The 144179-nt window shown below is 38.8% G+C and overlaps 5 protein-coding genes across 6 annotated transcripts; 3 read left to right on the plus strand and 2 right to left on the minus strand.

Moving 5' to 3' along the window:
- The first annotated feature begins 15361 nt into the window (after window positions 1-15361).
- pou4f3 (POU class 4 homeobox 3) lies at window positions 15362-17926 on the plus strand. The gene is made up of 2 exons (XM_077248586.1): window positions 15362-15636; window positions 15908-17926. The coding sequence occupies exons 1-2, from the start codon at window positions 15541-15543 to the stop codon at window positions 16805-16807; spliced, it is 996 nt and encodes a 331-aa protein (XP_077104701.1). The 5' UTR covers window positions 15362-15540; the 3' UTR covers window positions 16808-17926.
- A 9329-nt stretch (window positions 17927-27255) lies between these two features.
- Window positions 27256-29784, minus strand: il13 (interleukin 13). The gene is made up of 4 exons (XM_077197290.1): window positions 28307-29784; window positions 28159-28209; window positions 27796-27915; window positions 27256-27706 (listed from the first exon to the last, which is right to left on the minus strand). Exons 1-4 carry the CDS (start codon window positions 28457-28459, stop codon window positions 27605-27607), a joined length of 426 nt encoding a protein of 141 aa, XP_077053405.1. The 5' UTR covers window positions 28460-29784; the 3' UTR covers window positions 27256-27604.
- Window positions 29785-30110: 326 nt separating this feature from the next.
- On the minus strand, window positions 30111-71547 carry rad50 (RAD50 homolog, double strand break repair protein). Of its 2 annotated transcripts, none has more exons than XM_077197288.1 (26): window positions 71418-71547; window positions 70982-71136; window positions 70020-70103; window positions 69686-69837; window positions 67528-67713; window positions 65036-65240; window positions 63440-63568; window positions 61632-61797; window positions 60220-60413; window positions 59674-59880; window positions 58473-58655; window positions 56810-56967; window positions 56035-56210; window positions 53821-54058; window positions 51861-52050; window positions 50073-50199; window positions 45674-45867; window positions 41758-41868; window positions 41500-41592; window positions 41288-41401; window positions 38288-38415; window positions 37810-38034; window positions 32365-32450; window positions 31024-31166; window positions 30775-30908; window positions 30111-30657 (listed from the first exon to the last, which is right to left on the minus strand). In XM_077197288.1, the coding sequence occupies exons 2-26, from the start codon at window positions 71108-71110 to the stop codon at window positions 30471-30473; spliced, it is 3939 nt and encodes a 1312-aa protein (XP_077053403.1). In that variant the 5' UTR covers window positions 71111-71136; window positions 71418-71547; the 3' UTR covers window positions 30111-30470. The 2 variants fall into 2 exon arrangements, with proteins under 2 accessions (XP_077053403.1, XP_077053404.1); XM_077197289.1 differs by having other exon boundaries at window positions 71294-71428.
- Window positions 71548-71778: 231 nt separating this feature from the next.
- LOC143703745 (uncharacterized) lies at window positions 71779-76878 on the plus strand. Its single transcript, XM_077197292.1, has 5 exons — window positions 71779-72173; window positions 73354-73445; window positions 76075-76122; window positions 76221-76364; window positions 76544-76878. Exons 1-5 carry the CDS (start codon window positions 72158-72160, stop codon window positions 76682-76684), a joined length of 441 nt encoding a protein of 146 aa, XP_077053407.1. The 5' UTR covers window positions 71779-72157; the 3' UTR covers window positions 76685-76878.
- A 33289-nt stretch (window positions 76879-110167) lies between these two features.
- Window positions 110168-116367, plus strand: drd1b (dopamine receptor D1b). Its single transcript, XM_077197293.1, has 2 exons — window positions 110168-110459; window positions 110574-116367. Exon 2 carries the CDS (start codon window positions 110778-110780, stop codon window positions 112119-112121), a length of 1344 nt encoding a protein of 447 aa, XP_077053408.1. The 5' UTR covers window positions 110168-110459; window positions 110574-110777; the 3' UTR covers window positions 112122-116367.
- Window positions 116368-144179: the final 27812 nt, after the last annotated feature.

Consider the following 144179-nt stretch of genomic DNA (forward strand, 5'->3'; position numbering starts at 1 on the left):
AGTATACGGTCGTCATAGCGACGCCTTTCGTTCCGTTGCCCCATCAAGCTCTCGCTGGATCCTCTCTTCGGCAATCAAACAAAGGAATGTCTGCACCTCCTCGTTTGACCACGGCGTATTCTTCCGAGTTGCCATAATAATAGTAGTAAGTTTAGTAACTATCTCTGGCTAAACTATTTTAAAAAGGCGGGGTTATTCTGGATACTCAATCTGGCGTGTGCAATGATGACGCAGTGAATAGTGACGATTCTCTCTGACCAATCAGCAGTCGGCATTGTTTTCACGTCACATTTTAGTATCGCCTTAGCTCGCCTCAGCTCGCTTAGAACCTCGCCGGAGGTGGTACGAAAAAAAGTACCCGAAAGCAGATACAGGTACAACTTTTACACAGTGGAAAACCAAACAAAGGCGAGTCGAGTCGAGTCGAGTCGAGCCGAGCCGAGCTGGTACTGTGTAGTGGAAAAGCGCCAAAAGAGCTGCACGAGGGTAGTTCTGAGCCAGAGTTGATGCAGGAAACTGCGCACAGCGACTGAGCTCGCCCTCAGGGCAACAAAAGCACAAGCCCTCAGCCAGACGATGTCCACCTTGCTGGTCCAGGAGCACCATCTTTGGTTGGACCTGGCTGAGATGAAGGGTGTTAACAAATTTTGCATTCTTTGGCCAGCCTCTTCGACGACACTGTTGAGGACTTTGGAGATATCATTAGGAAGCATGGAATTCGTTTTTACTTCTAATAAAAAAAAGTCCAGTTGGTCCAAAACGTAGCAGCTAGAGTTCTTACCAGAACCAAAAAGTCAAGTCAAGTCAAGTCATCCTCATTTATATAGCGCTTTTAACAATGTAGATTGTTTCAAAGCAGCTTTACAGAGATAAACATATAATTTAAGGTAACAGAGATTGGTTTGGTTTTGTAGTGGTTCTTGAAAAATATTTTTTCCAGCTAAAGTTAGTTTTGATTGATTCACTTCCACAAATTAGGGGCCGCTAAGACGACACCTGGTTCTGGTAAGAACTCTAGCGGCTGCGTTTTGAACTAGCTGTAGTTTGTTTATTAAGCGTGCAGGGCAACCACCCAGTAGAGCATTACAATAATCTAGACTTGATGTCATGAACGTATGAACTAGTTGTTCCGCATTTGTCAATGAGAGCATATGACGTAATTTAGATATATTTTTAAGATGGAAAAATGCGGTTTTACAGACACTAGACACGTGACTTTCAAATGAAAGATTGGTATCAAAGAGCACACCCAGGTTCCTAACTGACGACGAAGACTTAACAGAGCAGCCATCAAGTGTTAGACGGTATTCTAGGTTATTACGTGTGGAAGTATTTTGTCCAATAATTAGAATCTCTGTTTTTTCAGAATTTAGTAGTAGGAAATTACTAGTCATCCAATTTTTGAGATCAACTATGCATTCCGATAATTTTGTGAATTGGTGAGTTTCGTTAGGTTTGGAAGAAATATAGAGCTGAGTATCATCAGCATAACAGTGAAAGCTAATTCCATGTTTCCTAATGATATCTCCTAAAGGTAGCATGTACAGAGTGAACAGCAGCGGTCCTAGTACTGAGCCTTGTGGTACGCCATACTGAACTTGTGATCGATAAGACATCTCTTCATTTACTGCTACAAACTGATAGCGGTCAGATAAATATGATTTAAACCATGCTAATGCAATTCCACTAATGCCAACATAGTTTTCTAGTCTATTTAAGAGAATGTTGTGGTCAATGGTGTCAAATGCAGCACTAAGATCAAGTAACACTAATAGAGAGATACAACCACGATCGGATGATAAGAGCAAATCATTTGTGACTCTAATGAGAGCTGTCTCAGTGCTATGGTGCGGTCTAAATCCTGACTGGAAATCCTCGCAGATACCATTTCTTTCAAGAAAGGAACACAGTTGTGAGGAAACTGCCTTTTCTAATATCTTTGACAGAAAAGGTAGATTTGAGATCGGCCTGTAATTGACATATTCTGTAGGATCAAGTTGCGTTTTTTTAACAAGCAGTTTAATCATAGCCAGCTTAAAGGTTTTTGGTACGTATCCTAGAGACAAAGACGAATTAATGATGTTAAGAAGAGGATCTATGACTTCTGGAAGCATCTCTTTCAGTAGTTTAGTCGGTATAGGGTCTAACATACATGTTGTCGATTTAGATGAATTAACGAGTTTGCAAAATTCTTCCTCTCCTATGGCAACAAATGAATCAAATTTTACCTCAGGGAGACTATAATGCACTCCCTGATGTGATGCTGTAGTAGACGGTTGCATAGTTATAATTTTGTCCCTCATATTATCAATCTTATAAGTAAAGAAGTTCATAAAGTCATTACTGCTGTGTTTCTTGGAAACTTCTGGGCTCGAAGCTTTCCTTTTCGTTAGTGCAGCCACTTTTTCAAATAAATACCTTGGATTATGTTTATTTTCTTTTAATAGGGTTGAAAAATAAGCAGATCTAGCAGCTTTTAAAGCCTCTCTGTAAGCAATCGAGCTCTCCTTCCATGAAATCCGAAATACCTCTAGTTTTGTTTTCTTCCAGTTGCGCTCCATTTTTCTGGCTGCTCTCTTAAGGGCCCGGTTGTGCTCGTTGAAAAAGTATGACCGTATTAGCCCTGTTCTGTCAACACTGCATTGGCTCCCTATTAAACATCGTATAAATTTTCTAATATTCCTGACTACTTACAAAGCACTAAATGGTTTACCTCCCCAGTACTTGAGCGAGCTCTTAACGCATTATAGTCCTATATAGTCCAATCAGATGGTGGACCTGCAATTGGACCCATCCACAACGCAACCCTGAAGTGCCAGCCTCATCAGCCCTGTGAAGGCCTCATCGACACGACAGCCATCGGCACTGATCCTCAACAAACCCGTCTCCATACAGGTGTAATGACTCCGACTTCCAACCAGATGGAACTGGATAAATATTCTGAATTTTCTGCTCCAGTCTGACTTCTGACCTGTAATGCTGCCTGAATCATAATCATACACTATTCGTTCGTTGGCCAGAAGAGAACCGGCCCCCGACTGAGTCTGGTCTCTCCCAAGGTCTTTTTCTCCATTCTGTCACCTGATGGAGTTTCGGTTCCTTGCCACTGTTGCCTTGGCTTTTGGCTTGCTTATTTGGGGACATTTAATATTCAAATATATTATTAATCAGCCTTACTTTAGGTGGACGACGACGCAATTTTCTTCTAGAAACAAACTTTGTTGTATTATTTTCATGTTATCACTGTGTAGCTTCTTTGATACAATTTGTAATGTAAAAAGCGCTATATAAATAAAGGTGACTTGACTTGACTTGACTTTGCCCAGCAGTGATCGGCAGTTCAGAAGCAGACTGAGGCCTTAAAACACATTCTAGCCCGGCATGACACCACCGCCACCAGGCCGCCACGGGCTGGCCCTCAGTCTGCTTGGCGCCAAGGGCATCCCCCTGGCTCTGGCATGGATGGAGTAATCATCCTGGAGTCCCCGTCGAGCCCACAGCAGGAAGGTGACACAGCCATTCCAGGCTCCCGCTAAACCCTCGAAGCATCCATCTAAGTGGCCCTGAGACTGATGGCCCAGAGGTAGAGTGAGCTGCTCTGAACCAGGAGATTGTGAACGCACCACTCCTGTGCAAGCTCTCCCCAGTGCAGATTATCTCTTTTCTCTGTATGAATTTGGACTCGGTCATATGATGGCGCGTCTCACCAACGAACTGCCTGAATACATTCAGGCGGACGACAGCAGTTCCTCTGAAACAATTTCAGAGGCTACTGGTGCATATGGCATCCCCAGCAACAGTAACGCCGCCTCATCCCCTCCTGGGACCTCTCTGTAGTCCTTTCTGGTCTACAGAGAGCTTTATTTGAGACGCTGGAGTCAGTTGAGCTTAAGATCCTGCCTCTAAAGACAATACTCGTGACTGCACTTGCTTCCTTCAAGAGGGTGGGGGAACTGCAGTTGTTTTTGGTCAGTGAATCGTGCCTAGAGTTTGGGCTAGCCCTGTCTCACGTGATCCTCAGGCTCCGGCCCGGATATGTGCACAAAGTTCCTACCACTCCCTTTAGGGACCAGGCGGTGAACTTGCAAGTGCTGCCCATGTAGGAGGCAGACCCAGCCCTTGCCTTGCTATGTCCCGTTCGCACACTGCGAGTTTACGTGGACCACACACAGAGCTTCAGAAGCTCTGAGCAGCTCTTTGTCTGCTTTGGAGGTCAGCAGAAGGAAAAGGCTGTCTCCAAGCAGAGGTTGGCCCACTGGATAGTGGATAGTGGAGGCCATTACCTTGGCGTACCAGTCTCAAGGCTAGCCGTGCCCCCACGAAGTGAGGGCTCACTCCTCTTGGGGTGTTGCTTCCTCCTGGGCGTTGGCATACGGTGCCTCTCTGGCAGACATCTGCAGAGCTGCGGGCTGGGTGACACCTAACACCTTTGAGAGATTCTGCAATCTCCATGTTGAGCTGGTTTCTTCCTGTGTGTTGGGTAAGAACAGGTGATGTGCAGGAAAACTGGCTCTGTGTCTCGCTTGTAGCGCCATTCCCTTCTAGGTGGGGGGATACGAGAGCCTACTTTGCTTCTCCAAGTGAATTCCCCTCTTGGCGAACCCTGAGTTGATTTCCTTCAGTATCCTTTCTGCAGTCAGACACGACACAGGCGTCTGACGCCAGGCCCAGTGCTTGTGTGCATGCCTGGCCGGTCAGCCCTTGAACTGGGCTAGATACCCATATGCTGTGATCTCCCCTTGGTAATCCCATGTGTTTACTTCCATGGTACGGTTTCCCTGTCGGTAAACCCGTGTCTTTCCCTGGGCAGTTTCTGCTCTGCCCTGTCTCTGCATAGGTAGTAGCTCCATCCCTGGCTAGGCAGGACCTACAGCAGAGATCTTCCATATGTAGAATTGCTCCACAGGTCACTCCATTTTTGTTTCCACCACACGTTACCTCCCTTCAGAAGGGTCTGACCTCCGTAATGTCCCTCTCTATTGGACTAGGCACGCTTCCCCAGCATTAACAACACTGGCCATAGCTGGAAAATATTGGAATTGAGAACCGTAGAATTCTTCCCCGTGAAATATCACAATAAGAGAAACTGAAGCTATGACAGTCTTCAGAGTAAGCCCTGTCCCTTCTATCCCGTTGGTACGAAGAACTACTCTCTTTGGGCTTACCTGGGGTGCTGGGTAGGTTACGACTGTGTGAGGGTTCATCGGCCATGCCGCCTTCCATAGGGAGCCTAATACGTCAATATCAACGAGGCGTCGAATGTGACTGACTAAAGGGGAACATTTCTCAAGGTGGAAAATCTATTTATTTTTTAAATGTTTTTTACATCATTACATTGATGAATAAGAAAAAAAGGAGAGGGTGATAAATTTACAAAAAAAAATCATTAAGTTTATGATATGTACTATGAAAGAGGACACTAGGACTCACTTAATGAGAAAAAGAAAACAAGACTAAAACCAAAACAATATTTTCAGGACTTTGACAGCTCCTGGAAACTTCCAGCTGAACCAAACTAAAGTATGCACAAAGACTTTTACAAAGATTCTCAACTATGGAATGAAAGATATTAGAGAATTATTTGATATACTATTGTACTTTACAACATACTGTATATCCATAAAAAAATGTTTCCCCATTATAACGACTGAGACAATCAGACACATAACTATTTGTTACATTTAACAAATAAGCTTTAAAGCCCACTCTTAGGAATGACCCCCTCTGCTTCAGCTCTCTTTCCCATGGTAAACTGTATGCATGTATGTATGTGTATGTTAGAGTTGTTTAAGTGTTTAGTCAAGTTAATAAAGTCTTGTTCATGTCACAAGTTGTCCATGTCTCAAGCTCATATACTGGAGTCCCTAATAATAGATTTTGACTACAGACTCTGAATAGTACTGTACAGTAACCAAAGACATTTCCCATGCCCCGGAAATGTACATTTTCTAGAATTAATAAACAATTAAAACTGAGTGTTCACGGCACAAACAGGTTAATTTATTGTAATATTATTTTTACTACATAAAGTTAATTTTATTAATTGATCCAAATATGCATAGTCAATTATAACAAGTTATGATTGATTATTAATATTTATTTAGAGCTAATTTGCTACACCATTGTATAAAATGTATTCATTGTCTCTAATTTGCATATTAATGTGTTCTTTGGGCAACATGTAATGAAAAAATAAGTAGCTATAAAAAATAGCTCATATTTCATAGAAATATTGATATATAATTTCTTCCCTATTCACTTTTTATGTCTCCTATAATGCCTGATTAACATGCAGTCCTGGTGTCCTTCACAGTGAATGAAACGGATGCATGTCTCATAACAGAAAGTCATATTCTGATTTGAACTAAAGTTGTCTTGAGATGTTAATTTACGACAACAATGTGAAAATAAGTCCGATTTAAGATAACAAAATATGATCATATTCCCATAAGAGTACTAAATTTAGTTGACCAATCAGAATCAAGGTCTGGAACTAACCATTTTATTATGTTAGCTAATGCATTAATTTACATTAAATAATGAAACCTTATTGTAGTTAACAAAATAATATTATTAAGCAATTAAATATAAACATTTCCTTGTAATCATCTAAATAATTACTTTTAAATGTGACAAGTATTTTTTACAATGTGCATTTAAAGGTGCCTTGTGTAATATCCGCAAAAAAATCAATTCATACTCCACATTCCATACCAGTCTACCTCCAGAAAGTGAATTGATTTATTCTAGAGTAACAAACGAGAAACAGCATAGTCTCTATGCTTCGTCCCTACCTTCACAACGACCCTGGAGCCATAGCTGAAGCCGAGCCAACTAACTCCAGAGGAACGTTGGTTGATGTCAAGTGATTTTTAAATGACATCTTCAAGCTACTCCCCTTCACCAGTGAATGTTCATATTCGTTTTGTTCATATTACATTTTTATTGTTAGTTTGAATTACATTAATTTGACAGACAGCATTTGCTGCTGTTGACCAAGCTAGCGCCATTCAGAGCTGCCAACTCTCACAAATTCACCGTCACCGATTCTGTCAATGTTATTACGCAATTCAAACAAAAAATACCGTTTTGGCGCTTTTAAATGTTAACGTTACACGACAGATCCCTAGCGCACGTGAACAGATCATCTCTACTAGCTAATAGTAAAAACACACGAACACTGTTGAAAGATACAGTATGCTACAACTTAACAAAATGTATTTCTCATACATAATACCGACCAATCATTTTTTAACCAGCGTGCAGAGGTCAATAACATAGCTGGAGAACAAATATGTCAGATTTAGTTACCTAAGGAAAGCAATTTAGTAAACATAATATAGCTCACGTAGTTCTCATTACACCTTGCAATGTAGCCATCGCTAACTTTAGAACTTATATCGAACAGCCTTCGATACATTTCTATGTTATAACTTCCCAAAAAAACTAAACAAACTTATAAAACAAACTTCTAACTTCTAACAGCATCTTACCAATCCAAAAGAAATGTTGCAAGTTCGGAGTCGAACCTCATTTCTTTCATTTCCATTAGTTGTTTCCAACGATGGAAAGCAGTGCCAATGTTAACTCTGGTTCTGCTCCTTTTTCGATCTGATTTTATTTGAGATCCCGAGCGCGGTTTTTTCCCTGCAGCGGGTGGTTGAGGTGGTGGTAAGGGTCTCTTGCCAAGGGCTTCAGCCATTCTTCCGCTCTCTTCCCTGAACTGAACTGTAGTAGTGGGGTGTACTTTCCACACGATTGACATCAGGTTCAAGTACGCCCACAAGCCGTGCGACTTATTCGTGTATTGCAGTTTGGCTGGTGGTTATGTTGCCCGCATACCGCCTCCCATGGCCGAAACTGGTATTATGACATCTGTCGGGCCGGGGCTAGTAATTTAGCATGCTAATTCAGGTTGATATCTCTGTGTGGCAAGGGGGGCGTGGTTTAGCGGAGTCTGTAGCGGAGAGCGAGGGCGGAGCCGAGCGGTGAGTAAGTGGGTCAAGTGCAAAATGATGAACACCTGTTTCTGATTGCAGTGATTGGCGTGAGGAGACCGGATAAAAGCCGGATGTCAGAGAGAGATCGAGTGAGAGAGAGGGACTGGGATCTCGTGCACACATGGACTGAGTGTGGATACAGTGTTATTTTGTTTGTGGAACGTGCTATAGGTGATCTATGGTGAAGGCGCTCATGCGCAACTGTGATTCCTGTTCCGAGTGATTAATAAAAGTGTACGAGACCCAGTCACACCGACCCTTGTCTTCTTCCATCCTCAACATATTGAACCTTGTTACACTGGTGCCGAAACCCGGGATGGAAGAAGGAGCCGCCGCCAGACCAACTCCGTCGCCACTTGAGGATATCATCCACGCGCTCGCGGGACTCCACCAAGAGCAACATCGGGCCCTGATGGATGTAAGGGAGGAGCAGGATCGTCGCTTCGAGATGCTACTCAGGGCCCAACAAGAGGACCGCGAGCTGTTCCGGAGCTGGATAGACTGGGAGGAACGGGCCAGCTCCTCAACACCAGCATCTGCCTCGGCCGTATCCATTCCCCTTCAGAAAATGGGTCCGAATGACGATCCGGAGGCATTCCTCGACTTGTTCGAGAAGGCGGCCGAGGCTGGGGGCTGGCCCATCTCGGACTGGCCAATGCGGCTGATCCCCTTGCTGTCTGGAGAAGCACAGATCGCCGCACAACAACTGCCAGTCCAGAACCTCCTGGTCTATCGGGACCTGAGGCGCGCTATTCTCCAGCGGGTCGGTCGGACCCCTGAGGAGAGTAGACAACGGTTCCGGTCTCTGGAACTCGGGGAGTCTGGCCGACCCTTCGTGTTTGCGCAACAGCTCCGGGACGCGTGCCGCAAGTGGCTGATGGCCGCAGATCGCGACGTCGAGAGAATAATTCGATCAGGTGGTGCTGGAGCAGTTCGTGGCGAGGCTGCCAAAGAGGACTTCGCAGTGGGTCCAGTGCCACCGCCCGACGTCGCTGAACCAGGCCATCCAATTGGCGGAGGACCAGCTGGTGGCGTGCCCAGGGGTCGGTGAAAGCCTGCCATCGTCCTCTCTCTCTTCTTCTTTTTCTTCCACTTTTTCTTCTCCCACTGTCCCTACTCCCAGGTTCAGAGGGTCGGCTCCGCCCAGACCAGCACCACGATGGAGGCCTGGGGTCGCAATGGAGCCACGTTCGGGTCTGAGGCCAGCACCTCGGAGGTTCAACGCCGCGGCCAGCAGCGTTTCGGCTCCGACACACACGCTCTCCCCACGCCAACCCCCTGACCCACTTCCCGCCATTGGAGCGGCCTGAAGGTCTGGGCCGGCCTGTTGGCGTTACGGGGACCCTGGGCATTTTGTCGATCAGTGTCCAGTGATGGAGGTAGGGACACTGGTCAGGGTTCCCGACACGCCGCAGGCTGCTCCCGGTCACGGCGGATTATACCAAATACCTGTGAGTATAAAGGGGGGTACGTATCAGGCTTTGGTGGATTCAGGCTGTAACCAAACCTCAATTCATCAAAGCCTGATGCAATCCGAGGTATTGGATAAGAGCCGCGCGGTTAAGGTGAGGTGTGTGCACGGGGAGGTGATAGAATACCCCTTAATGCCAGTCATTATCCAATTCAGGGGACAAAAGCATAGTGTGGAGGTGGCAGTTAGTCAGCACCTCCGGCATCCGCTGATTTTGGGGACCAATTGGCCAGGGTTCAAAACTTTATTGGGACATTTGTGTGCGGATGCTTCTGGGACAAAAAGGAAGCGTGGGAAGAAAGCGGTTGCTCAGGTGGGGGAGGCTGTTCCGGGACCATCGGAGTCTGTTCCGGAGGAACGGAGCGCGATTGAAAGAAGAGAACTTTCAGAGCGTGATGATTTTCCTCTGGAGCAGTCCTGGGACGAAACGCTTAAAAACGCATTTGATCAGGTCCGCACAATCGACGGGCAGCCTCTTCACCCAGACCGGCCTCTTTCATATCCTTATTTCGCGATTATAAAAGATAAGTTGTATCGGGTGACCCAGGACACCCAGTCAAAGCAAGATACAACGCAATTGTTAGTTCCGAAAAGCCGCCGGGAAATGCTTTTTCAGGCGGCTCATTGTAATCCAATGGCTGGGGATTTAGGGCAGGCGGCTACACTCAATCGTCTAATGACCCGATTTTTTTGGCCGGGCATTCACGAGAATGTGCGCAAGTGGTGCGCCTCTTGTCGTGAATGTCAGCTGGTGAATCCACCGGTCAACCCAAAAGCACCTTTGTGTCCTCTTCCTTTGATAGAGGTCCCCTTCGAGAGAATTGGAATGGACCTCATCGGGCCATTAGAGCGATCTGCACGGGGGCATCGCTTTGCTTTAGTCATAGTGGATTATGCAACGCGGTACCCAGAAGCAGTGCCACTTCGTACTACTCGTGGGACTCGCCTTCAGAGTCCTCAGCGACGGAGTCAATCCTGCCAGAGAAAGCCCCTCCTTCGCCCGACACAGTTCCCATTGTGCTTGCCCAACCAGTCTCAGTTCTGGCTATGGTCTCTGCTTCCCGACCTAGAAGAAAGAGGAGGTGGAGGGGAGCCTCCCATCCTTCATCAAGCGCTGTCCCAGAGCCCGCTGCTGCAAGCGCTGTCCCAGAGCCCGCTGCTGCAAGCGCTGTCCCAGAGCCCGCTGCTGCAAGCACTGTTCCAGAGCCCGCTGCTGCAAGCGCTGTCCCAGAGCCCGCTGCTGCAAGCGCTGTCCCAGAGCCCGCTGCTGCAAGCGCTGTCCCAGAGCCCGCTGCTGCAAGCGCTGTCCCAGAGCCCGCTGCTGCAAGCGCTGTCCCAGAGCCCGCTGCTGCAAGCGCTGTTCCAGAGCCCGCTGCTGCAAGCGCTGTCCCAGAGCCCGCTGCTGCAAGCGCTGTCCCAGAGCCCGCTGCTGCAAGCGCTGTCCCATTACCTACTAAGAGAGTTGCGGCCAATCTAGCAGCTAAGGAGGTTCTGCAAGCAGTTTCTGCTCGTCAGGAGATGCCGGTCGTCATTGCGGCTAAGACCCTTTCTGATTATTTGTCTTGTCTTGCAAAGATCCGAGAAGTTCCGTCCAGTCCTGTTGTGTCCCCCAGTCTTATGCCCACTGTTGAAGAGAACGCCGTACCCCAGTCAGCTGCCGAGAGCGCCGTACCAGATTCGGAGATGTGGAGCATGGGATCCCAGCCATCTTCTTTGAGCTCAGTCCCAGTTTCACCTCCACGGTCACCTATTTCCCCTGTCATGAGTCCTGTTATGCCTTCTACTGTTTCCCCTGTCCGGATCCCTGTTCTACCTCTCGGTGTACCCCTTGTCTCCACCTCACCTCGGACTGTTCCTCGTGTGTGCTCGTCCAGTTCTCCCCGGACTCCCCACCCAAGATCTTCACCTAGTCAACCAAAGACCCCTAGTCCACCTATTCACCCTGGACCACCCCCCACGAACTGTGTTTTCGCCGCCTCCCCTTCCTTGTTTATTATTTCTGATCTTTCACCCTAACCCTGTCATTGTGTATTCTTGTATGCCCTTGTTATTTGTCATGTTTTGTTGGGTCATGTCCATGTCTCAGTCATTCTTGTCCCGTGTTTGATGTCTCCTTGAGGAGCGTCTGGAAGCCGCTCCTTAAGGTGGGGGTTCTGTCATGATTCTGCCATGTCCTTGATTTTTCCTAGTCTTGTGGCAGGATCATGACAGACCCATGTTTTGTGTACAAAACAAACAAAAGGCAATGTGCTTGTGTTGTCTCGTTATGTAACTCCGCCCCCTTGTTACCCTCGACTTGTCATTGTCTAGTCAGTTTCACCTGTCCTCGTCATTAGTGTTCCCTATTTAATCCCCTTGTGCTTGCTGTCTTGTGCCGGTTCATTGTTTGACGTTGTGACATACTTGGACTGCGTTTATATAGCGCTTTCACAGACCCAATGGCCACCAAAGCGCTTTACATATTTGCCTCGCATTCACCCATTCACTCACACACCGACGGCGGTGTCAGCCATGCAAGGCACCATCCGGGTCGTCTGGAGCAGCTGGGGTTAGGTGTCTTGCTCATGGACACCTCGAGACTTGGTCAGGTGGAACCGTGGATCAAACCACCAACCTTTTGGTTTGTAGACAACCTACATGAACCACTGAGCCTTGTGTCTTGTTTTGCCCCATTGTGGGTTTTGTTTTCTGTTTTTGTTGTTAATAAACCCTGTGTGTATCATTTGCTGTCTGCGATTGGGTTCATCCACATAACATATATAAATACACACACATGCATGTATATATTTAAGAAATATTTTCATGTATATACTGTATATATTTATTTATAATTTATATTATATATAAATATTTTATATCTAAAAAAAATTCTTATGTATACATGCATGTGTGTGTATTTATATATACAAAATGATAATACACAGTGCACACACATATATTATGTAAACACAAACTTTTATTTTGGAAGCGATTAATTGCAATTAATCTTTTCCCAGCCCTAATATATATATATATATATAGTTAATATTTACTGCATTGTAGCCTACTTTATTATATCCAGAAAGCTGAACCCCATTGACCCATTAGGCCTACATTTTTGTCTTGTAATATACAAAATTATTAATAATACACCATATTTTACAAACGTAGCCTATATTTGTCTTGACAAATAATAAATCACTTAATTGTGGACATTACCTGCACTAAACCAACAGAAAGGCAAATTTCAAGATCCCCGAAAAGCAACAGGGTTAAACCTGTATCTATATAGTTTTTGATATTTAGAGTATCAAAGAAGCTTTTGACCACAAATAAAAAAGTACCACATGACAGATTAAACAATAGGCTACATTGAATTTATTTTGACGCTCAATTCAAGATTACACAAAGACTAAGGAAGAAGTAACTGTTCATGTAAATCAAGATGAACCGATAGGCTATGAATGGGGCATTTTTAGGTTATGCTTTTAAAATATTCATGACTTGAAACTTTATCTTGCAAGGATAGGGACATGACTTTATCATAAATGGTATTATAAGCAAGATTAGGGAATATCATGACACAGTTGGCACAACAAGACTGTTTACAATTTTGTCAAGACTTTAAAAAAAGTATGTATTGTTGCAAATCTGCGTAATGAATGAGAAAATGCCAGAGAGGTAATGGATGCCCGCCACATAGCAGATGAATAATTGAACGTCTGGGGGAACAGGAGAGGTGGATGAGATCGGATGGTGCATCTGTGTCACTGCGCTGCCTGGCTTCTCTTCGCCACGTCACTCAGACACAGAAGAAGAACAGGTGTTTACTTCCAGTGGCCAACTGCAATGCCATTCATTTATTCACCAAACCAATTTGAGCTGGGGAATTCAGTGGTGCTCATATAAAAAATTTTTTTTTTTGTTTTTTTTTTGCTTGTCTAATTTTTTTTTTTGTATTACATTTTCTTCTAATACCGAGTTGGCAAATCATTGGTTTGACTTTGGTATCGACCGGACAACAGCTAGCTTCATTAATCTCTTTATTGAAAAGTTTACATACCCTTGATTCTTAATACTGTGCTGTTACCCAGATGATCGATGGCTTTTTTTTGTGATGGTTGTTCTTGAATCCGTTGTTTGTTCTGCGCAGTTAAACTGCCCAATGTGAAAAACTTCAGGTCCTGCAAATTCTTCTGTTTTCCAGCATTTGTTTTGCATATTTGAACCCTTTCAAATGACTGTATCTTTTCACACTGAGGACAATTGAGGGACTCAAACACAACTAGTAAAAAGGTTCAAATATTCACTGATGCTCCAGAAGGAAACAAATGCATTAAGAGCTTGGGGTGAAAACTTTTGAACAGGATGATGTCCAAATTAAATACAATATATCTTGATCTTCAAAATCAAAAAGTTTTCACCCCTCGGCTCTTAATGCATCGTGTTCCATATACAGTGCTGGTCAGAATTATTTGCCTCCTTGGTAAATATGACCAAAGATGGCTGTAAAAAATAACTTGGCATTGTTAATCCTTTTGATATTTTATTAAAAATATTTAGCAAAAATCGAACCTTTCATTGAAGTAAAAGAATTGAAAGCAGGGGGAAAATGACATTATGAAATAAATGTTTTCCTCCAAAACACATTGGGAAAAATTATTTGCCCTCTTTTATTAAATAATTTTTGCCTCCTCAGTATAAAAGTGTTTGCTGCCAAAAAAGCTAATTTTTGTTTCACCTGACCACAGAACCCGTCCCGTTTGAAGTTCCAGAATAGTGTCAGTTACTTTTCAAACGTTCTATGGACAGATAAAAAAAAAAAAGAAGCTTTTTGGCAGCAAACACTTAATATGGGTTTGTTTCATACAGGGATAAAAAAAGTTCCCCATGTATAAAATGAAATACTCTGCTGTATCTTTAATGCTAAGAGGTCCTGGACATCTTGTTCAGATACATGGCATCATGGATTCGATCAAATACCAACAGATAAAAAATCAAAACCTGACAGCCTGTGTTAGAAATCTTATAACAGGTCATGTTTGGATCTTCCAGAAGGACAATGATCCAAAAACAAACATCAAAATCAAAACAAAAATGGGTAACTGAGCACAAAACCAAGCATCTGATGGCCATCCCAGTCCCTGACCTGAATCCTATAGAAAATGAGTGGGCTGAACTGAAGAGAAGAAGCGCCAACATGGATCTGGAGGGATTCTGTATGGAGGAACGGTTTGTGATCTCTTGTCAGGTGTTCTCCAAACTCATCAGGCATTATAGGAGAAAACTCAGAGCTGTTATCTTGGAAAAGGAAGTTTGCAAAAAGTATTTAATAAAAGGGGACAGATAATTGTTCCAAATGTGTTTTGGAGAAAACCATTTATTTCATAATGTGATTTTCCCCCCACTTTCAATTATTTTACTTCAATAAAAGGTTAGATGTTTGCATGTTTTTTAAATAAAATATCAAATTGATAAACAATGCAGATTTATTTTTTACAGCCATCTTTGATCATATTTACCAAGGGGGCAAATAATTCTGACCAGCACTGTATATACATGTGTGTGTGTGTGTGTGTGTGTATATATATATATATATTTATCTTCTTTATATTTATATATTTTTTATATATACTGTATATATAAAATATATATATATATATATTTATATATACTTTATATTATATATTTATTTATCTATTCTATCTTCTTTAATTTATATATATAAATTAAAGATAAAACAATTATTATTAATAGTTAGTTGTATCATATGATTTAAAAGAAATCACTTCGCTGATGAGTTAAATTATTGAAATACTGTCTAACGTTTTGCATGTGGTAAGTAAGCCTACCTACCATCCTACAGAAGCTTACTCTTTCCCGACTCGCATCTTGTAAGTTGAATAGAGTAACAGGTGGAGGCGGGAGGACGGTGTGAGGAGTGTGTGTGTGTGTGTGTGTGCGTGTGTGTGTGTGTGTGTAGAGCCCGGGAGGCGCTGCCAATGGAAACCGCACACACGAGGAGCGTCGAGCCAGAGCGCCGCGTCGCCTCCATGTCAGGTCCACTCACCTGCAAGGTGCGCACCGAAGATGATGGCCATGAACGGCAAGCAGCACTTCTCCATGCACCCTGCGCTGCACCCGAGCTCCGAGGGCATGCGGCGGGTGTGTCTACCTGCCCCGCAGGTACGTCTCGCGCTAAACTCCTCGTATTGTCTCCATTCTGTCACTTTGAGGTGTTTTGAGTTGCTCCAGCTTCCATCCCTCCCTCCCCAGGCTCTCCTTTCTTTCCCTCTGACTCCCTCTCTCCCTCACCCACATGCCTATCCAAGCAAAGCTGCTGCTTTCATATTAATTTTTATGACCTGTGCTTTTGAGGAGGGTGCTTGGGAATGTTCTTTAATCCAGAGTTGACACAATTCCCCATTGACTTCCACATGCGCGCTCTTCCCTGCAGCTCCAGGGCAATATATTCAGCGGCTTTGATGAGAGTCTACTGGCCCGCGCTGAAGCTCTGGCAGCGGCTGACCTGGTGTCTCACAGTCACGGCAAGAGTCACCCTTTCAAGACGGACGTCACCTACCATACCATGAGCAGCGTGCCCTGCACCTCTTCTTCGTCCACAGTGCCCATATCCCACCCGTCATCCAACCTGCCCTCGCACCACCACCACCACCACCTCAGCCACCAGACCCTGGAGGGGGATCTGCTCGACCACATTTCTTCGAGTTTATCGGTCAGCGGCATGGGTGCGACGCCGGAGATGAGCACTCAAGCCCACCAGCACCACCTGCAAATGGGTCACTTACACCAAGCCATGGCCATGGGCCACCCGCACGCCCTGTCGGTCCACAACGGGATGGCGTGCGTCAACGACGTGGAGTCCGATCCCAGAGAGCTGGAGGCGTTCGCGGAGAGGTTCAAGCAGCGGAGGATAAAGCTCGGAGTGACCCAGGCTGATGTGGGCTCTGCCCTTGCCAACCTCAAGATACCGGGGGTCGGCTCGCTGAGCCAGAGCACCATCTGCAGGTTCGAGTCCCTAACGCTTTCCCACAACAACATGATCGCCCTCAAACCCGTTCTCCAAGCCTGGCTGGAGGAGGCTGAAGCGGCTTACAGGGAGAAAAACGGGAAACCGGACCTTTTTAACGGGAACGAGAGGAAACGGAAGCGAACGTCCATCGCGGCTCCGGAGAAGCGATCGCTCGAGGCGTATTTCGCCATCCAACCGCGACCGTCGTCTGAGAAAATCGCGGCAATCGCGGAGAAGTTGGATCTAAAGAAGAACGTGGTTCGGGTTTGGTTCTGCAATCAACGGCAAAAACAGAAACGGATGAAATATTCAGCAGTGCACTAATGCTGTTAGAGCAAAGGAGACATTTTAGGAACACCACAGGGATCTAAATTTCTTCTTTTAAGCATTATTAAGCCTATACAGACATTTCATATTGCCTCCAATTGATGTAACCAGTGTGCGAATTATTCCATGGGGTCTGTACCTAATAAAAGCGTGTCTCCCCCTCACATAGAAGTCAAAACGAAAGGTTTCTGTGTAAAGGGATCTGTATTTTTACGTTTCATTTTAACCTCAAAAGTTACAGTCATTTTGGTTTGTGCGAGGTCGAGAAACATCAACCCGAAAGTTACTGACAGAAATCTCTCAATCCACCGAAGGCCATTGAATAATTCGCACACGTTGACCTTTTAAACAAACTTAAAATTATTTTGATTAATCTGTGATCACAGTTTACATTACAGAGTTCATGTAACTTTGTATTTAGCTATACGAGCAAGTAAAACTAACGAAAATCATGGAGCACTTAATGTGTAATTTGTTTATGAAGCTGAGTGTGATTACACGTCGTAATGGTTTATAAAGCAAAATGCACTGTGTAACATGGGCATCGTAATGTAATTTTTTAAAATTGTATTTGAGTAAAACAAAATAAATATTAATTTACCACTACATTAAAAAGCAATACTGTTCAATCCTTAAAAGCTTTAATTTGAAATAAACTCTGAATACATTTATAGGAGACTAACTGAACGGCTAAAAAACTTTGTTTCAGTATTATCACACGTGAAATTATATTTTGAAGTGTGTACGTGTGTTTTAGGTATTTAAATACTTATTTATATTACTATACAATTTGCGCACAAGTTACGATAGTAGGCTATCACATGAAATGTCCATTGAAATCTGTGTATAGCGTTTGTATTCGTTTGAATGTCTTGTCAGATGTGACTGCATAGGCTACATGGTGGAAATCACGTTCTCACAAAATGTCACTAAATATATATTTTATATTTATATTTTTCGATCATCAGTCGAAGTGATCCTAATATGCAAAAACTGATGGTGTAAAGAATGCTGCTATTTGATTTGCATTAATGAAGCCACTGCAATCACCCTCACTTTAAACTCCACTATAGTGTGACTTTGAATGTTATTTAATAAATTGATTTTTTTTCAAAACCTCTGTGGACTTTTTTAATTATTATTTTAATTACACACACACACACACACACACACACACACACACACACACACACACACACACACACACACACACACACACACACACACACACATATATATATATATAAAAACAAAAAAACAGGACAAAGTGTCTGGTGTCTTATCACGTCATATGGGAAAAGAAATCAAAAAGATAATATTGTATTTTATATATATATATATATATATATATATATATATATATATATATATATATAAATATATGCACCATTTTCATCTTACATAAACAATATAGTATCCTACAACGAAAGCAACTCGCGGCAAAATCCTTGTAATATCATTAATTTTTAAGACCTGCGTTGTTTTATTAATAAGCTTCAGTTCAATTGTGTTTAAACATTAATGAAATAATATAGACCAATCACCAACTAATTTAAATAATATTTATAGAGAGAACAAAAAGAAAAATGCAAGCCAACCTTATAGGCTATTTTCTCCTCTTTCTATCTCTGGTTTTCCAACTTTAAGAATGAGACACCGCTGAATAATAAATGTCTGTCACGGCTTTTGGGCAGAGAGGGATTTGAAATTATTAAGTAATGGCGATGCAATATTAATTGTATATTGGTATAAAACAGGCAGAGAGCTGAAGGGAGAGTTGTTAGTCAGGAAACGCTTCTTACAGGCTCAGGGGAAGGAGAAGAGACGCTGTTCAGGTAAGACGATGATCGTTCCAGTTCACTGTCATGTTTCAAGAAGTCGCTAATTGTGAAGTTATGTTAAAGACGATGTCGTTGTAGATTTGCATGCATTACTGTATACAAAATGATAATAATAATACTAACAAAAATAGATAGATAGTCTATCATCGAAGAAAGTTAGACAGTTATTATTTAAGTGTTGGTATGTTTAAATTAAATTATAGGCTAAAAAGGTTGATAAATTTGATATAGAGGCCAACAAGTTTCCGTTAATCATTTTGTTGGACTAAATTAAGAGTTAGTTAATTTTACATTTTAGAGCCAAACAGTTCAGAAGTAGGCAACTTAAGTTTCATTCATTTTTTTTTACATTACACAAAATGTAAAATAGTTGTTTATGGTGTTTTATTTTATATAAACATTTTAGTTATTTTCCTCTTCTTTGAAAAAAAAAGCCAGTATCGGATACAGTAAAAAACAAAACTAATGCTCAAATGTCCTCAGTATAACTGTCAGTGCAGGTTATTCTTTTTCTTTTATTTGTAATAGGTAATTGCAAAATTCGTTTTAGCATGTATTAAATAGGCTACTTCTATAACATTAAGTTCTAAAGCCTATTTAAAATTCGCATTTCTTTTAAATTGTTCTCCAAAGAAGTGTTAAAAGGTTTTAAAATACGTAATAGCACTGCAATCCCCCGCCCAGCCTAAATTATAATCATTCCTAATTGCCAAGAACGATCATCAGTCCAAATTTAAGTATAGTTAAACTAATGGGATTATGAAGGAGGGTTAAATTAATTGGAGAAGGCGGATCATGAATAATTAAGATCGGTAATACTTTTTTATATCATAACCCTCAAACAACAGTGTAAACCAATCTAAGTTGAGCACAGAGCAGGGCATGTGGCCAGTGGTGGGGACTGAATTATTGATGATCTACTGAAAGGTAGAGGCCTATAGGCAAAAACACTCATGTGTCATAAGGAATTGCATGTTTCAGAGCAATGTTCAAAGAACTGTTGCTTCAGTTCAGGCTATTTGAGTTTCCATCACCTTTTTACCAATCAAAAATTCTAAAGGGATGTAATCTGAAACCCATGAAACACTCATAGCCTAGCCTACTCTTATAATCAACTGAACACAGCTCTTTTTATTTGTTTCGTAGGCTACAGTTCAATCCTGAATAGAAATCTTCAAGAATTCTAAATGGACTGGAATAACCTTTTAGTAACTCGACAATTCAAGGAAATCGCATGGGAACTAGCCAATAATAGTGAATTAATTTAATTCGATTTCTTATTTTGGGAAATTCTGTAAAAAACAAAACAAAAAAACAGTCTAATATATGGAAATTATCTGACTGACAATAGGCCTACGTAAAGTATTTTAAAAAATAATATAGCAAACCCCCTTTCCGGGTTGTTTTATAAATTCTACAAAAAAAAAACTTCTTCATTTATAGATCTAAAGAAGCGTGCGAAGGAATATTTTAATGTTCAAAGCAATACACTCTGAAATGGCTATTTAAAGAAATAGCCTACCTTTATTTTTATGATAGCCTAGCTAGCCTGCTTGAGAACTTTGGGTTGCTCACGTGCTATAGAGACGCATTTACGTGAGAACAGGCTGGGTTGCTGGACATGCGTGTCTGAGAGAGACAGAGAGAGAAAGTGAATTCATGTTTTTATTTCAGAGCAAAGAATATCTGACAGAATGAGGGTGAAGGTCTCCTGGAAGATGTGGCGAACCCCCTCTCCCTCAGCGGGACAAGCGGTTGTTTCCGGGCCGACACTCCGAGTCTCCGTACGAGAACGGCAGAGTTAAGACACCGGCGCTTAAATTATTCATACAGCGCCAGCAGCAACATATGAGATGTAGCCAATGCGGAGGCAGACCGCGAACCCAGTGTGCTTTATTAGTCCGTTCCTATCATCATCACGCGCCAAGCAACCTTAGGCATTTGCCCGCGGTGTCTCCAAGCGATAACTCACGGGGTTATCCAAGGGGATACTGTTACCGGGAAACTTGAGGCCGTCCTTCAGAGGTGAATTTTGGGCGCGTCTTCAATGTTGTGTTAATTTCTTTGTAGCTCATACTTCAATGTCAAGCTCATACTCATCAAGGCGATTCGTCACTATTTTACGTTCTTGCGAATTTATTAATTGCTTACACCCCGGGGTCTCTTCATATAGTTCCCAAAAAAAATAAAAAAAATAAATTGTACGTTTCCTTAACAACCACATCGTATGAGTTAAGTCAGCCGAAATCTACAACTTCTAAAATAGTATGTGATCGGGTTAGAATGTCACATTGTCTATGGGCTATATGGTGTTTGCACTTTTTTATTCATTTATTTTAAATAAAGAGCCCCATTGAATTTAGCTGTTAAACAAGTAGGCCTAGCCTATAGCCTAAGTTTTCTGTCAGAACAAAACAAACTAAAGTTTATGTATAAATCAAGTATGAATGTAGCCTAGCAATATGGGTTAACACATATAGGCCTAAGTAAAAAGTGTAAAATAGTTACAACCATTTCTAACATTTAAAGTCATGAAAAGTTGCCATATTATTTTCTTTCTTGTGACATTCAATGCTTCATTCACGTGCTATCGGAAATATGAGTTAGTTAAAAATTGGACATGGACGCCCTCTCAGGTCCTATTTACCACTCGGGGATCATTTTGATATCCAAGTAAGTTCCCGAGATGGGCAGGCATGAACTTTATGCGGGGAGGGGAGAACGATCGCTGCTGTGACTGGTATTCTTTGAATGTTAGTCGACTTCAGAAGTTTCCCAGGAAATTTCCCATAGCAAGTGAAGACAGCACAAATCCTTTTGAGAATGTCGTATTTACCAGTTGTGGAAGTCGACGTGCGTTCAAGTCACTTTCATCGGTGCAAGATGGTGGCGGTGTCCCAAGAATACAGCAAGGTTCTTAAACTCTACTTAAAATAAAGAACAAAGAATGTGCACCAGGTAGCCAATGTTTAGATTTTTTATGTTTTTAATTAATTTATGGAGCCACATAAACTTTATATATGGTTACTTGTTATATTATATTACAATGCTATTGTATTTTGTGCAGGGAATTAGCTTATTTTGTTGTAAATGAACAATAAGTTAGAATAAGTCTGACAAGTGTCACTGCTAAATACATAACTTATGTATTGTGGTATTCCGTGGTATATTACACATATTTCTCACTGACACGCTCCCAAGGTCAGGGCTCAAAGAAAATCCCAAAACTTTGTGGTGGCGTTCATGTGCTTTCAACTTGAAAATAATATTTTCCTGATATGACAGGAACGCACCAATATTTCCAAGTGAAACTTCTTGAATAAAAAAATGCAGGGTGGGTCTTTGATATTGGTGGATCTCATGTGAGTGACAGGTTGCCCCGCCCTCATGCCCATAAACGCATCATCAGAGAAGAGATATTGTTGCAAGAGGGAGTTATTTTGATAAAAGATTACAAGGGCACAGTAAAAAAAAATAATAATAAAAAAAATAGATATGCATGGATAAATAATTTATGATAAATACTACATAATTCCATTAAAAATATATAAGAATTGTCCATTTTGAATTCATGTTGACTTTAAATGAACGGAATGAGACTACAGCACAGTTTTAGACTGACACAAATCATCTTACAGTTTAAATCAGACACAGCAGCCATATGTTTTCAAGTGTTATTACACTGGGTATACTAATAAGATCTATAGGCCTTTTTTTGAAGATTTTATTGGTGAAAGTTTGTGGAACCGTATAAAGCTTTTGGTACTTTATTTTAAGATGTCATTACAGTGTATAGTTACAGTGTAATTATATATTTAAATGAGTAATATTAATTAACAACATGTTAGGGTAGGATTAGGATTTGGTTGAGGGTTAGTTGCATGTAATTATGCATAACTTACTGTTATTTCTACGGTAAGGACATGTAACATATTTAACGACACTGTAAAATAAAGTGTTACCAAGTTTTTGTTTAAAATATGTATTTTAATTTTAGGACAGTGAGTGATAAAGTAATAGGCATGGTGAGTGATAATGTCATAATTTTGATAAAATAGAGAAAATCAAATGAAATAGTATTTGTGTGATTACAAGTCGGTGCAATACAAGTAATGCGAGTTACATAATCCGATTACTTTTTTTCAAGTAACCAGTAAAGTACCGTATTACTTTTTAATATTTACAACAAAATATCCTGTTAAAAACTTGCAAACCTGTAATCATTAAATGTTAAATAATACATATACTTTATGTATTTAATCTCACTTTATTAATCAGTTTCTTTGCTGCTGACTTTTGATGATCACATTCAACCATATTAAACAAAAATGACTTTAGATAAACCACATTTGTGTTTAATTTTTTAGTTTTTATTGCTGAAGTGTGAAATTCACAGACGTTAATTTGCATTTCCTTCAGCCTGAGACATAGGACTTTCATTTCACTTTTGGTTTGGTGTGTTATTAAAAAACAAACAAGAAAGCCCAGCCCAGGTGAGAAAAAGTAACGCAAAAGTAACGTAATGCATTACTTTAATTATTAAAGGGGTGGTAAAACACGATTTCACTTTTCTAACTTTAGCTAGTGTGTAATGTTGCTGTTTGAGCATAAACAACATCTGCAAAGTTACAGCGCTCAAAGTTGGGCAGATACAAAGCAAAGGGAGATATTTGCTTTTAAAAAATTCAATTTCTAAGGACTACAGCAAACAGCCGGTTTTGGACTACACGACAATCCTCCCGGGTTGCTGACGTCAGTAAGCCCCATTATTTACATAAACCCCTCCTCCGAGAATACTTAATAAGCGGGGCGAGGGCATTTTATATTGCTGTTTTGGAGATGAGTTGTCGAAACGCTGTTATTTTCATCCCGGTTGCAGGTCCACTTTGTTGAGCCTTCCTAGGGACGCGGGAGTTAGGGATCAATGGTTAATTATGACCCAAATCTCGCTCTCTGTGCTGCACATTTTATGGAGGAAAGCTTCCACAATCTTCGCGAGTTCAATGCAGGATTCGCACATCGGCTTGTCCTGAAAGATGGAGCAGCTCCAACTTTAAAAACAGAAGCATTTGTTTACGGGCCACAACCTGTAAGTATGATTTCTTTTTCGTCGTATTTTCCTGTAATAGTTTGTATTGTTAATTGTACGTTGTAGCAAGGAAGTAAACAAACGACAACGCTGTTTGGCTCTGCTGGTTTGTTAAATGCTCCTTCATACTTAACGTTATCCGACAAACACATAATGTTACAAACTTTTTTTAAATCTCAACAGCGAACTTGGAATTAGTGTAAATTATTCTTTGATTAGAGCTTTTATGTATTGTTTATCTACAGGCATGCTAAACATGGTTCTCTGTTTGATTTGGCAGCCGATGTTTAGTGTTCGTTTTGGGTTTATAGTTCTGGCGACAGATATTTGGCTACAATCGTTCTAAAAATACAAAAGTAACAGTGCCATACAGTCAGAAACAATCACTATAGATCTGCATTTTTTATAAAAAAAATCCCTTTGAGGACTGTAGTATAATTTGTTAGAACGATTATATGAAATTCTTGTTTATGAAGCTTATTTTTTTTTAATACTATAATAATTAGTACAATTAAATAACAGCGTATCTAAAAGGTAATGAGAGAACAACAAAAAACAAACCTTTCTGAAACGTCGTTTAACAGCCGTTCTTGAACAGGTTCTGCTCGATCATCTTCACTAACATTCTCTGGGTCTGATTCGGGCTCAAATTGGTATGGTTTTATTGACGCCATCGTTTATAATACACCAAAGCACAAACTAGGCTACCGGTAAAGGTAAGAGTCGTGACGTTTCCGGAAAACGTGCACTAGTCGGTTAGCGAATCACAACACACTGGGCCAGCTAACCAATCTGAGCACATTGCGTAGTTTTGAGGGACTGGCTTCATAGAACCCGGAAACCATCAGACCGTTTTTACAAGGAGGGACAGAGCAGTGTAGAATAAAGGTGAAAAATATGAGAAATAATGCAATTTTTTAAAAACGAAGCATGAACACATTACAGTGCACCCCACAAACACATTCAAGCCTTTGAAAAAATGTGTTTTACCACCCCTTTAACTTTTTTTAGGGAGTAATGCATTATTGTAACACATAACTTTCACTAACTCTGAATATAATGGGATCACCCCTATATTTTAACGCTAAATGTATCAATGCAAGCCAAAGCGAGATTTTAAAACTTCAATCCTAAAATGTAATTATAATTACATGAAAATCAAAATAGAACAGCAAATTCTGAAGCAATCTACAAAATGTTTGAAAAGAGTCCTTGCGTAAGCTGAGAAGGACATGAAAAGGACAAAATATAAAATACTTTTTGGTTACAATTGTAACATTTATTGCTATGTGCAATCCTGAATCACTTAATGAATGGCTGTACTGGTGAGGATTCAGGGGAATTGCTTTAGCATATACCTGCTATGTGCAAAGTCACTTTTTTTAACCCAGAGCGAGTCCAGGCTACGTGACACCAGGACTGTAATAGAGTTGACCCTGCGGCTGATAGGCACAGGTATCTGATCATTCGCGCCCCTTTAAGCGTGCTGTATTGTGGGACGTGTGCACACTTGGCTCTTGAATTGCCTTTGAATAATACATGCACCCATGCAGTGTGGTTATATATCACTCCACATGTTCTCTTGAGCTCCCACTATGGGACGCTGGTCTACATTTCACTGCTATAAGCACATGTGAAAGCAAGGGGGCGTATGTGCTATTATTTGCAGTTTTACACAGTGTTAAGGTGTTGTGTTGGTTTCCAGGGCATTGCTATACGTTCTGAAGGAACTAAGGCTATTTTATTCCCACTAAAGTAGCTAAACTGGTATAGCACTAGCAACACCCAGGTCATGGGTTCGATTCCCAGGGAACACACATACTGATACAATGTTTACACTAAGCGAACTGTGAATTTAGCTGCATAAAGCAACACTAAAAGCATATCAGGGGCCTATACCATGAAGCCGGTTTAGGTGGCTAGCCAGATATGTTTCAGTTTAGTTTGTGTCAACCCTGGGTTTTAGGGACCATGAAAGTGGTTTGGCTTTTAGCAGTGTTCATCGCCATAGTAACTTACGCTCCACGGCTAACCTGGTCCGGGGCAGGTTATGTTTTAGGTAAGAGGTTGCAAACTGAACTTGGACCAATCAGCTGTGAGCAAAGTGTCACATGACTGATGCAATAAAGTCACTCCACCTGTTTCTACTCCAAATTAAAGGTAACTACATAGCAAATGATTTTTAAAGACAAAATCGTCTGGTTTTTAGTGATGCTTATTTAGAATAATACATTTGTATGATTTAGATATTATTTATGTAATTATTATACCCTTTATCAATCACACATGTACAATTTTAGTTCATCAATTATTATTACGCAGTTTAAATGAATAAATATATAAAGGTAATATAAATACGCTTTAGCATCAATAGATGAAGCTATAAAATGACTACATGTGAGCTTATATGTTCAATTCTCTCTATACATTTATCAGCTGTATAAAATAACTTCACAACTTTTACTTGCACTGATATACAGTAGCGAGACTTTTTCTTTTAGTTGTCCTCTTTCATAGACAGCTGTTTTCTTCTTGCTGTGTAAATTTGTTTACATTCTTACTATTTAAAATACTTTTATTTAATAAGTGAATTGCGCTGCTTCTCTCGCGAGAAATTAATCTCAGTTTCACTCTTTCTCAACATGTGATTGGCTGTTCGCTACTGATATCACACCTAAACTCAGGATCAAAGCCTGAGTTGACAGAGAAAGTTGATGATCAGCATCATGGTACCAACAAAGCCTGGTTGGATTGGTTTGGTGTTGTCAACTCTAAACTAATCCTGTAACCCTGAGTTTGTTCAACTACTATCATGGTACAATCCCCAGGTGTGATTGTTTTCAATACAATGAAACGGGGAAAAGATTAATAGCACCGTTGAACTACAAATTCTAGAATTTGATCAGTGTATCAAAGCTTCTGTGATTCATTTCACATGATATATGCCCTCTGGAACACAGACAACACCCTCAAGAAAAAATACACAAATCCCTCATTAACAGTGAACATATGAAATATTTAACAAGTATAAATTATGCATTGAATGAATAAATGAATGATTAATAGCTTCATGCATGATTATTAATCAGTGTTAACTCCACAAAAAGGCATCTTTAGTCTTGTTGAGGGCATGCACAAGAAATACAAAGATTGCAGATTATACATGTAACACAATGACTCCTTTTAATAACTTTGCTGTTTAGGAAAAGGTTCTACATAAAACCTTAAAAGGGTTATTTTAGGCACTTCATATATAGATCCTTTTGAAATTTTAATTAAATAGTCTGAAAGCTCGTAAAATACTTAAACACTACAAAAGATTGAAATAACAGTTAAACGTGAAAGAATTATGTAATGATTTAAGTGATTTCTCCTTAAGGCCAGTTCACAGTCCTCCAAACATAACGGGTTCTTTAAAACCCTTGAGTCCTATATAGTAGCTTTTTTAAGAAGCATTTTAAAAGTTCATTATTTTGTTCACAAGTTAAAAAAAATAAAGACGCATAATACATAAATTGTATTTTAATATTTATTATATTGTAAGGTTACATTATCTATTACAGTCAAGACTCAGTCCAGACAACAATCTAAACATCAAGATACAATAAAAATAAAAGAAAAAAAAGAAAAAAAACCTCAGTAATGCTTTATAAATTGATGTTTCAGTGCAAGTAAAAATATCAAATTTTTAAAGCACTGAAAGAAATACTGCACAAAATCTGTACTTTACAAAATACATTAGAACATATCTAAGAATGATAAATACATTTGTGCAAATTTTCTTCAGGTACAAAATTAGATAGACTACAGCTATAAAAATAATATGTTAATAAAGACAAAAAAATAAATACGATCTTTTATAAATTATTTTTTGCTGAATGCACTCTGGACACATTTCTTGAGGTTTTTCAAGAAGTCATGCAGGATGATTTGAACAGAGCCTTCATCAACATGTTTGCAGGTGGTCTGAAAGACAGTAAACGTCACGGTTATTCAACTCCGGTAGGATGGAGGCATTGAACGGAAAAGACATTATGTTTCAGAGTTCAACTTACCCCATTTTGCACGTTATACATATGTAAATTCCTCATTAGTGTCTTATCAGTACGGAAATCATCATATTTAGTAAGCCCCGAAATCTTCTTCAGTTCTTGCTCAGCCTTGCAGAACACATCCTGCAAAGATATTGAAATCACAGGTAAGACCAGGGCTCAAATCCTTTCAATTCAAATATTAGCATTATAAAAGCAGAAAAAAAATATTTTAAATGACTCATAAATGTTCCCACATAAGAGACTGGCAAAAGTCCACAAAAACGATTTTTACAAACCCAAAAAAGCTTATTAAGCTCTGACCATGAAAGAAATATGCTGGATCGTTGTTAATGTTACTGTTGTAAGTCAATGAAAACTTCTCACCTCAGAGCAAGGGGCATCCGTGTTCAGATCATACAGGAAGATTTTTTCCCCCTAGAAATAACAGGTAAAATGAATATTGCAATCATGCTCTGCTCGGTGTCTAAAAGTGTAGACAGTTTTGGCTTATTATACTAAAGTTAAATCTTACCTCGGGCTCCACTGGGAGATTTTTCATTGCGGCGTCCAGCTTATGAAGAAGCTCTCTCAATAAAGTCTTTCCTTCTTTCACAGAAGTCTTTTCTTGTTTCGCAGGAGCACCGGAGACGAAGACAGCGAAAGCGAGCAGTAGAATAGTCTTCATATTTTCGTATGTCTGGTTGGATTTCTCAAGACTTTGGTTGTTTGAAGGCCTGAGGTACTTGATTCCCTCTCTGCTGTACACTGTGTATATATAGTCTCAAAAGGGACTTGGCTATCTAGCTGTTTTTTTTGCATCGTAAGCGAAGCAACGTTTATTGGCCGATTATGGCGCGCTCACTTATTATCTTGATTGAGATGTGGTTGATAATGTTTGTCATATTGTCCTGATTTCCTGGAACTGACACTGACAAGAAATATCTTCACTGTTTGCTTGTGCAAATAAGTTTCATTATTGCAAAATCAATTGATCAATACTGATAGCTTTTGCTGCAAATCCGCAGGTGTTCGTACTTGCAATTAGTCATATAGATAACTGAATGTTAAAGACAATTTTAAAACATTATATAACATGAAAAAAGAATACTCAAGTTGCATTTAGAATAAGCAAGTCTTATTGTAAAGAGTTACCATAATATTGATACCAAATGTTTTAACTAGTCATTTGAATTCTTTATTTATCATGAAAATAAATGAGCAAAATAAACTTTAAAGTGGAGGGAAAGGTACTGACAGCACCAATTCAGAGAGAGCTGATAAAGAGAGAAACAGAACCAAAAAATACTATATATTAGGCACAACTAAATAGCACAATATTCACATAAACTATTATAAATGTATAAGTTCACATAAATGAAAAGTTATCATATTTTAATGTTCTGTAATTGATATTAAATGATAAAAAAAAAAACATTCAGTTAATTTGCAATTTAGTTGGTTTTAAATTAATGATGAATGGATATAATAATTTTACGACCAGAAATTGAAGAAAAATAAATCCAATTAGTAGAGGCATCATAATTGTCAGCAGCCGAATCCCCCTGTAGCCCGAGACTGGTTTCCCACTGAAGCTGAGCAGGGTTGAGTCTGTCAGTACCTGGATGGGAGACTCCTGGGAAAACCAGGTTGAGGCCAGCAGGGGGCGCTCACCCTGGGGTCTGTGTGGGTCCTAAAAGTCTTAAATTAGATTTTTTTAATTTAAGGCCATAAAAAGTCTTATTTTATAATGAAAGGTCTTAAATTTTCGATGGCAATTTGACTTAGACATATCTTAATGTTTTCCAAATAAAAACTATCTTATTAGCGTACAAAAAAAGCACATCCTTCAGATGAGACGTTAAACTGAAGTCCTGGCTCTCTGTGGTCATGGCACGTCTCGTAAAGAGTAGGGGTGTAACCCAGGTGTCCAGGACAAAATCCCTCCAGTGGCCTTTATCAATCATGGCCTCCTAATAATCCAGAGGAGAGACTCCTGATAGGATTGTGAAGCTGTACATAGTAAAGTGCAATATAAATGCCAGGATTGGTATCAGTGATACTGATCTTAATTAGTAAAAAGATTCCAATAAACAAACATCGAAAATGTCCAATATTTAACATACAGTCTACAGTTATGTTGTTTCCACATTGATTTAATGTGAAAATATATTGATGATTACAATTTTTTATGTTAGGAGCAATTACTCGTGATTAATTACAGAAACCTTAACTACTTTATTTTTGAAATCAATCGATAGCTCTAATCCAAATATTTTTGATGCAGCTATTACAGATCATGACGTGAGGTCACAAATAATTTGATCATGATTCAGAAATTAGAACAAGAACATATTTTTTTAATATTTCAGAAGTCGGCAACTAAATGTACAAACTAATATTAGTTAAGTTGAATCACATTGTGCCTTTCATGAAACAACAAATTTCCTATGTAAATTTCACGCAAAAACATTCTTATGTAAATTGTTGCATTCAATTTAACTTGACAATTAATGCATGTATGGTTATGTGGACAATTTCCTGCCAGGTGCTTAGATTTGGCCCAGATTTGGTACATGGAGACTGATATGCCTTATGTTTAGATCATGCTAATCAACTGTCCAATAAATTGAGCTTTGATTCTATGTCACCTCTGAATATAGACTAACAGTCTTTCTTCTCTCATCGGATCTGAGGCATCAGTGCAGGTAGGAGTTGAGTGTGTTGATACTGCACTTTGTGATTTCTGAGCACTGGTCCTGGTTCTTCCGGATCCTGTAGAAATGCTCCACATAGTTGGATCGCCCCAGGAGCTCGACAAAATCCTCGTCGTGGGTGATGACAAGCAGCTGGAAGTTGCGTTGGCGAGAACGACTCTTGATTATCCTGCAAAGAAACCAATGGCACGTCTTTTAGTTGGTGAAAGTGTCCAATGGCAAATAAAAGTTTTGTTTCATGTTTAAAGACTGGCTGTATTTATGTTTTGTTTAAAAAAAGACTCACTCCACCAGTGCGTGTGCCAAGGACTCTATATTCTCTCTGTCTAAATTGGTGGTGGGCTCATCCAGGGCCAGAATCCCACAGTTCAGACAGAACGTCTCAGCCAGAGCCAACCGTATTATAAGGGAGGCGAGAACCTACAGACAAACAAGCAGTGAACATTTAAATGGGAGCCTTGGGTGATTCTAAGAGAGATTGGATTTTTTTTCACTGGAGTGATAGAGAAACACAAGATCGTAGCTGCTTTTTGACCTTTTGTCCAGCACTGCAACGCCCCCGCATGTCCAAAGCCGTGTCTCCTTTGACCATTACCACTCTATAGTTGTAAGTCCTTCTTTTCAGGCTGGCAGAGGCGTTCTCATCCACATCAGAGCGAATCTCTACGTACTCGATGTCTGTGGGAGATCAGGAGACACACGTGTGGTAAAAACAAAAATTATTCAGACACCAGATATACAGTAATTTTGAATATTTCTCTACTAGTGGGTGCAGGACACTATAGTTCATTTATGTCAGTGAGGAGGACAAAATAAAGTAAACTGTGACATATTATACCCAAAAACTTTTCATACAGTGAACTACCAATACAATTTATAAAAATTTGGGACCAAAAATTATTCAGACACTTTGACATGACCATATTTTGCTTTAATTGCTAATGCAGCCGTTGTACACATACAGACTGAACAAAATAAAGCACTGCTTAATTGGTTGACCTAAATTGGTATTATCTAATTGTGTACTTAAAATTTAACCTAATTCATTTGTGAGACAGTCTAACAGAGGGATGGCCTAAACCAGTGAAATATCAACTGATTTGATAACTCTTGAGTTGTAGTCATATTTTATTACCATTTTACTGTGGTACATTTTATGTTGAAATAAAGCCCTGCACGGGCCTCAAATCTAGGCCCGAGCCCGACCCGTGTCCGACAGCTCATCGAAATTATCAGCCCGACCTGAGTCCGTTTTTTTTTTCTTCTCTTATTACACAGCGACAGCCTGCCCAATTTGCAGCCATTAAAATAGGTCAGTTTTCTTAGTTATGTTTCTTTTCATTTATTTATTGTTAATTTAGACAAATGTTAGGAGCATTTTGTTTTAAATGACGACCAAGCAGCCGAGCCGACAGCTATATATAAAAAATATAAGCTATATAAGCTATATATAAAAAATATAAAAATATAATAAGGATAACCCAAAAAAGGCCCGAGGCCCGGTGTGGTGCCGAATTCTGACCCCCGCCAAATCATTACCCCCCTAGTATGGTAGGTTTAGGATTAGTTGTGAGGGATGGGTTAGGATTAGGCAATCAGATACTGATTTCAACGAGGGGGGTAATAATTTGGCAGGGAGTCGATATTTCGGCACAACACCGGCCCTCAGGTGAACTATGATGAGAAAATTGGCCCGAAGCCCGGCCCTAGGGGCGTAAATAAGTCGGGGCCCGTCGGGCTCGGGTTGAAATGCAGGGCTTCATGTTGAAGGTGTCTGAATAAAAGTAAGTCTCAAAACAATCAAACAAAGATTTGTCACCTTATTCATGAAAACAGAGCCATAATTGCAGACAAACATTTGTGTGTAAAGGCAGACCTTGTCCCCTGTATGTGCTCCGCCATAAATCTCTGATGATTTTATTAATCTCCTCCATCTTCATGCTGTGAAACTTCATTATTGTTCTGTAATAAAAAAAAAGAGCTTAATGAATATTCATATATATTAGGGATGCACGATATATCTGTATCGAGTCAATTACCATCTAATATTAGAGATAAAAAAAAAAAGAAAAAATTGGTATCTGACGATATTGGTTATTTAATTGTGCATGCTAGGCTTGCTGCAGTATTGTGTGTTCCAGGTGTTACTCAGTGTTCGGCCGTACACCGATCACATTACTTGGCCACCAAGGCACCTCCCCCACTGTCGTTTTGCTTTTTTATTTAAATAAAAATCATTTATTTCAGTTGGACAACAGATGCTACAATTATAAACTGAAAGCGTCTTCTCTGCTCCATATACAGCACAAGCTGCAGAGTGGCAGCTTTCATGGATCACATGACGAGAGTAAGGAGAGATGATTGACAGGACGATGGCGGAGGATTTGGTGCGTAACAGATCCTGAGTGTCATGGATGAGTATGCGTGTTCGTGAAGTCGAAATGAAAAGCTACCTACTCAATCGATTAGGATTAGAAGAACTGTTCCCAAACATATAACTAGATTTATGCTAGAAACATAATGATCATTGCAATAATGATTAATGATCAAGTCATAGGCTCTTCATTTTCCTATTTAATGGAAATATTTACTGCCGAGCGAGCAGTAATGTAATGTACACACACACAACTATAAAAACTGTTCATTTTTGTGGGAAGCAAAGCCCTTCTACAATATTCTCCTTTATTTCAACGCATTAAGTGACATTTGACAGTGCAGTAGCTCACCAACACCAGCAGCTAAAAAGGCTCGCCACAAAACGAAACTTCTTCATCATTGCTTCACTGTGGTAGAGATGCATTTATTATTAGATATTAGATTTTTGAAGACACATCTCTGGATTTCACAAAATGTGAGAAAATACTGTAATTTTGACCATTAGGTTTTTTCTCACCCATTTATTAGAATTGATATTAGGTGAAATCTTGCATCTCAACATGGTGTGTCATATCAGATTGCCACACTTCCTCTACTCTTCTGCACAGTCAGCAATGATGGTATCATGGTGAGAAGAACGGGTCAGCTGGTTCGATGTGAATACTTCTCAATATTTCATTTGAAGAAAACTGTTTTACCAGCCCACACCCAATCAACGGCCTAGAAAGCAGAAAACCATGGACCGCTGTCTGTGTAAAGTCTCCATTTGATCAGCTATAGAGAATATAAGTGACGTCACATGCATAAACCCAATTCTCAGCCTTGGCAAGTTTCCAATCAATCTACTGAAGCTGACCAACATGCTTTGTCCAATGACCACTGGTACGCAACAATCTGGTTCAGGAATTTTCAGTAGTGATCTATAAGATATTTTGGATTGCTTTAATACTCAACATGTAAACCCCAGCTATATATTTCAGAAGGAAAGAATGTTTTCTGTGCGTTTGCCTCCTAATGCCCGGGTCAGTGCCACTAGGAGGCCTGCGGGGACCAGGCCCTTCATCAAATTAGTTTCCCTCACTCCTAAATACTCTTGAGATGTACAACATACCTATGCTTAAATACTAGGGGTGGCACGGTCATGAAAAAACATCCGAATCGCTCGGTTCGCTTGTCTCGGTTCGGTGCGTGTGTGCGTCGCACGGTTCGAAGCGTGCGCAATGTAACCTCGTGCCCGTGACCTCAGACAGTTTACTTTTCGCGCGAAATAAGAGATGTGTGGACAATGGACATACATATGAGGCTTGTTCGACTTGAACCAGCGCTGCACAGACCGATCCATGAATAACATCAAAGTACCGCGAGAGCAACGGCTCCGTATGCTTTTCAGTCACTCTCGCGGTACTTTGATGTCATAAACCGATCGGTCTGTGCAGCGCCGGTTCAAGTCGAACAAGACTATATACAGTAAAAGTGGAGTATTGGGTGCTGCAGGTCTCGTCACGTACAGAAATGGCAAGTGGGAGAGATGAGGAAGGCTAACCGGAGTTGGAGGATGCGGAAGTCCGGTGTGTGGGAACATTTTTGATTTCATGTTACCTATGATATTGAAATATATACAGTGACACTAAGTTTAGATAAGAGACTCCAGTCATACGTTTCCAAATACTGCACTTTAATTTCAAGTGAAAAAAATGTATCCTCACTCTCAGGGAATAGAAGCATTGTTGACACTGTTTTTGTGTTGAGGTTGAACTTATGTTTCACTTTATGGTTATGCCTTTGCTATTGTTATAGCCTCATTATAGGCAATTATGTGTGTAACATATTTTGACTTATTTAAAAGATAGTGCTTAAAGAGTTCCTTTCTTTTTCTTTTAAAAGATAAACATTTTGTAAGAGCTACACTGACATTGACAGTTTGATAAATGCAAGTTAATTTTAATCTTTGTGTGATAAAAATGCACATAAGTCCCTGTAGAGATAGCAATACACATTCTCCTTTTTTGCCAAATAAACAAAAGCATTTCATCAATGTCTTCTCTCTTGCTGTATAAAAATGTCACCTAGCTTTCCTCAGAGATGGTCTCAATAATGTGCTTAAAGTCAAGTCAAATTCAGTTTGTGCATGATTACATGATATACATTTTTTTTAATACTGTATCCTGAATTGTGAATAATTAAGCTATAGCCTATATCATATGCTGAAGTACATTTCTGGAGTGTTAAACATTAAAAGAAAAAATAACAACAAGAACCGTACAGAACCGAAAACCGTGACCCTAAAACCGTGATACGAACCGAAGGTTTTGTGAACTGTGCCACCCCTATTAAATACATTTTTGATAGTATTTGAACAAATAAAATGAATTATGGAAAATCAATAAATGGAACCTTTTCTTCTTTCGGTGTGGCAATGGGTAATTTATCCTATACGTCACATCATGTGACATCACATGATTTATTTCATCGGCAGTTGGTCAGTTAGCAAGAATCTAACTCTTCTAATGGACAGTTTTATGTTTTTACATATCACTGTATGATAAAATAATGCAAAGCCTATTTTCATAGGCTTAGTATTTTAACTAACGTTACTTCAGGTTATTAATTAGTGACTAAAATAATTTTATACAAGTGGTGGACAGTAACTTTTTTGGAAAAGTTTGGTGGAAGTTTGGTAACTTTGGTGGAAAGTATTTTTACTTCGTTACTGTACACAAGTACATTTTTTTTATCATTTTTTTTTTTAAGTACAGTATTTTTATTTTGGGAAACTTTTACTTCACTACATTTCAAAGCATAATATTGTACTTTTTATTCCACTTTTCATAAAAACATTTGCTCCAGTTGAATTGTACTTGCATTGTGTGTGTATAAGTGGTGAAACCATAAATCAGCCTCTCAAACAGCTCGGAAGTACCGAATTTACTTCTTTTTCGTGGCTTTTTATGATTAAACGGCCAAATAGATACAAAATTATGTCAAAATGCCTGTCTTGCTATTCAGGTAAATACTGTCAGTCTTGGAACCCAAATAGGTGAGAAAAAAACATGTTGTGTGACAGTATATTGGCTCCGTGCATAAGCTCCTAATAAACATAAAGGTTTAAAACCTAAAAATGTTAATCAAATAACAGAAGACAAGGAGAAAATCACTCACTGCTCTTAACTGAATAACTCTGATTGTAAGCAAAAATCTGTTGTTAATTTTTTACAATAGAAACTATCCAGTGTTATTTTACATGATTACTTATATTTTCATACTACTGTTAGATCCACCTGAACAACTTAAATCCATGTTCATTTCATTTGTCTAATTATTCTATTTTATTTATTTGTGCTATCATTTGCAATTTGTTTATTTATTTATTCCTATTTTATTACTGACTGTTTAGTTGTCTTTTTTTTGTTGTAAATGCAGTTCAACGATTCAAATAAAGCCTCCCTGTGCTGTGTGTAAGCTATCCCACAAAACTACCCCAATTATCAAAAAATGATGAGAACAAATTATCTGTGTGGTGGTATATGGCAGTTTTCCCTGTGGTATCAAAATATTTAATATTTTTTAAGGTATTGTATCGAATTCCAGTATCATCACTACATCACTATATGGTATATTTTGTTATTGATTAATCAGCAATTATCAGTAGTATCAATGCATTACAAGTTTACACGTTTTGGTAATAAATTAAAATGAATATATCTTAAAGAATAAGAAATTAAAGATTAACGGTTAAAAAGTCTGGATAACGCCTCTGCACTGTAGATACGCTGATGACGGCAGAACAATTCAGACAACCACAGGCCTGCTGATGTAACTTCTGTGAAGACACAGGACGATACAGATCTAAACCAACGATAATGATTTTTGTGACTTCCTCTGTATATTCCTCAACAGAAACCAGCAACATCCTTTTGACCACCATTTTTAATAATTATTGCTGAAATTGTACATTTGTGCAGAACAGAGACCAAGGAAAATTAACTAAGATTTGGCCGAGGCAAATGAATGTATATTGTAGAAAGATCTAGTAAACTGTAACTGAGTGGTCAGTGCTTGTGCCTCGAACCACTTAGCCAGGGTGTTCATGCAGGAGAGAATCAACATTAAAATATGATCTGAACCAGTATAGTTCCACAAGGACCTGAGTTTAGTGTTCGTACTAGTCCCACAATTGTGTGGAAAAATATCATATGCAAGCGTATTTGCCCTTGTGACATCACAGACATAGTAATATCCTAAAAACTGCTTTTGTAGCTCGGTTTAAATGCTTTTGTTTTAACAACTTATAAGAGGTCTTTTTACCATTAAAATACCCTAGGTGTCAAAAGGTCAAGGGAAATTTGATTTCTCATGTCATGAGCCCTTTAAAGTACAATAACAAGGCATTTCCTGCAAATAAAATGATGCTTTCTTTTTTATAACTTTTCTGCATTTTTACCTATGTTGTAGCTTACTCTAACTTTACTGGATATTGCAGTGATTGCTTTTTGCTCTTGTATGAGAAATTGCTTTCTATGTTTCTCTTACGTAAAACACTTTGTATAATCTCATCTGCTGAACGATTTCTTAGTAGTTTCTGAATAAATATACAAAAATGTGTATATTGTGTAATATAGTGTTTTTGGACCAAATTTTGTATACATTAAAAAATAATTTTACCTATAGTATCAACACCTAAACATGGCAATGGTTATAACATGGTAAGGGACTTTTTGTGGAGTCCCTGTGATATCAAGCCCAGCAGTTAGTGATGATTCAACTGCATCATTAGTGCTAAACGTTGAGTCAGACTTCCTTCAGTCTAGGTAATCGCACACATGGCCTGTTGCTGATTGTTGCTTCTTGCTGTCTGCCGAACCACATCAAAACCAAACCTACACACTGACAAACCGCTACCTGAAATTACCCCTTCAGAAAACCCCTGATAACAAAACCTACTTACTGGTCCAGGGCTTTATAGTAGATGTCCAGGTCCTTATTGGCCAACTCTGTTGTTCTCATCACAATCATTTTGTCTCTGTAGAGATCCTCAGCCCGGCTATACTGATCCTCATCGAGCTCTTTACGAAAACGAAGGATCTCGTCCTCGTAGCCTTTCTGTCGTCCGACAGCCACACTGCGGTTCTTTTTCAGGTCCTCTAACTTTCGCTCCACTTCTCGCCGCTCACTAGACAACAGAAGATACACTCTTTAAGATTTGAACTCTCAACCTTTGTAAACATTTAAACAAACTAGTTGACATTAAAGTAGTTAGGAGCAAAAACTAAGAGTTAGAGAGAGAGATTAATTTAGAGTTAGGGAAACCAAAGAACATACTCCGCATATAACGTTTTCTGAGCTTCAGAAAGTGTCAAACATTGTCAGGACTTCCTAACTGGCACTTTGGTAGCTGTATATAAGAGGTATAAGTGATCTCATACTTGCGCAACTGCACGACTTGCATGTTTCCCATCTCCTTAAGCAAAGTCTCACGTTTTCTAGACACCTCTTTCAGCTCCTCCACACGCTTCCGTAAGGTCAAGTTATCTTGTAGCCAGCGTTCTTGAACCTGTTAAAAATCACACAATCATATATCCTCATTAAAAATTGAAAAACATGCTTCCTTGTTAGGAAAAACAGAAATGTAAGCACTTTGCGACAACACATGCGTTCAGACAAGTGTGCTCAGCTGGTTAATCAGCGATAATTTTGCAATTTTTAAATTACCACTCAACAAAATGCATTGAAAAACATCTAAATTAATGTAAAGAGTTGAGATGTGATACATATGTAACACTATGTGACCTACATATGATAAGATCTGAGAAAATCAGATCCACATCATGTGTGGCAAGTCTTAAAGTGAGAGCAGCCTAATAAACCTTCTGCAGTCTGCCATTAAGGATAATCAAAGGACAAAAGAAAAAGAGAAAATCACTCACTGCTCTTGATTGAACAATATTTGTAGCTTTAATACGGATTAATCTATATTTAATTGATACTTTATGCAGTGAAAACCGTGAAGTGTTTGATAACTTTAATACATTTCTGTTAGACCTACTTGAAAATCTTAATCTCTGTTTACAAGGTTATATGGGTCAAAAAGCAATGAGATCAAAAACTTTTTTGTGCATTTTGACTGGGCAAGTAAAAATCTGAACCGGTCTGACTGGGCCAATGGAAAACAATCGAGCCCTTAAACTGTATATTGAAAGACACATGTAAATGACATTTATTTTAATGGGTTTATGTAAAGATTGTTTTAGGTTCAGTTAAATAAAAAGGTGTTATATTTTTTAAAGCCTTATAAATGTTAAAATTAATAGCTATACTGTAGAATTAAATTATACTGTAATGCTAAATGCCTATAATTAATGGCTAAAATTGAGGAAAAAAATATATTTCATAGAGACATCAATAGCAGTTTTGGTATCGGTGATACTGGCCTTCCTCCATTAAACAAATATTTTAAATATAGGCTACTGTTTGTTTCTACATTAATTTGGAAAATAAATGTGAAATTATTACAAATAAAAACGTGCAATTAATCAATAGTTTTTTTTAATCGATTGAACGCACTAATATATACAATACTGTGCAAAAGGCTAAAGCACTTTAGTATTTTTACCCCCCAAAAATTAATTTAAACGAGGTATTTATATCTTTTGTTGTATTGTGTCAGTAGGAAATATCTGTTTACATTTCTAACATTCCTTTTGCCATAAATTGTAATAATCCAGTGAGATTTTTATATGCACAAGGAGTCTGACAACAGTCGGTGCTCCACACGGAGATCTGATCTCACCATCATCAAGTCCATCTGTGATTACATGAATGCAACTGTTAATGATTTCTGCAGTCTCAAAATTATTCAACCCCCTGAATAGAATCCCTCACAACAACACAAATCTGCAAAACAGGCGTCGTCTCAAGCACACCTAATGCAACTAATCAAGGGCTTCATTAGTTGCACCAGGTGTGCTTGAGCTAGAACACATGAAATATCTGAACTGGCTAGGTCTGTTGAGTGTCACGCTTGATTGCATGTTAGAAATATGGCTAAGTCAAAAGAATGGTCCAAAAAGTTAGAGAAAATATCATCGCCTTCACAAACAAGGAACAGGATACAAAAAAATTGTGAAGGCACTAAATGTTCCTAGAGAAACCGTTGGAAACATAGTCTGCAAGTTCAAAGTTAAAGGAACAGTGGTCACACTACCTAGACAGGGCAGAAAAAGGAAGCTATCAATGGCTGCAACCAGATTTCTGAGAAGTTTAAGAAAAACCCTCGAGTGAAAATAGTGCTGCAAAAAACCTGTAGCAAGACTTGGTGGCAACAGGCAGGAGGTTTCAGCTTGCACAGTAAGGCCCGTACTAAACGCATGTGGTTTCCATGCCAGAACTCCAAGACGTACGCCACTGCTGACCCAAAAGCACAAGAAAAGTCTGCTCTAATTTGCTCAAAATCATATAAATAAGCCACAGTGGTTTTGGGATTCTGTTCTGTGGAGCGATGAAACAAAACTGGAAGTTTTCGCCCCTATAAATCAGCGATATGTCTGGAGGAAGAAGAAAAAAGCATATGCTGAAAAAAAAAAAACGTGTGGAAGCAAAGATGGATTCATTAAAGTATCAGGAAATCCTAGTGAGGAAGCTGAAGCTTGGGCGTCATTGGACCTTCCAACAGCACAATCATCCCAAGCTTACCTCAAATTCCACCAAGGCTTGGTTTCAGAAGAAGTCCTGGAAGATTCTATGGTGGCCCTCACAGTCACCTGACTTCCATAGAAAATATCTGATGCGATTTGAAGAAGACGGTTGCAGCACGCAAACCCAGGAATATTACTAAAAAATATTCTAATATTCAGAATTACTGAATATTACTGGGGTAATATTGCACATGAGTAATGGGCTAAGATTCCTCAGAAACGCTGCCAGAAGCTGGTGTCTGGTTAAACATCTCGTTTGCAGCAGGTCATAACAGCATAAGGAGGTTCTACTAAGTAATAAAGATGCTTGACATTAAGGGGTTGAAATAATTTTGAGACTGCAAAAGTCAATAAAAGTTTGATTTGCTCATTGCAAACAGCTGAAAGGCTGTACATTTTGCCAATAAACCTGATTTGCAATGGGGGTTGAATAATTTAAATTACAATTGTATATATAGGCCTATGCAACAACAAAGTCAAGTCAAGTCACTTTCATTTATATAGCGCTTTTGACAATATGGATTGTTTCAAAGCAGCTTCACAGTGATAATAGGAAATTAAAGTAACAGAGATTGTTTTGGCTTTACAGCAGCTCTAGAATAAAATTATTGTCCAGCTAAAGTTTGTTTTGATCGATTCACTTCCGTTGCAAAGATCATTAGTTATTAACTCAGGGGCCGCTAACACGACACCGTTCTAACAAAAGTAAAAACACATGAAGCTTTGCTTGACCTTCTGAGTGTCAATATCTTGTCGTATGTTGCCCATGTCTTTATTGGTCTTCTCTCGCTGTTTTTCAGCCTCGTGTAGTTGTTTGTCCATCTCTTGTAGCTCAGTTTCTTTTTGCTAAATAAGAAAAAAGTAAAAAAAGAACATAAATGGGAAAAAATACTTGCATTTATTATGAAACGAGAGCTAAGAGGTTGCACATTATTTTGTCGTACCTCTTTGTAGCTGTCTTTGCCCTCTTCAATGTACTTGGTGATCTCTCTTTCAAGGAGGGTCAAGTTTTTAACTTTTTCCTTGATTGAATTTATCTAAAAGAAAGTATAATGCTTTAGTCAACTCTGATGATAAGCAATGACTTTGTCTTGCATTAAAGTAAAAATCCACAACCTTTCATGTAATACATTGTGGAGAATAATTTCACAGTAAACATCAATTATAAGTCCAATAAAACCTAAAACACAAATGCACAACACCTTTTCTTGCCCTTCTTCCTGTTTCTGCATCCTGCGCTTTGCAATGTCCTGTTTCTCCAGCTGGAGCTTCTCCAGAGTTGCAGCTAGAGGATACATCTGCTCCTTTGCATCCTAATAAACACAAATCATGACACAACAGTAAAAATATGATTACATCATCGTTCAAAAGTCTGGGGTCTGTAAGATATATTTTTGAAATAATTATCTCATGCTCACCACAGCTGCATTTATTTGATCAAAAATACAGTAAAAAAAACCTGTTGTGAAATATTACAATTTCAAATTACTGTTTTCTATTTTAATACATTTTAAAATGTAAGTTAATCCTGCAATGGCAAAGCTGAATTTTCAGAAGCCATTATACTATTATACTAATATGTCTATTACTTTCATTTTTGATCATTTTGATGCATTCTTACTTAAATACATAAGTAACCTAGATGTTCCCTTTCATGGGTTCATTTAACGCTAAGACAGGAGCTGAAGCAATGGCAACAGTAAACCACACCACTACACAACAAGGCAACTGCTGGTTTATCACAAACATAAAACACTGACAAACTTGAACACCCCGCTCAAGAAAAAAACCCAACAAATGAAAAAACTGGGAACCTGTGGACAGGTCAATATAAAGATTATAAAAGTGCCCTGAGGCGAAGATAACCCACACGCCCATCAGCTTTACAAATAGCATTTCTCACCCAATGCAACATCAGCTGCTCAGACTTGACTTACCCCATTGGCTTGTATGGTCAACGTAAACCTTTAACCCTCTGGGGTCGACAAACGCACCAGTGCGTTCTGTAACTGTTGGATTTTTTCACATAGCAGCGAAATCGACTTAAAAAACTCCAAACTGGGCAAAGCCTATGCAACCTTTTACATTATCCCAAGACTCAAAGGGTGGAAAAGAAAAGGGCAACATATCATAACCTGGGAATGAAATTAAGTTGATGCAACCTTGGGTATATATTCTAACCTAGGTCATTACAAGACATTCACCAGACCAGACCATCCATACAAGGGTTCATGGCCAGGCCTGTAATTCTCTGATTCTCTTCTCAGAGCCAATAACAACACTGTCTTAAGCATCAGACTCTTCTCTAAAGCTGATTCCATTGGCTCAAATAGAGAATGCGTTAAACCTTCCAAAAGATAAATCCAATGAGGGAACATGTACAGAGCGGAAATGTCTTAGCTGCCTCACGCCTTGATAAAGCAGAAAACCAGAGAGTCAGTGAATCGGTACCAATAGTCAATCTCTGCACCACAATTCAATAAGAACACTTGAAGGCACACGCCTTTCTGAAGGTTTAGACTCAACTCAAGCCCCCGCAAATCAGAACCAAATCTAAATGATCACAGTAGTTTAGAACCTGCATGCCCTAGAGCAGTGGTTCTTAAAGTGTGGTACTCCCTCTAGTGGTACGCAAAGGAATCACTGAATTTCGATCTCACCGGTGTGAGTAGAACGGTGAGTGCATGACTTCACCAAGGTGCTTTCAGGCGTGTGCTGGCGCTGAGCCAGAGACGTACGCGCTCAGCGGAGTCATATCATTCATAACTATTTTTCATCCACATAATGTTTATTTTAGGTTTCAGACATTTTCATCCACATAATGTTTATTTTAGGTTTCAGACATTTAAATTTACATAAGTACTAAAAACAACAATATTTTTAGAGTTCGTAAAATACACACTGATGTCTATGGAAGCGGCAATAAAATTCCTATCCATTATAATCAGGTGGCGCCCATCGCGCATAGAGCTCAACTAACGTGATAATTATGTTAATATGTTATGTTAATAGTGGCTGACAATAATAAATGTTCTTATTATAAATAAAACTGCCTGGTTTTTAAGCTGTACATAACTGTAGCTGAATAGTTGGGCCTACTACTACTGTATTTTAATGTTGGTCGTTATTGTGGTACTTGGAGAACCAAATATTTTCTGAGGTGGTACTTGGTGTAAAAAGTTTGAGAACCACTGCCCCAGAGTCTCAACGAGGCCAGAGCACCTTCCATACATTTCATGAATAAAAGGAGAGCCAGGGCCAATTCAGAAAAAACAAAACAAAACAGGTAAAATCCAACCTGAGGAAATTCCTGTGCCTCTGGACAATTTGAATACAAAAATACTCATCCTTCAGATAGATTGTAACAAACCAATCACTAGTTAGAATCTGAGCAATAAGTGCATCTTCACCTACATCTCAGAGATAGTTTTAGAGATAGTGGTGAACTCAGAAGCATCTGAGTTTGTGATTGATATACCCTGATGGAGATCCTAGAAGAAAGGCAAAGGCCTGCGAGGCAGATATGCTTCACTCATGTATCTTGAGCCTGAGGCGGAGTTGGCTCCTCCAAGCTCATCCACAGTGCGAGAAACAACATCCGACAACTCACTGCAGGATAAAGAACAACGCACTTGGACTGCCAACGAACTCAGAATCTGAAGCGGCTGTGGACAGAACATCATAATGATTCTCCAAACCCAAATAGATTGCATCACGAGCCTCCAGATCTGGACACAAATCGTCATGTGCAAACTCAACCGGAAAGGCTTTTAGCATGCAATTTAGAGAGAGAGAGAAAGAGAGAGCGAAAGAGAAAGTATGACATCGAAATTCATAGCCTCCACTCTCTAAATCAACAATCAGATCTCTAAGCTTTAGTTCATGCGGCGCTTCAGCAATGGCACAACTGGTTAGCGGGGAATTTCCAATTATTCTTTCCTCAGAAAAAAACAAAAAACTTTGATTTTAAAAATTCTTGCAGTGCTGACAAGTCATTAAACACTTATCAAGCGAGTCCTTGCTCGTAATTAAAAAGGACACAGAGCCACATACTTACGAAATGCCATTGTGTTCACCCAGAGGATAATAATCTACTTGATGAAGGCTACCAAACACGATGTATCCATTCAAATTGGAAGAAACACCTTGCCTTGTCTGTGAAACCGGAGGTATATGGCTCAGATTTCTGAAGAAGAGAAATCTAAGGAGTGATGTCATGATCACATCCTTTTAAAGCACTGTTGACGCATGCCTTAGTGACCGGTGCAAGCACAATCAGCCAATGAATTGGTGCGATTCTATACAGGTTTCTACGGTGGCCGAGAAGGGTCACTCACAACACATACAAACGCCACAACAACTACATATTCAGAAAAAATCTCCAAATTCAGAAAACACATGCAAACGCCGCCACAACAACTACATATTCAGAAAACAACTTCGTCGATTTCACATCACGTACGCTGCAAATAAGAGGCTACAAGAGGTGAGTGTTTCTCTTTTATTATGACAGACTTGTCGATGTGCTCTGATACTGAAGTGGTTTTGTGTGTTTTCAACATATTAAGTTATTGTCCCCATAACGTATTAGTCAACGACTCCATGCAGATAATTTTTAAACGTTCTGCCAACGTTGTTAGCTGGAAACTAGCTGGCTAGCTCGCTTCTGGTCACTAAATAGATGCATTACTTGTAGCCATAGACAACAAAAGCGCACATTCAGATAGTGCGAAGACAACCGAATGGATGCGGGTCCATCACTGATTATGGCCCCCCCCGGAAACATTTCCGTGGTGTCTTTGCAGTTTGCAGTTCGTTTCCCTATTTGCTCGTGCTGTGAATATTTGCAGCGTACGTGATGTGAAATCGACAAAGTTGTTTTCTGAATATGTAGTTGTTGTGGCGTTTGCATGTGTTTTCTGAATTTGGAGGTGTTTTCTGAATATGTAGTTTTTGTGGCGTTTGTATGTGTTGTGACCCTTCTCGGCCACCGTAGGTTTCAGATAATCGTCACACCTGGAGGGTGTTTCGATAATGTCAGCTAATAATAATGTCGAGTGAACCTATGAAAGGGAACTTTTCTCATTATGAATCAAAGGCAAATTAAAGAATCCTCACTCGAATGTCTCGTTGGAGCGTCTGGATTTCAGTGGAGAACTCCACACACTGCTCCTCCAACTGTTGACGCTTCTGCATGTTGCTGGAGATCAGGAGCTTTTCTCCACGAATCTCGTTTACACTGCTTTTCAAGGCCTGGATCTGCTCCTGCTGGTCCTGGATCAGTTTCCTTTTCAGCTCGATCTTACTGCAGGCTAAACAGGAGGAGCGTCACATGGAGTCACAGTGGTCATATACAGTAGGAGTTAAAACTTATTTTACCAGTATTTGATATAAATGCTTTATTTGCTGTGGTGTGACATGCTACATATAAAATGAATTTCAATAGCATTTTGCAGATACTTCTTTTATATTAACAAAACATTCAGTTTCTTTTATATTACATTAATGCATGCAGATTTCAAAATAAATTTAGGACATTTGATTATTTATCATGACATCAACAGCAAATAACTACTTAAAGGTACAATATGCAGGAATTTTCGCCACCAGGGGTCGCTAACCTCTTACAATAACAAAGGCGTATACTGATGACGTATATTCCACATTAAGCGTAAGCATGGATCTTGTCGTCAAGCTGATGGATCTTTTATGGATGAGTGAATACATTTATGTTTTTAACATGACTGTGGTGTGAATCAGGGCGCGATTGCTAGACGTATACCAGCGCCACACGCAACGCAACACACGCAAAATCACAATTTTCTCACGATTTACAAATAGTTGTAAACATTTTGGATATTGTAAGTAATCAACAAAACAAAATAACATTTGCCTAGTGGTTTTTTGATATTTTACTGCAAAAATCCTGCATATTGTACCTTTAAGGCGAGATACTACGGGTGAATAGGATATTTTTTTTAACTAGCAGATATCTACATGAAACTTTCCAAGTTGATTACCTACATTAAGATGAGAAAAAATGTATTACAAGTTTTCTGTAATTTAATGTTTAAATATGCAAATCGGGCATTATCTAAGTAAATATGCACTAATTTGCATATATTTTAAAAAACGAAATCTGAGTATTGAATAAAGCCAGGTTCAAAATTATTTTTTCATTGTGTTCACATATTAGATAGGAAAAAAATTACAGAGGGATTTATAGATATCTACTTTTGTTATCCTGTAAATCAGCATATACTGCCAATAGCCTTAAAAAAAATGATTTTCGCCATGTTTTTTGGAATAAAATCTTGTATAAATCAGGCTAGGAATAGTATATTTACAAATCCCTCGGTAAATGTCTTCATAATATAACTAGGTACAAGACTGGAAAGTTTGATGTATATAGGTGCTACTGAAGTGGAGATTGCAGACTTGGAGTATGAGAGAAAAGTCATTTTGAGAGAACGGGCTTTAAAGATTTAGCATCAGCCAATGAGATTGCGCATTTAGAGGAAAATCCCCCTTTTTACTTTCATCATTGGTTGCTGATAAAAAGGAAATGACCATATTTGGATCCGGCAGTATTGTACAGGAGAGAGAGAGCTTTCTAACGGTGTGTGTGATGACAGGGTGCAGATCGCGATCACGGAGCAGAGGGATGATTTATAACGACAACTTTTGATGAATTTATGAGAAATCTACAGACACAAACAGACAAAATGTAGTAAAATAAAGACCTAAATGTGTATTTCTGACTTTTTTTCACCACAAGTCTGAAAGAAGACATGTTATTGAAGACAAATAGCCCAAAATCTCAAAATTGACCAGTGAAAAAAAAAAAAAAAACTGTGTTTTTGCCGGCCGTGTCTCGCCTTAAAACATAAAGGCCTAGATTAAGCCAGGATTAGGCCTTAGATAAATTAGGACATTTAAGTAGCTTTTATAACCATGCCTTAGAAAGAAACATTACTGGTGTGAATCTTGAGAAAAAAACAATTGCACAGATATATATAACAGGGTTTTTCCTGGCTCAAAATGAGGCGGAGGCGCTAAAATCCTCATCATGTATTTTAATAATAAGATAATTAAATTTGTATTTTTCGTAGACCATTAAAAAGCCTACTGTGTTTCCCACAGTACTTTTGTGGGTGGAGCTCGGTACCTCTGGGGGGTCAGGGGGCATGCCCCCCCTGAAGAACAATATGTACATTTTAAAGATAAATTTATTAATCTGTTGTACTCTGGTGAGTCACCCGAATCCACTGTTAAAAATAAATAATCCACCCGCAAACCGCCCAAATCTAGGATGTTCTTTGATTTAGATATCTGCATCTGATCATCACATTATAATTATTCAAATTCTCAGTGTTAAGCATGATAATATGGTAACATTAAAATTAACATTTATTTCAAATAAAAGTTCTTCTTTTTAGCAAAATTACAGAGGCTTTACTCTCTTCAAACTTAAATTGTCAATGTTTCATTGAATCACTGTTGGAAAACACTCTTATCAGAATAATTTTTTAAACTTTATAAAGGGCATTTTCCCCACAATTTTATTAAATGTATGCTATATTTTTTATTTCAAATTCTTAAATTTGATCAATACATTAAATCAGAATAATAAGACTCTAGGCTGTTACCAATCAAATTAAAAAATTTACACTGAAAAATTACAACTGTATTAAACGAGATTATGAGATTGTTTTAAATATTTTTTGAATATACAAATAAGGAATGTTGAAAAGAATGATACTTTGAAACTAAACCGCCAGTGGGTGGCGGCAGGCGACCGTCTTAATGAGCGAGTCATTGAGTCTCTTATTCAGAATGAGGCAGTTTATAAATGGGTAATTGAATATTTGACTCAACCGATTCGTTCAAAACGCCGAGTTTTGTTGAGAGCCGGAGGCGGCAAGAAATTTGATGGCGGCGGCCACCTCGTAATTCTCTATGCAGGAAAAATCCTGTATAAGGTATGTCAGTGCAAGTTGCTTTCAGTCAAAACAGCTCAAACATGAATTTTAATCTGTGACTAGACCTAAAATAAAAAATATTTTATTTTAAATGGAGTTGTGTGGCACCACTCAATTTTACACAGATTAACAAATCAGGATTTCAAATTCTAACCTATGATTAAAACGTTCATCTGTGATTAATTAAACAGCAACAATGTTAATATTCCATTTCCTTTTTTATTGACTACCAGAAAGTATCTCTTGCCGATAAAAGAAATAAACTTGTAAAATGTCAACTATCTTTATAAATTACAGTGTAGAGAGACAGATAGAATAAAGCAGGCAATGAAAACATTGCGGAAGTGGATAGGCTACAGGTTTCATAAGCCTAACACATTTTAAAGTTTGGTGCAACAGAATTATTAGATAAACCTTGATTTAATCTAGATTTAAGATGAATCCTTATTGGTGCAACGTAGTGAAGAAGGTAGTGTAGTATAGTCTAAGTAGTGTAGGTGATTTTAAAATATAGAAAAAATACCTTTTACTATTAGTATCTATCTATCTGTCTATCCGTCTGTCTGTCTGTCTGTCTGTCTATCTATCTATCTATCTATCTATCTATCTATCTATCTATCTGTCTATCTGTCTATCTACCTATCTATCTATCGATCTATCGATCTATCTATCGATCTATCGATCTATCTATCTATCTATCTATCTATCTATCTATCTATCTATCTATCTATCTATCTGTCTATCTATCTGTCTATCTGTCTATCTGTCTATCTACCTATCTATCTATCGATCTATCGATCTATCTATCTATCTATCTATCTATCTATCTATCTATCTATCTATCTATCTATCTATCTATCTATCTATCTATCTATCTGTCTATCTGTCTATCTACCTATCTATCTATCGATCTATCTATCTATCGATCTATCTATCTATCGATACAGTACCTAAGATATACAATTTCCCTTATAAATTTATATAAATATAATATAAGAATATCAAAGAACAAATGACAAATATTTATATTTATGTACATAACCATTCAAAAGTTTGGGGTGAGTAAGATTTTATTTTTTAAAGAAATTAATGCTTTTATTCAGCAAAAGACTAATTAAACTGATTAAAATTGACAGTAAACACATTTATTATATTACAAAATATTATGATTGTTTGAAATGCTGTTCTTTTGAACTTTCTATCCGTAAAGACTCCTGAAAAAAATGCAAAACTGTTTTAAGCAATATCAAATCGGCATACCAGAATGATCATGTGACACTGAAGACTGGAGTAATGATGCTGAAAATTCAACTTTGCATCACTGGAGTAAATTAAGTTACACTATTATACATGTATATATTAAAACAGAAAACATTTTAAATTGTAATAATTATCCACGTTTTTACTGTATTTTTGATCAAATAAATGAAGCCTTGGTGAGCAGAAGAGACTTCTTTCAAAAACTCTTACAGACCCCAAACTTTTGAACAGGAGTGTACATTCACATGATATTCTACATAAAGAGCTGAACGTACTGGTGTCCAGGCGGTGTTGGGTCTCTTGTTTCTCCTGGCTGACTTGCGTCATGGTTCGGCTGAGGTCAACTCCCTGAAGCTTGGCTGCATGCTGAGCGATCTTTCTCTCCACATCCTTTAGATCAAGCTACAAATGACAGGAAACATTCGGATTAACCACAGTTCAATAAAAATACTGCTAGTTAAGTTGTGACACATAGATTACTGTTTTCGGCTCCAAGTTTCTACTCTATTTCAAGTGAGAATAATATATATATATATATATATGTATATAAAGCCATTTATGACAACTATTTATAGCACACCTTTAAACTAAGCTTTAAAAAAAAAAAAAATTGTTCAAGTGTTACACTACGGTCTCTGGACACCAATATTTTATTGATTCATTAAAAAATTATTCAATGTCTGGCCAACTAATATTTGAGTGTATATTATCACAGTTTGTTTGCTTTTGGGATCTAAAGGAGCATTTGAACCTGGTAATTGTAATGTATGACATCAGAGTTAAAGGTGCACTATGCAGGATTTTCGAAAAAAATATTGTGAAAAAAATAATGCCTCTCAATCTCGATTTATGGTCCACTAGAAGTGTGCAGTGGTGTTTGTGTCTACAGATACACTGCCTATATTTTCATATTTTCTTCCTGAATTCCTGTGGTATGTGTAGCCCCAGCCAATAATGAAGCGTGGCACATGTGAGGACGGGCCTTTATTATGCGAGTCTGAAGCTCGGCTAAGCTGTCTGGTCAGTTTCTATTGCCTTGTTAACAGCTATCTGTAATCCATCAGAATACTAGGCATTATAATATGAATAGAATATATTTCATTTACATTGTAATTGTTTATTAGTTAGCAAGACTAATGATGACTAAAATCACTCGCAAATTACAAGCAGTATCTAATTATGGGGGTCGGAACAATTGTACATGGGTGGGACAAGACCCACCCACTTTTTAAGATCAATGATATCGGACCCACTCACTTTTAGCGTCTCTAATTCAGCACATATGTCTGTTCGCTTTTCAGAGCGCTGTCAGTCAAATCCATTCCACTTTAGGAATGCCCTAATAAATTAAACTTCATTTCTGCTGAATCATTATATTTCTCAACGAGGCGCAACTGACGAAAATAGCCGCCCGTTGTACCCTTCCAGTCAAATATTGCGTTGCTAACATCAACAGCTTTAAGTTGTCAATGCTGGCAAATGACCATGGTATCAGCAGTGGGATAATCCACGGATAGCTGTGCATTTAATGCACGACGTGAAGCGGAGTTTAGTTTACTTGTTCAATTAAAAGCCACCAGAATACATGAAATGGCATTTATAGTAAAAATTTTCTGGGGGAAGACCCACCCACTTTTTTTTTTTTGCTTCCGTTAATCTGACTATTAACATAACTGTTCTTTTGTATACTCAATGCTATTTATGCATGATAAATACAATATTTGAATTTTGTTTTTGCAAAACAGTTCATCTTCCCACTGGTATTCTCTTACGATGGGCCAAGTTTAAGTAACTGAAAATCCTGCATTGTGCACCTTTACAACTGGATAACAACTTTTGCTTTATTCTTCATAAAGTTACTATATGACTTCAGAAAACTTGATATTCATTAAATAATAAACTAGCAGTATTATATATTTAATATGAATCACAAAACTGCAGTGTTCTGACTTTTCTATGTGATAAATAAATACGTCTTTAAGTATATGTTGTGTTGTTCTGACGTGCTGCATGCTACTGGATTTTATTTTCTGTGTTTGGGCTGGCTGAAGATGAGCTCAGACCTGAAAGCGATCCATGAGGGAGACGTCCTGCAGACAGGCCTTGGCGGTGTCTTCCTCAGACATTAGCGTGCACAGCAGCGTCTCCTGCTCCTCAGTGTCTCCTTTCAGCTTCTCAATGTCTCGATTCACACGCTGGAGTTTATTTCTGAGCTCTGGAAGCTCTTTCTCCTGGAGCTCCATTATAGACTGCCTGTCAGTACAAAAGATATTCATCAATATCAATATAAGGGGTGGATGGATGGATGGAAGGGTAAACAAGCGGATGGATGGAAGGATGGGGGAATGAAGCGATAAACAGCTGCATGGATGGATAGACGGAAGGATGGGGAATGAAGGGGTAAACAGGAGGAAGGATGGATGGTAATGAAGGGATAAACAGTTGGATGATGGATGGAAGGATGGAGGAATGAAGGGGTAAACAGGAGGAAGGATGGATGGAGGAATGAAGGGATAAACGGGTGGATGGATGAAAGGATGGGGAATGTAGGGGTTAACAGGTGGATGGATGGATGGATGAATGGATGGGGGAATGGAGGGGTAAACAGGAGGAAGGATTGATGGATGGAAGGATGGGGAATGAAAAGGTAAACAGGAGAAAGGACTGATTGATGGGTGGAAGAATGGGGGAATGAAGGGGTAAAAAGGACGAAGGATGGGGGAATGAAGAGATAAACAGGTGGATGATTGATGGAAGGATGGGGGAATGAAGGGAAAACAGGAGGAAGGATTGATGGATGGAAGGATGGGGAATGAAAGGATAAAAAGGTGGATGATGGATGGAATGATGGGGGAATGAAGGGGTAAACAGGTGGATGATGGATGGACTGATGGGGGAATGAAGGGGTAAACAGGTGGATGATGGATGGAAGGATGGGGAATGAAAGGATAAAAAGGTGGATGATGGATGGAATGATGGGGGAATGAAGGTGGATGATGGATGGAAGGATGGGGGAATGAAGGGATAAACAGGTGGATGATGGATGGAAGGATGGGGGAATGAAGGTGGATGAAGGATGGAACGATGGGGAATTAAGGGATAAACAGGTAGATGATGGATGGAATGATCGGGGAATGAAGGGTAAACAGGAGGATGGATGGGGGAATGAAGGGATAAACAGGTGGATGATGGATGGAAGGATGGGGGAATGAAGGGATAAACAGGTGGATGATGGATGGATGGGGGAATGAAGGGGTAAACAGGTGGATGATGGATGGATGGATGGGGGGATGAAGGGGTAAACAGGAGGAAGGATGGATGGAAGGATTGGGGAATGAAGGGGTAAACAGGAGGACTGATGGATGGAAGGATGGGGGAATGAAGGGATAAACAGGTGGATGATGCATGGATGGGGGAATGAAGGGGTAAACAGGTGGATGATGGATGGATGGATGGGGGGATGAAGGGGTAAACAGGAGGAAGGATGGGGGAATGAAGGGGTAAACAGGAGGACTGATGGATGGAAGGATGGGGGAATGAAGGGATAAACAGGTGGATGATGGATGGATGGGGGAATGAAGGGGTAAACAGGTGGATGATGGATGGATGGGGGAATGAAGGGGTAAACAGGTGGATGATGGATGGATGGATGGGGGGATGAAGGGGTAAACAGGAGGAAGGATGGGGGAATGAAGGGGTAAACAGGTGGATGATGGATGGAAGGATGGGGAATGAAGGGGTAAACAGGTGGATGATGGATGGAAGGATGGGGGAATGAAGGGGTAAACAGGTGGATGGTGGGTGGATGGATGGATGGGGGGATGAAGGGGTAAACAGGAGGAAGGATGGGGAATGAAGGGGTTAACAGGTGGACTGATGGATGGTAGGATGGATAGGTGAAGTAAAAGATGGATGTATAAACATGAAGTAAAGGATGGACAGTTAAAGTGATAAGCAGATTGAGTAATGGACGGATAGATAAATAGAGTGATGATGACTGAATGGACAGAAAACTGTTATTGCCTGATGGGCTTCAGTGCCATCATTTCATCACGCCTGCGCTCTTTTCTCTTCAGGTCCTGCTCGGTGTTCTTCAGTTTGTCTGGGACGAGCCGCAGCTTGGACTGCATGTCATTAATGACGTCCTGTAGCTCAGCCTCTGAGGGGAACACACGCTGACACACGGGACAGCAGGGCTCGCCCTCCTCCGTCAGCTGACTGATGAACTGACTGTACACGGCGGTGGCGCCCGCCAGCATGGCTGCCAAGAGAAGACAAAAAGACGACGAGAATCAGTGTAGACAGCATGGGTTGCACAACTACTGATTTCTGCTAGTCGATTTCTTATCAAAACAATACTCGAGTTACTTGACTACTCATGGTTCATGCTACTGTAAATGAAAAGACATGAAATAGTTCTTATCAATAAATGTTTATTAATTTATAGCCTAATGCAACTATTACATACGTAAACTCTCAAAACTAAATATGACATTACATATTTTAATTTTAATGTAACAGAGTAAAGCCAAATAAATAGCCGTTCTTCCCTTTTATTTCAGACGCAATGTCTGCTTTTAGGGGCCGTTCACATATCGCGTCTTTTGCACGCTCAAGTTTGTTATTTCAAATGCAGGCTTTTGAAATAACTTTATGAAGCTGTACAGGGCTGGTTTTGATTCCTCATCTTCGTAAATTAAATTCTCCGTATCCTTTGCTGATACTTCCTCGTCGTCATGGAGAGCGCAGTTCATGGTTGCATAGCAACAACAGACGCCATGCAAGTGCAAGCGCTTGTGGAGAGAAGGAGACTTTCCCCGCGTTTTAGACGCGATATATAAGGGGCCGTCCCTTACAGAGTTGGAAAATTACAATATTTTTGTCATCCTTGATGAAATACTTCCAGACATCTGATGTGTGGTGTCTGTTAGTGATGTTCGCCATTCTGAATTCATTTATGGTTGATGGCATGCACGCTCGAGTAGTCGATTGTTTCCGACAGCGCCGACTAGTGGTTGAAGTAGTCGATCTCTCGACTAGTCTCTGCAAGCCCTAGTGGGGGGGAACTCTTTACAAGCAACTTGAGTTACGTAATCAGATTACATTTTTAAGTAACCAGTAAAGTAACGGATTACAAATTTCCAACAAAATATCTGAGTTACTTTTTCAAACAAGTAACGCAAGTTACTTTGCTTTCCCATTTATTGACCGACAGCTCTCTTGTCCTCATGTTGACAGAATCATGAGTAAGTGAAGAGGCGTTGTGTGTGAACATGATGCTTATTGTAGTTCTAGACTAAATGTGAGCGTGTATTTACTCATCTCACTTGCACAGAAAAAGTTCAATATTTCTCAAAATTAATAAAATCAGTGAAATGCAGAGTCAGAATACTACGCAAACCTTCAATAACTAAATATGTTAAATAAAACATACATTTTTATGCATTTAATCTCATTTTATTGATCAATGTACTTGCTTCCGACCTTTGATAATTCAGTTAAACCATAAGCAAAAATGACTAGATTTTTTTCGTTTTTATTGGTTAAAGTAAGTGTTAAACTTTTTCCTCCTTCATCCTATTCTTCCGTTCTCCAGAAACGGAAGGCATTTCCTTCATCCTGAGGCTTATTATTTCCCTTTCGGTGTGAAAGGGTCTTTAACATTTGCCCAAAAATATAATTTTTTTGTTATAAAAAAGAAACAAACAAAAAAAAAGTAGCGCAATTAGTTACATTTTAAGGGAGTAACGCAATATTGTAACACATTACTTTTCAAAGTAACTTTTCCCAACACTTCCGATAATCACATTCAAAACACGGAAGACTGAGAACACCAGGGATGTTCTGAATTCGCACACATACTGGGTTGTGTAACTGCTGTGGACTACATAAACTCATCTGTGTGGGTCCCAGCTTGATACTTCATATCAACAGTCATTGCTATACTTGGCATAAAAGTCTATATCCGGTTCACCAATAAACAGTAATTTACCGTCAAGCAGGCCCACACAGAATCTGCATCTGAAAAGCTTCAAAGACTTCAGCAGAATTCAAAGGCCATCATACACAAAACGCGTCCCTCAACCCTTCATATATGAATTGTCCATTACATTAGAATTTTCTACCAAATATATATGATTTTTTGCACATTTCTGAAGATTTACCTACAAAATGAGCACAGAATGTATATTTAGTGTGGATCTGAAATGTTTTGTGATAGCATCAGTGTGACCATACCTCTCTGTTTAGAAGACTTCTCCAGCTCATCCTCCAGTTTGCTCAGGTCCGACTGGAAGTCCTGACTGCCGCACACGTTGAAGAGTCTCTCTTCATAGTTGACCAGCTGCTCTTCCTTACTTTTGATTTCTGCAATGAAGTGAGTCTTCTTCTGTTCCCCAGATGCAAGCTCCTTACTACGAAAAATAAAAATGAAAAGTTGTCTAGTAATGCTAGTTAATTTATCTGAAGGCTGCAAAATATGTATTAACATTTATTGGGAATTTTCTCAGCATTATGTTAAAGTCAGAGTAAGTTGGAGAATTATAGCATTTGGAAAATTGTACACTGTCTGATATTATTTTACACATAAACATGTATTTTATTGATGTGTGTGAACTTACGAGCAGTTTATGTACACTACTACAAGTGCAAGTCATATCTGCCATATTTGTTAGACAGCCCTATATTAGACACGCATGTGTAAGCTAAACGCCACCATTTGAAAACAACACTGCATGTTCCACTAACCTGAAGATGACCTGTTCCTCAGGAACCCGGAATCGAAACTAAATATGTATAAGATTTAAGTATGTGGGTGGTTGTACAAAGGCCATTATTTTCTGTTACATCAGTGTCAATGCATGTGTGTATGTCGCTTATCATGTAGACTTTTAAATTATGATTAGAACGGCATAAAACATTATAGGACCTCACACTGAATATCATCATTTATGGCATTCTCTAGCATCTTGTAATAAACATTTGAGGAAGAACAAATCAAAGTGTGACAGACTTCATTTTGCTGAGCCGTTCTCTGGTGGAGTTGATCTCTCTGGTTTTGGAGTAGATCCAGTCTTCCAGCTCTCTCTTGCTTGGGAAGTGTCCCAGCAGAGACACCAGCTCTTCATTGTGTCTCGACTTGATCTTCCTCACTTGCTCCTCTTTATCCATCTGGAATCCGAAGCAGAGATGAACTATTTATTTTCTAGTTGGATAAAACTGTCACTTTGCAAGCCTCTGTCCGGCATAAATACTGATCATAAAACTGCTATATATAGAGTATATGAATCACAATATCCAGACATTACTGTGCTGTATATTCTGTATACTGCCTGGAAAGAATGCCTTTTGTCCTAAGTGACGTCCAGTTAATATCTCACAGTTTGCTCTGATTCAGCACATTTTGTAAATTATAATAATGGCAATAATTTAGTTAATCCATATACTGTATATAAAAATCTGCAAACTTCTAAAACATAGTAGCATATATTGTCTTTGCTTTTATGCCAAAAAAAAAAATGTATATATATATATATAAATATTATTTTTAGCATGTTTCAAAAGGTATGAACAAAAATATGAATGGAAACTGTAAACACTCTTGTACTCTTTAACTATTTTATAGATTGCACATGACCTACAGAAATAATTATTTTAAAGCAATCTATTAAATTAAAGAAGAGAAACGGATGAAGAAATCCATTACCAATGTTTGTAATGGATTATGTGATTGACCATTCATTTTCAATCCTTTCTTGCTTTAGGCAGCATGGAATGTTATAAATTATTTTGATGCCTCATTCAACATTTTAAAATAAACTTAGTATTAGTTTTCATTTTAAAAGGCATCAGTTCAACTTTTTTTGTTGAAACTGAAATTTAACACAATGTACCTATTGTTATAAATATTCAATTTTTGTGATGTAAAAATGACAAACTGAACTGTTTATAAAAGACTGGAGGATATTAGGTGGCCAGGAAATCGTAGAAAGACTGTGCTGACATCTAGTGTAACAGTTATATAATGCAAGCATTGTGCTGGCAAACTAATACACATCTAGAACTTATCATATGTTCTAGGATATATTATGATATCTCCAGATTATAAGCTAAATCCTGGATGTTTCTGTGTTGTTCAGATGTGCTGTTTAGTATCATATTTTACTCTTAAATTGAAAAACCTCATTACAAAGCCCCATTGGAAATCATTTTGAAGGAATGAGCAGCGAATTAACCTTCCGGGTTCTGACATCATCTCTGTATCTCTTTATTGTATGAAGGCATTTGTTTTGTTTATGTTTGCTGCATTTGTTTCAGAATTAGGCATAAAGGTGTTATCACAAAGGACGAACGAAGCATTTATAAAGCGCTTTTCTAATGTACTTCTGTACAATACTGCACATACGGTCTCTCCTCAACCACAACTGGAGAGAATCAGGACTTCAGTCTCATCCGAAGGACGTGCTTTTTTTGACAGTATAATGTCCCCATCACTATACTGGGGCGTTAGGACCCACACAGACCACAGGGTGAGCGCCCCCTGCTGACCTCAACCTGGTTTTCCCAGGAGTCTCCCATCCAGGTACTGACAGACTCAACCCTGCTCAGCTTCAGTGGGAAACCAGTCTTGGGCTACAGGTGATATGGCTGGGGGCGAGAATGATGTGTGTGTTCACCTTGGTCTTCTTGAGCATGTCCATCTCTGCATGTGCCCTGGTGTGTGTGTTGAGCAGTTCCATCTCCTGGTCCAGTCTGCGCTGGGCCTGATCCTGTTCAGTTTTCTCCCTCTGTAGTTCGATTACTTCTGCCTTCAGACTGTCCACAGTACAGGCCTGCGTGGCATTATCAAGCTCACGCTCCTATAAACACACATACATTAAGAAAAACACATACAAAAGCAATGCAGGGCGTCAATGATGGTAGTTTTGTTAGTTGCAGTGTTAGTACTGTTTTCTTTCTACAAATTATTTTCAGATTTTGGGGCAGATTTACTAAACAGGGCAAATTAGCGTGAGACTGTAATCCCATAAAAGTGCAGATGGCAGACATGTCAAGCACAAAATGGACAAGACATGCTTTTTTTGGCCGTTAAATAATGTCGCAAATACCAGTAAATTGAATACCGCAAATCTTAGTAGATTACATTGTATAATTGATTTAAATACAGTCCTATAGATTTTACATCTGAAAGGAAAACTCCTACAAATGCATATGCAATAATGTCAGCCGCAAAAATGACTGTCTTTTCATCGCTATTTTTGTGACTGCGTGTCTTCAGTAAATCCTGACAATAGTTTTTTAACGCCAAAAGAGGGATTGAGCTGGTGCAAGCCGTTAATAAATCTGACCCATAGTAATTTTAGTTTAAGATTCAGTTGAGGAAACCAACAGAATATTGACAGATGAAATATGTTTTGTATGCGCAGGTCGCACATGCGGACTGAATTTGTTTCGTACTGATCAGTTGTTCCACAAGTTGGCAAACGGCCCGGCTGTTGTTTCACAGTAGAAAACGAAACTAAAGAGCCGGAACAACAACAATAACAAAATACAGAAGACTGCAACAACAGACATGCACAGACAAGCGTTCGGCGTTTGTGTGATGGTGTTATACTGTAAGATAGCTGCAACTTTATTTTAAAAGACATTTTTATCAGTCATTACTTCTCGAGAAAAGTATCGCAAACACTGGACATAGATGAAACTTTCTAGAGCGCACGTGTCGACGGTCTGCGCTTGTGCATGCTATCAAATGGAGTATACTTTGAAAGGCTACGCGTTCGGCTGTACGCATATGCAAGCACAGCGTTAAAAAAAACGAAGTATACTTTGGGCCTAATGCTCAAGGCAAGTTTACTGGTGTAGTGCAGATCTAACCGCTTTCTGAAGCTCAGTGTCCAGCTCCTGCAGTCTGCTAGAGGAGCCCTCCAGTTTTTGGAGATCAGACTTGATGTTCTTCAGTTCCTGTTGTTTCTTGGCCTGTATGTCTGTCTTCAGCTCGACGGTTCTCTCTAGACCGGTCTTCTTATCACGGAGATCATCGATGCTTTGCTGCTTCTGTGCCTCTTTCTCCTGCATATCTCGCTGAAAACAAGAAGTTATTATTAAAAAATGGCAACACGTCGCAATACTAATACTGAACTTTTGAAAATATATGAAGTTTCAGGATATTTATAAATACCGGAATTAATTTCATTCTATAATTTTCTGTTAAGCATTAAATAATACATATTTAATGTTTGGGTAACACTTTAATTAAATTATTTATGTCTTCTTTATTGGATAAAACACTTCATAAAGCGTATAAAAATTGGCAATGGAATATATATATCTATATATAATATTATCTATCTATATGTATCTATATATAACAAAAGAGCGTGAACTGGGTGGTAAATAACGTCCTGCAGTTCAGTTATCTACCATAGTTTGGTTGAGGGCTTCAGTGTCCTGGTCCAGTCTCTCTTTGACTTGTCTGTGGAAGCTCTGGAGTTGTCTTTCGTTAAGAGGTGTCCGATCATAGCCCTCCAATTCCAGGGAAGACGCTAAACTCTTCACCTGGGTGTCCCTCCTTTTAATGTTCTGTGTGTGTCTATCTGCCTCCAACTGCAGACGGCCTTCAAATGAACAGAAACAATGACAATGAACAGCTCTGAGAAAGAATAAAAATTTTCCTGCTGAAAAAGCAATTTGAGCAGATTCACTCGATGTGAAAGTATTAGTTTTTAGTAGGGCTGCACGATATTGAAGAAAAGTGCGATATGCGATAACTCATTAAATAATGCGATATTCGATGTGATATGACAATGCTTAAAGGGTGTAAAATAAACTTAAAATATAGTTAAATTATACAACTTTCACATTCTTTTTTTGACAAGAAAACATCCCTGCCACTTCTGAAAGTGAAAATCAGTGTTTTACAGTAGCATAAGAAGTATTATTTTAACATCAGTGTAAACCACTGGGTTTAGGGTTTCAGGTTATCGTACATTAGGTTTATTTAACAACAGAAACGGAATAATCAAATGTAAAAATAAAGCAATGCTTAGTTTTCACTGTATGAATGAAATATATACTGATTCTTATCAAAGCTACAAAAGTTATTCAGCCAAGAGCAGTGAGTGATTTTCTCTTTGTCTTTTGTTCATGATCCCAGTTATTGTAAGCTGTTGCGATATGCATATCGCGATATATACATTTGCGATATTTCGATAATTTCGGAATATATTGTGCAGCCCTAGTTTTCAGTGTATTTCTGTAAGTATAGTGTACTTTAGGACAGCAATAACTAATCTATAAAATCTAAATTTCTTAAGTGAAGTAAAGTAACTTTGCAGTAGTAGTAATTTCAATTTAAAAAGAGGATAAATGATGAAGGCCACAAAGTGAGATAAAAGCAAAAATATACTGTGTTTAACGCCAAGTTGCCCAAAGCTCGAGGCGAGAGCACTTTATATAATTAAGAACTTTTAAAAAGGTCATCAAGATCATGTTTTTATGTGGCCTGCAGGTTGCCACACCAAGTGCTTGCGTTATTTAATGGGGCTAACATATATATTTTTTCCCTACTTAATCATAGAAGTAATGAACCGATCAAAATAGCTGCTTGTTGTAACCCTAGTGAATCTACCCAATTACCACCTTCCTGTGACTTACAATAGCAAGAAAGCAACAAATCAGGCTGCGATGTAAACTAAAAAAAGGTACGTCACTATTCTTCTATTGACTCTTTTAAATACTACAATCAACAAAACAACAATTTGATCATATATAGAGAACACATTTCCACCACCACTACAGAACAATAAATGAATAGCAAAGGAGCAAACGGCTACCTTGCTCAACTAGCAAGTCAGATTTGATGCGGTTCATCCTCTGGCACTCTCGGCCGGCCCGTTCAAACTCGCGCTGGCACTCCGTCAGTCTCCTTTCCTTGTCTTTGACAGTCTGTTGGTGGTTCTGATACATGTCCTGCAGCTGATCATCTGAGCCCTGAAACACCTAAAAACACAGCACAACACAGAGTCAAGGCGCCCCAAGGAATGAACAAATGGTGTGGTGCAAGGCTCTGTCTTAGGCCCTTCGTTTTTCTATTCGTACATCTCCCTTTAGGTGACACGTTTACAAAACATGGTATTACTTTTCAATGTAATGCTGACAACTCTACATTTCTCCAGTCACTCTGTTTTATTACAATTTAAGAAGAAACCTTTGGGAGAAAGAGGGGAGGAATAAATCGAGGCATGACTAATGTTGAACTCAAATCTGTCACTTGGGGGCATTTAATATAATATTCAACAATATTATTGATCTGCCTGCATTGACACCATTATATGAGAACTGAAGTGAGCTGGACGATGACCACCGTTTTCTACAGAGCTGCTATACATACATATATATATACATACATTATATATATATATATATATATATAAAAAATTACACCGAAAATGAAACATCAGTGAGCTTACTTAAAGGAGTAGTTCACCTCAAAATGAAAATTTCCTAATAATTTACTCACCCCAAAGCCATCTAAGATATCCATGTCTTTCTTTCCTCAGTGGAAGAGAAATTAAGTTTGAGGAAACATTTCTGGATTTTTCTTCGAATAATGGACTTCAATGAAAACCACTATTTTGAAGTCCAAATCAATGCAGTTTCAAAGGTCTTGCAGTTTCAAAAAGTGCTTGAAAATGCTGTGCACCATCGCAGCTGAGGTCCATCGCAGCACGTTGAAAGGTCATGTCCATGTCACCGGCGAAGTACTGCTCCACTGTTTATCGGCGACATGGACATGACCTTTCAACGTGATGACGTAGTTCCCGGCGCGTTGCAGATCAGCTCAATCCGAACAATTGTAGTTAAAAAGTATCTATATATATATTATTTTTTTGGAAAATGACCTATCGTTTCACTAGACAAGACCCTCCTCCTGAAACTGCATTGATTTGGACTTTTGGTCCAAAAAATTTTGGTCATTGAAATCCATTATTCGAAGAAAAATCCAGAAATGTTTTCCTCAAAAAACTTATTTTCTCTTCCACTGAGGAAAGAAAGACATTGATATCTTGGATGGCATTGGGGTGAGTAAATTATTAGGAAATTTTCATTTTGAGGTGAACTAATCCTTTAAGCTGAACTGTGATGCTATTTTCTTCTGGTAAACAAACTTAGTTGCATTATTTTCCTGTTATCTCTGTAAAGCTGCTTTGAAACAATCTGTATTGTAAAAAGCACTATATAAATAAAGGTGAGTTTACTTGACTACCACTGGACCAAAGCATCAACACTAATGTTACTTCAATGGGAATACTGTTGAGAACTAACACATAAAAAGTTTATTTGGATCCACAGTAGTCCAGAAGAACCCTTAGGTAAATGAAAAAAATTGAATGGCTTTTAGTAAGAAAACTAGAGGATCAAACAAAATAAAACAAATGACAAAGATAAGCAAGCAAACGCAAACCCCTCATTCCAACATCATATAAAAAACAGCAGCAGTTAATATACCAAAACCATCCATTACTGAACATCCTGTACATGTTTTCTGTGCAAAACACTTCCTCTGCTTTTGCATGATCATTATCTAGCATTTATAACTAATACTGAGAAGCAGTGAAAGCTTTAAAAAACCTCGGGTTACCTGCTCCATCTTTTCCTCTAGCTCCCGATTATCATCCTCCATCTGTTTCTTCCTGCTGTCCAGAGCTTTGATGTCATTATCCAACTTCATTATTTTGCTGAGGCTGCTGTCTATGTCATACAGTCGGTTCTGAAAATATGGGGAAAGTGTGTTTAGTGAATTTACATAACATGACTGCATACGTGTATGGGCTAGAACTCAACTGATGTGCAGTGACAAGTACACATTTGGACTATTTTACAGTGGGGCTCATCTATCTTTTGTTTTACACTCAACTGATTCATAATGTGAAGCTTCTGTTTTTGCACTGATGTCAGACTTAGCAATAATTTAGGATCAATTTTTATCTTTTAGTTTGGTATCAAAATAATAAGTATAAGTAAATAACAAGTATCAAATAAAAATAAAAAAAAATAAAGAATTTAAATGACTGGATTATTTAAAAATACAGATTATTACATGTTTATGCAAATACATACATTTTTGGGATGAATTTGCTGCCAAAGACAACAATAATGTATATCAATACTGTGATATATGCTTTAACGGACCCTAATCTGCACTACAATCATAGGGTTGGACGATATGAAATCTTATATCACGATACAAGTAATTTTATTTCATGATACCGATATATATCAACATATATATCATTTTGCTTTAAATTGGGTTATGATATCAAAAATGTTGATACCATAGAAATGTCATAATTCTTGTCACCAATGTCAATATCACAAAAACTAATACTAGCCTTAAAAAAATTAAAAAACTGAAGCCCAATGAAGACGTGAACAGTCAGCGATAAAATAAGAATAAGAAACCAATTTCCAAGCAATATGACAACAAAAAAAACTACAGTAAAACAAATAAATAAGAAATGCAACATAAACTGTATAAAAATAATCAAATGTATAAAAAAACACTATAGTCTTCAATTGGGAAGTTAAACATAAATGTCTTATTTTTAAAGGTACAAAAGTGATTTGGTCAAAAGCAGTGAGATATTTTCTCTCTTTTGTTGTTTGATTAACATGAATGACAGACAGCAGGAATATAAGGCACTTTAAGACCGAATACCTGAACCCAATATACTGTGTTACATACGTTTTCTTTCTCAGCTCTTTACTTTCACATAAGACATAAATGACTGTGTTTAAGACAGGCATTTTGACATACAAGTTTGTATATTTAACAATTCAAGGCCAACAAAGCGTCAAAAATAACTCAGTTAAGTAGGAGCAGCGGCTTCATGTATGTCTCTCAGACAGCGCTCAGAAATCGCCTCTCAAAGAGCGCGCACATATGGCGAAATTTATTATCGTTCGCTGCATATTTTGCTGCATATTGCAGGTTACAATCACTTGTTTTTAACCCACAATGCTTGAAAATGTATGCAAATGATACGTTTTCGTGACCAACGCTGCACATCAACGTCACGTGAGCGTGTAACTGCGATAGACATGATAGTCCAAAATTTGTACTTGTTAATCGTGTCTACCGGGCCGCCCCTACACCTGCCTGTATTAAATACAATTTTAAATATTGATAATCCAAAACAATCTACTGCAACAGATCTCAAAAATGGATCTCTCTCACCTCCAGTGGGTCAATCTGATTCTCGATGCGTTGGACACTCTCTTTGGAGGAAGACAGCTGACCCTCTTTAGTGGACAGCAGCTCTTTAATCTCAAGGGCTTTATCTTTGTTCTGTTTTAGGTACTTGAGCTCCATCCTGCAGGAATTAACAGTCTGGGCCTGCTTGTGCCTCAACATCTTCAGGGTGTCCAATACCTTGATGTACCTTTAAGCAAAAGGTTTTGGTTATTTTCACCCATTCATTTGCAATACCACCTTAATACGAGTAAATGAGACCACAGGACAAGCCAATATGCAACAAAAAGTCTGTTTAAATAGACACTCATTCATCGCCATCTACTGGTGTAGGCCTACAGAATTAGAGCCATGGCGTCAAAGCTTTTCTGGCATGATTGTTGAGAATTTACAGTATTTACAACACAGACATTGTGCAGATAATACACAAGAGTCATTTATAGGAAAAAAATATGCATTAAATGAAGGGGAAAATAAATAATTATATACAAAATATCAAAGTTTAAAAAGACTTTGGAATGGGATAATGTTTTCTTGTAGGCCTATACGCACAACCGGCGCAGCATCATAAAATGTCTCTGAACAGATTCATGCCCACTTTTAAGGGGAAAATAAAAAGACTTCCCATAGGCTTCAATATAAAATAGCGTCACAAAACAACATCCGTACACATCGGATAGGTGTGAATAACTTAAGAAATCACTAAGATTAAACATGTCAAGTAATTATATGTCCACCCTGTCTGCCATAGAGCGTGAAAGATGCATCAACAAACTTAATTTGGTCAATTAAAAAACATGTTCCTTCATTCTCCCAGCGTCAAATTAGGTCAAATTGACGACTAAAGCTTTTTTCTAGTTGACTAGTAGTAGTTCATTTAAGCCATTAGTCTAATCGCATATTTATATTAATTTAATTTCTTAAATATATATGGGAGAAAATACTAAACCATAATGAGCGTTATCGTAATATTGCATATTCCGCATATCAAGCGCATGCATAAAGCTTGCAATAAAGAACCGGCATAAGTAATGTTTAAGCAGCCTGGTACATTTGAATTGTTTATTAATAAACTAGTGTTTTCTGGCTGCAAAGATACAGTTGGCGATGTTGACGCCATCTTCGCATGTAGTGAACGCGCCTATAGAGAGAAATGCACACTTCATACGGATCAGCCTACATAAGCAGAGAGTACCCCATTTCTTATCGATTTGAATTTTTTTTTAAAGCATTTCAAGCTTTCTAAATGTTCTCAGGTCTGTGAGGCAAAGTATCTTATACGCTGAGTTGATCGGTTCATTTATGAGACGCGCTCCAGTTCACGCGCGGGCGCCTCCGTATCCTATATCGTCTGCTATATTTCGCTTCTTATTTATTAAATCCATCCAATTGCTTGATGAAACATTGATTGAAATTAAGATACAATTTTTACAAAACGAAATTCACTTTAAAGAAAGGCTTTCTACAAAACAAAACTTAATTAAGTGGTTGAAATCATGTCTGACCCACTCGTCTCCTGATATATTGGGCATCTTATGATCTATCTTACCCATCTCATGCGGTTTCTTTTTCATATAATCACATAGATGAAACTAAAAAAAGGAAATTATATTATATAAAACAAATATGAAATATTTTCGTTTTTAAGTTATATTTAAACGTCAGAACACTCCGCTTTTCTCGTGTGTGGCCTATAAATGCATGTGTGCGTGCATATGGGGGAGGGGTGCGATTTTCGAATAATACCCAGCTATCTTTGAATATTATTTTTGCTTGAAATGCCCATCCCTTCTAATGAGTAGCATCAAACTACTCCAATTTGTTCTTTTAGGAGTTTAAATTATTTATTTATTTAATCTTTGTCCTGCTCAGACTTGTATTGGACAAGGTTTAAGTTAGATCAGACTTCTCTATTTTAGGTGATTAAATGTCTGTTGTCCTCCACAGTTTACTATTGGACAATGTTTAATTTAACCTTGTGGGCTGCATCAGACTACTCCATTTTGTTTGTATTTATCTTTGTCTTATATTAAGTATATTAAGCATCGGGATATATCATTTAATGTTCTGATATATTTCTTCTTTTTAACATATGTTAATGATTAAAACTTAATTTGAATGCGGTCATGGGGACGATATATGTATGCAGCAAGAATCAATTTTCCTAGATCTTTTGAGATAAAATGGCTTGATGAGCTCATAAACTGACTGAAAACATCCTTCGCAATCCAAAAGCATTATTGCAACAAAAATGACTAGACAAAAATGAAAAGGCATTCAGTGTAATTCGCCAGGGACCATCTAATTCTAAGGTTCAGAGAGAGGATCTAAAATGAAAAACTAAAACATGATGCAGATTGTACCAAAAGAGTCATATGTGGACCTCAGGGAAAAAAAAGAACAATAATAAAAAGTAAAATACAGTACTTTTAATGACTGAAGCTTCCGTGACAAAGCCGTTGTCCAGATAATAATACCTTGTGGCTGAGAAAATCTCGTCAAACTTCTGCTTGAGGGCTTTCCCTTCACTGAGAGGCCAGTTGGACTCCTCTTGGTGGCAGAAGATGACGTGGCTGATAACAGCTTTGGAGACGCCCAGGGATGAGATCATCTCACGGTCTAGTTCAGCACATTTAGAGCTCAGGCTCACTTTCTCTCCGTGCCTGATATCAAGAGAGGTCAAGGTGTATTAAGATCAAACAAGAGTCCTTCAAACAGGGACCATAATGTACACTCTTTTCAAGGGCCAAGTGGGAGCAAAAAAAAAGCAGTTTAAAAAAAGCCTTTTTTTAATATTTCGACATAAGACATTTAAAACAAGTCTACAACCTCTTCACATAAATCGATACAATTAAAGAGATTCTAAAGTTATACAACGGAAAACCTGTGTTGTTTCATAAAAATATGCATAGGAATAGCAAAATGTCAAAAATATAATTAATTTATATTAAAAAATTATATTAATTAAACATGTTAAATCACATATAAATAGGCATACCATTCAAAGTTTTTTTTACATTAAACTGATCAAAAAGTGACAGTAAAAACATTGATAATGTTACAAAACATGTATATTCTAACTGTTTTTATTATTTTCTTTGAATAATCCTGAAAAAAGTATCACAGTTTCCACTAAAATATTAAGCAGCACCTACTTTTTACACTGATAATAAGAAATGTTTCTTGAGCAGCAAATCAGCATATTAAACTAATTTTTGAAGGATAATATGACACTGAAGACTGGAGTAAATTCAGCTTTGCATCACAGAAATAAATTACATTTTAAATAAATGATCAGGGCTCTAGACGTACATTTGAGCGCAGTAGAATCAGATCCACCAAGTTCTAGCACCAAAAATAATTATTAGTTTAACATGCACCTTTGACAGTAATATGAGTTGCACATTGAGCTTGAGATGTGGATAAACATTTATTTTCATTAACAAAAACTGTAGAACTCTACTCTTATTAAACCTGTTCTTCATAGTATACATTTGTATGTCAAAACCGCATGGTAAAAACACGCATAGCACCACCTCGCTAACATGCAAACATAACTTTATGGTTTATATGATATGTTACAATAGCACATTTAGTATAAATACTAAAGCAAAAAATGCATATATCTTAAAAACAAAAAATTCTGTTATTATATTCCATTACTTCTTTAATACATTTACTGTAATACTGTAACAAAGTAGAATATGTCTACATTAGGGATGCGCATTAGAGTTGGCGGTTATAGCGGATAAACCGCGGATCGGGCGGATGACGTGAGGAAAAAAAGTATTTTAATTAAATTCGGGCGGTTTTGAAAATTGGTCAAAAACGTTGATGCGGATGGATGGCGGACGGATGATGAGTTTTGTGATGCGGTTGCGGATTAAATAATAGCCCATCCGCGCATTAGAGATTCTTAAATATTTAATTAAAATATTTTTTTTCGTCACGTCATCCGCCCGATCCGCGCCTATAAACGCCAACCGCGCATCTCTACCGCGCATCTCTAGTCTACATTAATAATATAACAGAATTCAATTTAATATGTACTTTACAGTTTGGGTTACTAAACGTGCTGTTTCGTTTTGCTTTTTGCCGCATTTTTCGTTTAATATTTCTCATACGCATCAGAAACGGCAGCGCTTATGAATTGAACAAGTTTGTAGTGGCACCAGAGCGACATCTAACAAAATGATGTCGCAGCGGCAGGAAAAGAGGTCGCAGTCTAGAGCCGTTTACTGAAATAGAAAATAATATTTTACAGTATTACTATTTTTACTGTAGTTTTGCTCAAATAAATGCAGCCTTGTTGCGCATAAGAGATTAGTAAGAGTCAACTTAATATTGAACAATATTATTGATATGCCTGCATTGAAGCCATTAGATGAGAACTGAATGATGACATCACTGTTTTCTCCAGAGCTGCTGTATATACAAATTAACTAAATGAATAACTAATGATTTTTATAACGGAAATGAATCAACACTGAATTTACTTAAACTTGACAGTGACACTATTTTCTCCTAGAGCTGCTGTACAGCAGACACACACTTTGTTGCATCATTTTCAGCAATCAGTATTGTAAAAAGTGCTTTATAAATAAAGGTGACTTGACTTGAAAAAACATAACTTACTTGATTCTGGTAATAACACCCTCAAGGGTTTTGAACTCAGTTTTCTTGCCCTTCTGTGTACTTTGCATAGACCTCTGGACTGCAATAGCATCGCCATTCACATCTCTAAACTGGAGCCTGATCTGTGCCCGTACATCCGTTTCATGAGCATCCTACAACAGAACAACATTATCTATAAAAAGTGTCATACTGCCAAACTCCTGCATGGACAATACGAACCAGTGTTTGCAAAAGTTGAATAAGACAAGCACACACACACAAAAAAAACTGTAAATCAGAACATTTCTATTACAGCTTATATTGTTTACTTGAATCACTCCTGTCAAGGACCTACTTTGGGATCATGGACAAAGGTGTTTCCTTTACTTCCTGGTGGAAATTCTCCTGAAGTGATGTATTTGAGACACTCAATGATGGTCTGGAAATTCATAAAAAGAAATAGTTCATATCAACCTTTTTCAAAAATGGTACAATGAGATTATTCTACTCACCCTTCGAACCGTCGAAAGGACATTTAAGTGTAAAAGCTTTAACAAATTACGTTTGCACAGCAATATTACGGATGTGTTAAATATTGAAATGTTCATTAACTGGAACATTGAGTGATAAAAATCCAAAGCGATTTCCGTCATTGTGAATGTGACAGACGATAAATATTATTTTTTACCTGCCTTAGAAATACTTCAGTAAACACTGCTTATAGGGATTAGAAGTAAAAAGGGGAGATGATTACATTTTAAAGCATCCTTGCGAAAACAAACCTGGAAAGAGACGTGAGGATTTGGGGAGAAGAAAAAAACAGAGATTCTTAAGTGGATTCCAGTGAATTATTAATGGGATATATCAGAAATATATTTGGGAGAGCAGACCACAAATGTGCAGTATATGTTTTCCTTTTTGAATACTGTTACAGCCGAATACAAAGAAAAAAATAAATAATTCAGAAGGCCTTGAAGCCGCATGGATTACTTTTATGATGGATGGATGCATTTATTCAGGATTCAAAAACAATGCACCATTAACTCCCATTATAAAGCTTGGAAGGGCCAGGACATTTTTTTTTATTATTTTTTTTATAAAACTCCGATTGTGTTTAGCTGAAAGAAGAAAATCATATACACCTAGGACGGCTTGAGTGAGTAAATCATGGGATAATGTTTGGGTGAACTATCCCTTAAAAGCTCTCCACCTCTGTCAAATGTTAAAGTGGAGCAGTGTTTAAATCTCCTCTAAATACTCTTCTCATTACCAGCATCTAAATTATACACACATAATGACTGACAGCAATATACAAACCGTTTTGCCAGCTCCATTGGGTCCCACAAGCACCGTGAGAGGGCTGAAGAAGGAGATCACTTGTTTGTCTTTATCCTCAACTCCAAAACTCCTCACTCCCAGAATACTCATCTTTTCAATCTTTGACATTTTGGACCAGTGCTTTGACTTGTAGCCTTGCAATGATATAAAGTCAAATTAATTATCAGTCCACACAATTAAAAATTCGCATTTTAATAGCAAGAACTTGAAAGTGATGTTGTCAATTTCCTCCTATATTAAGGGAAGCCTGTGAAGTTGATTAGATAACTTAGTTAAGTTACAAATAATTACTTGGACAAGAGGCATATATGGTTTTAAAACACAGGCGTACTAAAGTGCAGCTGGGCTAGCAAAAATTCAATACATACTTTAACACGGCTCTAAAATAGCATTACATTTTATTAAAATAACTCACTCAGAATAAATAACGGAGTAAACTGTACTAGTTTGTTTTGACTGCAGGCAGTCAGTCTCAGTCAGTCGCGTGTTTCCCGCGTCGGCGCAGTGACGTACTTCCGCATTCAACTCAGCGTCACGAGGATCATCTAGAAACGACATATCCCACAATTCATTTTTATTATAATAAAAAAGATGTTAACAGCGATTCTTTTAATTTAATAACGAATACATAAAATACAAGCAACTGTATTTTGTATATACAATTAAATAATATTGAAAAAATTAATTATATTCTCTTATTTTCCCCGATGTCCCCATGACCATAAAATCAAAGTAAAAGTCCATCCATGCACTGTTTTGAGCTGAACGTGAAAACCGTGAACTTTAAAGTATTTTTCATATTATAGGCTACATTAAAACATGATTTGTTGAAGTAGTGCTATTTTGAACACAGCCAAAGTAAGATTATTAGTTGGCATACTGAGTTCTAATTGCTTCAGAGTATGTTTTACTAGCAGCACATTCTCAAAACGTATCAAATGCCCATGTCACCAGATGCAACTTTCCTGAGGAAACTGTCTGTTGGTTTAACAGTATCAACATGAACACTGCCAAAGTTTGTTAGTAACGTTAAATGTGGATGAAGAAGAGCTTCAAGCATGTGCGAAATGGTCGAATCGTGTTCGCGTAATCAATGATTTCAAAGGCTCACGGACCGGCAAACCTCCACCCACAATCGCTCAAATCTTCCCTCTCATGCTGTTTCTTGTCTGTAAGTACTCCAAAGTAGGATCATATCATTCACATTGATTTACTGACCGTCTGAAACAGGTGAAAAGTACTTATTCTGATGTGTGGAGTCACATTTGATATTACGCTGGCTCCCCAAAACGACAAAATTATTTTTTGCTAATTATCCTCAATTGCATATTATATAAATATATCATTTAAAAACACTGAATTTTCCTGCATATTTTGTTTATATTCACATTCATTCGGCAGGCACATTTCCCCATTTAAAGTTTATTGTCGTTGTCGTCACGACATCCGTCCACTTGGTGGAGGTGTTTTCCTACTGTTTGATAAGGATGACCTGTTTACCAACTATATTGTGAAAAAGGAGAGGCTCAATTTCATTTATTTTCTTTTCCTTTATTTTCTTAAGCATTGAATAATCATTTTTAAAAAGAGAGGCTCAAATGAGATTCCAGCTGAAGAGAGTGAGTCATGATGGTGAGGATATAATAAAAACAAGAATCTACAGTTTGGAAGAATTAAGATTAGTCCTATTTAAATGAAAAATTAAGTTTATAAAAAAAGCAACATTGTGAAATATCATTATAATTTAGAATAACTGTTTTCAATTTTAAAATGTAACTTATTTCTGTGTTGTCAAATCTGAATATTCAGTATCATTACTCCAGTCTTCATTGTCACATGATAAAGTCAAGTCACCTTCATCTATATAGCACTTTTAACAGTGCATATTGTTTCAAAGCAGCTTTCCTTCAGAAATCATTCTAATATGCTGATTAGTGAATTAGCCTCCATTTTGCCAAGACCAATTTTGATGTTGGCTTCAGAAAGTGTGAAGATGTTTTAAAATCTTGAAGTTTGAATGTTATTCCGTTTGAAGCCGTTTTAAGATGTTCAATTGTAAGTTTTTTGAAGTTTAAAGTAGTTTCAATTTTTGAAGGTTTTGAAGGCAATACAGTCTCCCAAAAAAAAGAGATGTTTGGATTGTTGCTGCTAGCATGTTTCTAGAATGAATTAGCATGCTAATTCACTAATTGACAACACACACACACACACACACACACACACACACACACACACACACACACACACACACACACACACACACACACACACACACACACACACACACACACACACACACATATATTCCCAGGTCCCAAAAACTGTTCCAACTGTGCTGTTTTTCTTTATAGCATTGCAGCACATGGCTCTGGGGGATGACACGATACGTGAGGCACTTTACCACCTCAGAGACCTCATGGATTATGCACATCTCTTCACATTTGTAAGTAACATGCTCAGTGAACATAAACATGGCAATCTTACTTTGGGTGCGTCACAATCAGCCTCCTAGCTTTCTAGGCTGTAAACCAGCAAATCGTGTACATTAATTCGGACACTGTGAGGACAGTATGACAATGTCCTCACTATGGAGTGTTTTCACTACACCTCGGGTGCTTCTTAATATCCCTCCTCGTCTCCTCTCTCCTCCGTCCTCCATCTATGACCCGGAAACCAATCAAGCACAGCCATCTTGAAGGACATCTCAATTCTCTAATTGCGTGAGGAGTCGAGGATCGAGGAGTGATGAGGCTTTCAGAGGAGTTATGAGCGAGGATACACAGGTGTATCCTATGCGGAAGTGTTTTATTGACTAAACGTGACGCACGTATACATTCTCCTCCCCCTTCACATCGATCACAATCTTTTTAATTTATAGTTTACCTTTGCAGTTTATATAAACCACACATCTCACATATTTCAACAGGTTATTTTGCTTTATTGTTATTCATTATGAATTTCTTAAATAAACAAACTTCAACAACATAAGGGCAGATGCTTTGAGCGCTGCTGATGACGCTATGAAGTGACGCTCGAGTGATCAAGTATTCCAATGTATAAAAAAAGCTTTCATTCGATTCCTCCGTCCTCATTTTCTTTCCTTGCGTCCTTCCCTCACAACCTACAGGGGGAGGAGCTGAGGCGCTAGGAAAGGAAGGGAGGAAAGGAAACGAGGATGCACAAATAAGAGAAGCACCCCTCATCCATCCGGAAGTCGGCCATTTTGGAGGCACTGAACGTAAACAATGCCACTGAACTGAACGGACTATTGCTGCTGAAAAATGGTCGTGTTTTGGTCTGTGCTAATCGGTCGCACCGGGAAAAAACATTTCGTGTTCTACAGACTGCCAAAAGTTAAAGAGAAGAGTGCAAAAAACGGATGAAAGAAGGCATTTGTGGTTGAGAGAGGCACAGCATCAGCCACATGTGTAAATGAAGCGTTGACTGGCTAAAATGTTGACGTAAAGTAGTTAGCTATGGCTACATTCACACTGTCAGTCCAAATCCGATTATCTTTGTATCCGATTGGAATCTGATCTAAAATGATGTCCACACTGTGTATCGCAACTGTTCAGATCCGAGTCGTGTGTTCATGCAGCTCTTTGGCAATATGGCAATGACGTTGCGTTGATGGAGGGGTTTGCATTTGCAATAGAGATGTACATAGAGATGCACTGCGTCTCGAGCTGCAGAACTGTAGGAGGCTGGTATGCACAGGTATCCGTGCTCTTATCTGCGCCGGTTTCAAAATAATAATTTTCTGCTTATCCAGCACTTTGCAATAACACAGCCTTGTTTCAGCAGCGACTTTCAGCATGTTCCCTATAACAACGTCTGACGTTTACATTTTACGTGGCGTGAGAAAGTCACATACCACACGAAATCCGATCAGAGCATTCGGACTGAAGCAGATTTCCTGATATGTGATTTGAATAGGACTTCAAACCACATATGCATGTAGCTTGAAACGGGTTTCATGTGCTTTTTTTGTACTGCCAATCTGAACGTAGCCTATGTTGGGATAAGAAATAGAAGGACGAATAGCGGTAAGGGCTAGAGAAGCTAAGCTAGCTCGTTCGGATCTTTACCACATATTAACTTAGTTCGTCAAAATTCTGCGCTCTTTCCTGCTTACTAAGCCCTTCTCTATATGATTTTGCAGCTTCCGTGTGTTTTTTCCGTAGTTTAGACATCATGAATTAGTGTAACAATGTGTTCAGTAGTACATAAACAGTGCAATCCATGCTGTTGTTTACATCCGAGTATCTCCAATATGGCCGCGCATCCGGGTAACTGACCAAATGGTGACGTAGGAGCAAACACTCTATACAGGACATCACTACTGGTGTTTATGAACAACAGCAGCACTGAGACCTTTATTATATTTTGTTTTAATGTCATTGAAGGTACATTATGAGAAATACTTTTCTTGTTATGTATACGTGAAACATTTCAGCCGTAAATATAAGATAAATGTTATGTTTGTTACCTGTCTAGCGATGTATGTTTATGCTGAAATATGATTTAATAATGGTTTGTGTTTTAAAAACATCTACCGCGTGACATTGTGCGTTGCGAGTTGGCTCACGTGATTTATGTTTTGTGCTTCCGAAAATTTTTCATGTTGTTCCACACCTGTATGAGTTTCTTTTTTCTGTTGAACAGAAAAGAAGATGTTTTGAAGAATGTTAACCAGATAATTGATGGTAGCCATTGACTTCCATAGTATTTTCTTCTTCTATGGAAGTCAATGTGGTCCATCAACTGTCTGGTTACTGACATTCTTCAAAACATCTTCTTTTGTGTTCAACAAAAGGAAGAAACTCATAGGCTACAGGTCTGGTTTTCACGGTGCATTGTGGGACTTTATAGTAAGCGAACGCTCTGGAAAGATTGAGACAGGTCTTAAAATGGCTGACTCCCTGATCAGTGCCCGGACTACAGAACTAGGAAACTGATTGAGACGCACCCTTAAAAAAGATTGTCAATTGTCACTTAAAATTTCTGCATTTAACACTATAAACAAATAATTTTTTAAAGACCTACACTCTAATTTTCTGCATCTTTTAAAGGACATGAACGCAGTATACATGCCGAATGTGCATATTGAAAGCGGAGAGGTGAGTTTCGAGTAGCTTAACAGGCCTATAGAGGAAAATATGACATTTGAAGATATCATATACTGAATATGAACAAGATTTGGCCTGTTTTCTTTCAGATGTGCAGCTGTAAAGAGTTCATTGCTCAAGAGCTTCTGAAGACATTAGTTTCAGCAGAAATCACTGATCAAGACGGCGCTGTCGAATCTCGCACTGCTCTTAAACTCTTACAGCACAACATCAGATTTCTCCTTCAGAATTCAGTAAGCGAGATGTGTCTCTCTCTCTCTCTCTGTCTCTCTCTCTCTCTCTCTCTCTCTCTCTCTCTCTCTCTCTCTCTCTCTCTCTATCTCTCTTATTCTCATATATGTGTGCCTTGAAATTTGGCCCATTGATGTATTCAGGTATGTGTATTTTTCTTCCCTTTATGTTGTTTTGCAAGATCGGAGAACACTGTCTAAAAGACAAAGTCATGGTTCGCAAGATTAATTTGAGGACTAATCAAGAGTTGACGTTCATCCGTCGATGTTTCACATTTTTCCAGGACTGGATGTCCAAATGCATAAGCAGCAGTGACTTTTGATTCATTCACTTTGGCTTCTGTTTAGATCATTGCATTAAATAGCTGTTTAATTGTCCATCTATTGCTTTTATGCAGTAAATGGCTTAGAAGGACAACCTCAAAGTTGAAATCTAATATTGATAAGTGCTTTCGACCAAATGTTACTACGTGATATCTTTAATAATGCTGCAATAAATAATAATGTGTGACCATAACTTGGGAAGCTTTCTCTTTGATGTGCTTTTGGTGCACTATATTTATTTACACTCTTAAAAAGAAAGGTTAAATGTCATTAATGTCATTAAAAAAAACATTTTATGGATAACTTTCAATGATCAGTTCTTAAAAGAATCCTTTTCCCCCTTTTTGTTTAGTGTAAAGAATGTTTTAATATGCTGAAGTTCTTTATTGAACGGTCGATGCCAATAAAAAACCTTTATTTTTAAGAGTATACACAAGTTGGCAGTAGAAGGCAGTGTCCTTCAAACATCCATGGGCTGCCACTACATTTTAACAGATGTGAAGGAACAAATAGTTGTGAGTCAGTGAAGTGAGGTTGGATGTGATTAGATTAGGAAGTAATGACTAAATTACAGGATTATATCTTAAAAGCAATAGAAATGAACATTGATTAGTTTCTATTTCCTGTCTGGCTCTGTTTGCTCTATAAAACAAGCTGGTGAAAACAAAAATTCTCTTTGGCCATCTTGCTTTTGTGAGACATTGTCGGTCATGATATATCTAACACAAAAAAAATATAAATTAATTTTGTATTGGAAATAATACAGTTTGTCATGATTATGGAATATAGTTATTCATGAGATTCCCATGAAAACAGCCCCTTAAGCTGTACTTGAAAGCATATACAGTGCTGGATAGATTACATACAAATTAAGTTACTGATTCCAAATTACATGGCAAAAATTGTAGTTAGTAATGTAATCCATTACAATAAAAATTTAAGGTAATCTAATCCGATTACTTTTCTATTACTTTTGACCTAACTTGTTCATCACATTGATTTAAATAGGATCATCTTGTACCATATTAATATACAAATACAAAGAAAGAAAATGAATTCCATTCTTTATCAACAACACGAAGTGCATTAAATATTACATTATGGGGTTCTGGGGTTCATGAAGGAACTGCAGGGGGATTGTGAGTTTAATGAAAAGCTATTAATTATTTAAATCATAAAAATGTAAAATACAAATTAATGATTTAAAAATAAATCAAAATAAATACTAAAAAAGATTAAATGCGCTATGCCTGGACAGAGCAGGGAGTTACATGAGTTGTGAAAATACAAATACATGAAATAAAAAGCTTGCAATGAATTGAACTGTACGGGAAAAACAGAATGGTCAGAATGATTAAAGGTTTGGTTGGAGGAGGGAGTTTAAATGCGAGCAGCGATGCTATGGAGGAAATGCTGAAGGAATGGGAGTTTATATGTTCCGCTGTGATAGATGTCGACACTGGATTGAAACACATCAGGAACAGCTGGCTATCAGCTGATGCGAGCTTGGCTGAGGTGGCCTGCCTGAACTAACGTGATGCTTGATGTTTGCTATACGAATCAACAATGGAGTTTAAAAAATATGACCGATGGACCGACGACGTGGTTCAGGCTTTATTAAGCTTAAATTCAGAGGATGAAATCCAGCGGTAACTGTAAAGTAGCACGTGGTCCTAAGTCACCGGACTATTTGCTTATTGGACTATTATGAATACTTGGTGGAAATGCTGACAGCAACAGGTCGGGGGAAAAAAGTTCCTGGGACAAATAGCTCCTGGTAATTTCGGTGGAAACGCGACTTATGTTACATTACGCCCCTCCGGAAGGTGCAACCTTGTGGCGTAATAGAAAATATGAGGGAGGGAGGGAGCTTTGGAGGCTGACAAGGAGATGGTGAAGGGATTGTGAGAGCAGGCAGACGAGTAGATGGGACAGCTGGCCAGATGGTGGTGACCCAGGACGATAGTCCTGATGGAGGGAGGAGCCATGATGGTTACTTGGCAGGCAACAATCCTGGGTGTAGAGACGAGGGAGCGATGGGACGCCAATGATGACCCCCCGAGATGCAAGTGGGGATCCGGAGGGCTGAGGTTGGGCTGGAGCGACCGAGGGCAGAGTAGGCCGAAGCCGTAGGAGTGGAGGAGCCGGAGAGCAGCGAACGGCCCTAAAGTCTGAAGCGAAGGCGTGGGGATGTCCGACCCAGGTGGAGCCGACGGTCCGAGGGAACCCGGCGAGGCCGAATGCCCAATGGTCCACGCTGGAGTCGAGGGAGGACGGAGTGCAGGTGTAGGAGTCAGGTCGAGGTGGGACAGAGCACTTTGAGGATGGAGCTGGAGCCACAGGCTATTCACGCCAAGGAGGAATTGGCTCCCAGCAGGTTCAAGGTGTAACCAATGGCGCTTTTCCACTGCATGGTACGGCTCAGTACGGTTCGGCGCGGCACGGTTCGGCTCGCTTCGCTTTTCCACTGCGTGGTACTATTCGGCTCGGCGCGGCACGGCTCGGTTTGCTTTAGCTCGGTTGCTTTTCCACTGCAGTTAATACCGCTTCAAAGTGGGTGGGATTATGACTGATCGTTATAGTTTATCCGCTCCTCGGCAACCAACAAGAGGAGCGTCTGCGCTTCTCGTCCACTGACCACAATTCAGCCATTTCTTTTTTGGAAGTTTTTTTTCTTCAAGCAAGTCAAGCAAGTAGTTTTAAAACAGATGCTACAGCGGTGGCTGTTACTGGCTATTTAAATCTAGCGGGTTTGATGTCTCGCAAATACAATGACGCTGGAAGTGACGATTCTGTCTGTCTGACCAATCAGTGATCTACAGTGCTTCCACGTCACATTTTAGTATCGGTACGGTACGCTTGGAACCTCAACAGAGGGTGTACCATTTAAAGCGAGCCGAAGCGAGCCGTACCGTACCGTACCATGCAGTGGAAAAGCGCCACAAGTGAGCCGTACAGAGCCGAGCCGTACCGTCCCATGCAGTGGAAAAGCTCCAAAGCGTGCCGTACCGAACCGTACCATGCAGTGGAAAAGCGCCACAAGCCACTGGAGGAGGTAGAGGTGACACAGGGGGGGGCTTCTCAATACTCAAATTGATGTTTTCTCGCTCCACTGTCCTCCAGCCTGTGACCCGGAAACCGATAAAATTCAGCCATCTTGAAGGACATCTAAATTCTCTAATTGAACTGTGAGGAACAAGGACTGAGGAAGCTTCCAGAGGAGCGATGAGCGAGGATCCACAGGTGTCTCCTATGAGGAAGTCTTTCTTGTCGAGAAACCTGAAGCATGTATAAATTCTCCTCCCCCTTCACATCTGTAACAATAGTTTTGATTTATGCTTTACATTTGCAGTTTAAATTAACTGTATATATCACACATATATCAACGGCATCTTGCTTTATCTTTATTATTTATTAATTTATTAAATAACCAAACTTTAACAACATAAGGGCAGATCCTTTGAGCACAGCTGATGACGCTTTGTAGTGACGCTCGAGTGATCAAGAATATTCCAATATACAAATAAACTTTCCTTCGATTCCTTGCAGCCTTCCCTCGCATCCTACAGTGGGTGGAGCTGAGACACGAGGAAAGGAAACGAGGATGCACAAATGTGACCCTGGACCACAAAACCAGTCGTAAGTCGCACGGGTATATTTTTAGCAATAGCCAACAATACATTGTATGGGTCAAAATCATTGATTTTTCTTTTATGCCAAAATCATTATTGTATTCCGTAAAGATCATGTTCCATTAAGATATTTTGTAAATTTCCTACCATAAATATATATAAAAAATATTTTTGTGAATGGATGCCGCAAAATCGCGCAAAAAAAGTACGAAAACACGCCTACAAACTTCGCTCGCTGCTGCCCGCTCTTTGGGAATTACCCACTCAAGTTTGGTATTTATGTCAAGCTTAGATTCCCCCCTCGTCATTAGAGCAGTAAGCCAATAGAGAGAGTTAACATACACCCTTCTCGTGTAAAAAAACAACAACAGTTTTCTTCTTAGCAACGGCCTGCTACAGCGCCTCTCATTGGCTGGCGACTTCTTCGCGTGCACAGTGTACATAATCCGCAATGGTAACGGTGCAAGCCATGGATTCTGAGATAGCGCGTTTGCTCAATTTAAATTTGATTTTTTCGCAAATGATTGGGAAAATTATACAGAATGTCCAGAGACTGGCTTGGCAAAGGAGGATGACCTGAAAGACGACGAATTCAATCAATGTGTGGAACAGTTTTGTAACCGCATTGTATCTCGGCCAAATATTGTCCAATCCTAACAAACCATAGATCAATGGAAAGCTTATTTATTCAGCTTTCATGTGATGTATAAATCTCAATTTAAAGAAAATTACCCATAAGACTGGTTTTGTGGTCCAGGGTCACAAATAAGAAATGTGAAGTGGGAGGAGAATTTATACGTGCGTCAGGTTTCTCGACAAGAAAGACTTCCGCATGGGAGACACCTGTTCATCCTTGCTTATGACTCCTCTGGAAGCTTCCTTACTCCTCGTTCCTCGCCTCCTCGTGGTGCAATTAGAGAATTGAGATGTCCTTTAAGATGGCTGAATTCGATCGGTTTCTGAGGAGTGAGGAAACGAGGAAGCATCAATTTGAGTATTGAGAAGAACCCACTGAGGGACCGATGGGGGACGATGAAGATGATAACTGGGTGTCAAGAGCAGCACAAAATCCAACTAAACTCAAAGCAGGTGATGGTGGGCACTGTCCTCCCTTCCTCGGGCACAGACCCACATGTTGTTGTAGGCAGAAGCTTCCAGTCTGCGGGGGCTCTGGCGTAGTGTCCATCGATCAGGGTGGTGACGGGCTGGGCTCTGGGTCTGGCTGTGGTTGAGGTTTGGATCTGGGGTAAACACTCTCCAGACACCTGAGAATGGCTTTCCTCCAGCTGAGTCCTTTCGTGTTTGGGAGGTCTACTGGGTGGTGATAGTTAGCCCTGATCCAATACAAAAATTTCAGCGTCGGCAGAACTGCAACGTGTAATTCTTTCAGTTATGGACACTCCGGGCCAAAGCAGCAAACTGTGCTGCAAAATCCATAGTTGGTCCGGTCTTCTGTCATGCATGGTTGCAGAGAACATGATAAAGAAGAAGATCAGATTAAGAAAGTCTATAATTAATCCACATGAGCAAACTCAAATCAGGCAAAGAAACCCAATGCTAGCATTAATGAGACCAGACCAAGTAAAGGAGAACACACATGAACCTATATACAAATGATAATGAGGTGAACACACCTGAACAGGAGGACAAATCAAATTATTTACTATGAAAACTAAAGAATGGCGGGCAAAAAATGGATAGAAACAAACTGAAGGTCCATGAAAATGAAACTAAGACAAAAATAACTCAATATATGTTACAACTATGCAATGTATAAAACATATAAAGGTATACAGTACCTGAAGCCCACACATACAAAGTTCCTTATTAGGATCTAGAAACAAAAGCGCAGGCAGGTGAAGTGTGGTACGTGGGCAGGAAGTTATTTCGGATCCGTTGGGACTCGGATGGTTTCTAGCAGACACTACACAGCTCTGTTACACAAAAGAGAGACAGCGAGAGAGGAGGCAGCTCACTAATACTGATTTAACAAGCTTCAGCCAAGACAGATACCATATTTCGCTGCTCTGACTTTGGAGACATTGGCTGTGTGTGAAATAAAAAAATAAAAAAACTGTCTATATCGAGAAAAGAAGGCATCAGGGCATGCGATTTAAAGCAATTTGATTGGGAGATTAAAAGCAGTATCTGGTAGACTGGTTGAAAGAACTTACAGTGTGATTATTCTACGGGGAAATAAGCATTATTAATTTGAAAAAAATATGATTGCTATTTGTCATTAGATGTGATTTTGGGGTGCCTGAAACTGGTTTGAAACCAGATTTCTTAGGAAGACCACCACCATTTAAAAGGCTGGTTTTAGGATGTTTTTAATGTTTTTGAAAGAAGCCTCAGATGCTCATCAAGACTGGATCGTTTGAACACGCAAGTACATGTAAAAAAAGTAATACTGTGAAATATTATTACAATTTAAAATAAGTTTTTTCTCTTTAATTATATTTCAAAATGTAGTTTATTCCTATGATGCAAAGCTAAATTTTCAGCATCATTTCTCCAGTCTTCAGTGTCACCACGATCCTTCAGAAATCATTCTAATATGCTGATCTGGTGTAGTCTCACGTGGCCAAACCTTCAGACTGACAGCAGAAGGTCTGGCCTCTATCGCAGCTTTAGTTGGCCAAGGAGCGCCCAAGAAAATCAGTTACAGGGTGTGAAAATGCACATGCAATAACAGACCGGCGTACATTTAATAAATTATTCATTCAAGAATGTTGTGCAAGTTTACTGGAACAATGGAGCCGCGAACTTCACATACTTTTGAAAATCCAGTGTTTAGCTGATCCTGGTAAGCGCTCATTGTCACAGTTGTAAACACGACAGCGTTTTTCTTCCACGAGGGGGTTTGGTGTCACAGCATTTGTTTCCAGGCGGCCATTAAAGAACGCGACACACACGTCTCCCGGACATCCTGTAGAATTTAACCAACCAGATGACGACTTCGAAAATCCTGAATTGGTTCCAGTTAAGTGTGCCATATGCATCAGACGTTCAGCCAACGGGTGTGACATCTGAGGCTGAGACTGGAATTGGTGCTCAAGAAACATTGCTTATTACTATCAATGTTGACACCAGTTTTTCTGCTGACTATTTTTGTTGAAACTGTGATACTTATCCAGAATTCTTTATGAATAGAAAGTTCAAAAGAACAGCATTTGAAATATATATTTTTTTGTGAAACATTATAAATGTCTTTGTCACATTTGATCAATTTAATGTGTCCTTCCTGAATACAAATACAAGATTTGAGTCTGGCCCATTGTTGTTTGACCGTTTTCACTATCGCCTTTCTCTATTTAGCAATCAGGCAAAACATTTTTTGGGGATCTCATATAAAACCTTGAAAGCAGATCCAGAAGATAAGTGTGTTTATTTCTCCCAAGAATTCTGAAGGAGACATCATGGCAACTTTAGGAAAGAAAATCCCATCTTACAGTTAAACAACTAATGGACTATTTTCTAGCTATACAATTTAGTTTAATGATTTGACTCAAAGAACTTGATTCGAAATACATTATTAGAATGTAAACTTGACCAACAGTTTTGTAGAGTTTGATCTTTCATCTTTCAATCAGTACTTCCAAGGCTGGAAATAGTCATGTAGTCAAATAGTCAAAAAGCCAAGGGGCTTTATGATATGAAAATGGCCACCAAGCAGACTTGCCTTTAAGGTGCTTTAACATTGCAGTAGTTTCATTCCATTACTCCATTTTGCATAAAGCAGAATATCATATATCTCACATGGGTGGCCGTGAGCGTTCTGCGTGAGGTGCTACAACCTAGCTAGGGATCAAAGACCAAAACTTCATTGAGTTCAGGAGATGAGAGATGTCGTCAGTGACCCGAGAGAGACTTCTGCCAGTCCCCCCAAGTTATTATTTTTCTTTAATCTCAGATAAATAGATGGTACTTAAAAAAAAAACTCCTTCAAGGCTTTGACTGAATGACCAAAGACTGTTCGATATAAAGCTGAGGTTTTACGATCAAAGAGACTTGTTTATTTGGCCTTTTATCACTTCCTTTTTCCACCACTAAAGTATTTGAGAACTTGTTTCAAAATAGATCAACTATTTGAAGACTCTAGTCTTCTCTAGTCTATCTGAAGATAGTAGCGTGAAAGTATTAAACTTAATCACGTAACTCATTACGAACAATTTGTGCTATACTGTACAGGCAGAAATTACACAGTTTGTTGAGGACCAATTTTGGATTATAAATGGTCAAAACAAATTTTTTTTTACATTGAAGGAGCATCCTGGGCTCTTTGACTTGGTTTGCGCATTTTCTTTAGGACAAGTTTACATTCTAATAATGTATTTCGAATCAAAAATAAAATCTCGTGACCATTATAAATAGTATAAATTGTGTTCTACCTGTTAGCAACCACCTAACGACTTCCTGGCAACCGTACCCAACCCAGGCTCATTGGAAAAGACTGAAAAAGCATTTCCTTGTGAAACGTACTCCAATAATCTTTGTTTTATATAACTATGGTGTAGAATTCACAAGCTTGAAGCTCTGAAACCTTTAAGTTTGAAGGTGTTAAAACATAAAAACGATGGTGATAGCATTTTTTTTTAATGTTAATTGTTACAGTTGTTCCTAAAGGAAATGCGCAACTAGTCGAAACTGTTGTCTGAGTTAAACAACAACATGCTATAGCTGCCATAGCATATATATTGCAGTACATTTATTGAAAATAATCCAGATTCCTTAATTTCTCTAATATGAAATATCATCTACTACATCTCAGCATGTAGACCTACATAAAATGTATGTTTACCTTTGTACTTATAATAAAAAAAATAGATTACAACATAGACCTTTTGTTTGAATTAATACTCGATTAATATAATATTAGAGATTACTTCAAAGAGGTAGGCCACATGTTCATGCTGGCCCAAAGAGAATTGAAAATGGAAAGTTCTTTATGTAAGACCAAACTGCAGCTAGAAAGGTGACTGTTTCACTTGTTATCAGAATGATTGCCAACTATTTTTTCCTCATTCAAGTTACAGATATATTGGAAAGCAAGCCCAACAAAATTCTACAGCCAGAGAAACTGCCAAAAAATCTTTCAAAAATTATTTGTAATCAGCCAGAAGGAAAGGGAGAATGAAAAAGGTCAGTAGTGAAAGTAGAAATCTCATTACAGTTTTATTGCTTATATGACCCCATATTCAATGTGCACTCTACGCTTGAATTCCTTCCAAATGCTCTTTGCCGTCACATGATATTTGTTGTCACATGATCCAGGGCTATTTTTAACCATGTTCAAATGCATAGAGAACATAGAGCAACCTCTAATTTTGCAGACACAGCCTAAGGGTATGGATAGACATATTGAATTTCCTATAGACAATCTGCTGAAAAGAAACAAAAGGCTTTTCTAAAAAAAAAAAAAAAAAGTCAATTGATTTACTCCATTATCATGATGATTTATGTAAATCATCAAAGTGTTTGCTTTCAATTTGCATCATTCCCAATTTCCCCTGAAATGTTACATCTTCTTAACAAAAAACCCAGACAATTATCATCTGAAAATGCTCTGTGAAGCGAGAGATTAAACATAATGCTCAATCTCTGTACAAGATTAATTCGGTTGGTGGCTGAGCAGTATTAGGTGGCCAAGTGGGGGAAAAAAAATCAATATATTTCCAAATAAAATATGTCTGAACCGCGTTGGACCAATTGACCAGCTGTTAAAAGTGTGAACGGGTGTAAATTGGATTGCCGGAAATGTCAGTCAAAACATCAAAGTTGGAACGGCTGATGATTAAAAGCCAAGGTCACTTGTTCGCCTCAAAGCCTTAAGTCAAATGGCGGCCTGGTTGCTGTTTGAAATGCGGGCCCTTTCGCCTATCCAATTTAGCACACATTTAAATTGTAGAAAGTAGTTTGATTAATTTGCTCTCCCACCCCGTGCGCCTTTGGCCTGCTAATGGACCTGTCTGCATCGCTTTGCTTTTCTAATGACACATCATTCTCAGAAAAAGTAGTTGCCTTTGAAAAGGCTTTGTGTGTTGCCAGAAAAGTTGTAGCTTGTCACTCCCTTTCTCTCATTACTGATAATCACTACTGACAACTACATGCCAGTGTGTAGAATATCACCAGGCAGCAGTTTAATTACGGCACCAAGGTCATAATGGAGTCCAATTATTACCATCCTGAGGACAAATTAAATGAACTTAGTGTCATTAGGGACACTCATTACTTCGGCAAATGTCTGCTTTTGCCTTCCACATGGTTCCCAGACTGATTATAGAGCAAGGCCTGTCTTACTAGACAGGGAAAGTCATTTGAAGTTGCTCTTCAGTGTAAATACCGTATCTAATCTTCTTTTTGTAGATCATGCTCATTTGTGTGCCATGCATGTATTAGCCACATATCAATATAATTTAATTTTTTGGCTTTAGTGACCTCAAGTCAATATGATAGACAGTGATGATATATTCTGGCTCATGACTATGACCCAGAATATGAATATCATCATTGTCCATCATATTGACTTGAGGTCACTTAAGCCAAAAAATTAAATTGATAATTATAACCAGAAAAAGTGAGTGGTGCTTGTCTGTGTAGTGGGTGGTTTCTAGTGTAATGCTTGACATTGACACATAGTCAAGTCAAGTCACCTTCATTTATATAGTGCTTCAAAGCAGCTTTACAGTGATAATAGGAAATTAAAGTAACAGAGATTGTTTTGGCTTTACAGCAGCTCTAGAATAAAGTTATTGTCTAGCTAGTTAGTTTTGATTGATTCACTTCCGTCGCAACGTTCATTAGTTATTAACTTAGGGGCTGCTAATGTCATGGGTGACAAGAACGCTTAGCGAGCGGAACCCCTTGATGAGTCACGAGTTTCCCGAGGGAACGATTTGTGTGCGACACATTCCACTCCGGTTCCGGGAGTGGCAGAATCATTGCCCGACCTGATTAACGCTAATGCACTACAGGTGCGAGAGAGAGAGAGAGGAGCGGCGTTTACACGGGCTGTTTGCTTCATAAGCCATAGATAAAAGGGCTATGTGCAGAGCGTCTGTGGTCGTTGTTCGTGGGTCGTTGGTCCGTTGTTGGCCCCGTGCTGGTCTCGTGCTGTTCTGTGTTCTGTGGTTCTGGGTTTCTCGGAGCAGTGGTGGACATAAGCTTATTCTGGGGAAACCGTCTGGGTGTGGAAGCCGCCCATTGAAGCTACTGGATCAGAGTGATCGTCTGTGGGAAATCTGCTGGACTGAGTTATCGATCCAATCAGCACTGAGAGGAGAGACAGAAAGATAAGTGAATTGATTTCATCTTGTGAACATTTAAACAGTTTGAAGAGGATGCAGTGAGTGTGGAACTGATTGTTGGAGAAGCTATGTGTTTCAGAGTGGGTTGAGGAGGAACTGAAGATTTAATATCTCCCACGTGAGTGTAACAAATGGAGTGAGGCCTCTAAACAGCCCTACCGTTTGAGTGAATTGCAGTGCTATTGCTTTATGGATACACATTGATTTATGGCTGTGGAATTGAAGTGAACACGAGTGTGGTGTGCTTTTGCTGAGAAGTGGCCCCAACCCATGCTTGCACATTTGTGGAAAGTTGTTACTATATCTGTGCTCCATCAGAAGTCTAGAGTAATACAGCTGAGCTGAAAAGCAGCTTGTACTGTGGAGATTCTTACCTGTTCTCCTCACCGTCGGAGTCTGGAAGTATGCAGCATTGTTGGTGAAGTAAGCTTTTAAACCACTGTCTCACTACTGTGAACCGAAAAGAGTACTTTGTACTGTGAAGAATCCTTACCTGTTCCACTTACTGTCCGAGTCTGGAAGTATGCAGCATTGCTGGTGAAAGAAGCTTTTAAATCACTGTCTCATTCCTGTGCACTGACGAAAATACTTTGTATTGTGAAGAATCCTTACCTGTCTACTTACCTTCTGAGCCCGAAGTGTGCAGCTATCGCTGGAAAAGGAGTGCTTACCTGGTTACTTACCTTCTGAGCCCCGAAGTGTGCAGCTATTGCTGGAAGAAGAGTGCTTACCTGTCTCTCTACCGTCCGGGCCGTGGTGTGTGTAACATCCTGGGGAAGGAGCCCTCGATCTGCCCAGCTGTTCCGGGGAGAAGGCCCAGCGACCGTTACCATCCTTTTCTTTACTTCCATAAATACAGTGCTTAATAAAGATTGTTATTCCTTGAAATTTACCTTTGCCTCTGTCTGGTCCATTCCATTGCGTACCTGTGGTGTTGGCTCCTCACGGTGATGTCTGCAGTCAGGGGCGGTTGGTCATACGAGTCCGCCCCGGCCTGCACCGGTGACACTAACACGTAGTGTTGTCACGATACTAGAGTTTCTAACTACGATACCATGAAAAATATCGATATTCGATACCATTTTCGATACCACGGAGAAAAAAAACTGCCACAATATTAAGGTTTTTATTTATTTAAAGCTAAAAATAACAAGTCTCTAGAAAATGACAAATGAGGTATATTATAACAAAAATGTCCTGAGGTACTAGTGCACTTGTTCAAAGGCCTCTCAGATTGCCATACATTCAAAAACCAATAAAGTGCAAGTAAAAAAAAGTGCAATCTTTTGTATTTCCAAGTAAAATTAAAATACAATCACAATCTCAACAAAAGATACTTAAACTTCAAGCAAAAACAAAATTAGTGCAATCTTATGCATCAAGTAACAAATTAGTAAACAAAATAATTGAATCTGTTGCTGCAGTTATGCAGATTTTCTCTACAGAGGTGAGTGAGATTGACACCCATTACTGTATCCTACAGTTGTTTTGCAACTTTCAGATTTTGAGCTAGGAGCACTAGCATGTAAATGTGCTCCTCTGTAAGTCGTGCCCTTCTTGCACTGCAAATGAGCCCTGATGTACTAAATACACGCTCTGAAGCTGAACTTGAAGCAGAGATGCACAGATGCTTCTTAGCAAACTGGGCAAGGTGAGGTAAAGCTGTCTCATGTGTCCTCCACCATGTGAGTGGGTCCTCTTCTGCACTGATTTCAGGCATCTTTTCATATACTGAAAACTCATTTTTGAGTTCCATTTCTGCACTCTCACCTTCTCCTCTGGATGATGAACCCTCTCCATGTTCATTCTTTTTTTTCCCCCTGTATGTTTGTTAACAGTCTCTTCAGATCTGTTTTAGTTTTTTTTGCTGGTTGCTGCTTTTCATCTCGAGATGATGTTTGCTGACTTCGGCCCCCTGCTTCTAGTAAATTGAAACTGACCATAAGATCCTGTTTAACCTCCTCTCTTAAGGTTACAAAACTGTCCTTGAACCTTGGGTCAAGAAATGTGGCTTTGTTTAATATCAGCTGCAGATGTGTGTTCTCATATCTATGTCTGAGATCTTCTCTGATGTTGTCTTTAAGTTGACGTTTTAGGTTGCTGTCACCTTCCTCAACTGTCAAAGTAGAGTAGATCTTCCAACTCAGAGGCAGGACTGCAGAGAGAGTGGTGTGTTTTTCACCACTAAGGGCATCCGTGAAAGAGCTGACGGGGCTCAATACCTCTTTTACAGTCTCAAGAACTGTAATATCTGAATCTTTGGGCATGAGGTGCCATTTCTTCCGATCATCAGCTAGAACTGAACTGACAGCTTGCTGCTGTTCTAGAAATCTCTCCACCATTTCATAAGCTGAGTCCCAGCGTGTGGGCTCATCATGGATCATTCTGTGTTCAGGCAATTGCAAATCTTTTTGTTTTTTCTTCAGCTGTCGCAACATCTTTGGTGACCTGCTGAAGGCAGACACTGTCTTTCTCAACCTCGACAGTGATCCAGACACACGGTCTATATCCAGGCCCTTGTTAATGGCAAGGTGCAAGTTATGCCCAAAGCAGGGGACCCATGTGAAGTCTTGCTGAAATGCTTTCTTGTTTGCTGAAGCATTATCAGTGGTGATACCAGCCATGTAGGACATGTCCAGCTTCCATGCTTGTATCATCTCTTCCAATGCTTCCCTCAAGCATTCCGCTGTGTGCTCAGTGTGGAGCCCAATACAGCCCAAACACCAGCTCTGCATGTCCCAGGTTTCAGTGATAAATTGCAGAGTTACTGCCATGAACGTGGAAGTGGCCCTGCTTGTCCACAGATCAGTGGTGCATGAAAAAAAGTTTTTTCTTCCAAGATGGTTCATGACTATTTCTTTCGTTTCGTTATATAGGGCTGGGATTTCGGTGTGCATGAAAAAGTTCCGTGAAGGAAGGGCATACCTGTTGTTCAAATGTTCAAGAAGTTGTTTGAAGCCAGGTTTCTCAACAGTATACACAGGAACCTGATCCATGCATATGTACACTGCTACAGCCCTGTTCAGCTTCTTGGCTTCATTTGAGTTTGCTTCATACTTTCTTTGCTGTTCAAATACAGCTGGTAGTGTAGGTTGTGAGTGTGTTGTTTCTGTTGCAGGTCGAGTCTCATCTTCTTTCTGGTGCTACAAGAGAATGCCAAACTTTAATAAACATTTTTCTTTTTCTATTTCGACCACACTTTTAAAATGTACTGAACTAACTAATCTAAGAACTAGGTTAATGGTAATAGATATTTAATTGTTAACATGAATAATTAATGAAAAATACTTCCAAAACATGTATTAATCTTAGTAAAAAGTTTAAACTAACATTTACTAATACATGTACTAATTAAAATCTAAAGTTCTATCTGTTTATATATTTTTCATTGGACCAGAGCTAACATGATCCGTTGTATTTTTATTACCTACTGTTATCAAAGATTAAAATATACTGTAACAAATGCATTGCTCATTGGTCATAAATGCTGGTTAATACATTAACGTTATTTGATGATCAGATTTAAACGCAAACGTGCGTGCATCACACGTGAAAACAATGCTCACTGGATCGACATGAAGTCAAGTCACCTATATTTATATAGTGCTTTTAACAATACAGACAACACAGTCTCTCATATCAACAACAATAATGGGCCATCTTGGTTAATGTTTCAGAAATGTTTAAATGAGAAGAGTTACCAACCTCTCGAAATTCTTTATATAGATCCGGGTGTCGGTCTTTCAGGTGCTTTGCTATATTAGTGGTGTTAGCGCCTTTTGTTAGCACTGTTCTGTAGCATCTTTTGCATATTGGCTTGCTTGTGTCCTTCGGCTTTCCATGTTCATTTGCTTCATATCCAAAATATTTCCAGATAGCACTCCTGCTGTTTTCTTTATCGACCAAAGGCGGTCGCGTCGGCGCCGCACTCGCCATCTTTCCTTTCACTTCAGTTTTGTTAGTGAATGAGACGAGTGCGAGTGCGCAGGTCAACGCGCCTTTGGAGAGAAGTGAAAGTGACAGCTCGGCTAGTAGCCTATCGGTGTATCGATTCTTTGGGAAATTAATATTGGTATCGTTCAGTTATTTCAGTATCGATATTTATCGAAATATCGATATTTTTGACAACACTACTAACACGACACCGTTCTAACAGAAAACCCTTAATGCGATCCGGCCGCTCATTTGCACAAAACGGTGCCTGGTGGCTCTAGAACGCAAACCATGAAATAGGTTCCAAGGTACAAGCCTTTTACAATACATTTATAATACAATTTATAATACAGAATTTTTTATCACTTCCGCGTAGCCACATGAACGGGAATTATCCCGACCAACGTTTTATCTGTACAGAAGTAGTGGGAAGGGAAGGAACACTTCACAGGGAGAGACTAGTGGACACCCCAGGACTGCGTTGTCGTCGTCTCCAGGCGCAGGTCCTTCATCAGATCCGGATACAGCCTGGATCAGTTGGATTGCGGTAAACCTCGGGATACACAGAGAGACTAATATTAGCGTAGACGCCATCCTTCTTATGATGTAACAAGTACATCAGGATTTATGGGAAGTGTTCCCGGTTCATAATGTGTTATGTGTATGCTAGGTCAAAGAGATGTGTATGTAGTCTAGATTTGAACTGACAGAGTGTGTCTGCTTCCCGGACAATGTTAGGAAGACTGAAGTTTTGGTGCTAAATAGGAAAAGGATCTAACGCCAGCTGTCGAATTTGATATTCTAGGTATTATCAACTGGCCGGAGTTTTGAGATTGCAATAGACGTGATGGACTACAGTATAATGCGTTAAGAGCTTGCACAAGTACTAGGGAGCTAAAGCATTTAGTGCTTTGTAAGTAATCAGCAATATTTTTAAATGTATATGTTGTTTAATAGGGAGGCAATGCAGTGTTGATAGAACCGGGCTAATTTGGTCATACTTTCTGGTTCTGGTAAGAACTCGAGCTGCTGCATTTTGGACCTGCTATAGTTTGTTTATTAAGCATGCAGGGCAACCACCCATTAGAGCATTAGAATAATCTAGCCTCGAGGTCATGAACGCATGAACTAACTGTTCCGCATTTGTCATTGAGAGCATATGACGTAATTTAGATATGTTTTTAAGATGGAAAAATGTGGTTTTACAGATACTAGACACGTGACTTTCAAAAGATTAGTATCAAAGAGCACACCCAGGTTCCTAACCGGTGACGAGGACTTGACAGAGCAGCCATCAAGTGTTAGACAATATTCTAGGTAATTACGTGAGGATGTTTTTTGGCCAATAATTAGAATCTCTAGTAATTTCCTACTACTTAATTCTGAAAAAACACTCATCCAGTTTTTTATATCAGCTATGCACTCCGTTAATTTTGTGAATTGGTAGGTTTCGTCGGGCCGTGAAGAAATATAGAACTGAGTATCATCAGCATAACAGTGAAAACTAATGCCATGCTTCCTAATGATATCTCCTAAGGGTAGCATGCACAGAGTGAGCATGTACCGAAAACCAGTCAGTATCTGGTGTGACCACCATTTGCCTCATGCAGTGCAACACATCTCCTTCGCATAGAGTTGATCAGATTGTTGATTTTGGGCTGTGGAATGTCTGTCCACTCCTCTTCAATGGCTGTGCGAAGTTGCTGGATATTGGCCATAACATACGCCTGCCCATACTATAACCCCACCGCCACCATGGGCCACTCGATCCACAACGTTGACATCAGCAAACCATTCACCCACACGATGCCATACACCCTGTCTGCCATCTGGCCTGTGCAGTGAAAACCGGGATTCATCCGTGAAGAGAACACCTCTCCAAAGTGCCAGATGCCATCGAATGTGAGCATTTGCCCACTCAAGTCGGTTACGATGACGAACTATAGTCAGGTCGAGACCCCGATGAGGACAATGAGCATGCAGATGACCTTCCCTGAGACAGTTTCTGTCAGTTTGTGCTAGGGGTTGCACGACTACTGATTTTTGCTAGTCAATTTCTTATCAAAACAATACTCAAGTTACTCGACTACTCGTGGTTCATGCTTCTGTAGATAAAAAGACATGAAATAGTTCTCATCAATAAATGTTTATTAATTCATAATGCAACAGTTACATAAGTAAACTCTGAAATCATTATAATTATGACATTACATATTTAAATTTCCAATAAAAGACTAAAGTCAAATAAATAGCCGTTCTTGCCTTTCATTTCAGACGCAATGTCCGCATTTAGAGCCTGTTCACATATTGCGTTTTGTGCGCGTGCAAATTCGTTATTTCAAATTTAGGCGCGCTACAAGCGTGCTCATAATTGAGCGGCCTATGCCGTGGCCAAATTTAAACAGGCTTGTTAGACTTGAACCGGCACTTCACAGACAGATCGTTGAATGACAACAAAGTACATCGGGAGCGATTAGAGAGCAGACGGCTGTGTATGGTTTTGAATCGCTCTCGCAGTAGTTTGATGTCATTCACCGATCTGTTTGTCCTCTACGCTCGCTGAGTGCCAGTGGACACGCACCTTAAAATCTCAACTTTTCATAATGCCGCAGGCGCGCCGCAGGTTAATTGACAAAAACCAACCGATCAGCTTCGGCCTTTCCGCAACAACATTGAAAGCTCGGCCGAACAGCTGATTATAGCTGTACAGGCCGGCTTTTTATTTCTCATCTCTATAAATATATCTTGTAGTAAAGCTAATACAAGGGCTAGAAATCAATTAATCCTTTGCTGATACTTCCTCGTCATCATGGAGAGCGCAGTTCATGGTTGACTAGCAACGACAGATGCCATGGGAGCGCATGCACTTGTGGAAAGGAGAAACTTTCCATGCACGCTTTCCATGCGTTTTTAGTCACGATATGTGAACTGCCCTTTACAGAGTTGGCCAATTACAATATTTTTGTCATCTTGATGAAATACTGATGTGTGTGTATGATGTGTGGTGTCTGCTGGTGACGTTCGCCATTTTTAATTCATTTATGGTTAATGCACGCTTGTAGTCGATTGTTTAAGACAGTGTCGACTACTCGACTACTAGACTAGTCTGTGCAAGCCCTAGTTTGTGCAGAAAGTCTTTGGTTATGCAAACCGATTGTTGCAGTAGCTGTCCGGGTGGCTGGTATCAGACGTTCTTGGAAGTGAAGATACTGGATGTGGAGGTCCTGGGCTGGTGTGGTTACATGTGGTCTGCGGTTGTGAGGCCGGTTGGATGTACTGCCAAATTCTCTGAAACGCCTTTGGAGACGGCTTATGGTAGAGAAATGAACATTCAATTCATGGGCAACAGCTCTGGTGGACATTCCTGCAGTCAGCATGCCAATTGCACACTCCCTCAAAACTTGCGACATCTGTGGCTATGTGCTGTGTGATAAAACCACATTTTAGAGTGGCCTTTTATTGTGGCCAGCCTAAGGCACAGCTGTGCAATAATCATGCATCTTGATATGCCACACCTGTGAGGTGGATGGATTATCTCGGCAAAGGAGAAGTGCTCACTAACACAGATTTAGACAGATTTTTTAATCATATTTGAGAGAAATAGGCCTTTTGTGTACATAGAAAAGGGTGAGATGGCGCAGTGGATAAGACACATGCCTTTGGTGTGAGAGACCCGGGTTCAAATTCACTGTGAGACACCAATGTGTCCCTGAGCAAGACACTTAACCCCTAGTTGCTCCAGAGGCATGCGACCTCTGACATATATAGCAATTGTAAGTCGCTTTGGATAAAAGCGTCAGCTAAATGAATAAATGTAAATGTAAATGTAGAAAAAATCTTTGAGTTCAGCTCAAACAAACAGAAACAAAATTGTTGCGTTTATAATTTTGTTCAGTGTATGTATATATACAGTATAATACACACACAGTATACACTCTTGCCGGCCACTTTATAAGGTACACCTTGCTAGTACTGGGTTTGACCTCCTCTTGCCTCAAGAACTGCCTTAATTCTTTGTGGCATATATTCAACAAGGTGCTGGGAACATTCCTCAGAGAGTTTCGTCCATATTGACATGATCGCATCTCACAGTTGCTGCAGATTTGTCGGCTGCACATCCATGATGCGAATCTCTCGTTCCTTCACATCTCATATGTGCTCTATTGGACTGAGATCTAGTGACTGAGACTTGAGTATAGTGAACTCATTGTCATGTTCAAGAAACATGTCAGAGATGAATTGAGCTTTGTGACATGGCACGTTATCCTGCCGGAAGTAGCTTTCTGAAAATGATACACTGGTCATAAAGGGATGGACATGATCAGCAACAATACTCAGGTCGGTTGTGGTGTTTAAACAATGCTCAATTGTTACTAAGGGGCCCAAAGTGTGCCAAAAAAATATCCATTCACACCATTACACCACCAGCAGCCTGAACCACTCATACAAGGCAGGATGGATCCATGCTTTTATTTTGTTTATGGCAAATTTCTGCAGAAATCAAGACTCATCAGGCCAGGCAACGTTTTTCCAAATTTCTATTGTCCAATTTTGTTGAGCCAGTGTGAATTGTAGTCAAATTTATCTGTTCTTAGCTGACAGGAGTTGCACCGGTGTGTCTTCTGCTGTTGTAGCCCTTCTGTTTCAAGGTAGGATGTGTTGTGAGTTCAGGGGTGCTCTTCTGCAGACTTCGAATGTAACAAGCAGTTATTTGAGTTACTGTTACCTTTCTATTAGCTCGAACCAGTCTGGTCATTCTCCTCTGACCTCTGACATCAAAAAAGCATTTCACACATAGAACTGCTGCACAGTGGATATTTTCTCTTTTGGGTTTACCTCTGTAAACTATAGAGATGGTTGTGTGTGAAAATGTCAGTTGATTAGCAGTTTCTGAGATACTCAGACCAGCCCCTCTTGCACTAGCAATCATGCCATGTATAAAGTACCTTAAATAACCTTTCTTCCCCATTCTGATGCAAATTGTCTTGACCATGTCTACATGCCTAAATGCATTGAGTTTCTGCCATGTGATTGGCTTATTAGATATTTGAATTAAGAACCAGTTGAACAGGTGTAGGCCTACCTTATAAAGTGGCCGGTGTGTGTATATATCAAAAGTGAAAGTAAGGACATTTTATAATGGTAAAAAAAGATATATTTCAAAAGAGAAATTTTGTTTTCTTGAATTTTACTTTCATCAAAGAATCCTGAAAAAAGGTTTCCAAAAAAATTATAAAAATTTAAAGCAGTGAAAACATCTAGGTTCTATTAATCTATTCCTGCTCCCTAATAAGGGAAACGAGATGCTGCGTCATGGAGTTAACACAATGGGGACGCCATCAGCATGACCGGTTTCTGAAGCACATTCAAATAAACCAATGGCGGAGTGCAGTCGACGTCATCACAACTGGAGCGCCCATGAGTATAAAAGGGCAGCCGAAATACACGTCATCAACACTTTTGCCTGAAGGTGATGTGCAGGCAAGCCCTAGGCATGGCAACAAGACATCCGTCATGGAGTGGGCACTATGGAGAACCATTACCCACTATGCAATGCTAAGGGAATGTCTGCCTAAGAAATCTAAGCTGTGATTATGCACAAATATAATGGGCATATCATAAATTACAAATCAGAGTGCATCAACCCCAAGGGTACATCCAAAATGACTCGTATACTTTATAGTGGCGCCACTCCCTAAGCCAAAATTTTCCAATAGTAGGAGAAGATACCCAAGCTCCTATGCTTTATTGTAAGGGAAGTCCCCACCTTTAAAACCTTACTCCCTTACTTGGGGGACAGCCGTCAGTCTTATAAGGTCCCAGGAGCAGAGGTCTTAGAAAATATGGCTTAGCTATGTCAGCACCTCGCCGTTACCTACCAAAGGGGCAATGTAAACTATGACCTTCAATATCACCACTACTTCCAGGGGGAGAATGCAACCCTTATCTTCTTCGGAAAGGAAGCAAATATGAGAACACCATAATATTATTGCCAAAGACTCTCACAATCAAAACTCAACCCCTGGGGAAACCGCAGGGGAGCTTCTTCTCTACTTAAATACCTAGAGCAATTAAGAAAGAGTGCTCAAGCAGGTGCTTCTCCAGGATCCATAAAAGACTCCAATCACTCGTCTAAGTTAAAGATTGTAAAATAACGAGGAATACTACCAGGCAACCATCCACAGGGGAGCGTACAAGAGCATGCAACCTTCCGACAGCACTGTGTGGTGAAATTCATGATGTGCAGGGCCCCACAGGCCTATCTTGCCTCCACATATATCCTATCATGAGCCGCAAGGTGGTAAGCAGAGGCGGAGGACTTATTTGACAACATCCACCTCTACTCTGCCCATCTGCGACCCCGCAATCGAAGCTGCCATGTTGCTTCAGCAGACACACGGCCTAAACCATGAAGTGCAAACACTTCGTCCCTTTTTAAAAGAAAAAAATCAAGTGAGAAGGGAGCTCCCTCGTCACGACTCAACACAGTGAGCACGTGCAGCTCCCTTAAAGGGATAGTTCAATCAAAAATGAAAATTCGGTCATTATTAACTCACCCTAATGTCATTCCAAACCCTTCAGTCGTTCGTTCATCTTCAGAACACAAATTAACTTCTTTTTGATGAAAATTCTGAGCTTTCTGTCCCTCCATTGACAGCTACGCAACTACCATTTTAACGCTTCAAAAAGTTCATAAAGAGATCGTAAAACTAATCCATATGAATTGAACGTTTTAGTCCAAATTTCCTGAAGAGATACAATCGTATTTTATGGTGAACAGATTTCATTTAGCTGAATAAACACTAAATATTTATCCCTTGGGAGCGAATCAAACAGTAACAGAGCTTCTTACCGTAAATGCATCCTAATGAGCACATCCAGCTCCCTCGGGAGTGAAACGCTCCAAAAGTGTGTTATCTTACACACACATACAAACAAGCGGTTCCTGAACAAAAAAAGCTGATGACGTGTTTTACAGGCACTCTTTAACCTCGCGGGCACTCCACATGTGACGTCATGGACTGCTGTCTGCCAATGATTTATTGGTTGTGTGTTTACACATAACCAGCCAACTCCATCAACTCCAGCCCATAGTATCAACTCCATGACGCAGCATCGAAGTTCTACACTGATAACAATAAGAACCATTATTAATAATTGAGCACAAAATCAGCATATTAGAATGATTTCTGAAGGATCATCCCAGACAGCTACATAGGCCCAAATGTGGGCCGGATCTGGGCCGACACTGTGTTGCTGTCTGGGATGAGACACTGAAGACTGGAGCAATGATGCTGAAAATTACATTTTAAAATATATTAAAATGTAACTGCTATAACAAAAAATTTAACAAAGAAACTTAATTTGCCAGATAATTATGGAGGACCAAACCTGCAGAAATTAAAAATGAATAAATGAATAAATAAATATGCGAATAAATGTAAAAATAAATAAATAAATGACTATTTATACTTTTATTTCCCTATTTATGTATAATTATATATTTTTTTCCACATTTATCTTTTCATTTATTTATTTATGCATTTATTAATTTTCAATTTTATTTATTTTCACCTTTATTTATGTATATATGTATTTATGTCTACATTTATTTATCTATATATTTATTTATTTATACATTTATTTATTTATGCATTTATTTATTTATACATTTATTTATTTATACATTTATTGCTCTAGTATGCTAATTAGGGGGGCGTGTTTTACCTAAGGCATAGCAATCGATCTCAGAGTGGCAGTACTGAAGCATTGAGGCCACAGTGACACCTTGTGGTGTGACCAAACAATACGCAAGAGGTTTGTGGACGTGACTTTACAGGTCACGCAGGAAATAAATGACTTAGAGATGGGCAATATGGCCAAAATCTTATAACATGGTTTATGTCCTTTAATATGCCCTAACTGTATATAGCTATATAGGTTTACCATACATAGGCCTACTCTTTATTCCGTACATGGCCGTAAAACATCAGCAGGTCGGGATTTCTAAAATGTCTGGGCACACATGAACAGAATCCGTAGATAACAGACACGGAAGCGCATCAAATTATCCACTATTAACCAAATTTTATGACATGCATTGTAGATCCGTACACAGAAGCTAACTGCATTTTTAATGTAGCCTATCTTCCAAAAACAATGTTGACAGCAACAAACTTTTCCATAAAGAGGTGATATTTCCGCTATAAATTGATTTCCTGGAGCATTTTTTAAAAACCTTATTATAGGCTATATGCATCATCATGTAGCCTATAAGTCCTTAAGTTTAACTGATCAATTCAGTTAATAAGGCACTACTATAGGGCTGTCACCTATGGAAGCTTGTTTCCGCCACAGAATGAAAAATAAAAAAAGGTAATTGCGACTTTTTATCTCACAATTCTGACTTTATTTCTCAGAATTGCGAGATATAAAGTCAGAATTGCGTGATATAGCCTAAAGTCGCAATTGCGTGTTATAAAGTCAGAATTGTGAGATATAAAGTCAGAATTGTGAAATAAAAATTCAGAATTGCGTGATATAAAGTCGCAATTGCGTGTTATAAAGTCAGAATTGCGAGATATAAAGTCAGAATTGCGTGATATAAAGTCGCAATTGCGTGTTATAAAGTCAGAATTGTGAGATATAAACTATTCTGAGAGGAAAAAAGTCAGTCTTTTTTCCCCCCATAGAATTGGACTTTATAACTCGCAATGGTGAGTTTATATCTTACAATTCTGAGAAAATATGTCAGAATTGCGAGATATAAACTCGAAATGATGTGTTATAAAGTCAGAATTGCGTGATATAAAGTCGGAATTGCGGGAAAAAAAGTCAGAATTCTTAGTTTTCTCTCTCGCTATTCTGACTTTATAACACGCAATTGCGACTTTATATCTCGCAATTCTGAGAAATAAATTCATAATTGCGAGATGTAAACTCGCAATTGTGAGAAAAAAAGTCAGAATTGTGAGATAAAAAGTCGCAATTATTATTATTATTATTTATTTATTTAGTGGCGGAAACAAGCTTCCATAGTCACCAGTAAAATCAGTTTCAACAAAATCCATCTTCACACTGCAGATGTGGAACTGACGCTGACTCTGAATGGCATTAGATATTATTTACACAGACTGTTAATGCAGAGGAGCCATGGATGCATTTACACTGCAATTACAGTTGCGTAAATGTTATGAGATTCATTTTTTAATATAATATTTTGAATATTAAAATATTTAATGATAGAATCGATGAAATTATACTTTTAAGTATGAAACTAAAACAGCCAGTATACTGTATATAGGCCTATAGGCCACCGTCTTAACGAGTGAGTTCAATCATTAATTCAGACGATTCGTTCAAATAGGCTACTGATTCGTTCAGTAAGAAAACACCACGTGTTGCTTAGAGTCGCAGCGGTTCTGTGGAGTTTGGAACTTTTTTTCTTTTTCTGAAGAAACTGCAAAAAATAAAGAAAAAGTAGCCTATTTTTCAACACTCTTCCCGTGTGCTAGTATATCATATTATGTTATATACTAAAATTATCACATACATAGGCTTTTTTACACCATTTTTTATTGGGGCATTTATTTATTAATTTTGTTGTTTGCGAGGTGGCGGAAGTTTTTTTTTTGAGAAATAAACCAATTTACATACAAAATAGGCATTGAACAAACAATAGGCTATTAACAAAATTGTAATTATTTACAATTCTCAAAAGGCCGACGTAGTTGCAAATTACAATAAATAACAGCAATGAAGTCTCAAATCATATATACAACCATGAAAGGCAAGGAAGAGAAAATAAATAAATGAATTAAAATATTATAATTGTAATGTTGTAATACTATAATGTTGTTCTTTCAATTATTTAAATTATAATATTTTTAATTCATTTATTTATTTTCTCTTTATTTACGTTTATTTTAACTCTTTATGGAAAAGTTTGTTGCTGTCAACATTGTTTTTGGAAGATAGGCCACATTAAAAATGCAGTTAGCTTCTGTGTACGGATCTACAATGCATGTCATAAAATTTGGTTAATAGTGGATAATTTGATGCGCTTCCGTGTCTGTTATCTATGGATTCTGTTCATGTGTGCCCCGACATTTTAGAAATCCCGACCTGCTGGTGTTTTACGGCCATGATTTGCTGCGTGACCGTTAAAGTCACGTCCACAAACCTCTTGCGTATTGTTTGGTCACACCACAAGGTGTCACTGTGGCCTCAATGCTTCAGTACTGCCACTCTGAGATCGATTGCTATGCCTTAGGTAAAACACGCCCCCCTCATTAGCATACTAGAGCAATAAATGTATAAATAAATAAATGTATAAATAAATAAAAGTATATATAAATAAATAAATGTAGACATAAATACATATATACATAAATAAATGTGAAAATAAATAAAATTGAAAATAAATAAATGCATAAATAAATAAATGAAAAAATAAATAAATGTGGAAAAAATATAATTATACATAAATAAGGAAATAAAAGTATAAATAGTCATTTATTTATTTATTTTTTACATGTATTCGCATATGTATTTGTTTATTTATTCATTTATTTATTCATTTATTAATTTTTAATTTCTGCAGGTTTGGTCCTCCATAGATAATGATACTTATATAATATAAGTATATACATATAATATAACTTGTATAATAATAATAACCCACTATTCTTTAGAAAGACACACATTGCTGATGTATTACATTGCTGATTTGACCATCATTTTCAAATAGCCAGGAGAGGCATGATGTAGAAGGACTTCGTACGACTTTTTGTTTTTGTTTGTGTGAATAGTCAATCAACACACCTGTCCGATCCATTTACTGGTGTATGAGGCACACTGAACACACAGGATGCAGACTATTCCTGACACTGTGCTCTTGAAATCCACCCAGGATCCAGGATCGAAATGATGTCAAAAATATAATCGATAGTAGTGCTTAACAAGACCTTCTCAAGGTTAACTGAAGCATTACTTTCCAGGTATTGAGGTGACACTGAGTGGCCCTCTTGAGAAACCTATCTTTTTAAGATAACATACATAATAGTTTGCACATCACAACTATATTATTTGACTTGGGCATCATATTCAGACAACAAAGGAATAGAAATGGAGTAATTTATAGTTTAATTTAGCATGTGTGAATAGGAATGTTGTCACTCACATACCAGTCTCATCTATTTCCTACCATATGTGGCAACCTGATAAAAATAAATGCCGTTCTTTTTAAATTTCTATTCATCAAATAATCCTGAAAACAATAAATCATGGTTTCAACAAACATATTAAGCAGCACATTTTCAACATTTTATAATAAGCAAAGTCTCTTGAGCAGCAAATAAAAAAAAAATTTTTTCTAAAGGATCATGTGCCACTGAAGACTGGAGTATTTATGCTGAAAATTCAGCTTTGCCCTCACAGAATAAATTAGATTTTAAAATATATTCAAGTAGAAAAAGGCTATTTTATTTTATTTTTATATTATTTCACAATATTACTGTTTTTACAGTATTTTCATACAAATAAATGCTGTCTTTGGTGAAGATATGTAAATTTATACATATTATTCAAATGCACTTTCATAATTATACATTTTTGTGTATAAAATATAGATACATTGATATACCAAATAAAATAAAAAAATCATGTTTTGTATTTGTGTTGCAAGCCACTGGTAGCTGGCAAGCAACCTAATTTGCAGCAGATTAATATGGAAATATTATGATTTATTAAGTACAAGAAAAACCTGTTTAAATATGTTACTGAATAGATTGAAAAGTTTATCTTGCCAACAAATCCATTTTTCATAAATAAACAGCTGAACTGTGCTTATATCTCAGGGGGTGCACAAAACTTTTTTCGTCTGGTTCTCATGGGAGCAACTGGAGATGCTGCTTGGTACTCACACTTTACACGTTATACTTATCATACAAGCTGCCGTCATCACTTTCGTCCTGCCTTTTTTTTTATTACCCATTAATGACATATACAACAGCAGGAATATTAGGCTACTGTCACTTTAAGATCGAATGCACGGTCCGAATATACTGAGAGAATATGAGAGAATATAATGAGAGAATACTTGCCGAGACAGTTATTTTTACATAATTTTGTGAGTATGTGTCCGTTCAAGCGCAAGTAAACGCGAAAGAGGCGCGCGCAATTCGGGTGAGTGAGGCTGTGCGAACAGTGATTTTAGCCCCCTCTTCCGTGTAAAAAATCATTTAAATGTGTAAATTGGCAAGACAAAACACGTCTAAATGATAAACTTTCACTCTATGATGGTTAAACTTTGCAGTTAATCCGCGAATCACATGCGTGCCGCACCGTGAGGCCTGGTCCGTACGGATCACGGATCAACTGCGATCAGTTGCACCCCTAATTAATGAACACACTTATCATCATGATTGCTATCTTACCAGATACGGAGAAAAATCCTACTCCAGTAAGTAAACGTGTCTGTCTCCAAAAAAAAATAAAAAAAAATGTTGGTACTCAAAAGTGCTTTCTGCACGTTTTCTGCTGCGCATTGTTTACTTTTACTATACATGCGCACCTGTTATGTGCACCCCTGCTTATACTCCATAACTTAGCCTTTTTTAAATACAGAAAAAAAATATGCCATTGTTTTTTTTCTAAGGAAAGTGCTGGGTGATGATCAAAATGATCTGTAAAACATGTTGCCAGGAGAACACAGTGCTTTCCCAAGGTTAAAGCATAAATCCTTTAGCAGGCACTGAGGGGAGAATGAATAGCCCTCTCCAGGGTATCTATCTTCTTTAAAACGATACACTCAAGAGAATTATTACCGCAAGAGAAAAGCGCATCTGGTGCCACGTAGGGTTTTCTATTCTCTTGCCTTTTCGGTTAAAGGTCTATTGTGACGCCTGAGGGAAAATCTTCAAATGACCATAGCCTATACCACAGACCATACAAACCAAGTGTTCCATAAAAATACACAGACCAATCATAACCAATAATGGACGTAAAGATTTTTACATGAAATCCAGCATAGCCGCTTGGTTGCTGTACTACGGAAGCTCTCAATTGGAGGATTAGAATTCAATGTTGAATCTCTGCACTCGTCTGATACCCGCCGGAGACCCAGAGTCAGATATGTGCTGACATGTCAAAGAGGATTTGTGGTCCTTGATTTTCCAAGTCATAAGCTTGACATTGCTCTTAGCATTGGGTGGTAATGTGAAATTGGTATCTTTGTATCTCAAATATTCCCTGTATGACTTCAAGCCATCTTGGAAGAGATCTTGATGAGAGGAAACATCAGGGTGGCACATGTTAACCTGTTTAAATGAGATTTTTGCTCTTCTTGGCGGCTGAAAGTTTCATTAGACAAGCCAAATGATTAGCAATTTCTCCCTGGAGAAAACGTAAGTGTCTGACAGTACAACGGGTGCAAATGAAGAGGTTGAAATAAAATGGTACAAATCTGTGGCCCAGTGTGCCAGTTACTGCCAGTTACCCTTCGCAGGGAGTTTGATTGACAGGTGATCTGACCGATCATAATCCGCCATCCGCTGAACCCGCCATTTTTGTCCGACGAATCAGTCAGCAGAGTTAGTAGATTAACGTTGGAGGATTTGAACTTGAAAAACAAAGTGTACGGACGTCTTTCCGCGGTTAAAATAACATTCCTTTGTATGTTCATTCATGTTTTTTTATGCTATAAATTAACTAGAAGGAAGAGATGATTTGTGTGAGCATATCAGTGAAAAATTTCAATCTTAACTGTTCGATTTAATCAGAAACGATCTTTAAGTGTAAAATACCGAACTTGTCCTTTAAATATACCACTGGATCTTTAATGTTGTGGGCCTATTTTTCTGCTGGAGGTCCTGGGCATCTTGTTTAGATACATCAGATATCATGGATTCTAGCAAATACCAAAACACGAAAAAACAAAACCCGACTGCCTATATATCATGCCTATTTTGTTGTGTTTGTCCCTTGTGTCGTTTTCATGGACTTAGTTTCTTTTCATTAGTCACATGTGTTCCTTTGTTTGAATTTCCCACCACTGGACACTAATCTTCACCACAGCTTTTCATTATTTAGTTCCTCACCTTCACTCTGTGTTTGTTAGTCGATGTTGGTGTCTGCGTTTGTTTTACGCACACCTTCTGTATTTACCAGAGTTTACTTTATTATTAAAGACTTTTCTTATTGAAACCAGTGGAATCTTCTTTATTTTGTGACTATATGTGTGTTTATATACATAGTATGACATTTCTATTTCAAATAAATGCTGTAGCACAACTGTTTTCAGTATTTCTTGAGCAGCCAATCAGCATGATTTCTAGATGTAACATCAATGATTGGAGTAATGGCTGCTGAAAATTCAGCTTTGCCATCACATGAATAAATTCAATTTTAAAATAGATTAAAATAGAAAAGATATTTTACATTTGAATAATATTTCAAAATATTTCAGCAAAAATGTCATCATCCATTACTCCGGTCCTGTCACAAGAACCTTCATTTTGTGTATATGTAAATAATATATATATATATATAAATCCAAATATTATGCCATGCCAGGTTTGATGTATATAATGGCAAACTCATTGGTTCTCATGTTGTGCTTTGCCAAATTTGAATATGCGCATACTCAAGTGTATGAATGTGATTTGAGAGGTGGAGAAGGAGGATATTATCAATGAATAAATTCCGGTCTCATCTTCTCACACTTAATGTGTGACTCCAGGCAACTTGTAACATAGCACACAAGTCATACAGATAACGTGTATGGTGTTTTCAGAGCTTGACCACCTCAGCTTTCATTGTTTTGAAAACAGTGGCCATGATATTATTCAAAAATGTCACTTTTATGTTCCACAGAAAAAAAAAAAATCATATGGCTCTGGAACTGGAATATTTATATTTTATATTTTTATATTGGTGAATTGAGTCACTAAAGTCTTATTTTAGAGGATAGACCTGTAAACCGCCCCTTGTCGCATATCTTGCGATCTGTTTTATTTTTATTTTTAGGGAAGATCTAGTTGATTACTTCATCTAAAACAATATAGCTCTTCCATCTCAGACAGGGATCAAAATCAAAGACAGTTGTAAGAAGAAGGAACAAGCTTATGTGAGTGGTTCTTCTTCTACAGTTGAATGAAATGCCCACTGCCATAATGCTAAATGTTTTGGGGAGTTTCTCGAGGGTTTGGGTTGTTGCTTAATTGCCCCAAGTCAAAAATCTCTGGTCTCTAGATTGGGCTCAGATTTCTCCTTCAGTGTAAGGCTATGGAATTTGTCTATCCATTTGATCACCCAATAAGGTGAAAATCATAAATCTGATCCATTATCTTGGTAATACTGGTAGTATTTTCAATTAATAACATTAACAAACATATTTACTGTGCATTATGCTATTCAGCTATATTAAATGTTCATATTTAATTTGTCTTTGAAATTTTTATAACTCAAATATGTTTTTGTTTTTTTGCCATGGAAATAACCAAAGAATCCGCTAAAACACACAAACAAACATAATGCTATGCCAGTGTTGACCTAGTTTCTCAATTATTTTCTTCAGATTTTTAAAATGTTCTTTACACCAAGAAGAATAAAAATGGTTCTTTTAAGAACTGTTCATAGACAGGTTCTTTGGGGACCTTTTCTTCTTTGCCCTTTTGGACCTTTTTTAAATATTTTTTTTTTAGAATTGACATTCTTTGCCATCTTCGGGATTAATTTTATATTTGCTTCAATTGATTGTTTTACAAGCTACAGAATAAACTGAATTGAGATGAGCTTAGAGCCAGGAGGATGTAAAGTAAGTTCTGTTAAAAAATTCTGTTAAAATACTTGGTTACACAAATTTACTAATGCTAAACTTATTGTAAAGTGTTGCAAAATACTTTGTTCTATCATAGATTAAAAAACATGCTTTAATTACATAACATAATGCGGTTATACTTTATTTTAGGTGTCCTTGTTACAGTGTAATTATACATTTAAGTACTGAGTAATATTAATTAACAACATTAAGTTGCATGTTATTATTATAGCATTATAGCAAGTACATGTAGCGTGTGTAACAAAGACACTCTAAAATTAAAAGTGTTACTAATAATGGTATACCATTACCAATATCAATTTCTAGGAAAACAATCAGCTGAACAGCATATAGAGATATCAAGCAGAAAGGCAGATCTTTCCCCCAACTATATAGTGTCTTATCAGCTGAATTTCATTTCATTATCTGTCAAAGGTAGCTTGTGTTGGCCTTAGCAGACGCAACCAAAGAGTTTCAGGAGATTATCAGCCTATACTTGAAACGCTTTAGATAAAGTTAAAGTTTCGACCTCGCTGTCCTTGCCAAGCCTGAACTAATCAAGTAACTCCACCTTTGGAAGGTGTATTACAACTCTATCAACGCTCCGATAACACTGACAAGGATAGAAAGGCTCATTTGTGCTGTGGCCTGAAACTGTCACTTGATTCTTGCTGACTTTTGTGCAAGGGCTAAATGAGCTTGAAAATCCTTCTAACTGAATGGCTATCAAATCTTCCTTTTGAAACCAATTGAAAGCTTGACCCCTATGTACTCAGAGTCAAGCAAGTCCAATGAGAGGGTTTGTGTTAAGCCATAGGATTTGAGTCAATAACCCAGGCACTGTATTTGTGGGCGCTGTCCATGGCACTGTCATTAAACTAATGTTCTGCTGGATGAAGCTGAACATCTGACTTGCTTTAGGATTGAACACGTGAGGCCATCCTATGAAAACACATACGTGATTTAAATATGTATAATTGTGTGCAGTGCACTGAAACATTTACTTGACCATTATCTATTTCCATTGACAAAATGTACCAAAAGTACTACTATCGTGTTTTTTTTTTGGACATGTACCAATATTACATTTCTATGTCCGTTTTGCTTAACAATGTGAAAAGATTTTCACATAGAAATATAGTTAGAGGGGGGTTGCAGGATTTAATTCAGTCATCAGGTGGACACTAATTCACATATCTAAATAATCTGTTCCAGCAGATGGCCTCATTGAGCCATTTCATATGCAAAAAGCCTGCTTAAGCTTTTCATAAATAAACCTGTACTGCTTTCATTTTAAGCTTATTTCATCAGTATTGTTGTTCTGAAACAACAATCAACATCATGTTCTGAAATAGCATATATATTGATGACTAGATATTGGTTTATAACACTTTAAAGCAACAATAAAATTGATGCATGGTGGATGTATATTTATTTTGTGGCTAAGAGAAATGAAATGTTCATGAATATTTCAATAATCGATTTGTGAAGGTTTCGGATGTAGGTACTTCAGTTTGGCAAGCCTTTTAATGTTTATTCCTTCAGACTAAATATGACCTATTTTTATGTTACTAGCCCTTATTTTTTAATTGTTAGTAGGTAATCCATAAGTGACCATCATGTCTTTTTTCAATTTCAGTAGCAGCATGTATTAACTAGGCCTACTAGTATTTTTTCATTTGCTACTGCTGGATAATATATGAGACACTAATATCTATCGCAAATGTTACTAGTAACATTTATGGTATCATTAGTGCTTTTACTAGTCATATATGGTCAGAATGTTGAATAGTTTGAATAGTTAAAAGTAACTAAAGAAAGTAAAACTATCACTTAATGAATAGTTATGAGTAAAACTGGATGAAGTACCTGTAACAATTGGAATAGTATAAGTAAATATCTGAACTAAAGATCGCCATATGACAAAAAATAAAATAAAATGCAATTTGTTACTATAACAGTGGAACAGTTTCTTATCATTTAATGGGATAGTGACCAGTTGTAAAGGAATAAGAATTCATTTTATTATATACTAGTCACTGTGGAATAAGTAGGCTACTAAGTTGCTGTTTAATAAGTTGCTGTGAAAAGGAATTCAAAAAAATACTAGTCACAATTAGATTGCTTACTATTATTTAAAAAAAAAAAAAAAGTAGGCTACTAGTAGCCTAACATAAATTCAAGTTAGTTGGAAGAAATACATGTTAAAATAGCTTGCCATAACTTGCCATAACTCAGACATGTCAGACCTTTCCAGTAGAGCCCAGTACATAGACTGCAAGCCTTCTGAAAAACTCAAGCAAACTATTGCACTGCCAGAAATAAACCCGATGATGCTCAAGACTGTTTGCATCAATCTCCAGAGGCATACAGAGTTGCAATTGTAACGGTGCATATCCTTTTAAAACTAACCGTTGTTTTTTAATCTCTTTAGTGTCTTTTAGTTTTTTATTAATGCATTGTAAAGTTGGCATTGCACGAATATGCACGCTCCACTGCCACTGCTGATGCACATGTGATGCTGCGCGAGTGAGTATGAACTGTAATTCCACATGATGTGCTTGGGATGACAACAGCCTTTCCTTAAAGGACCGATGCAAACGCTTTAAAATCACTTTTAAGGAAAACTAATAGAAGGAATATGTTTGTTTTAACGCACAAGATGGAACGGGGACAAATCGGACGCCTGAAACGTGAGAAGTGCGCTCGAATTGAGATGCGCTGAACGCAACACAATACTGGATGTATACAGGAACGCACCTCAAAGAGGACTTTGTTGCCAGTTAAAAGCTTGAAAAAAAAGGAGCGGAGAAATTTTATTCGACAGAAACGATGTGAAATGTGCATCTCTTGTTGTTTCTCAGACGAACTGTCACCCGTTCCCTCTCTGTAACAGAGTCTGCTTTCGGAACAACATGACACGGACGCGCTGTCATTAGCGGGGACAAATCAGACCAACGCAGCACCGATCTAATCGATACTATCGATAAGCTCATATATAAGGCTAATCATCACGCCTGCCTATGTTTGCTTAACCTGTTTTGGAGAGTATGCTGTGTGGGACCATGAACAAACTGACAAGGTATGAAAGCAGAAATTAATTAGATGCTAATATTTTGATAAGCATGATTAAGTAATTACTAGACTAAATGTATGTCTTTTTTCTTCCTTTGGTCATATTGTGTTCATTGGGAAGGTCTGTGGGAGATCATGGATCCGTTTTTGAGCTCATCAAGAGATTTTAACATTGAAATTATGATATTTGTTTTGCAAGATGACTGCTACAGTCAGCATAGCGACGGACAAAGCAGATCAACTAGTTGCTCCAATTCCTGTGTAAGCACTCTTGGTTTGGTCCGGAATTATGGGGTGACTGCTCATTCGACTCGGTGAAAAAGCCATGGATGTGAACTACTCCACGGTTCTGGACAGCAGTGTGTCGCAGCGCGGTTCGTCGAAGCGAGTTCTGACTGGTTGTTTTCTCTCGCTCCTCATCCTGACCACCTTACTGGGCAACACATTGGTCTGCGCTGCCGTCACAAAGTTTCGCCACCTGCGCTCAAAAGTCACCAACTTCTTTGTTATATCGCTGGCTATTTCTGACTTGCTGGTGGCCATTTTGGTGATGCCATGGAAAGCGGCCACCGAGATTGTAGGTTTTTGGCCATTTGGCGCCTTTTGCGATGTCTGGGTGGCCTTTGACATCATGTGCTCCACCGCCTCCATCTTGAATCTGTGCGTCATCAGCGTGGACCGCTACTGGGCCATTTCTAGCCCATTCCGCTATGAGCGCAAGATGACGCCCAAGGTGGCGTTCATCATGATAAGCGTGGCGTGGACGTTGTCCATCCTTATCTCCTTCATACCAGTGCAGCTAAACTGGCACAAAGCCCAGACAACCAGTTACACAGAGCTGAATGGCACCTACGGCGAGCTTCCCCCAGACAACTGCGACTCCAGCCTTAATCGGACATATGCCATCTCCTCTTCCCTGATCAGTTTTTACATACCTGTGGCCATTATGCTGGTCACTTACACCCGCATCTACCGCATCGCTCAGAAGCAGATACGCCGGATCTCTGCGCTAGAAAGAGCTGCCGAGAGCGCCAAGAACCGCCACAGTAGCATGGGTAACAATGGCAGTATGGAGTCCGAAAGCTCCTTCAAGATGTCCTTCAAGCGTGAAACCAAAGTTCTCAAGACCCTCTCGGTCATCATGGGCGTTTTCGTGTTCTGCTGGCTGCCCTTCTTCGTCTTGAACTGCATGGTTCCTTTCTGCAACCCGAACGAGAGCGAGAGCGACTTCTTGTGCATCAGTTCCACCACCTTCGATGTCTTCGTTTGGTTCGGTTGGGCCAATTCCTCACTCAACCCCATAATCTATGCCTTCAATGCTGACTTCCGCAAGGCGTTCTCCATCCTGCTGGGCTGTCATCGACTCTGCCCGGGCAGCAACGCCATAGAGATTGTGAGTATCAACAACAACGGTGGCCCTCCGTCTACTTCTCAGTATCAGCCTAAGGGCCACATCCCCAAAGAGGGCAATAACAGCAACTATGTAATCCCTCACAGTGTCCTCTGCCAGGAAGAGGAGACCCAGAAGAAGGAGGACGACTCTGGGATAAAGACCTTTGAGAAACTGTCACCTTCCATGTCGGGTAACTTGGATAGTGATGCGGAAATCTCGCTAGAAAAGATCAACCCCATAACACAAAACGGGCAGAACAAATCCGTTCCCTGCTGAGTATTTGGTGAGATTTGACCCTAACAAAGAATCCTTGTTTCTATACGGTACTGAATCCAAAAAAAGCTTCACTGAGGACCTTAATAACAATTCTTGGACTAAATGAAACTTGCGGGAAAACAAATGAATGTTCCAATTGAAGGCACTTTATGCTGGATAACTATCTGCAAAATATTCGCAGCATTTATTATTGACTTTAACAGGTCAGTTGTCGCAAGACATCAACGGAAAGTAATGTAAACAAACCGTGTATGCATATGTATACATGTTATGAATTTGAAATGTGTATACATGTGCATGCCCATGTGGTTGTGGTTAAACTACTGTTGTTAGTATAAGGACAAGAGTTAGGTCACTAGTAAAATATCTTTTAGGTGAGTTTACGTAATTGGCTCACAAGTAGTGAAACTTGGTTGCGTCTTCTGTTGACAATAAAATGTACATAGTCTTGTTTATATTTTTCACCATTTATCAGAGTTGGCTAAGTCAACATCTCCATACGCTGCTAGTTGTGAAATTGTATGTGCAAACCACCCCATAATGTGACTTGAGAGCAGTAGCCATCTTACCTTGTCTTCTGTGAGTGCGTTGCTGTGATGTCAGGGGGCAGTGGATTTTTCTGCTATGTGATTTATCAGCTGTGGAAGTGGCCATGAAATTTGGATGTAATTTTTAATGCTTAGATGTCAAAGAACTCACCCAACCCCCTTCCTTACCGTTAGCCCTACACATGTCAAAGTGCAGGACAGCACAGGGAAAATATAATCCCAGCAGTAATCTCACCGGCCGTTACCTACATTTCAATCGTCATTATGCTCACATATATTCTTGTATCCATCACAGGGTGTATTTAAATGTTAGAAGAAGTCTCACGTGGATCTTAGTTCTGCTTTTCCTCTTTAAATCCATCCACTTTAAACGTACAAAAGTAGTTGCAGGCACCACGGCTGCCTTTAAACCGTTTCTTTTGCCAACTCTATGTGGATGAACTTTGCTCTAGGACAGTGTGGAATACCACTAATGCACAATGGAAAAATGTAATTACTGCATCTTATGCAACACATCTGCCCAGCCACCCAGAATGATGTTGTGACCTTGCCGGAAACACCATAGGAAGCACTCTGTAGGTCTTTCTAGTGCTTACAAGCATATCCAGGATAAAAACCGTCTTGCATCATGCATATAGTTTATTGTGCTGAATCCAACCCTGAACTGTTATGTCAGTTGTCAGAAGGGAGGGTGTACTGTATGATTACCAACATACGTCACATCCATAGGTACATTGTCTCCCAATTTGCCTTGGAACACTTTAACCATTTTAGCTCCCTTGCCTAAACAAAATCTGTGGCGTATAAACTGCTGTCTCACTTTTAATAATTTGTTGAGCTGTTTTGTTTGGTTACGTAACTGCCCTTGATTTAAGTTAATTCCAGGGCCTACCATCCATCGAGCGCTTCCCATGAACTTCAGGATTTGAAAGAACTGACACACATGAGCTTGTTCTCAGAGTGCATTGGTGGGGGGGAATGCAAGCAAGATACAAACCAGACCAACATATTTACTCTAAATCAATGAGGGTAGCTTTTAGATCAGTTTACCCATTTTTAGATGATCATAGAAACCCATTTAGTTCACACTGACTCTCATGTAACTGAGAGAAAATCTCTAATATTTTGCCTTCAATAATACTCTGTGCCAAAATGCTGAGGACATCATGATCAGCAGACTTTGCCAGTGTCCTTCTCTCTTACTCTAATATTCTCCTTCTGTCTAAAAGCTTGACAGAATGAACTTCAACTGTTCGGTAACATAGTAAGTGAATATGTACGTGCAACTTGGACAAATTTGAGAGAGAGACTAGATAAACAGAGACTTCAGTACACATATTTGTCTAAAATTGGACATTTGCTCCAGGGAATTTTCCAAAAGACTCTGTTTACTCACCCGCCTGTCAAAAGATGCGTTCTTCATAATGCTGCTATGGAAATATTCAGCTATATGTTTTATTTAGTTCCAGGAAGTTTGTCTTAATGACCTTCATGTGTCAAACTCAAATGCTGATGTTGGAATATTTAAGATGGTTGGTTTCAGCAGCATTCAGTTAAGCAACATTGGATTTATTTTCTCCAATGAGGTGATTAGCATTTAAATTGAACCTCAGTGACATTCTGAAAAGTCCCAGGTGCTTCTTTTATTGCAAACGTTAAGGTATTCCCAGGATTGCTGGAGAACCACGGGTAGTCTTTTAATTAGAAGTGAATAACATAACAGTGGGCCAAGTCACTTGTTTTCTTTCTTACCAAAGATTGCAGGTTTATCTTTTGATTTTGCAGGTGTTGCTCTGTATACTTACACAAACCAGTGATTTCAGGTTGAGAGCTGTCATTTTATGTTTCTTTTGGAGAAGGTTGAAAATTACAACTGCAATGACAATGGCAAGAATTTACAATACTGTGTAACGGTGGCAGCACAACCCCCTTGAAACATTACTTTATCAGCTGCATTGTACCACTGTTTATTGACATTCATTCCAAGGTGATACAAAAAGGACTATTTGACACCTTAACCTCAGATGTCAACGAGTATACGCATTGTAACATAAACGGGAGAAATAACTGTGTTGTAAGATGTTAAAATAGAGATGTGAAAACAAGTGCTTTTTTATCTTTAAGTCCTTAATTGTGAGTAGAGGGAACAAATGTACATGATGTTTTCATGTGGGTTTGTCATGCAGTTAAAGCACTGTACCGGTTTCCGTGATCCCATCAAGTAGGATGTGATCCTGGATTAACATGTTTTGTTTGTCTTGGAACAACATTGTCCTGACGTTAACATGATCTACCGCTGAAATTCCAACCAATCCAACTGGATTGGTTGGTAATGTTTTTGAAGCCCCAACCTCAGCCTTGAAGCAATATTCTGGGTTCAGCACAAGTTCAATCAACAGCAACCATATTTCACAAGAAAATAAGTTTAAAGGTCCTTGCCTTGAGTCCGAAATTTTCGTATGCATTTTTCTTTTTGTATTCGTCATCCTTAAAATTCGTCATGCACTGAAACCTTGCACATTGGGTCTGATGCGTATTAATCACAAAAATCGCAAAACAATACAAAATGGAGCCTTCAAGCAGTGAGGATGATTTTATTGTAAAAATCTCAAAAAGAGAAAAAGAAAGAGGAAATTTTGGGTCCATCCAATCCTGAGATTGCATAGAGAGGACCCTTCTCAAGGAGCTGCGGGATTATCCCGAGTGATTCAAAGTTTACTTCAGGATGTCAGTGGCTCAGTTTGATGCTTTGCTAGCGATACTGGAACATCATATTAAAAAGAACACCACTAATTTCTTTGAACCAATTGATGTTGAACAGTTTTGGATTCTGGGGTCCAATTTTCTGAATTTTTCGCATCCGTAGCAAGCATTTTGAGAGGTGTTTTGACAATTCAGAGCCACCGTATAAGCGGACCCCAAGTTTCGGATGCAGTGTGCAAATGTGATTGACACAACGTGAGGTTGTATTTATTTTTTAACGTAGGAAAATTTCTGAGAATTTTGGACTCGGTGTGCAAGAACCTTAACTTCTTAAAAAAAAAAAAAAAAAAAAAAAATGGACATGTATAAGGACGATGTTTGAAGGATTTTAGAGCAGATCTGTGAAGCCAATAGTTTTATAAAAGCATTCTTCTGTTAAAACTTATGCATTATTTAAGATCTTATAATCCTTTAAATAATTTTTTGTAGCAATGACACTGTAAGACAGGATATAATTTTACACAGAAAAGGGTTTTCACACTAAAATCATGCTAACATGCATATTGTGGCTATATACTTTTGAAGCAGAGCATTTCATTATTTACGGATTGGCCCCATTCATTTCCATTGTAACGCTAGCGTTTTGGTTTTCCTAAAGAAAATGAGTGACGAGCGGAAATTCATTTTTGTTGTAATAATCAACATCACGACTGAGCTTGCCCTGAATCCAGTATATTCATTTAAGCCTATGCCTAACCTCAAACCTAACCTAAAAATTTGATAGGCTAACATGAATGTTGTCCCAGGACCATCAAGGATGTCGATCGGGGAACATGTCCTACTTGGCAAAATCGCTGACCGTCTCAGTACAGGTTCATATGTGTGCTGCAGTTCTTCAAGGTATACCCAACAAATTTATTACAGTACCTAGTTTACAGTTTGTATAAAACGGTCCCTTTCTATTTGCTAAATAAAAGTGTATGTTGTTTTTGTAATCTTGTTTGCTGTGTATTTTCACTATACAAGGTATCACAGAATCTTTTATTAGGTATGTCACTGCAAATTCTTTATTTAAAGGTCAGCTCTTTGCAGAAAATCAATCCGTATTGATTACACCATCAATGACGCACTTTTGTCAGCTAGAAATGTGTCCTCAATCGGGTAATTTACATAACATTTTTATTGAGAAGGAAAGTTCAGCTTCTTTGATTGATTATACTTTTTTTTTTAACCTTTATTGTCATTCTGTGTCCAGAAGGCTTGCACGATGACAGGTATGAGGAGTAATGTGACATGTCACCGGGCCCCTGGAGTGAACTGGAGTTTTTATCCGAGAGCAAAACAGGATGGTCAGAGGGGAGACCAGAATATTAGTATCAGTAACACAAGGGCAAGATCTAGCTCTGACTCCCCTGCCGACCCACCTGGACATAGTTCACCTAAAAAACATTATTTAATCACCCAAACCTGAACGACGTAGTTTATATTTTTGGTTGAACTGTCCCTTTAACGCTCTCTGGATGTGCCCTTTTTGAGCAGTCTGTGATCAGACTCTTATTATTGATTTAATACATATTTTAAATCATGCTGCCAGCAGAATTTGGATCTGGTAAAGTGTTATATTACCCTGAAAGTTGGCGAAAAGGTTTCAGCTTATAGTGAAAATGCTGAATGCAGGAATTCAGCTTTAGTTCCGATATTTGTTGAAGGTCAAATTAAATGAAGAGAAGATATGAACAACTAATCACATAATCACAAACATTCCTATCCTGATGGGATTAGATTTCTCAGAGGGAACCGTGAGTTATCCAAAGAACAATTGGTAATTTGCTACATAATTTATATTGAGAATGTGTGAGAAAAACACAGATGTTCAATTCAGATGAGATTAAAACCATAAAGTGAGTCTGGGAAAAAAACAATCACAATTTTACCTGACATCCTCAGGGGAAACTGGTCCTCTCTAAATAGGACCATTTTAGAAACGAAATACTAACAAACATGTTATCTTATATAGTTCAGCAAAAAAGAAAAAAAGAAAAAGAAAATTCATGTATTCATCCTTAGACATTTTTCCTCCACACTTAGAAGTTTAAGTAGGTGGCTCTTTTTCATGCTAACAAATTGTCTGGTTAATACGTTCAATCTCCAAAAAGGACAAAATGTGTTAAAAAAGTAATCCATATAATTTTAATATTATAATCCAAGTCTTCTGAAGTCGTTCTTATCCTTTAATGGTACTTTTATACCTCTCTGCTATAGCTTAACAGCCACAAATACCATTTACTTTAAGAGCAGCGGCACATTCTGCTAAATGTCTTATTTTTGGTTTCCCAAAGGAAAATGTGAAAGAATTAATGGAAGAATTTTCGTTTCTGAGTAAATGCCTTTATTAAAGCTTTAGTCCACCCAAAAATGAAAATGATGTCATTAATGACTCACCCTCATGTTGTTCCAAGCCCGTAAGACCTCCGTTCATCTTCAGAACACAGTTTAAGATATTTTAGATTTAGTCAGAGAGTTTTCTGTCCCTCCATTGAAAATGTATGTACGGTATACTGTCCTTGTCCAGAAAGGAAATAAAGACATCATCAAAGTAGTCCACGTGACCTCAGGGTGTTAGTTAGAATTTTTTGAAGCATCGAAAATACATTTTGTTCCCAAAATAACAAAAACGACGACTTTATTCAGCATTGTATTGTCTTCCGGTTCTGTTGTCAATCCGCGTTCACGAGTCTGCAGTGACGCTGCTGACGTAAGACGCTGCTGACGTCTATCTGGTGCGTCCGTGTATTCGGGTTCAAATAAATTTGGCTGGTTAAAAAAAAAATGCAAGTCTTCCCCTGTGTCGAAATCCTTAGACATGTTTGCAAAGATTGTTTTGTTTACAGCGTGCGTCTCCCTCAGACTGTAAACGAAGCTCAGGCGCACCAGACACACGTCAGCTCGTCTTACGTCAGCGGACTCATGAACGCAGATTGACAACAGAACCGGAAGACAATACAATGCTGAATAAAGTCGTCGTTTTTGTTATTTTTAGAACAAAATGTATTTTCGATGCTTCAAAAAATTCTAACTAACCCACTCAGGTCACATGGACTACTTTGATGATGTCTTTATTTCCTTTCTGGACAAGGACAGTATACCATACATACATTTTCAATGGAGGGACAAAAAGCTCTCGAACTGAATCTAAAATATCTTAAACTGTGTTCTGAAGATGAACGGAGGTCTTACGGGCTTGGAACGACATGAGGGTGAGTCATTAATGACATCATTTTCATTTTTGGGTGAACTAACCCTTTAATGTTTGACTCAAAGGCATTCTCTCCGGTATCCATTCAGCTGAAAATGTTCCTAAAAAAAGTTAATTCCTAACATGTCTACTACTTTCATATCCCTTTTAGATGCTGTTTAAGATTTGTGAACGTATGAATACAGAATATACTTTGTTTAGTCAGGTCATAGCATGAACAAATCTGTCTGTTACTAGCTGCTTTTTTAGTGGTGGGGGAACACTTTGGGTTTATTTACTTGCACATTAATTTATTGAATTAGCAGAAGTTTTTGGCCTTACAAATGAGAAAAGTACAAGAACTAATTAATCCAATAGGGACAAAACAGTACAAGCAGTCCTTCCACACCATATTTAGTAGAACAATAGAGCAGCAGTGTACGTGCAAGTATTTATTTATTTATTTGTTTGTTTGTTTGTTAGTGCTCCAGGAAGACGTTTAACTATATACATGTATATATAATAATGCTGAAAATTCAGCTTTGCATCACAGGAATAAATTATATTTTAAAGTATATTAAAATAGAAAACCATTGTTTTAAATTGTAATAATATTTCACAATATTAAATTTTTTTCTGTATTTTTGATAAAATAAATGGAGGCTTGATGAGCATAAGAGACTTTATGAGAATTATAATGTTTCCAAACTTTTGACCGGTACTGTGTATATATATATATATATATATGTATATATATATATATATGTATATATATATATATATGTATATATATATATATATATATATATATATATATATACACATACAGTAAACCTGTAATATTGTGAAATATTATTTGAATTTAAAATAATGGTTTCTATTTTAATATACTTTAAAATATAATTTATTCCTGAATTTTCAGCATCATTACTCCAGTCTTCTCTTCAGCGTCACATGATCCTTCAGAAATCATTCTAATATGCGGATTTTTGATCAAGATCAAGATTCTGATAAACAAACTTAAATTAACTGCATAAAAAAATAACACAATGAGCTGTGCTACAGTTAATGTGTGAATATACAAGGGATAGTGCAGACACAGATAATCGTGGAGATTCTACAGCACAGTGATGTTACATCACAGCCATTTCATGCTCCTGTTCACCATGGAGTCGGTATGCAGTTGCCTTATATTTGTAGCTGTAATTAATTGCAAAAAAAATTAACTAGTTCTGTAAAAGCAACCAGTAACCAAAGGATATACTGTATTTTCACATGTTTAATAGGTAGATTTTAGATACTAGATGGATTAACAGCATAGAAGCACATTTTACAAAATATTCAGGTCAAATGAATCATAAATTAGTGCATTTTTTGATACTCATTTCATTGTATTGCTATCTTAACAGGTTATGATGTTTTCTGAATGCTTATTTGACACAGAGAACAATGCATTTCTCACAACAGTTGAATGAGTCAAAGCCAGTGCACACGGAGGTTGCCTTTAAGGCGTTTTTAGTTTGGCTCTTGTTTTCATCCATAAGGCGCTGCGGTGCTGGCCATTCAAGTGTAAAATACAGTATCATGAATAGTCAAATGCCTTGCTCTCCATCGGTGCCAGTATGAGAATGTGATGAGTAATAATAGCCACGGGCCCAGCACAGACCCCTGAGGGTTCTCAACTGTAGATATCTGACCCGGTCTTTATTTCTGAACGGACACAAAGCACAAACCCACCATCATGCACCAGAGTTCACAAGGCCCCCGTTTGGAAAAACACATAGTCAAGGTTAATGACTGGCCTGGGGCAATGCTCATTGTGGTGGAACAGGGATGTCTATGAGCCGTTGTAATGTTCTTATGTAACTGGCGCTCGGGCCCGATTTTACCACTGAACACTGTTTTAAAACCGGCACTTGCAGAGTGTTTGCTAAAAATATCACGTATGCATGCAAAGACACCAGATCCCCTTTGCTTGCATTGGTAGGTGGATGTTGTTAGTTCAATTCTGGCTGTTCACCGGGTGCGGAATAACACGATTTCATTTTCCCGGGACGCATGTGACAGCTGTAGCATTCCCATTATTTCCAATATGAGTCAGCAAGTGCACGCAAACTGGAACAGCATCGCTCTTGCCAGTTTTGAAGCTGTGCTGCCCTTGCTGAAAGGCATTGAGATAGATAACAGCGTGATGTGACTTTGACTAAGCAACGCTCTGAAAGCGACTCTTCACGGTCTCTCTAAGAACGAGGCACTTTTCCTTGCTGAGGCTAGCGTTAGCATCAGAGACAGTAGGTAAACAATGCTTCACGTTCAGTGCAAACAAAGTACACTAAAGTTGTCTCTGCTGCTGTGGCAGATGAAATATTAATAAGGCAATTTGAAGATGACTCAAATATTCATTTGTTTACAGTTGGGACACTTCCTGTGCCGTTGCTTTTTTAGCTAAAATGTTGTGTCTACCGTGTTGTGGGTGCTTGGAAATAATGCTCTCCAATAGCTCAGGGTAAAAGCTTAGTGTGCCTGTCCTGCTTTTTTCTGAGCTGTAGGCATTATGACATTACAGTGCTGAATTGATTGTTAGTATGCTGCCGGTGGCCATGCAGTTCTTAGGTTCGGTGACAGCACAACGGGAATATAGCAAACATCTATTAGCAACACTGGCACACGGGAGGCATTCAAATCACCCGTTCACATCACTTGAAGTGGAAGTGGAAATTTGACAACTAATTATTTGTCATTTGTCTTACTATTCTACATTCACAGCTAGCATTTATGTATTTTACATACAGAGCTTTTTTTTCTGCATGGAAATATTTTATTCACAAGTGATATTTACTTTATTTTTCTTTCCTTTCCTTTCCTTTCCTTTCATATCAAGCATGCATTTTTCTGACACGGTATCCTTCGTAAATAAGTAAAATAGCTTTTGAAAATACCAGTGGGAAATCATGAACGCAATTATTGTGGTGTAAATTGCACTACAATATTGATATAATAATTTTTAAACAATAAATACAGTACTTAAATGTTTTTGGCTCTGGCAGATCACCAACTAACTGATTTAACTAAATAAATGTTAGTTTTAATAATAATTGTTTTTTTAAATTTAATTAAAAAAGTTTCCAATACTAACTATAGATAGATAGATAGATAGATAGATAGATAGATAGATAGATAGATAGATAGATAGATAGATAGATAGATAGATAGATAGATAGATAGATAGATAGACTTTTGTTTCAAACAGAGATCATGATTCTCCCTCGATTCTGAACTGACAACTGAACAAAATAACATGTAATTCACTAGAGGTTCTGACAAAATGTTATTTGCTACAGTCTATTTGAAATGTTTAATTAATCTGAATGAATTATTTTTTAAAAAGTTGGAATGAATGAATGATTTAATAGCCAAGTTTCATCCACTTTTATGCAGTTTTATTATCAACAAAGTGAATATGCATAAAACCCCCCGCAAGTTTCGTTGTATCACTAAAAAAATCTGCCCTCGAGTCGTTTCCATACATAATTTCATGTGTATCGCAAAATATATCATATATTTCACATCCCATTATATATGTGTACGTATATATATGTATATATATATACATATATATGTATTGTTGCAATTATCTATCAAAACTTAAAAATTGGTGTCAGAATAACTTTCCCAGATTTGACTTAAGATAACTTAAATATCTAAGTTGTCGCATAATAAAACACATTTAAAGTTGACTAAACTTAAAAAAAAAAAAAAACATTTGACAAAAAACAACAACGTTAAAGACATTTTTAGCGTACATAATGCAATTGGACTTTTCATCTTCAGAACAAAATGAACGCATTTTAACTTGTTCTAAAATAAAAGAAACATCAAATCAAGATGTGTAATCAAGAAAACATATTAGACAAAGTTACAAAAATAATGATGAAAGATGTTTGAGTAGTAACGTGTCTAATTCTTACCAATAGTAATAAAACAATTTAATATAGCCTACGATTTAATAAAATGAATAAAAAAGATTTAATGCACCTTTGAATATTACAGAGAAACGGTGCCTTAACAGGAGCAACACCACAAACATAGGCTAATTCTGTCATGTGACCACATTTATTTGCGTTAAAACCCTTTTTCTCAACAAAAAGTAATTTAAATGTGTAATAGTGTGCAATAATGTTGTGTGCAATAATGCTATGTACAATAAATTCTAAATATATTTCCAATTGTAGAATTTATATTAATTTGAATATATAATAATGTTGTGCATGAGGTGAAAAGCTGATGGCTTTTTTTTAGATCCTTGTCTCTGTCTTGTTTTCTCTGTGTTGACTGCTGTCATCGTATCGAAAAGACCTGAGCAGTTTTCCCTGAGGGAACGTTCTCGTGAAAACTTGCTAGCATGTGATCAGAATAATGTTGGTTCAATTTCAGTTCAATTTACTTCATTCTTTTAAGAATGTTCATTGTTATGCAAAACTCAACAAGGTTTTTACATTTTCTGAATAAATTGCATGGTGCTTGCCCATGCAAAGCTCTCTGCATGATAAAGAAGTTATGGGGGGTTACCAAGGTTTTGTTAATATGTCGTGAGCAGTGGAAAAACAGTTGTGCATTTTCGCTAACCTGTTTTTTTCTCTACGTTTTTGCAGATTGTACCATTTCTATCGATGGATATGAAGCATTGTGGCATAGCGTGACCCAAATGGCCACGATATACCTATACTAGTGTGTGTTACGTTTCTGTTCTTGTCTAGACTTTCTGTTTGTATTTTGATTGGTCCCTGTTTTCCTTTGTTCTGTTTCCCGCCACACCTTTGTTGCTATGGTTACTGTTGTTTTGAGTTAATTTTCCCCAGCTGTGTCTCGTTTCCCTTACAGTCTGTTCCTTGTCTTGCATTATTTAAGTTCAAAGTGATATGTGGTTGTATATTTCCTTGTTTTAGTTTTGAATTAATTACAGCCACCTAATCAGTGACAGAGTAATGTCATTTCGATTAAAATTATAGGCCAAAACGAAGTGCGTTTGACCTTCAAACTTGGTCTGCAGAGATAACGTAATAGGCAGGAGTGCTCTCGAGCTCTTTGACGTTAAAATCTTCTCTGGTAAATTTTTTGTGTGTGTAGTAGGGGTGGTGATGGCACAGTGGATAAGACACATGCCTTTGGTGTGAGAGACCCGGGTTCGAATCCACTGTGAGACACCAATGTGTCCCTGAGCAAGACACTTAACCCCTAGTTGCTCCAGAGGCGGGTGACCTCTGACATATATAGCAATTGTAAGTCGCTTTGGATAAAAGCGTCAGCTAAATGAATAAATGTAAATGTAAATGTAGTCCTTTGAGGTCAGAAGCAAGTAAAAACATAAACACACTGCAATTGCTTTATAGTAGCGATTGGGTTGTAATTCTAATTGAAAGTGACACTGACCATGTTTTTTTTTTTCATGCTTAAAGTTGCGGTCACATATGGAAGATTGTTTCCACTACAGAATAAAAAATAAAAAAGGCAATTGCGACTTTTTATCTCACAATTCTGACTTTTTTCTCACAATTGAGAATTTACATCTGGCAATTCTGACTTTTTATCTCAGAATTGTGTTATAAAGTCGCAATTGCGTGATATAAAGTCGCAATTGTGTGTTATAAAGTTGCAATTGTGTGTTATATAGTCAGAATTGCGTGATATAAAATCAGAATTGCGGGATATAATGTCAGAATTGTGTGTTATAAAGTCAGAACTGCAGTCATATAAACTCACAATTGCGTGTTTTTAGTCAGAATAGCAAGTTTATTTCACGCAATTGCTACTTTATATCATGCAATTCTGACTTTATAACGCGCAAGTGCGACTTTATCACACAATTGTGACTTTACATCTGGCAATTCTGAGAAATTAAGTCAGAATTTCGAGATGTAAACTCGCAACTGTGAGATAATAAGTCGCAATTATCTTTTAAAATGTTTTATTCTGTGGCGGAAACAAGCTTACATAGTCAAATTTTTGGTTGTTTGGTGAATTTTCGCAGGCGTAATTCAAATAGGAATCCACGCGAATTGGAATTTAGCATGATAGGGAATTGTTTCCATATGCTGATTTTGCTAAGAGTTCAAGATGGTCATGCGGTATTTACCAACACAAAGCTGCTTGTTTTGAAATGGACTTTGACTGTGTGAGCAGTGCTTCATACCGCACATTTCTAAACTGGACAATGTTTTTTTTTGCCGACAATATTTCGCTAAGGTGACTGCATCTTAATACTGTAAACTGCTTGCTTTAAAGCAATCTATTGTATAAAACGCTATATAAATAAATGTGACGTGACTTGTTTTGACTGGAGTGCTGAATTTCAGAGCTATGATCAGATGTCTTCTTAACAGCTGGCTTCTCACCACTGTCCTATTTGTCATGTGTTTTATTTCGTTATTGGGAGGAAAGCACAGCTCAAATGTACATATTCATCTTAAAGCCTCTCATTTTCCGATTTAATTTGAAGTATATCAGGGTATGAAGTGAAGAACGAGAAAGAACTTCACCATGATTATATCACAGGGCCTTTAGCTGCATGATTTGAGGCAGCGTTCATGCTTGAAATCTCTAACCTTGTGAATAAGCAACAGCACTTATGACTTTCTATGGATTTTTGACTTGGCTGCACTAAAAAAGTCTTGACTCCAATCCTTGTGTTATTCATTTAGGCCCTGTTTACTCCCATCAACGTCATTGTTCTTCATAACATGCACCTCATGTGCCTTGTTTGCGCTTACTTGAGAACAGCACTTAAAACGCACAAGCTAAGAATAAAACACTGCTGATGTGCTCTCCCAGACTCGCTCCTGCAGCGTTTAAATGGGTGTAGAGAGTCCATTGGGAGACTGTTCCACTGGCTTCTTAATTCATCTCATGCACTTCTATCCTGTCCTGAGCACCCAGGGAAAACAAACTAGCAAACCAACCCCCCCCCCCCGAAAGAGCATGAAATACTCTGTTGAATGAAGGAATGAAATCGGCTTCAAACGCACATTATTCACTCTGAAGGAGCACATAAACAGTGTTGCACACGTGGAAACCCAAGGACATTCGGAGGACAGCAGTGACAGCTCTAGTGTTCATCAAACTTCGAGTATGAACAATGTCATTTTTCCTCTTTCTGCTTGTCATTCTGGGGCTTTATAAGACGTTCCTGTAGAATATGGCATCCTAGACGGGGATGAATGGATATCGCTGTCCTCTTATGAATATTAATGAGATTAAGTTGATGAGACACCCTGTCTGCAGTGCGCAGTGCCGATCATAACAAACCGCTGAATGACATGGTCACAGCTGTACACTATTGGACTTGTGCCTGTGAGAAAGTCAGACATGAGCTGACACAAGATCACAGATGGCTGGGTCAAGATGTTACCCTTGTGAGACATGCTTTAGAGATGAAAAAGAACGCAGCAATTTCTCTGATTAATATGATACCTCGTAATACCAGCATGATTGGAAATTTGTTTTTTTCCCCCCTTTTTTAAAATACACTTTAAGGCAAATGGAACGAGGAACAAATAAAAATAATTACACCAGGATTCTCAGATATTTGCAATAAGTTACATTAATGTGCTCACAATTTATTTGATCTTTGATAGTATATTGTGAAATATTATTACAATTGAAATTCAGCATCATTACTCCTGTCTAATGTCACACGAACCTTCAGAAATCATTCTAATAAACAAAAACATATTAAGCAGCAAAAAAAAAAAGAAAGAAAATGTTTATATAATAATTGGATAATAATATAATAATAAATGAGCAGCAAATCGTTGTATCAGAATGATTTCTGAAGGATCATGTGACACTGAAGACAATGCAGCTTAACAGAAATAAATTACATTTTAAATTGTAACAATGTTTCACAATAGTAGTCTTTTTGATCACCTTGGTGGGAGACTTCTTTCAAAAGACTTGATTTTCTTTATTTTTCCAAACTTTTGACCAGTGGAGTGTGAGTGTGTGTGTGTGTGTGTGTGTGTGTGTGTGTGTGTGTGTGTGTGTGTGTGTGTGTGTGTGTGTGTGTGTGTGTGTGTGTGTGTGTGTGTGTGTGTGTGTGTGTGTGTGTGCGTGTGCAAGTATAACTGGGTGTGTCTGATTAAAAAAAACATTTAATATATTGTTTGAATACTAGGGTAGGCAGGAACATAATGTTCTACTCCTCCTATCAAGTCAACGCCTGAATATATTTTTGTATAATAACTAACCAGATCATATTCATTAACATTAATTTAGAATAGGCAAACCTTGTATTACTGTAATTGTCTAGATTGGCAATATATTTAATATGCTCTATATTATACAATTCCTTTTTTTCTATAAAAAAAAAACAATCAGAATATGAATCTATCAATTTTCCACTTCTATAATTCAAAGTGACATCCAAAACCACAAATCCCTTTACTCTAAGGCTATAAATGTCACAATCTGCTGCTGCGTCATTATTTAGTAGAACGAAGTAACTGCATGATGTTTCTCTGTCTCTGCCATTCAGTTTAAATCAGTGCATTGACTGAGTGTTGTCTGTCGCTGCACTGAAAAATAACTTAAAAAAAAAAACTTTTGTCAAATCATCTTAGGTTCACAAACGTTGTTCAGATAACAACATTTTGAGTTTCTGTTAAATGAACTAATCTCTTTATTTGTATCAACTAAATTTTTTTGTTTAAATGAACTCAAAATTATAAGGCAACCTGCAGGTCAGGCTACTTTAGGTTAAACCAACAAATAATTTTTACAGTGTGATTGTGTTTTTAATGATTTCTGTGCATAATGTTAATCTAATGCCACATAAGCAATAATACGTTTTCCTTTAAAAATGATAATTGTTAATAATGTTATAATATATTATGCTGTTAACAATAAATATAATTAATAACAAAGTCAAGAATGTCAGAGTGATACAATTAACGTTATCATAAAAATTCCGTTAACAAAATTATAAAATCATTTTTTTCTAAATTATAAAATCAACTTTGACATAAATTTTTATCATTATATCTTAAAATGTTTTATTAAAATCTGAAAACTTTTATTTAATATATATATATATATATATATATATATATATATATATATATATATATATATATATATATATATATATATATATATTTTAATTTGAACTAATCCTGCCTGTATATGTATATATATGTTAAAATTGTAAAATTCCATATGGTGCATCTCCACAAAAATATAATAATTTATGAATTTGTAAAAAAAAACAACAACAAATAATTCACCTTAAAAAATATATATTTGAAGAATTGAATTAAGTACGGTTCTCTTACATGTATTCAAGTAGTAAGTTAAACACAGAATTACCTTTTAACATCTTACAACGATTTAAACTTTGCTTGAAAATGATACAAAAGTATTTCACAAAAAGCTTTCACAAAAAAGTTTTCTTTTTTTTTAATTATAGACACTCTTATTTCTTATCCAATTCAAAGAAGAGGTAAGTACAGTTTAGGAATTTAAAGGCATGTACATTCTGTTTGTAAGCAATGAAACAGCATCAGTTTAAATATATATTAGCATATTCTCATCTTCTGACTATTTCCTAATGCTCCCACAATTTCAGAATGAACAGCAAATCATAAAAAAACACAAGATGAATTAATGCAAGCTAGCTGTAGCAGAGAGCTGTTAATCTTAACAACGAATGAGCTGCAAAATCAGCGTGAATCATCAGCCTGCAGGTGATCATGCATATTCTCACTCACAAATTTAATAAGCTTCACAATTACCATACAACACCATAGCAGCGAGCGAGTCAGATGACGATGCACTGTGAAGTTGATCTATGGTTTGTGTAAGACACTGTGTATCCTTCTATACAATGTAATGAATAAACTTTCATAAATGAGTAATGAGTGAATTCAGACAAAGCTGTAGGCATTGCTGCAATTTGTATATGACTTTTAAAGTCACCATGAAATCAATATGGACAATTTCTTTTTTTATATATATATTGCAGTGTTTATTATAATTGTTGTATCGATGCACACAAGAGCATTGAATTTATAGGGATGCTAGGGACATGTCCTTACCAATAACTGAATCTTCTCTAGCAATGATTTAGGAAATTAGACATTTTGAAACGAGAAAACAAATGAAAATGGTCTATTACAGCATTACATTTAGATCTGCTCAGGTCAGTGTTAAAGGTGCTCTAAGTGATGTCACGCGTTTTTTTAGGCCAAAACATTTTTTGTCACATACTGCAAACCAGTGGCATAACTCTGCTTTATAAAAGTGGGTGGGACAGCAATCGATTTAAATAGTACATTGTGTTTAATTTGTCGTTTAAAGAGATCTAATATGTGTTGGTGCCGAGAATTTTCACGTGAAGAAATAAATAGATCCGATCCAACTATTTTTTGCATGTGTTGTGGCAGAACTTTTGCCAAGCGTGTCAGAGGTTCTGGGTTCTAATCCGCACTCGTATAGTTTTTTTCTTCTGGGTTCTAGGTTCAGTTTCTAGGTTTTTCCTCATAAAAACCGATTATGTTTATCAGTGGTTGTATATCAAGCAGGGGCACGTTTGTGTGCATTTTACTTTGTGATTTCACCGGAACGAATAGAGAGTCTCCGCAACGGATTAAAGCGCGCGTCTGTGTGAAGACTGTGCGTGAGCCACAACAGAACACTTTATCTGCACCACTGGTCGCAGAGTCAATGAGCACTTTAATCACTTGATTTCAAAAACAACACATTTCAGCGTGCTAGATCGCCTCTTATTTAACAGACGAACAAAATGAATGCTCTGCTACTTAACTGGAGATGTTTTATTTATTTGTATTAGTTACATCTGTGCCGCGAGATGTTTCAAAAGTGGTGGGCAGTGCCGCTGCTAGCCATTTTGGTTTCCTAAGCATAATTCCTTTATGATGCCCCTCCTTATGAAGTTATGAAGTTGAGTGTGTTTGGGGGGAGGGGCGGCACCATTTTTACTGTCTAGAGCAAATAAATACTCTTGTTCCTCCTGTTTTGTTATATACATCCCTAAAAAGTGCCTAATAATATTTCTATACTGAAATAATATCGGCATTATAATTATTATGACTATGATATGATGATTGATTTTTCATTAGGCTATTTTTGGTGCCCCCTCAGCACTTGGTGCCCTACGCACAGCGTGTGATGCGCGTGGTGGGAGTGGCGGCGCTGGTGGTGGGGACAATATCGACCCTGGCAAAAAGTGGTGGGGACATGTCCCACCCGCAAATTACGCCTATGCAGCAAACATCTCCTCACTATCTGCTAGCTGCCTGTCCCCTGAACACACTAGGGCTGGGTAAAAATATCGATTAATCAATGCATTGCAATTATCTGTTTCTCAATTCAATATCGATTCATCAAATCCTATGAATCGATTCAGCCCACCGGCCAGTGGCGGCGCTGTGGGCAACACTCTTGTGAGAGCGTTCAGCGTTGTACAAGACGCGCTTTACCAAAACAGCAAGATGATGGACAGTAACTGCACTCCGTTCAAGCCTGCACCACCAAACAGGGACGTCGTTAGGCCTATTTTAGGGGGGCTGAAGCTACCCCAAAATCTTCCAAAGCCCCCCTAAATGATGATAAGAACAACAATAAGTCTCCGGGAGTCTCCCGCATATTGATCGCGGCTCCCTGATGTACGCAAATTAGTTAAAATCTCCCGAAATCTAGAGCTCGCGAGCTCCAAACCGCGTAGCGCGTGCATGACAGAGAGGGAGAGAGAGTGTGTGTGCGAATGTGCGCGCGTGTGCCTCACGAAGCGCATTTTTTTTTATGAGTATGCACATTTTGTGTTTCTGTTTACATTTCTTTTATAAATTGAATGTATAGGAAGAAAGAAATATACTTTCTACTACTTACAGTTACATGCACTTTAGAGGTGTTAATAAAGCACCTGTTTGTTACAGTTGTGGTTTGTATTCAACGCATGTACAATATTGTTCAGTTTGTTCTGCTAAATAAACCATGACAGGAATCATGCTGGGGTCAATTTGTTCTTAAACATTGGTAATACTGCACACATTATTTAAAAATATACTCAGGTACTATAATTACTTGTGTATTTGCTTATTATTGAATCGATATCAAAGCTAATAAATCAATATCGAATCGAAATCGAATCGAAGCCTCAAGAATTGAAATCGAATCGAATTCTGAAATTCCTAACAATACCCAGCCCTAGAACACACTGTAAAAAAAAAAACACGGTCCCTGCAGACACCCCATGCTCCAAAAACAACTGTTCCAGCCAATAACCGACAAGAAGGATTTGGGTGTGGGGTTCGGGGGTTAGTGCACGGATGAGGAAGGGTCTAGCTAGCCTCGGTTTTGTTTGACAATACTTCGAAGAGTGGCCGCACATCAGGCCGCCGGATGGTGTTGCTAAGACCATTGCAATGTATAACTATTATCAGACCGGCCCTTGCGGCCTCGAAACACTACCGGCCCACCGGGAAAAATCCCGACTCTCCCGATTGCCACTCCGCCCCTGTCCTCCAATGTCAGAATTAAACTTCTGCCCTTTTGTGCACATCATTCTTTTTTCAAATGCATATGCCCTTGTAATCTTTAACAGAGCCCGTCTAACGGAGAGCCTTGGCACTTCCTATTAGCCCCATTCCACTGGAGGTGATCGCGGGCGAGTGCAGAATGAATGGGAGTCTATGGAGCTAGACAGCTAAATGTATCCCTTTCTCCTGCTTGTCACTGAGTCACTGAGTCAACGTAGATTTTATTGTTGATTCCGCAAGTTCAATATAGATTATAGTCCAAAAGTCGAATGAACGAGTACTTATGTCCTTTCGATTTCTTACAGGTTAGGTCGTTGTTGGCCGGAACACGTTAGCATTCTGCTATTATGTGACGTCATCACATTTTTGAACGGATTTTTAGAACATATAAGTGAACTTAAAAATGCAATTTTCAGCTGAGTGTATTATCTTAGCCCCCCCTTTTGAATGCAACTTTAAAATTACTTGACAAAAAATTACATCCTGAGAAAAGTGGATTTCTGGGGGTGAAACCCCATAGACTCCCATTCATTCTGCACTCGCCTGCGAGCGCCCCCGCATGGACAGAGACGTGTTACCGCAGCCAGTCCAGAAACAGGAAGTAACCAGACAGTGCCAATTCTCTTCTATTAGACATTCTCTGTTTTTAATCAGTATAACTTCCCCTCTCTCCTGCATATACAACCATCCAATCAATTCCCCACGGAAAAAAATCAAGTCACACCACCTTTTTTTGTTCAATATACACTTCCTTTTCATGTCCCGACCAAGAGGTCATTCTGAAGAATATTTCTGCCCCATCTTTAAAATGTATGTGACTACACAGCAATTTTATTCAAAAATAAACTGATTTCTATTTAAATATATGTAAAATGCAATTTATTCCTACTACGCAAAGCAGAATTTGTAGCTTAATTACTTCAGTCTTCAGTGTCACACGATCCTTCAGAAATCATTCTAATATGCTGATTTGCTGCTTAAAAACATGTCTGAATATTACTATCAATGCTGAAAACAGTTTTGCTGCTTAATATTTTTTGTGGAAATGGGGACACTTTTTCAGGCTTATTTTATGAATAGAAAGTTCATTTAACTTTTGCATTTATTTATACAATTTATTAAAGCTTTTAATAAATATAAATATTTTGTAACATTATAAACGACTTAACTGTTACTTTTGGCTATCAATTTAATGCATCCTTGATTAATAAAATGATAAATTTTTCTCTTTGTTAATCTTACCATAAATTTTGGAATGGTGTCATTGTTTCCACAAAAATATTAAGCAGCAAAAACTGTTTTCAACATTGATAAAAATAAGAAATGTTTCTTGAGCAGCTAATCATCATATTACAATGATTTCTGAAGGATCATGTGACACTGAAGAGTGGAGTAATGATGCAGAAAATTCAGTTTTGATCATAGGAAAAAATGACATCTTAAGATATATTCAAATACAAAAACAGTTACTCTAATTTGTAATAATATTTCATAATAGTACTGTTTTTACTGTATTTTCGATTAAATAAATGTAGCCTTGGTGAGCAGAAGAGACTTATTTTAAAAACATAAAAAAGTGATGTTTTCAAACATTTGACAGATAATGTAAAAATTAAAATAGGCCTAGTAATAAAAAAAAACAGACTTTCAGGCATGTTTGTCTATACCCAAATATTTCACAAATATTTCCTCATTTTGCATGTTTCTTCCAGTACAGTGTTATGAAGGAGTCAGCAGTTGTAATATAATTAGAACAATAAATACAGTTTTAAAATGCTGAATGTAACAAACTTGGTGAGTCATCAGCATTGTAATGTGTTTGTACTGTAAGCATAAGGTCAGTGTCGCAGCTCTGTGTCTTCCACCTTTCTAATTTATAGTGTTACGGCAGGTGCAAGCATTTCTGAATTATAATGAGATGAAACTTCCCTTTTGACCCAAAGGGGAAGTTCTGGAGGTAGAACTCCCTGTGGTGGTGTGATACACAAGTCTTGCTTGTGTGCACACACACATGCACTCACAAATTTAAAGGGGAACTTGGCAACTCTAGCCATTTCTTAGCTGATTTTCACTTTTGTTGTCGCATGTTTTCTCAACGAGCTCCCCCTACAGCTGTGAAGTGTATATTTCACAACACTATCGTAAAAAAAACTCACTTGCGGCACCCTTCTCCCCCTTTCCACCACTGCTCATGTGCATTTGTTATTATCGGAGTTTGACAACTTTACCGTGTGGAGCTATGTTTACCGAGGTGGGTAATACATCATACACAGTGAGGGCGGCGTGTGTGTTTATGTCGAATTGGCGTAAAGCAGTTTGTGTTTCTCGCTCGTTCTCACTTCTCTTGAGACTTCCCATTTCCAACTTAACGTAAGTCCCCATGTTGCAAGGTTGGTTTTCCGCCTGGGAACGCTGGGGGGAGCGGGGAAAGTCACCGTTTTCATCGGCACAGGTTATTTAACCATCCAAATGATTTCTAAACGGTTTTTATTAAGTTGAAATAGTTGCCAAGTTCCCACTCCAAAACCATTTTTGTTGACCAGCAATGGTCATTCTAATGCCTACAGATTTCAGCAATCCTATAATATCATTACAAATCACACTGTACGACATGGATCTAATAAACTTGGGTCGACATGTATGTAGAATTTATGATGATGACACCTATTCAATCGTAGGCTACAACGCAAGATTGTATTGAGGAATCAAACGTCATCAGCATGTGCTAGTGTTTGACATTTGTGTTTTTTATCTGCAACAAATTTATAATAAATGTATAATCTGCGATTAAAAAAAAGAGGAGGAATTGAAAGAGGGGAATATGGACGCGATCATGGCTAGGGAAAAGAGGCTAACGTAGCATGCCAATTTTGCAAATGGAGCTTGAGGTAAGTAGTTTTAAGTTTTAGTGTCAGGATCAATATGCAGTTTCATGTTGCATTTTATTGGCTAGTCCAACCCGATCTCACGGCAATTCGTACGAATTTTACGAGGTGGCTAATTCGTACGAATTCATACAACCTCACTCGTTTTGTGCTAAATCTTACAATATCGTACGAATTCATACAATTTGGTCGTGAGATAGCGTTGGCTAGTCGTTAGCTGTAGGTCGTAGCAGCAAACACACTGTGAGATGATCATGCGAAATTTCTGACACTGTCAGAAAATTATCGCAGGCTATCTTTGGTCGCAAGACTGTGACGACGGCCACTGTATGATGTAGAACCACCGTTTAGGAGCCACGACCACAGAAAGCACCATGATTGGTCATCTTTCGTGGGGAACAGCACAACATCGTACGATGTGTACCGGGCATAATAGGAGAGTATACACACACACACACACACGTAGTCAGGAGGAGCTATAATTGGACTCCATGAGGCTTTGGGGTCTGAAACGAAGCAGGGCGACACTGAGGGTTCAGAAATTGCTGTTGGGCCACTATTTGCTCAGCGATCTTGTCTCTTTACTGTCTTTAGCCTATCAGCCTAATGAGATTGATAAAGTCACTGTTATGTTAACAACTTAGTTTTTTTGTTTTGTTCCAGCCCTCTAGAGGCTCTGGCAGTTAGATAAATAACCATAAAATGGGTAAATGAGCAATAAACAGATCCTCTTTGAGGTTCATTTTGAAAAGGAAGCAGAAAATTGTTCTGAGCAGACTGAAACTGGCTCTCTGTTGCAGTTCAAAACCCTCACTTAAAAAAGCAATTCCATTTGATCTAGCATATGTTTTTTTTTTAGTCACAGATTCTCAGACCAGCAAAATTCCCTGAAATGTTGTCTCAAAAGGGCCGTCTGGAGAAACATTTTAATTGAACAAAGTTGCTGATTGTTAAGGAATTGCTAGCTCCCAGCATGCTTTGCTGCATGCTCTCTGAGTAGGGAACGGAGACGTTACGTTGTGATGACGAATGGGGTTTCACTTAGAAAGCCAATCAACTTCGAGTATTACAAAACGAGCCAATGGCAAATAAATATGGAGAAACACTGGAGTATCCAGCCCTTAGGGTGGAATGTTTCAACTCCAGGGGTGGCAAGGTGGCTTTACCAAAGGAAAGACACATGCTCAGAGAGGCTTACAGTGAAAATACACAAAAGCTGGTCTGAGGTATTGAAACACTGCGTTCTGTCTATGTAGGCACGGAGGACGCATACTGGACAGAGCAGTGCCAAGGCTGGGTCTGCCTACTCCAGGGGCAGCGCTTGCAGGTTCACCACCTGATCTCGAAAGGGAGTGGTGGGAACATTGGGCACATATCCAGGCTAGGGGTCTCAGGATGATGTGAGAATAGGCCGGCCCGAATTCCAGGCATGCTTCGTCAACGGAAAATGCGTTGAAATGCTCTTAATGGAGGCCAATGCAACCAGGAGCGCTGTCTTAATTGACAGAACATAAGCTCCACTGATTGCAGAGGCTCAAAGGGAGCACTCTGCAGAGTAGTTAAAATCACCGAGAGGTCCCAAGAGGGAACGAGAGGAGGGCGAGGAGGATTGAGTCTCCTCGCTCCTCTCAGGAACCTGATGATCAGGTCATGCTTTCCCACGGACTTACCTTCGACTGTGTCATGATGTGTGTCGATAGCGGCAATGTACATTTTTAGGGTGGAGGGAGACAGCCTTCGCTCCAACCCATCTTGCAGGGAGGAAAGCACGACACTGATTGGGCATTTTCTGGGGTCTTCTCGTGAGAAGAGCACCAGTTGACGGAGAGGTTTCACTTCAACGCGTAGGCATATCTCATGGACGATGCTCTAGCAGAAGTGATGGTAGCCACCACTGCTGGTGGTAGGGTACTCAAACCACCAAAGGCTCACTGGGTGAAACGCATACTTGTTGAGGCCCAGCGGCCAGCTGTGCGCCAGTGCATCCGTGCCGAGCGTGCCCTCGGTCAGGGAATAAAACAGGCTGCAGTGGGAAGAGTCACGGGAGGCAAACAGATCTATCTGTGCGTCGCCAAACTGTTCCCAAATCAGCTGAACCGACTGGGGATGGAGTCGCCATTCTCCAGGAAGAGGCTGAAACCGTGTGAGCTCATCGGCTGCACAATTCAGGGTTCCCGGAATATAAATGGCTCGATGCGACCTCAGATGCTTCTGACTCCATAGGAGGAGGTGGTGGGTGAGTTGTGACATACGGCGATAGCGTAGTCCACCTCGTCGGTTGATGTACGCTACTGTCACGGTAATGTCTGAGCGGACTAGTACGTGTTGGTTCTTGAGCAGCGCAAGAAAGTGGTGCAGAGCAAAGCGTATTGCCAGCAACTCTTGGAATACTGCCAAGCGTACTGCCGCAAAACTGGTTCCTGTCCAGGAGCCCGCGGCAGCATGCCCATTGCACATGGCACCCCAGCCTGTGGTGGAGGCATCTGTTGAGACAACATCATGCCTGGAAACTCATTCCAAGGGCAATCCGGCCCGTAGAAAGCTGAGGTTCGTCCAGGGGGTGAAGGTCTGAGGGCAGGTCGGAGTAACTGGTACTCAGAGCGTGCCTTGTTGCCATTCCCACATCGGGACTCGATCGCGAAGCCAGAGCTGAAGCGGTCTCATATGAAGCAATCAGAGCGGCGTAGCTGTGGCTGCAGATGCCATATGCCCCAGGAGCCTCTGAAATAACTTCGGTGGAACCGCACTATTGCCTTCGAACTGTCTCAGGCAAGTCAGCAGTGACTGCACGCGCTCGCTCGCAAGCTGCGCGGAGATGGCAACAGTCGATTTCCATACAGAGAAAAGAGATCCTCTGCACGGGGCAAAGTTTGCTCTTCTCCCAGTTGACCGCAAACCCCTTGATGCCGTAGCGGAACAAGGGCTGCCTTGACGACCTTCATGCCCGCACCTCGAAAGCAAGCCGTAGGAGCGTCTGTGTCGAGGAAGAATGGAGACATGGAAGTAAGCGCCCTTTAGGTCGATCGCTACAAACCAATCCTGTGGCCGCACAGATTCAAAAGTGTGTTTGGCCGTGAGCAGATTGGAATGGAATTGCATTGGAATGCATCCTTGAATGGAAGCCTGAGACGGGATCGGTTAAAGATGTCCAGGTCGAGGATTGGTCGTAACCCACCGGTTTTCTTGGGTACAATGAAGTAGGGGCTGTACAAGCCGAACTTCATTTTGGCTGGAGGGACAGTCTCGATCGCACCCTTCGCCAGTAGGGTGTCGACCTCCGCTCTCAGGACCGGGGCATTGCCACCGACTATAGTGAAGCGGACTCCCCTGAAGCGAGGAGGAGACCGTGCAAACTGAATCGCAAAGCACAAAATAGTTCTCGTGAGCCAGCGGGACAGATTGGTAGTCTTTAAAAACTGAACCGGGGGGGGGGGGGGGGGTTCATGTGAACCACAGACATACCTATGATGGTGTAGACCCAGACGTGGGAGGCGGAGCGTCCCGGTGTGGGGGCACGGTTATATGCCCCATCCTGACAGAGGAGGTCAGGGAAGAACCAGCGGTCCAGGGGGCCTGCTCTGTCAGGGTTCTGGTGACAGAGGGGGACGAGAGTGGTGAGGCTCGTAAGCGGCATGCACTGCCATCTGTGCCCTCTGGGGGCTCAGAGATGGGAAGTCAGTTCTTTGAAAGAAGAGGTTCTCCCCCGGCCCTCCACCGGGGGAAAGAGTGGCCCTGCAACCACCTCCTGGGAAGAACTGCAACCCATCTCTGAGCTGCCCGTAACCGGAGGTTTGGCAGGCTGAGGGGCTGGTACGGGATGGGGCGACTTCCTACGACCACCTCCACGGCGCGGCGTGGGTGAAGGCTGCTGCTGGGGCCGGGAGGGGGGTCGGAAGTCACAGCAGGGCGCGATCGGCGGTGCTTCTGGGCGGCTGAGAACTGTTGGGCAGAGTCCTCGACCGCGCCGCCAAAGAGCCCAGTCTGGGATATGGGGGAGTTGAGGAAGCGGGTCCACTAAAACTCGCGCACATCAAACAGGTTAAGCCAGAGATGTCGGACCTCCATCACCTGATCCAGGGAGTGTGCGGTCACCTTCGTCGCTCTTAGAGCGAGGTTGGTGGCAGCACGCAGCTCTTGGATGAGCCCTGAATCAACCCTACCCTCGTGCATGTCAGTGAGCACCCTGGCCTGGTAGACCTGAAGGATGGCCTTAGCATGCAGTGAGGCGGCAGCCTGACCCTGCAGCCCTATAGGTCTTGACACTCAGAGTAGACTAAAAACCTACAGGCATTTGAGGGGTGCTTAGGGCCGCCATGCCAGGTGGAGGCACTGTGGGGACTCGGGGAGAACCCCAATGTACCCTTGGCCTCGGCCTCGCGAGGGCAGAGAAGGCGGAAGAGGCCGCTGACTAGTCGCGAAAAGTCAAAGGAGACTCCCACGATCTCATGAACTCTTCATGCACGTCCGGGTAGAAAGGAATTGGGGTCACCATCCCCAAAAACCAATCATCAGCCTTGAGGGCTTGGGACATGGCGGAAGGTTCCACACAAGCCCGATACTCGCGGCGGCCCGGAAAACTATAGCTGTCAAATCTGGATCAAACTCGTTGATTCTGGCACACCTGAAGGTGGCGGCACAGCCGAATCCTCATCCCCAGAGGACTCTAGCTCATCTTGTGATGCAGTGATAGACATGATTTCATGTGCCGGGGCACCGAATGAGATGCTGGGCCCGCCGGCGTCCTCTGAACGCGACTGGTCAGCGAACTCATCCACAAACCTCACGGGTTGCAATGTGAAAGAGAGGGGTGTGGACCGAGGAGAATACGTTGGTTTGAGGGGACTCTTGCTCTAGTGAGGTCATCGAGTCTTGACCATAACATTGCAATGGTCATGTTCCCGCAGTGAGAACATTACGCATCCACGAACACTGTCTGGGCGTGATCGAAGCTCAAACATGCCAAACAGCGTTCAAGCCCATCAGCTGAATCAATCAGACTACCGCACCCAGAAATACACGGGCTGAACGTCTTTAAGAAGACGTGCCACATGCAAGGTCTTTTTGTGAGAGGAAAGCTCTCAGCAGTGCTGAAACGACCAGGGAGAAACACAAACACTGTTGCAGAACACTGCACAGAATCAGCAGGTAGGAATGTGAAACTCGCTGGAACACGCCGTCACACCAAAACCGACTGGAAGCTGCTCATCTAGAAGATTCTTGAAGATAGTCAGAGAATAGGCCGCAGGAGTGAAGAGGAACTCTTGGCTCCGAAACAAAAACATATCTGCATGTTGCTAGCGTACTTCCTTATATACCCACGAGGTGGGGCGGAGGTACGCTATGCAAAATTCACAGACCCATGGCATTTTTTTGCCATTGGCTCGTTTTGTTATACTCGAAGTTGATAGGCTTTCTAAGCGAAACCCCATTCGTCGTCACAACGTAACTCGTAGTGACTACGAAAGGGAACTAAAGGCACCTCAAATATCCTGTCGGATACTCAATGAACTCCAAAATGTAATTTAAGTGCCTCAAAGCTTTTTCTCCTATAGTAGGGTTACTGGTGGAGCATTGACAAACTTTGCAGTTCTTGCGCTTATGGGATCCTTTAAGCACTTTGTATTCAGTTCAGAGGTTCTGGAGTCACCTTTTCATTACCCTGGGACCTCAAAGTGCTTTGGGGGAAATTAGAGGAACTCGAATTCTATAAAAGGGTTATTGTAAGATCTTTTAACTTTAAGTGGTTCCTGGAAGACCTCTTATGTTAAAACCAGCATCTGGAGGAACCCAATGGTTCTGTGAGGCCACGATAAGATTTTTATTATCCTATTATTATTACATTTACATTTAATCATTAAGCAGACACTTTTATCGAAAGCGACTTACAAATGATGAGAGCAACAGAAGCACTTAAACTAACAATAGGAGAACAATATGCTGTGACGCTTCGCAGTTTAGTCTGACGCAGTAGCCTATACGTTTATTTTTTATTTTTTTAAAAAACAGATATATTGTAGAAGAGAAGAGAAAAGAAAGTGTTAGTATTAATTAATCCAATGTTTATATTTAAGTTTGATTCAGTATACATAGGCTTACATTTATTCAGTATATTTTATTGATTAATTTAAACCTTAAACGACTACAAAAATAAATACTAATAATAATAATAATAATAATAATATGAAGAAGAAGAAGAAGAAGCAGGAGGAGAAAATTTTTATTCTGTCACGAAACTGCTGCTATTCCTCTGCTGTCATTGCTTCAGTGATCCTCGCGCTGCTCGCACGCAGCAAAACTTCAGCTGTTTGTTCGGCTCTCCGTTACAAGGTTTGTAAACTCGCCAAAGAAATATAAATACAGAGTCTACTCACTATATATTCAAACACAGACATATATAAACAAAATTTAGTATCACTACGTCTTTATAGTGTTTACCACTCGTTTATTGCACAGTATGTGGTATGAAGGTTTTAGGCATGATGCTAACTAATCTAATGAACTAATGAACAAATTAGTTGGAAATCATTGGAATAATCATTGGAAATCATTGGAACAAATTAGATGGAAATCATTGACTTATTGTCTTAGATTTGTTTAGTCATTCAATTCAACGTATTCTGTACAACTGTGTTTTCAAATTGCTGATATAACTAATTTAGCTGATTCCTGCTGTCGTCATTGGCGTTTGTTATAAATAACACAAGTGCTTAATATAGTTTCGTCTATTTTTCTTTATTTACTACAGGTGCTCTCATTCTCTCAATTTTACATTTTAAAGCTCTTTACTTGGCAATAAATATTATGTTGTGCATGGATATAATCAGCTTTACTCTTTTGTTTCCCCAGAACAACCAGTAGGCATACATTTTTAAAATAATCTGAACATTTCAGAGGCAACATTGAATTACAGTAAGTTAACTGCACCACATGCAAGTAGACTACTTTATTGAACTTTTCTGTGTGAAATTGTATTGTTTGACTGTGTACTTGTGTTTTTTAATCAGTTATTCTCTGAAAATCTTCCCTTATGCTCTCAAATCTCATTCATGTTATTTTTATTTATAAAATAATATCACAGCTTTGGTAACAATAATGCTTTCTTTAACCTTAATCATTTGAATATAAGACATTTGAACTCTGAATTACAACTTTAAGTTTAGTCTTTTTAGACAAAAAGTTATTATATGGCTTCAGAAGACTTACAACACAACGATTATTTTAAGGATCTTTTCAGGGACATTTTTGGAGCTTAACAGAATATTTATCCATTATTACATAAATTGTTGCATTGAATTGAACTAGACAAGTGTTCATAAAAATGGTTGGTAACGCTTCATTTTACAGTCCTGTTTCCCATGTACATACTACTTATTATAGTAATTACAATAACTGGGTAATAACTGGGTAATAACTAGGTACTAACCCTGAACCTACCCCTAAACCTACCCTTAACCCATGTACTTACCTCATATTACCCAGTACTTTCTAGGTAAGTACACTGTAAGAACTGTACTGTAAAATGAAGCGTTTCCGAATGGTTTCATGAATGATTTACACAGTGTTCGAATTATACCGTGAGCTTCGAGGAGGGTACAGCTTTTTCGACTGGTGGCGTCACTCTCCATTTTATATAGGCTTATACACGAGAACCACTAATCTATATGCGAAATTCTGCGAAAGCTTCTGCAGCAGTTCAAACACACACATTTGAGCACGTTTCCATCCAACCTTCCAAGACAACCTTGTCCGTGAGATAATAAACAACTGCTTGCATTAATGCAACCATTCTTGGCTTAGTTTCACCAAGATACAGACAATATTTCAATATTTGTGTGGTACAGAGAGCTTCAGGAGCTGCGTGAACTTTTAGCTAGCTAGCCAGCTAGATTATGACTTCATTGTAATAATAATAATAATTTGTTACATTTATATAGTGCTTTTCTGGGTACTCAAAGCGCTTTACATGGAAGGGGGAATCTCTTCAACCACCACCAATGTGTAGCATCCACCTGGATGATGCGACAGCAGCCAACTCTCTCTCTCTCTCTCTCTCACACACACACACACACACACACACACACACACACACACACACACACACACACACACACACACACACACACACACACACACACACACACACACACACACACACACACACACACACACACACACACACACACACACACACACCAGCTTAATGGTGGACATCGTGGGATTTTTAATGACCACAGAGAGTCAAGACCTCGGTTTAACGTCTCAACCGAAGGACGGTGCTCTTTGACAGTATAATGTCCCCGTCACTTTACTGGGGCGTTAGGACCCACACAGACCACAGGGTGAGCGCCCCCTGCTGACCTCAACCTGGTTTTCCCAGGAGTCTCCCATCCAGGTACTGACAGACTCAACCCTGCTCAGCTTCAGTGGGAATCCAGTTTTGGGCTACAGGTTGATATGGCTGCTGATTATAGATGGGAGAAACACTATGAACAACCAAATTAAGACAGTTCTGAAAACCTGTTTAACATTCACCAAAAAGCACAGCACATGATGATATACATGCCAGTCAAAACTATAGGCAGGGATTAAAGTTGATTCAGCCACTTACTCTTAATTTTTCGCTGACACACCAGGTACGTACGTTTTGACAGCTAGTGAAGTGATATCAAAGAACCAAAGCAAAGAACACAGTCTGAATGTGCCAGAGAAATGGTACAGCCCAATGGGGAGTGAGGGTTTGAAAATCATATTTTATTAGATTATTTCCTGAATTGAAGTGATGGTAATACTGCATTTAAATACATACAATTTTGGATAGGCTAAAATTATATTTTATTAAATTTTTTTCAGTACCCCCCAACTATTTTTTTCATCCCTTTTGGGAGGGTCCAAGTCTCATCTAGGGGGGTTGGACTACCCAATACCCCTCGTAATTCGAACTATGGATTTACACAATTTTTTTCTGCTTGTGTTTCATGCAGTGAAAGCAAACGGTGACTGACTATGCATCAAAATATGATTATGCATTATGCCAGAGATCTGCTTTTGGGTTCCACAGACAGAAAGTCAAACAGGTTTGGAATGTCACAAGGCTGAGGAAATTATTTTAATTTCACAACTATCACTTTAATAACATTACTAAAAGGAAATGTTGTACTTTGCAGGAATCTTAGTAAGCTGAAATACAAGTTTGAAGAAGAATAAAAATCCTCCTGTAGACCTGAAAATCATTGAAGTGCCTGGACCATCCACCAGAAAAGAGGAAAAACAAATGGAAAATGAAGCTGCTGCACCTTTTCACTTTTCTAACTCGTTAAAAATCTCACATGTCCCTTGTGAAGATTTTATTATTGATTGCATTTTATGGTGCAGCGGGTAAAGGTGCGTCACATTTGTGAATTTCATGAAATTACACAGGCAAAATAGTCCATTGACCACTGTCAGCAGTGTAGCGACGTAATGTATGAAGCACAGCTCACACTGGAGTCACTTTCAAGCAGCTTTCTGTTGGTCAAATCCAGCCAATTCCAGTGACCAACTTGGTCCCATAGTGAAATTTTTGTCCACACACGAAATTGCTGATCGTGTGGATTCTTATTGAAATGACTGGAATCCACCAGTGAAAATTCACAGAACAACAGATAATTTTACTGCACCTTTACTCTGTTAAAATGGAAACTGTTTTCTGCTTGTTGTGACATATAAGGAATACTGTTTCCGGGTCGAAGCCTCTACTTCTACTTGAAAAAAGCATGAAAAAAAAATTGGTTCCTAGAGGCATCCAAAATGGTTCCACACAGTGCCTAATATAAGAGTTCCTCAGGAAACCTGTGTGGTTCCTCAGAGAACCGCCCCTTTTTAAAGGGTGCCTAGAGGATCTACAGACGGTTCCAGTGAAGAACCCCAAAAGTTCCTCCAGGCACCTTTTATTTTTACAGTGTACAACATATTAAAAATGTACCATAAGATATGCAACAACAAATAGGCAAAAAAAAAAAAAAACTGAATAAGAGGAATTTTTTATTTGAAGTCCCCCAAATTCTATCCCTTAAAACTCATCTTTGATCACCAAAATGTAAACGTTTTTTCCTTGAAATTCTCTGGTGTAAACTTGATTGTAACTCTACACCCTTGCC

Source organism: Siphateles boraxobius, unplaced genomic scaffold (assembly GCF_051911475.1).
Source record: "Siphateles boraxobius isolate OS27281-9 unplaced genomic scaffold, OSU_SipBor_1 11, whole genome shotgun sequence".
In the NCBI taxonomy this organism is placed as follows: domain Eukaryota; kingdom Metazoa; phylum Chordata; class Actinopteri; order Cypriniformes; family Leuciscidae; genus Siphateles; species Siphateles boraxobius.

Excerpts from the sequence above, each read along its gene's own strand:
- pou4f3 (XM_077248586.1), top strand. The coding sequence starts at position 15,541 with ATGATGGCCATGAACGGCAAGCAGCACTTCTCCATGCACCCTGCGCTG. Across the intron at positions 15,637-15,907 it reads TGTGTCTACCTGCCCCGCAG|CTCCAGGGCAATATATTCAG; the intron begins GTACGTCTCGCG and ends TCTTCCCTGCAG.
- drd1b (XM_077197293.1), top strand. The coding sequence starts at position 110,778 with ATGGATGTGAACTACTCCACGGTTCTGGACAGCAGTGTGTCGCAGCGC.
- rad50 (XM_077197288.1), bottom strand. The coding sequence starts at position 71,110 with ATGTCAAAGATTGAAAAGATGAGTATTCTGGGAGTGAGGAGTTTTGGA. Across the intron at positions 58,656-59,673 it reads ACACTGAGCTTCAGAAAGCG|GAGCGTGAGCTTGATAATGC; the intron begins GTTAGATCTGCA and ends GTGTGTTTATAG. Across the intron at positions 56,211-56,809 it reads GAACGGCTCAGCAAAATGAA|TAAGGAGCTTGCATCTGGGG; the intron begins GTCTGTCACACT and ends TATTTTTCGTAG.
- il13 (XM_077197290.1), bottom strand. The coding sequence starts at position 28,459 with ATGAAGACTATTCTACTGCTCGCTTTCGCTGTCTTCGTCTCCGGTGCT. Across the intron at positions 27,916-28,158 it reads CGGATGCCCCTTGCTCTGAG|GATGTGTTCTGCAAGGCTGA; the intron begins GTGAGAAGTTTT and ends ATATCTTTGCAG. Across the intron at positions 27,707-27,795 it reads TGTATAACGTGCAAAATGGG|ACCACCTGCAAACATGTTGA; the intron begins GTAAGTTGAACT and ends ACTGTCTTTCAG.
- LOC143703745 (XM_077197292.1), top strand. Across the intron at positions 73,446-76,074 it reads ATGCACATCTCTTCACATTT|GACATGAACGCAGTATACAT; the intron begins GTAAGTAACATG and ends CATCTTTTAAAG. Across the intron at positions 76,365-76,543 it reads GATTTCTCCTTCAGAATTCA|ATCGGAGAACACTGTCTAAA; the intron begins GTAAGCGAGATG and ends TTGTTTTGCAAG.